At 37.6% G+C, this 144,179-nt stretch overlaps 1 protein-coding gene across 1 annotated transcript; it reads right to left on the reverse strand.

The window, feature by feature from the left end:
- Positions 1-2,719: 2,719 nt before the first annotated feature.
- Positions 2,720-97,674, reverse strand: IL15 (interleukin 15). The gene is made up of 7 exons (XM_082610961.1): positions 97,446-97,674; positions 24,150-24,248; positions 22,694-22,791; positions 21,285-21,369; positions 15,907-15,951; positions 13,737-13,874; positions 2,720-3,618 (listed from the first exon to the last, which is right to left on the reverse strand). Exons 2-7 carry the CDS (start codon positions 24,159-24,161, stop codon positions 3,508-3,510), a joined length of 489 nt encoding a protein of 162 aa, XP_082467087.1. The 5' UTR covers positions 24,162-24,248; positions 97,446-97,674; the 3' UTR covers positions 2,720-3,507.
- Between the last annotated feature and the right edge of the window lie 46,505 nt (positions 97,675-144,179).

Genomic DNA, 144,179 nt, shown 5'->3' on the forward strand with positions numbered 1-144,179 from the left:
ACCAACAGATATATGGAAAGATGCTCAACATCACTAACCATCAGGGGTACGCAAATTAACACCATGAGAAGTTATCCCACACCTCTTAGAATGACTAGTGTCAAAAAGACAACAAATATCAAGTGTTGGTGAGGATATGGAGAAAAGGGGGCCCTGTGTACAGATGATGGGATTGTAAGATGGTGCAGCCACTATGGAGAACAGTATGGAAGTTCCTCAAAAAATTAAAAATAGAACTACCATATATATGATCCAGCAATTCTGCTTCTGGGACTATATACAAAGGAAACAGAAACAGTAACTTGAAAATATATCTGTACCCCTAGGTTCACAGAAGCATTATTTACAACATCCAAGATATGGAAACAACCTAAGTGTTCATCTATGGATTAATGGATAAAGAAGTTGAGGCATATATATTTATGTGTATTATACACACACACACATACGTATCCCATGGAATATTATTTAGCCATAAAAAAATGAAGACATTTCACCATTTGTGACCACATGGATGGAACCTAAAGGCATTATGCTAAGTGAAATAAATCAGAGAAAGACAAATACTGTATGATCTCACTTTTATGTGAAATCTTAAACACAACAACTCATTTTAAAAAAAGAGAGGAAGATGGTCAAAAGGTACAAACTTCTAGTGACAAGATAAATGAGTACTAGGGATGTAATGTACAACATGATGACTCTAGCTAACACTGACCTATGATTTATAGGAAAGTTGTTAAGAGAGTAAATTTATTTTAAAAATAAATTTATTTATTAATTTTTGGCTGCATCGGGTCTTCGTTGCTGCATGCGGTCTTTCTCTAGTTGCGGTGAGTGTGGGCGACTTTGTTGCAGTGTGCAGGCTTCTCATTGTGGTGGCTTCTCTTGTTGCAGAGCACAGGTGCTAGGCACGCAGGCTCAGTAGTGGTGGCTCATGGGCTCTAGAGCGCAGGCTCAGTAGTTGAGGTGTATGGGCTTAGTTGCTGCATGGCATGTGGGATTTTCCTGGACCAGGGCTCGAACCTGTGTCCCCTGCATTGGCAGGCAGATTCTTAACCACTGTACCACCAGGGAAGTCCCAGAGAGTAAATTCTTTAAGTTCTCATCTCAAGGAGAAATTTTTTTTCCTGTTTTCTTTTTTCTTTCTTTTCTTTATATTGTATCTATATGAGAAGATGACATTAGCTAAGCCTATTTTGTTAATCATTTCACAATATATGTAAATCAAACCTCATGCTCTACATCTTAAGTGTATATAGTGATGTATGCCAATTATTTCTCAATACTGTAAAAGACAAAAAACAAACAAACATAAAAGCTTCCAGGTGATTTTGATGCCATTGGTCAACTTCAAAAATACTGACCTAAGTAATATATTTATATGAAAGTAGCCAACAATTGCAATTGCCTTTTTTTTTTTAATTTATTTATTTATTTTTTTTTGCGGTATGCGGGCCTCCCACTGTTGTGGCCTCCCCCGTTGCGGAGCACAGGCTCCGGATGCGCAGGCCCAGCGGCCATGGCTCACGGGCCCAGCCGCTCCGCGGCATATGGGATCCTCCCAGACCGGGGCACGAACCCGTATCCCCTGCATCGGCAGGCGGACTCTCAACCACTGCGCCACCAGGGAGGCCCTGCAATTGCCTTTTTAATAGTCATATCAAACTGTCAACTTACACTGATTTACTAGTGCATAAAATCCCTAAAATCTTTTTTTGCTGAATCCAGCTGCATCTTCCTTATTCTTTCTCTTGCAGTTCATTATTGTGGCCAAGTACAGAACTCTTTGTATATCCTTGTTAATTTTCATCTTGTTACACTGGCACTTCCTTCTAGTCTGAGGGAATTGTAAATTTTCATTCTGTTACATAATTTACATATTCCATAAATTTGATAAGCACACCTTCTATCTTTATCCAAGTCACAGACCAAAATGTTGTACCACAAGAACCAAAATAAAAGAGTAGAAGCATGATCATGACTGTGTTTTACAAATACCATCATTCCATCTAGACTATTTTTATCTCAGAGAAATATATTGTCATGTTTTAGACATTATTATTTGCATCTAGAAAGATTAAACTAAAAACAGAATTCCTGTAATGTATTTGGGTTTAATGAACATAGGAAAATTCTCTTGACATATTACAATAATTTGACCTCTAATTGAATAATTATCCAAAAAATCTGTATTTTAACTTTTAAAATTTCTGCTTAGTACCTTCTGATACAATAAACAAAACAACTGCATTGTCAAAAAAATCCATTTCAAATGAAATTTAATAAACTGGTACAATCCCAATGGCTGCCAAATACTATTTGTCTGGACTGAGATCAGGGAATGAACTGAAAGCTAACACAGGATTCTGGAAGTGAAATGGAATACAGATTTCTCTAAAACTATCTTGAAAGAAAATTTCAAGCATACATTGACTAAAAGAATGAGATACATGAGCCTGGATGGGGCACTGGACTCCAAAAGAATGTTTCAATAGAGAAATGGTTTGTACTGTGAAATGGAAAGAAATCCAGTTCTTAGGAGATCAATTCCTGCCATTTAGTCTCTCAGTAAAGACTGCCAGAAGTGAACTGGGGGAAAGAAATTTGTGATGAAATGAGAATATTTCATTTCAGTCAGTTCCATTTGAAAAGATTTTGAAAATTTTAGACAGTATACTAAAAAATAATAGAAACAATTATTTTATGCCAGATCATGTTGACTTTAACTCATGAGCAGTTTTTTATTATACAAACATGGCAAATACAATGTGGAAAAATAAAATACCTGTACTTGGGGAAGCATGAAATATAAACACCAGTGCAATCATTAGTTTTTGATACACAGTTCCACCCATCAGTGAAGGTTTATTATTGCCATCCCCACCTGAGATGGACTGATGTGCATTCCATGCTGGGTACTTGCAAATTCTCTCTCTCATAACAAGCACGTTATATATCAATAACGAAATTACTGGTTTCACATCTAGTTCCTCCTTTCTCGTTGGTAGTCAATTCTCCCTCCAAGTGCTACACCTAGAGGAGAAGCAAAGGAAGGCTGGTAGTCAATTTCCACATTGGTTGGGGCATCCTCTTTACCTACAGCAGTGGTGCCCAGCCCCAGTGGTTGTTAAATAATTTGACTATCACCCTTGAACCAAACACCCTCTATTTTCTTATGACATAAAATATCAGTGCAATTTCAAAAGATAAAATATGTACACAATTTTATTCAAAATTTACATTATGCTACAAATATGTACAATCTCAATAATAAATTAAAAATAAATGAATAAAATAAGTCCTTCATTCATAGACACCATGGTACTCAATGCCATTGTTCGGCCTTCATTTCTGTGAGTTCATCTGATCAAAGATCCTGATCATCCTCTTGCCAGAAGAATTTATTTTGGCAGCATATTTGAAATGCTGAGTGTTTCGTTGTTGCCTCTAAGCAGTGGGGAGCTGTTTGTTAATAATAGAAATGCTGAAAAGGATTAGTTGCAATCAAGAAGGGTTGATGAACATTTGCACAATATGTACAAAACTCTTCAAAAATTCTTTAATATTTTTTTCCTCCAGCTCCTCACATTCTTTGCATCCCGATTCAGTTTTATACTGCAAATAAAAAGAAAGGATTAGATTGGAAAGTCTAAAATATGCCTTTCCTGCAAATATCATATCATTTGAACCATATGATGAAGTCTTGAGACATAAATTCGTTGGTAGATTAATTACCATATTAGGAAGAACTATGGGAGATTTGATAAGGGCTGATTTTTCCTAGAGTGAATTAAGGACAATGAAAAAAATTTGAAAAAAAAAAACTATTGAACCATGAACTTCTGCTTAGAGTCCTTCAAAAGTTTCTGGTCATCTACCCCAGCATGAAGTCCATGCTTCCCTGCATGGCATGCAGGCCCTCCTTGAGCGGTTCCTTACCTATTTCTTTCATGTTTTCCACAGCTCAAAGATATGCCCTAGGAACACTGGGCTCACACCTTTAGCTCCCATACATACATCAGGCTATTAGGTGCCTCGCTGTCTTTGCTTTTCTCTCTGCCTGTTCCACACTTCTATTTTAGCTACTACCACTCACACTTAAGATCATTCAGGCACTGTTTCCATTAGGAAGGCTTTTCTGAACCTGGGAGCTCCTGGGGCTGCACTAAATGTCCCTTCTCTACATTCTCAGAGCCTCTTGTTTAGACTCTCTCTTATATCACATCATGTATTATATTGATATTATGGAGCTTTATGCTTCTCATACCACTATTCTCCAGGTTTTTCCAGGAAGGCAAGGCTATGTATTTTTGCTCCCCTAGCATTTAGCATAGGGCCTGGCACATAATATTCACCCAATTATTATTGGTTGAATTCAACTATTTCGATGAATACCACAAATTATAGTAATTTAAACAGTTTCAGAGAGACCTTCAAGATGGTTGAGGAGTAACACATGGAGATCACCTTCCTCCCCACAAATACATCAGAAATACATCTACATGTGGAACAGATCCTACAGAACACCAACTGAACTCTGGCAGAAGACCTCAGACTTCCCAAAAGGCAAGAAACTCCCCACATACGTGGGTAGGGCAAAAGAAAAAACAGAGACAAAAGAATAGGATGGGACCTGCACCTCTGGGAAGGAGCTCTGAAGGAGAAAAAGTTTCCAAACACTAAGAAGTCCCTTACTGGCGGAAATGGGGGGATGCAGGGGGTAAGCATTGGAGCCAAGGAGGACAGCACAGCAACAGGGGTGCAGAGGGCAAAGCAGAGAGATTCCTGCACAGAGGATCGGTGCTGACCAGCACTCACCAGCCCGAGAGGCTTGTCTGCTCACCTGCCAGGGCAGGTGGGGGCTGGGAGCTGAGGCTCCAGCATCGGAGGTCAGACCCCAGGGCGAGGATTGGGGTTGGCTGCGTGAACACAGCCTGAAGGGGGCTAGTGCACCACAGCTAGCTGGGAGGGAGTCTGGGAAAATGTCTGGAACTGCCAAAGAGGCAAGAGACCATTGTTTTGGGGTGTGTGAGGAGAGGGGATTCAGAGCACTGTCTAAACGAGCTCCAGAGATGGGTGCGAGCCACGGCTATCAGTGTGGACACTAGAGACAGGCATGAGATGTTAAGGCTTCTCCTGCAGCCACCAAGAAGCCTGTGTACAAGCACAAGTCACTATCCACACCTCCCTTCCTGGGAGCCTGTGCAGCCCGCCACTGCCAGGGTCCCGTCATCCAGGGACAACTTCCCCGGGAGAACACATGGCCCACCTCAGGCTGTTACAATGTCACGTAGGCCTCTGCCACCGCAGGCTCGCCCCGCATTCTGTACCCCTCCCTCCCCTCGGCCTGAGTGAGCCAGAGCCCACTAATCAGCTGCTCCTTTAACCCCACCCTGTCTGAGCAAAGAACTGACACCCTCAGGTGACTGTAGGAAGGGGCAGAGCCAAGTCCAAAGCTGAACCCCAGGAGCTGTGCAAACAAAGAAGAGAAAGGGAAATCTCTCCCAGCAGCCTCAGGAGCAGCGGATTAAACCTCCACAATCACCTTGATGTATGCTGCATCTCTGGAATACCTGAATAGACAACGAATCATCCCAAAATTGAGGTGGTGGACGTTGGGCAACTGTAGACCTGTGGTTTGCTTTCTGCATCTAATTTGTTTCTAGTTTTACGTTTATCTTAGTTTAGTATTTAGAGTTTATTATCACTGGTAGATTTGTTTATTGATTTGTTTGCTCTCTTCCTTTTTTTTAATATATATACTTTTTTTTGTTTTTCTCTTTTTGTGAGTGTGTATGTGTTTTTGTGTGATTTTGTCTGTATATTTTTGCTTTTACCATTTGTCCTAGAGTTCTGTCTCTCCATTTTCTTTTGGTTTTGGGGTCTTTTTAGAATAGTTTTTAGTGCTTGTTTTCATTGGTGGATTTGTTTTTTGGTTTGGAACCTCTCTTCTTTCTTTCTTTCTTTTTTAAATTAGTTTTCAAATGTTTTATTAAAATTTTTTTTATTTTAATAACTTTTTAGTTTATTTTACTTTTTCTTTCTTTCTTTCTCTCTTTTTTTCTCCCTCTTCTTCTGAGCCGTGTGGCTGACAGGGTCTTCATGCTCCAGCCAGGAGTCAGGCCTGTGCCTCTGAGGTGGGAGGGCTGAGTTCAGGGAACTGGTCCACCAAAGACCTCCGAGCTCCATGTAGTATCTAACAGCGAAAACTCTCCAAGAGATCTCCATCTCAACAATAAGACCCAGCTCCACTCAATGAGCAGCAAACTAGAGTGATGGACACCCTATGCCAAACAAGTAGCAAGACAGGAACACAATCCCACCCATTAGCAGAGAGGCTGCCTAAAATAATAATAAGGTCACAGACACCCCAAAACATACCACCAGGTGCTGTCCTGCCCACCAGAAAGACAAGATTCAGACTCATCCACCAGAACACAGGCACCAGTCCCCTCCACCAGGAAGTCTACAAAACCCACTGAATCAACCTTATGCACTGGGAGCAGACACCAAAAACAACTGGAACTACAAACCTGGAGCCTGTGAAAAGAAGACCCCAAACACAGTAAGTTAAGCAAAATGAGAAGACAGAGAAACACACAGCAGATGAAGGAGCAAGATAAAAACCCACCAGACCAAACAAATGAAGAGGAAAGAAGCAGTCTACCTGAAAAAGAATTTAGAGTAATGAATGAGAGTAAAGATGATCCAAAATCTTGGAAACAGAATGGAGAAAATACAAGAAATGTTTAACAAGGACCTAGAAGAACTAAAAAGCAAACAATGATGAACAACACAATAAATGAAATTAAAAATTCTCTAGAAGGAATCAATAGCAGAATAGCTGAGGCAGAAGAACAGATAAGTGACCTGGAAGATAAAATAGTGAAAATAACTACCACAGAGCAGACTAAAGAAAAAAGAATAAAAAGAATTGAGGACAGTGTCAGAGACCTCTGGGACAGTATTAAATGCACCAACATTCGAATTATAGGGGTCCCAGAAGAAGAAGAGAAAAAGACAGGGACTGAGAAAATATTTGAAGAGATTATAGTTGAAAACTTCCCTAATATGGGAAAGGAAATAGTTAATCAAGTCCAAGAAGCACAGAGAATCCCATACAGGATAAATCCAAGGAGAAACATGCCAAGACACATATTAAGAAAACTTTCAAAAATTAAATAGAAAGAAAAAATATTAAAAGCAGCAAGGGAAAAACGGCAAATAACATACAAGGGAATCCCCATAAGGTTAACAGCTGATGTTTCAGCAGAAACTCTGCAAGCTAGGAGGGAATGGCAGGACATATTTAAAATGATGAAAGGGAAAAATTTACAACCAAGATTAATCTATGCAGCAAGGATCTCATTCAGATTCGATGGAGAAATTAAAACCTTTAGAGAGAAGCAAAAGCTAAGAGAATTCAGCACCACGAAACCAGCTTTACAACAAATGCTAAAAGAACTTCTCTAGGCAGGAAACACAAGGAAAAGACCTACAATAACAAACTCAAAACAATTAAGAAAATGGTAATAGGAATACAGATATTGATAACTACCTTAAATGTAAATGGATTAAATGCTCCAACCAAAAGACACAGACTGGCTGAATGAATACAAAAGCAAGACCCATATATATGCTGTGTACAAGAGACCCACTTCAGACCTAGGGACACATACAGATTGAACGTGAGGGGATGGAAAAAGATATTCCATGCAAATGGAAATCAAAAGAAAGAGGGAGTAGCAATTCTCATATCAGATGAAATAGACTTTAAAATAAAGATTATTACAAGGGACAAAGAAGGACACTACATAATGATCAAGGGATCAATCCAAGAAGAAGATATAACAACTGTAAATATTTATGCACCCAACACAGGAGCACCTCAATACATAAGGGAAATACTAACAGCCATAAAAGGGGAAATTGACAGTAACACATTCATAGTAGGAGACTTTAACACCCCACTTTCACCAATGGACAGATCATCCAAAATGAAAATAAATAAGGAAACACAAGCTTTAAATGATACATTAAACAAGAGGGACTTAATTGATATTTATAGGACATTTCATACAAAAACAACAGAATACACTTTCTTCTCAAGTGCTCATGGAACATTCTCCAGGATATGTCATATCTTGGGTCATAAATCAAGCCTTGGTAAATTTAAGAAAATGGAAAACATATCAAGTATCTTTTCCAACTACAATGCTGTGAGACTTGATGTCAACTACAGGAAAAAAACTGTAAAAAATACAAAAAAATGGAGGCTAAACAATACACTACTAAATAACCAAAAGATCACTGTAGAACTCAAAGAGGAAATCAAAAAATACCTAGAAACAAATGACAATGAAAACACAATGACCCAAACTTATGGGATGCAGCAAAAGCAGCTCTAAGAGGGAAGTTTATAGCAATACAATCCTACCTCAAAGAACAAGAAAAATCTCAAATAAACAACCTAACCTTACACTTAAAGCAATTAGAAAGAAGAACAAAAAAACCCAAAGTTAGCAGAAGGAAAGAAATCATAAAAATCAGATCAGAAATAAATGAAAAAGAAATGAAGGAAATAATAGCAAAGATCAATAAACCTAAAAGTTGGTTCTTTGAGGAGATAAACAAAGTTGATAAATCATTAGCCAGACTCATCTAGAAAGAAAGGGATAAGACTCAAACAAATAGAATTAGAAATGAAAAAGGAGGAGTAACAGCTGACACTGCAGAAATATGAAGGGTCATAAGAGATTACTACTAGCAACTATGTACCAACAAAATGGACAATGTGGAAGAAATGGACAAATTCTTAGAACAGCACAAACTTCTGAGACTGAATCAGTAAGAAATAGAAAACATAAACAGATCAATCCCAAGCACTGAAATTGAAACTGTGATTAAAAATCTTCCAAAAAACAAAAGCTCAGGACCAGATGGCTTCATGGGCAAATTCTGTCAAACATTTAGAGAAGAGCTAACACCTATCCATCTCAAACTCCTCCAAAATATAGCAGAGGGAGGAACACTCCCAAACTCATTCTATGAGGCCACCATCACCCTGATACCAAAACCAGACAAAGATGTCACAAAGAGAGAAAACTACAGGCTAATATCACTGATGAACATACATGCAAAAATCCTCAACCAGATACTAGCAAACAGAATCCAGTAGCACATTAAAAGGATCATACAGGGCCTCCCTGGTGGCGCAGTGGTTGAGAGTCCGCCTGCCGATGCAGGGGATACGGGTTCGTGCCCCGGTCTGGGAGGATCCCATATGCCGCGGAGCGGCTGGGCCCGTGAGCCATGGCCGCTGGGCCTGCGCGTCCAGAGCCTGTGCTCCGCAACGGGAGAGGCCACAGCAGTGAGAGGCCCGCATACCGCAAAAAAAAAAAAAAAAAAGGATCATACACCATGATCAAGTGGGGTTTATCCCTGGAATGCAAGCATTCTTCAATATATGCAAATCAATCAATGTGATAAACCATAATAACAAATTGAAGGAGAAAAACAATATGATCATCCCAATAGATGCAGAAAAAGCTTTTGACAAAATTCAGCACTCATTTATGATAAAAACTCTCCAGAAAGCAGGCATAGAGCAAAGTTACCTCAACATAATAAAGGCCATTTATGACAAACCTACAGCCAACATTGTTCTTAATGGTGAAAAACTGAAACCATTTCCTCTAAGATCAGGAACAAGACAAGGCTGTCCACTCTCATCACTATTATTCAACATAGTTTTGGAAGTTTTAGCCACAGCAATCAAGAAGAAAAAAAAATAAAAGGAATCCAAATCAGAAGAGAGAAGTAAAGATTTCACTGTTTGCAGATGACATAATACTATACATAGAGAGTCCTAAAGATGCTACCAGAAAACTACGAGAGCTAATCAATGAATCTGGTAAAGTAGCAGGATACAAAATTAATGCATAGAAATCTCTTGCATTCCTATACAGTAATGGTGAATAATCTGAAAGAGAAATTAAGGAAACATGCCCATTTACCATTGCAACAAAAAGAATAAAATACCTAGGAATAAACCTACCTAAGGAGACAAAAGACCTGTATGCAGAAAATTATAAGACACTGATGAAAGAAATTAAACATGATACAAATAGATGGAGAGATATACCGTGTCCTTGGATTGGAAGAATCAACATTGAGAAAATGACTATACTACCCAAAGCAATCTACAGATTCAATGCCATCCCTATCAAACTACCAATGGCATTTTTCACAGAACTAGAACAAAAAATTTCCCAATTTGTTTGGAAACACAAAAGATCCCGAATAGCCAAAGCAATCTAGAGAAAGAAAAACAGAGCTGGAAGAATCAGGCTCCCAGACTTCAGACTATACTACAAAGCTACAGTAATCAAGACAGTATGGTACTTGCACAAAAACAGAAATATAGATCAATGGAACAGGATAGAAAGCCCAGAGATAAACCCACACATATGGTCACCCTATTTTTGATAAAGGAGGCAAGAATATACAATGGAGAAAAGACATTATCTTCAATAAGTGGTGCTGGGAAAACTGGAGAGCTAGAGGAAAGCATAGGCATAACACTCTATGACATAAATCACAGCAAGATCCTTTTTGACCCATCTCCTAGAGAAATGCGAATAAAAACAAAAATAAACAAATGGGACCTAATGAAACTTAAAAGCTTTTGCACAGCAAAGGAAAACATAAACAAGATGAAAAGACAACCTTCAGAATGGGAAAAATATTTGCAAATGAAGCAACTGACAAAGGATTAATCTCCAAAATTTACAAGCAGCTGATGCTGTTCAATATCAAAAAGACAATCAATCCAATCCAAAAATGGGCAGAAGACCTAAATAGACATTTCTCCAAAGAAAATGTACAGATTGCCAACAAGCACATGAAAGGATGCTCAATATCACTAATCTTTAGAGAAATGCAAATCAAAACTGCAATGAGGTGTCACCTCACACCAGTCATTATGCCCATCATCAAAAAATCTACAAACAATAAATGCTGGAGAGGGTGTGGAGAAATGGAACCCTCTTGCACAGTTGGTGTGGATGTAAATTGATACAGCCGCTATGTAGAACAGTATGGAAGTTCCTTTAAAAACAGAAGTACCATATGACCCAGCAGTCCCACTACTGGGCATATACCCTGAGAAAACCATAATTCAAAAAGAGTCATGTACCTCAATGTTCATTGCAGCACTATTTACAATAGAAAGGACATGGAAGCAACCTAAGTGTCCATCGACAGATGAATGGATGAAGAAGATGTGGCACACATATACAATGCAATATTACTCAGCCATAAAAAGAAATGACACTGAGTTATTTGCAGTGAGGTAGATGGGCCTCGAGTCTGTCATACAGAGTGAAGTAAGTCAGAAAGAGAAAAACAAATACCGTATGCTAACACATGTACATGGAATCTAAAAAAAAAAAAAAGGTTCTGAAGAACCTAGGGGCAGGGCAGGAATGAAGACACAGATGTAGAGAATGGACTTCAGGACACGGGGAGTGGGAAGGGTAAGCTGGGATGAAGTGAGAGAGTGGCCAAATGTAAAATAGATAGCTAGTGGGAAGCAGCTGCATAGCACAGGGAGATCAGCTCGGTACTTTGTGACCACCTAGAGGGGTGGGATAGGGAGAATGGGAGGGAGACGCAAGAGGGAGGAGATGTGGAGATATATGTTTATGTATAGCTGATTCACTTTGTTATAAAGCAGAAACTAACACACCATTGTAAAGCAATTATACTCCAATAAAGATGTTAAAAAAATAAGAAATAAAAAAATAAAGTTTCATGAATAACTAGAATATTGCAAATGTAGCAATTAAAGTTAAACTTTTCAGGGATCATCTCAACCATGAAAGCTGTACCAGCAAAATTCAAAATTAGATTTTCCATCCATGAAGCATTTAAAATTCAGATTCACCAGTGTTTATCAAGCACATACTCTATGCTAGGTGCTATCATATTCCATATAATGCTGTCCTATTTGATCCTGAAAATAGTTATGCCAGATAGGAAGGTAGAGATATTAAATGACTCATTTCATTTGACATAATCAATGAAATGCTCTGCGTTTAGGTCTTCTGACTGTGCAGTCCGGCCACACTATGTCATGATGAGGGTGACTATAAAAATGCACATTAAAGTGTTCCCCATTGACACTGCTGTGAGTTATGTGTTGCATGGGTCAGTTTTTCAACCAATAAAAGAGAGATAACGTATCACAAGAGTATTTTAAACATTAATATATTCATTTCAGAAATAGATCGAGAATCTAGTAGATGCCAAGCATTGTTCTGGGAGTTGGGATACAGCATGAAAACAAACAAACAAACAAAAAACCCTCCCCCTCTGAAGCTGCCATTCTAGTAGGAAAAAACAGACAATATCCATCAAGTAAGATATGTAGTATTTAAGATAGAGGGACATACAGATAAGGGGGTGGGGCATGCTGAGGTGGGGGAGTGGCTGCGGTTATAAAGAGGTAACATCACTGACACAGTGACACTGAAGCACCTGGCACTTTTAGGGAAAATCCAAGGTGTCCAGCCACACTAGCTCAGGGCGTCTGCTCTTTCAGTTGCCTCTGCATGAACATACTTTCCCCGGCATCCTTAAAGCTCTTTCCCTCTCACGCCTTTGCCAAATGTCAGCTGAGTAGGTAAACCTTCTCTAGAGTAGATTCCCAGTCGCCTTACCTGCCTCTTTTTTTTTGCCCTTCCACTTAATAAACACCTGACTTATTATTCATTTGCTTATTGATTGATTTCTGTATGCTTCTTCCTTCCGTAAGAGCAGGAACTATGTGCGTTTTTTCACTTCTGTTATCTTGAGGGCCTACAATGGGGCCCAAAAAGTATTTGTGAAATGAAAAAATTATGATTATACATTTTTGGTTTATAAAACTTTTTCTAATCACTTTGCTTTGGCCACTAGTGTTTTTCCCTGAAAGCCATAATCCTTTGTAGGGCCTTTGCATAGCCAATGCCCCAGGGGGTCCCTGGTATTTGCTCTCCTGGAGGCCTATATTGCTCCTGTTGCCTGGGATGGCCCAAATTATACTCCAATTATTAATATTTTTATTATTATCCTTTTGCAGCATTTATTCTTTGAGTAGATAAGAAGGCAGACTCTGGAGTGAAACTGCTCAGGGACTCCTGGCTCCCCATTTTACTAGCTGTGTGAATTGGAGGAAGAGATTCAAGCCCCCAGAGCCCCAATTCCTTCAACCTTAAACAGAAATAGTGATAACTATCTCACAGATTGATTGCGAGAATTCAACAAATTACCATCTAACCCTTGAAGAACAGTATCTGGCACAGAGTAATAAGCCAAGTAAATGTGGATTACTACTATGGATGCTCATCAATTATGTAATTAGATTAATGTCTATCCACTGCACCTAATGATCAACACCTTGAGGTCAGTGACCTGACTGTCTGGTTCACCCTTGTCATTCCAGCACTAAGGTACACGGCCTAGAGCATGCAGTCAATGTTTGTTGAATGAATAAATCAATAAACAGTTTAGGAGTGTGTGCACACTAGTGATGGTGCTGCTTCTGGATGCCACTCCACTGGAATTAACTCACTTTCCCAAGTGCCCCTTCAGAGGGTCTCCTTGCCCATTACATCCCATCCAGCTAATGATTTCTCCCAATCAAGCCAAGAGCATCCAATGTAGCTCTGCATAACTATTGGATAACTCACCTCAATGGAAGATAAACTGCTGTTTGCTAGGATGATAAGGTTTTCGACTGTATCATTAATGTCGGAATTTCTGGACTCATGCAAAATAACATGTAACTCCAGGAGAAAGCATTTCATCGCTGTTACTTTGCAACTGGGCTAAAAGGGATACAAAGAACCATTTTGAAAAAGAAAAAAAAAAGACAATTATTTTCCCATTATTAGTTTCACACAGATGTAATTTTGATTTTTTTAAAAGTCAATCCAGCTATTTTATAAAGAAACACAATACCCCTAAAAAGTTTTACAGAGGAAGCAGCTTGATTTTTTTCTTCTCTTTTGGCTTTGAAATCAAAACCAAAACAAACTGAGAACAAAACAGGAAGGATGGTGATACTGTATTGAAGAAAGAAGATAAAACTAGAAAACGTGGAAATAATAGGCCACTTTTTCCTCACTAAGCACATTTCCTCTGTGTAAAGGGCGGATAATACTGACCTAAGACTCTCAGAACATTAAAAGAGATGGTGCATATGGAAGAATTTCTTAGAATCAGATCATATTGTTAACATTTTAAACAGTGGTGGCTGCTAATCATACTATTCCTGCAAGTTCCAAAGTTCCAGAGGCAGACGTGATTCCAAGAAATTTCTTAGAAAAATCAAAGCAGGTGTATGGTCTATTCACAGGCTGGCCATATCAGAAAGGTACCTTTCAGGTCCCACAAAAATACATTTCCCAAGAGTATTACTTTAACAAAAACTTAAACTTCAAATAAAAGAAGCATTTAATGAGCATGTGGGAATTTGACCACGACGTGTCTGATTTCCTGTTCTAAATGCCATGTATAGTGCCTGGGACTCTGCAGGCACTTAACAGGTGCTTACAGAAGGAAGGAAGGAAGGAAGGAAGGAAGGAAGGAAGGAAGGAAGGAAGGAAGGAAGGAAGGAAGAAGGAAGGAAGGATGAGAGCCACGCCCCTGGGACTGGCCATATTCCTTATTCCCCCACAGCAGCTTCTCCGGATTGAAAGGGTAATAAATGCTGTCACCATGTCGATAAGAAACTAAATAATAAATAAAATAAAATAAATAATAAAACTGAGGTTCAGAAATATTTAGTATCTTCCAAGGTAACAAAGCTTGCAAGTGGCTGAGTCAGGGTTTAAATTCCAATCGCAACTACTTTCTACAACCCACGGGTTGCGAGGTTATCTTCTTACAAAAAAAGCAATCTCAGGATTCGGAGTGCTGGTGGTTAACTGACTGCTTTCTACTTTGAAGAAAATGCAAAGTAAAGTGGAAAACACGCTGAAGCCAAAAGAGGGAAACAATTTCTAGCACAGCAGCACTATCCAAGTGAATGATGGATATCTGTTCTTTCTAGTTTCTGGCTGTGGCTTCTTTCCAATGCTTAGAAAGTCTTGATAGAGGAAAACCTTCTATTGCAGAGAAATTCTACTTAAGGAATAATAGAGAGAGGACTCACTGTTCTGAATGCACACAACACAGTTTGTTTTTCACGAAGTGAAGATGTCAGGGATTTGTTTCTTGGTTTTTTGTAGCCAATTCAGAGGGAAAAGACTAGCAACTCGGCTGAAATCCTATATGACTAAGGCAACGTCAGCAGCATATTAATGAAACAAGTTCAAGATCAGTTTTGAATTCTGATAGACTTTGTGGGTTGTGTTTATTTTTTTTTCTGACATAGAGAGTAACCAGTCAGAATCCCTTTTTGACAACTGTAGAGATTCGGGCAAAATGTAGAGCATGAATGTATTTAAATAATTTGTAAAAAATATGATTAAAAGTGATAATATGCTACAGCAGTGGAAACAACTGATATATTGGATACTTTTAAATTGCCTGAGTTAACTTGATTCTTGAATTTAACTGCATCATGATTTAATTGCATCACAGAAATATATACTATATTTTGTTTGGCATTGATGGGAAAAGTTTATGTTTTGATTCGGCAATGATGCTACAATGAAAACAGCATCTATGTAGCTCTTTCTCCCCAAGTCCTATAAACTCAGCAATTACATATAAAATTCATTGACCATATGTCGTAAGAACATGCCACAAGTTAGATTTTAAAACTATACACCGTCCAGTAACTTTATGAAAATATACTTCTTAGACCTTTGAAAATTGGAAAATATAGCAATATTGAAAACAAACTATACTCACATGAGCATTGCTTTCAGTATATAAAGTGGCATCCATATGTATAGACTGAAATGGAAACAAAATTCGGTAATATGAAAAACGATCCCCACTTTAGATATAATGAGAACAACCTACTGAAAACACTAAAACTTTTTTCAATGAAATTCTTTATTTTGAGATAATCTTAGATTCATATGAAATTGTAAGAGAAAATACAGGCAAATCCTGTGTGTGCCTTCACTGTTTCCTACAGTGTTGAGGTCCTGCATAATACAGGACAATAGCACAACCAGGAAATTGACATGGATGCAATCCACCCACTTTGTTCAGATTTCACCAGTTTTATGTGCACTAGTGTGTGTGTGTGCGTGTGCGTGTAGTTCCATGCTATTTTATCAGAGGTGTCAATTCATGTAACCACTACCACAGTTAAGATACAGAATCCTCCTGCTACTGCTGTACAGCCACAATCAACTTCCTCCAGATATGCTCCTCCCACCTTCTACCATCCATCTAATCCCCAGCAACCACTTCTCTGCTCTCCATTCCTATGACATCGTTTCAAGAATGTTATATAAATGGAGTCATACAGCATGTAACCTTTTGAAATAGGCTTATTAAAAAACTTAATAGACTTTATTTTTTAAGCAGTCGTAGGTTTACAGAACATGAGCAGAAAGTACAGAAAGTTCCCATATGGCCCCTTGGCCCCCTCCCAGGTTTCCCCTATTATTAACATCTCGCATTAGCGTGGTACATCTATTACAATTGATGAGTCAATATTGATACATTTTCAACTAAAGTCCATAGAGTCCATTAGGGTTCACTCTTGGTGTTGTACACCTATAGTTCTTGACAAATGTATAATGACGTGCATTGATCATTACAGTATCATACAAAATAGTTCCGCTGCCCTAAAAATCATTTGTGCTCCATCTTTTTATCCTTCCCTTTCCCTTATCCCCTGTTGTATTGTATCCAACCTTTTCCAGAGTGTCATATAGTTGGAATCATATAGTATCATATCAAATAGTATGTAGCCTGTTTTGATTGGCTTCTTTCACTTAGCAATATGCTTTTAAGGTTCCTCCATACCTTTTCATGGCTAAACAGCTTATTTCTTTTTATCACTGAGTAATATTCCATTGTATGGACAAACTACAGTTTGTATACCACACTGGCTTTTTTTCACACAGCATAATACTCTGGAGATCCACACAATTTGTTGTATCAGTAATTTGTTCCTTATTATTGCTCACTATCATTGTTTGATATAATGTACCGAAGCTTAACTGTTGACCTGTTGAAGGACATTTGGGTTCTTTCCAGTTTTTAGGTATTATAAATAAAGTTCTATTAACATTCATATGCATGTTTTTGTGTGAATGCATGTTTTCATATCTCTGATATAAATGTTTGAGTGTAACTGTTGGATCATATGGCAAATGCGTGTTTTGTTTTATAAGAAACAGCCAAACTATTTTAGAGTGGCTGTACAATTTTACATTCTCACCAGCAATATATAAATGATCCAGTTTCTCCACATCCTTGCCAGCATTTGGTATTATCAATATTTTTTATTTTAAATATTCATATAGGTGACATGTCATTGAGGCTTTAATTTGCATTCCCTAAATAAAATACAGCCATTTATTGGTACTTTCTCTCCAAAAAAGACTTACGGTGATTTATAATTTCTTCCTTTCTAATACGCATACTTATTATTTATTTTTCTTGCCTTAGCCTTTTATTTCTTTTTTTCTTGCCTTGCCAATTGAGCTAAAGTTTCAATACTTTGTTGAATAAGAGTGGTAAGAAAAGACATCCTTGCATTGTTCCCAATTTTAGGGGAAAAGCAGTCAGTCCCCATTAAGTCTAACGTTGGCTCTAGGTTTTCTGTACATGCTCTATAACAAACTGAAGGAGCTTCTCCTTTATTCCTTGTTTGCTGAGAAATGTTTATCATGTTTATCATTGAAGAGGTGCTGCAGTTTTTAAATGTCTTTTCTGCATCAATTGATATGATCATATGATTTCCTACTTTAGTCTACCCATATAGTGGATTACATTGATAGATTTTCGAATACTGAATAGGTCTTGCATTTGTTACATTTTGGTAGTTTGTGCTTTTTGAGGAAATTGTCCATTTCCTCCAAATTATCAAATTTAGGAGAATAAAGTTGTTCATAGTTTTTCTTTAGTATCCTTTTAATGGTTGTAGGTTCTGTAGTAAGACCCCAATTTCAGTCCTGATACTAATGGTATGTGTCATCTCTTTTATCTTTGTCAGGTTTTCTAAAGGTTTATCGACTTTATTGATTTTTTTTCCCGAAGTAAAGAGCTTTATGTTTTGTTGATTTTTGTCTATTGTTTTCCTGATTTCAATTTCATTCCTTCCTTCCTTCCTTTTTATTACTTCCTTCCTTCTGCACGTGTTGGGCTTATTTTGCTCTTTTCCCAGTTTCTTGAGACAGTAACTTAGATTGGTGAACTGAGATCTTTCCTCTTTTCTAAGGTAATCATTTAGTTTTATCAATTTCCCACTAAGTAAAGCTTTAGCTAAATCCCACAAAACTTCCTATGTTGCATATTTGTCTCCATTCAGTTCTATATTTTTAAATATCCTTTGAGACCTGCTCTTTGACCCATGGAATGTTTATAAGTGTCTCATTTAATTTCCAAGTGTTTGGAGATTTTCCTGTTGTATTTATGTAATTGACTTCTACTTGATTCCACTGTGGTTGGATAACATATTCTGCATGATTTCAGTTCTGATAAATGTGCTAAAGTTTGTTTTATGGTCCAGGATATGTTCAGTCTTGGTGAGTGTTGCCTGAAAAAAACGTTTATTCACTGTGGTTGGATGAAGTGTTTTTCTATGGAAATGAGTTATTGTTGGTTGACTGTGCCATCCAGTTCTTCTATATCCTTTCTGATTTTCTGTCTAGTAGTTCTATTTGTCACTGAGGAGGTACTAAAGTCAACTATTAATATATTTATGGATTCGTCTGCTTCACCTTTCGGTTCTATTATCAGTTTTTGCTTCTTACATTTTGAGGCTCTGTTGTTTGGTAGGTACACATTTAAGATCATTATGTTTTCCTGGTGGACTCATCTTTTACCATGATGTAATATCTCTCGTGACTCTAGTAATTTTATTTGCTGTGAAGTCTACATTATCTGATATGAATATAGCCACTTCTGATTTTTAAAATTATTGTGTGAATTATTATGTGCATGTGCCTCAGTTTCCTAGAGCTGCTGTAGCAAGGTATCACAAAGTAAGTGTCTTCTTTTTTTTTTTTTTTCGGTACATGGGCCTCTCACTGTTGTGGCCTCTCCTGTTGCGGAGCACAGGCTCCGGACACGCAGGCTCAGAGGCCATGGCTCACGGGCCCAGCTGCTCCGTGGCGTGTGGGATCTTCCCAGACCGGGGCACGAACCCGTGTCCCCTGCATCGGCAGGCGGACTCTCAACCACTGCGCCACCAGGGAAGTCCCAAAGTAAGTGTCTTCAAACAACAATTCATTCACTTACAGTTCAAAGCCAAGGAGTCAATTGGGCCTGTTCCCTCTGAAGGCTCTAAAGAACTGTCCTTCCTTATGGCTCTCAAACCCTTTGCAGCTCCAGGCGATCCTTGGCCTTCCTTGGTTAGTATCTGTATCATTCCAATCTCCTTTGGCTTGTAGCTGCCTCGGTTTTCATACGGCCTTCTTCCCTGTGTCTATGTATCCTGTTCTCTTCTTATAAGGACAAAAGTCATTAGATTTGGGACCACCCCACTCCACTATAACCTCACCTTAACTAATTATATTTGCAAAGATCCCATTTCCAAATAAGGATACATTCTGAGGTCCTAGGTGGACATGAATTTTGGAGGGACATTATTCAACCCACTACAGCATGGGTTTCTCTTCTTTTAATTTCAACCTACCTATGTCATTATATATATATATATATATATATATATATATATATATATATATATATATACACACACATATTATATATGTATATATTTGTATATATATTACATATATACATATTATATATGTATGTATTTGTGTATATATTATGTATACATATTATATGTTTATATTTGTATATATATTATATATACATATTATATATACATATTATATATATTATATATATATTATATATGTATATATTATATATACACATATATAATATGTATATATTTGTATATACATGTATATTTGAAGTGAATTCCTCATAGACAGCATAAAGTTGGTTTGTCTTTTGTTATCAATTTGGTCAATCTCTGTCTTTTATTTGTATTCTTTTTCTCCTCTCCTTCTAGGATGATAATGCTAGGAATGCTGGATCTTTTACTGTCCCAAAGATCCCTGAAGCTTTATTTGCTTTTTTTTCAGTCTATTTTGTTTCTATTATTCTAGCCTCAAGTTGACTGTCTTTCCTCTGTCAATTCATTCTGCTAATGAGCCTCTCCAGTTTGTTTCATATTCCACTTGTTGTATTTCTTAGTTCTGTAATTTCCATTTGGTGCATTTTACATATTGTATTTCTTTGCTAAGACTTTCTTTTTTTTTTTTTTCAGTTGTTTCAAGGATATTCGTAATTGCTTGCTGGCACATCTTCATGATACCTGCTTTAAAATCCTTGTCAAATAATTCCAACATCTAATCCATCTCAGTTTCAGAGTCTGTTTCTGAGTCTCTTCTCTTTCAAGTTGTGATTTTTCCTGCTTCTTGGTATTAAAAGTGATTTTTCAATTGTATTCTGGTATTTGGGCTATTATGTCAGGAGACCCTGGTCCTATTTAAATCTTCTGTTTTAACATGCAGCCACCCTGTGTAGGCTTAGCATAGAGGTTCTGTCTTATGTTTGCATGCTGTGATTCCAATGACGGTTCAGTTTTCAGAATCTTTGTGGTGCTAATTTGAAAGGTTTGGTACACCTGCTGACCCGGGACTCTCACTGGTCCCTGTTGTATCACCCACACAATAGTACAGCCCATATTTCTCCCCTCTACAGGTTCTGCCAGGTCAGCTGGTGTCTCCAGGTGGGAGAAGCATTCTCTAGCCCATGGAACAGACAGCCCTTCCCTGAGTCAGGCCATTCCCCGCACAAGGGCCACAAAGCCGCCTGGTTTCTTGGGTAGGAAAAGGGAGTCTCTCTAGCGGGTGGTGATGGAGAGCTCTTCATGCTGGGCCACTCATATATTGAGTTTTAAAGATAATTAGGGTCTGAAAATTCTAAATAAAAGAGTTCATTTGAGGTGCTACGAGGCTCACCAATTCTACAGAAACATTTTTGTTTCAAGTGAGATTTCACTAAGATTGACAGCAAAACACAAGGAATAACATACTCCATAGCAATTATACCAGATATTTTATGGAAAAATGAGTACTCACTTGAATAAGATCTTCAATTCTTTTCAAATCACTTATCACATGCTGCCAGTTTGCTTCTGTTTTAGGAAGACCTGCACTGATACAACTGAAAGCAAAACCAAAGAGCAAAGCATTTTGAATGAATATAATATTGTCTTGATGAATACTCTAGGCAAAAGAGCAATCAAGACTTTTTTTAATCCAAAAAGTGAAAAGATGAGTGCTATCCTTGCCTTTGTGTATTCGACAGCCTTGTAGATGAATATAAAAACTGAATATATAGTACAACTCTGATGCTTTAGGCTAGCCTGATGACCAACCTGCATTAAAGAAAAGCCTAATTTGAAGGCGTGACTTATAAATAACCTGGTGCAATTTATCACAATGAAATAAAAACAGTGCATGATGTGTGGCAGTGCTCAGTAATGTTTTTGAATGAATTATTACTTTTCTTTAAGTAGAGGTCCCATCAGACTTTTATGTCTAATAAATGGGTAAAATTCTTAAAATAAGCAATTATCTTTTTCATGTAATGATCTTGACAGTAAATATTCTTTACAATAGGTTAAACATGCCCCTTGCATGCTCCTTGTAGCAGCTTTCTCCATAAACGTTATGGACTTTAGCCTAATCTAGTCATAAAACTAGATCATATAGCTTACTTATTGTTTGTAAAACAGTAACTTAATATCAGGACAAAAGACACATACACTGACCAAGTAACTGTAGAATAATTCTTAGAGCTTCAGGAAAAATAGTCTCTCCTTGATGGATCCTGTACAGAAGCATGAGAGCCAATACTATTTTTTTCTTTTGAGAGGAGGATTACCTGCACAAATCTATGGTTCCCCACAGCATGAAGGCATTATAGAGTAAAACTGAACTGAGAAATTTCATAACTATAGGTTGGGTGAGTGCAGTGTATTGGTTGCATCTAACAGAGAAGAAAAAGTTAATAGGCATGGAAAAATATGAAAGTTTATTAGGAAGAAAAATAAAAGGCCTCAATAAAGAAAGAAATGTTTTAAACTGAACTAACATAAGGCTCAAAGGATAGGAGAAGTCAGTGCCAGGGACAGATAAAAAAGTAATGTGGGTGAGCCCTCAATATCTAATTTTTTTTACTGGTGTGAAAATCACACATGATATTAATAAAGAGTGTACTTCCAATTTTAGTTAGATACCAAGAAGTCCAATATATTTTCAGGATATAATACTCATTTGGAATATTACAAGAATATAGAAATGCTCTGTAGGATGTTTACCAAACCTCCTCTGAATCTCCCATAATCTGTCCTCTATCATACCCCAAATACTGAGTACCTAAGGATTTAAGCAAACTGAACATAAACCAATTTAATAGAGAAGATATTGAAGAACAATGATCATGGTTATTAACATGATGATTTTATGCTGAAAGATAAAATTACCCCACAATGAAGACATGAATGCCAGCCTCAGTTAAAAAATGACTGTTCAGAAGTAAACACAAGTAGCACTGGATGGAAGTACTTCTCAAATACGGTTTCTGAAAAATATAATCATAGACAAAGTGGTTAAACTTTTTAGTTAAACTTTTTTAGTTAAAAATTTTTTAGTTAAAAAGGAACAAAATTGGGTCATTTGTAGAGACATGGATGTATCTAGAGACTGTCATAAGAGTGAAGTAAGTCAGAAAGAGAAAAACAAATATCGTATATTAACGCATATATGTGGAATCTAGAAAAATGGTACAGATGAACCGGTTTGCAGGGCAGAAATAGAGACACAAATGTAGAGAACAAATGTATGGACACCAAGGGGGGAAAGTGGCGGGGGTGGTGGTGGTGGTGGTGCGATGAACTGGGAGATTGGGATTGACATATATACACTAATATGTATAAAATGGATAACTAATAATAACCTGCTGTATAAAAAATTAATAAAATTTTAAAAAGAGATTTAAAATAATTTTTAAATTATCATATTTTTAGGTTCCAAAATGTAAATATATCAAGATTTCAGAATTCCTTATCAGAATTAATGAAATTAGAGTTTACTTTTTTTGCTTTCCTCCCTACCTTCAGCTCTGTCTCCTATGTGCAAAATTCTTCAATACATATTTTTCCAGATGCATTTCAATGACAATAATTTAAAGAAAATATACATATTTACTAATTTACATATATGCTAATATTACCACTTAATTTGTTTTTATTATCCTTAACATCCTTTTCATCCTTCTTTCCTAATATGTCCAACATATTTCATACAACACAAATTAGTAACATGAATTACTAATATAGGTGTACTAGTTATATATTAATTTCATGTGATGATGAAATTAAAAATTAATATCATTTGGAGAAAAATTGGATAGAAATGGAACCAACCAAAGATACTCTATGTCATCCTGAGAGTCAATATATAATCATTTTTCTGGGTGATTTAGGAAAATCACTTATCTTAGAACTTCTCAGAGTTTCAATACCTCTGCCTGCCTCTTTAACATTGTCAAAACCTTTATAGTTTCAGACAGCAGTGTTGACTTAACCACTTAACCTCTAAGAATCTGTGCTTCATGTAGTCTACACTGAAGGGATGAATAACACCCAGAACTGTTAAAGACTATACAACTTACTGAGTACATAGACACTTAAAGAACAAAACAGGGTGAGATAAGTGAAATAATACATTTACAACAACATGAAGGGCACATCAGGGTGTTAACAGACTTTAAAAACCTGTTTTACTTATTTTCAAGACAACAACAATCCATATGTGAACGTACCTCTGTGACTTCCCAAAATATTTAGAGAAGAGCCATATAACTTACTATGAAGTATCTGAGATACAAGTGATCTTTTAAGAAAAGTCCATATACTATCTTCATCTAATTTTTCTTACCAAAATTCTCATTACTCAATGCCAGAGTAAATCCTTAAGTATTGAAGAAGAGCTGGCTAAGGCATTGGGTTTCCAGCAGCCATCCATCCAGAATACTTCCTACAACACAACCCAGAGTAAAGATGATCCATTAAAAACACAAGTGGACAAATGGGGGGAAAGGAAGGGAAGAGAATTAATATTTACTGAGCACCTACTTTTCCACGGGCACTCTATTTGTCACTTGATATGTGTATCACATTTAATCCTCAGAACAATCCTATGGTGTAGGGTTAGCAGCATTTGAGTGAGCTGCCCAGGTCCCACAGCAAGTACAAGACTGCCAGGATTTGAGACCAGGTCTGTCTGATTACAGAGCCCAAGGCCTTTCCACTATATTATGTTCCTGAATTGGTTAAATTCCAAAACCATATTAATGAAAAGCAGAAGCAGCCAAATATCTTATGTATATAAGCTACTGACTGTTAATGTAATTTATAACAGAAGTAGCTACTTCTACAGACATGGAATAGATGTCTTCAAGTCTTTAAATCACTGTTAATTGAAACATCACTTGAGAATTTCATAAGTAACAAAATTTGTTTTCTTTAATTCAAAGTGGTGAAGAATGTGAAGATTACACATTCCCATATTCAATTCCATTTTATTAAAGAAAAATTTTAAACCAAAATATATAAAATATAATTATTTTTGCCATCCTTCTAAAATAGTATGTATTTGTTGACCTCCCCTTCAAAAACCAAAATCCACCACATCTCCTGACATAAGCTTTCACTGAAAATAAGTTCTGTAGACTAAAATTATTTTATTTTTCAGATGTTTTTAAAATATAAAAATGATTATAATATATGATGTATAACTCTTTAAAAGAAAAACTAGGATTTAGCTAGGTATTAAAGATACTGTAAAAATATATCCAATAAAATTGCCCTTTTTTCCACAACCAAATATTAAGTCTAATCCTCCTGTTATGTACAATCTAAACCATCCATTAATCAGTTTAATTAAAGCAACCTCTCTTTGTTATTCTCATCTTATAATCATTTTCTTTGTCTATGTTATCTCAGTACTCCAAATTTTTTGCTAAACTTTAAAATTATCTTTGTAATTTCACCCAAAGTCTCTTAAATTCCCTACCTCCTTTTTAGTTGCAGGATCCCCCCACTCCACATTGTTCAAAAAACAAAATTTCTGACTTGGGACCAAGCAGTACAAAGGGTGATATAATTGTTAATAGGCCTCATGAAGCTGCTTGTGTAAACAATGAGGATTTCAATCTTGGGCTTTTACATCAGTGAGTCTCCACACAGGCAGGATGTTAAAATCTTACCAATGAGACTTTCACTGCCTTGTCCAACTACAATCAGTCAAGGACAACTAAGAGCTTTAGCCAGAATGCTCCATGACAAGCATGGTGGAATTAGTAGGAAATGGCCTCAAAGACTTCTAACAAATAACAATAATGGAAACCAGTGTTAACTGAAAGGAAATTTTTACAGCTTTGATCGTTATGTGGCAAAAAAACGGACGTAGTCTTCTGGGCTGACAGCAAAGACTGATTTTTCATAACAGCTTTGGAAGCTTTCAACCTTCTACACTTACTGTATGTAGTTCTGTGGATCAAAAACTTTACTAGGAATGTGTGTGTATAGTCCATGTACGTGAAGAAGACCTGAAAAGGTAAAATACTCTATAACTTTCTCTTTGACCAGGACTCAATGTTAACATTTAATATAATATCATTAATGATGGCAATATTAATTAGAATAAGTATTGTTTACCGAGTGCTTTTAGGTTTACAAAATTATCTCACATACATTACCACATTCCATCCTGGCAATATCTTTATGTGAGAGATACTACTCTTATTTTACAGTGAAGAAATTGAGGTTCTGAGACATTAAGTGACTTGCTTCAGGTAAATGTCATACGTGTCGCTATCAGAATTCTACCTTAAAATCCAGGTTGCACAGGCGGAGGAGAGATGCAAGAATATTACAAACTTTATGGTTGAGAAGTGGAGGCCCCTTACTCTAGGAAACATCTGACCCATCCCATGTGAATCATGAAAAGCCACTGCTCTCTGATAGTTTACAAACAGGTCTTTCACTTGTGGTTGCCAAGGGGACGGGCAGCTAGGGGAGGGATGGAGTGGAACTTGGGGTTAGTAGATGCAAAATATTATACATAGAATGGATAAACAACAAGGTCTTACTGTAGAGCACAGGGAACTATATTCAATATCCTGAGATAAACCATAATGGAAAGGAATATAAAAAAGAGTGTATATATATATATATGTGTGTGTGTGTGTGTGTGTGTGTGTGTGTGTGTGTGTGTGTATAACTGAGTTACTTTGCTGTGCAGCAGAAATTAACATGATGTTGTAAATTAACTATACTTCAAATAAAAAAAAAAACAGGTGTTTCAAACTGTTCTGACGTGAAACAGAACTTGAGTCCTTTCACATACATCATCTCATTTGACTCCCACAAAATACCTGTTAGAGACAAGTGGCTGAAACCAGGTTAATTACTTTCTGAGAAGTGTAGGAATGAAATAAATTGTCCACTTCCTTTTATGTCATATTTTTGAAGAATTATGGAAGCAGTGTTTAACCCTGCCATACAATTTGCATATAGTCATGAAAGGTCCTCACCATCAGCATCTTTGGTTTTGTCCTTCATTCACCTGGTACCTAGATCCAGGAAAAATAAAGACCAAATCCCAACCCTATCCTCAAGGAGCTCTCAGAGTTTAAGCAGGACTTTTTTGACTCCTGTGACTGGGTCTCATTGCAGGGTACCCACTGATCTTATGGCAGTACTCTTATCTTAGCCTGATGTCACTGCCCAAGAGTAAGACACCATGAAGAGAGGACAATCCACACAGTGGGGTGGCAGCTTTAATTCTGGAATGACATGTGAAAATAAGTGTAAACGTTATGTTCTATACCAATAGTAGAGTTTTTCCCAGTGAGGAAATACAATCTGGCACACCACTGTTTTGTTTATTCTGTTTAATTATTTACTTGCCTAGTCACACATTTAAAATAAACTTAAATAGACGTAGCAAGGAAAGAAGAGATATAAGTATTGGTTTATTTGGTAAACATATGTATCTAATCACTCAAAAAAACTAAAATTGAGGGCAAGCCAAGGTTGATTGCTTATGTGGAATATAAAGAATGTAAGATAGCATGGCTGTCCTGGATCCAATATATTTGTTGAGTACTCACTATGTGCTAAGCATTTCTGTATGACCTTGGAGTACATCAGTGAATGTAGGAGACAAAGAACCTTGGTTTCCAGGAGAAAGACAGACCATATATAGTATACATAAATAAATTGATTATATATTTCTTTAGAAAGTGGTTAAATGATATAGGAAAAAGCAAACAGAATAAAGTAAAAAGGATGAGCTTGCAACTTTAAGAAGGGTACTCAGGGCAGGGTTCAGTGAAGATGAAATTAGATCAAAGACTTAAAAGCAGAGAGGGCATGAGCTTCAAGGACATCTGAATGAAGAACATTCGAAGCAGAGGATACAGCTGGAGCAAAGCCCCAAAGGCAGCTGCACACCTATGAGTCTGAGGATCAGAAAAGACACCAGTGGAGAGAGCGAGGCAGAGAGCAGTCTGAGGTGCGGTCAGAAAGGTAGGGGGAAATGGGGATAAGGTCACACCCTTGCAGGCACTGTAAGAATCTGAAGTGAGAAACCACTGCAGCATTTTGAGCAGATAATTGATGTCATCTGAGTGACCTTTGTAAGAATCCTTCTTGGCTCCTGTGTAAGGATAGGATGTAGGGGTGGGCAAGTATGGAAGCAGGGAATTATACAGCTCTAAGAATTTAAGTGAGAGATGGTGATGTTGAACAAGGCGGGTGGCAGTGGAGAGGGTCATATGGTTAGAATCTGGAAACACTTTTATGACAGAAGCAAAAGGATTTCCTGACAGACTGGTTGTGAGTGAAACGAGAAAGAATTACTCAAGTCTTTTACCCTGAGCACCTGAGAAATGGAGCTGCCATCAACGGAAACAGGGCAGGCTATGAGTGGAGCAGATATTTTGAAGGGAGGGGGCCAATCAGGAGTTTTAGTGTTGGATATGTTGAGCTTGAGAGGTCCACTAGATACACACATGGAAATGTCAAATAGGCAGTAGGAGACGTAAATCTTGAATTCAGGAAAGTGGTTGGGCCTGAAATAGGTAAGGAATTCATGACACTGGTTGGGATGACCAAGACACAGTTAGAGAAAAGGCAGAGAAAAGGACCAAAGACTGAGCCAGGGTAATTAGTCAGAGAGAGAAAAAAAAGAGAGAGTCATAAAGAAAAACCCAAATGACAGACAAGTGAGAAAAGGAGAAATGAGGAGAGTGTGATGTTCTAGAAATCAAGTGAGAAAAGTATACCCAGGAAAAGGAAATGATGATCATGTCAGATGCCCTGATGGGTCAGGGAAGACACAGACTGAATGATGACCAGTGGGCTTAGCAACGTGGAGGTCATGGGTGACTCTGAAAAGAGCACTTAGAGGGCGGTAATGGAGGCAAAAGTCTACCTGAAATGGGCAGAAGAGAAAGTGAGAGGAAAGGATTGTAAATTACTAGTGCCGACTGTTTCGAAGAATACCACTCCAAAAGGTGATAATAGATGGTAGAAAGTGAGGGAAATAACAGCACATTTGTATGCTGAGGGAAAAACTGAAGATGTAAGAGAGAAGAACAATTGCCAGAGTGATGTTCTTGAATAGGCAAGCTGAGGATGAGGATGATATGTGTGATATTGTGATTTATAATAAAATATATATTTGGTCTTCGTCCTCATTTCTGGCCCATCGCTCCTAAAACCCTAGGAATTTCCTAGTGACACGAGTGATCAAGAGTCTTTGAGAGTGATGAAGTCTTTTATTACGATAATAAGGTAACTTTTGGACTCCACCCAAGGATATGGGCTGGTGGTTGGGAAAACCAACTGTGTGATTAGAACGTTGGGACTTTCAGTCCTATATCTGTCCCCCACCTTGGGAGTGGAGAGAGGAACTGGAGATTGAGTTCAATCACCAATGATCAATTATTTAATCAATCATGCCTATGTAATGAAACCTCCATAAAAACCCAAAAGTTCAGGGTTCAGAGAGCTTCCGGGTTTGGGGACCACGTGGAGGTGTTGGGAGAGAGGCACACTTGGAGAAGGCATGGAGCTCATGGTGCCCTTCCCCCATACCTTGCCCTATGCCATCTGCCTATTCCTGAGTTATATCCTTTAATAATAAACCAGTAAACTGAGGGTCTTGGGAAGCTCTGATTTATAGCCAGTTGGTCAGAAGCATAGATAACAACCTGGACTTTCAATAGGCAACTGAAGGCAGGTGGTGGGAGGCTGGTGGGGTGGGAGGGCAGTCTGGAGGACTGAGCCCTCAACCTGTGGAATCTGACTCTTTATCTGGGGAAAAAGTGTCTGAACTGAGTTGAATTCTTGGACACGCTGCTGGTATCTGAGAACTGCTTGTTGGTAGTAGGGCAAATCCACCCTCCTCACATTGAAATTGAGTGCTCAGAACACCAAAAGAGTATTTCGTACACAAGGGGGGTGAAAAATCGTCATCTATTATCTCGGCAAGGAAGGCTGAGTGTAAGGAAGGCTGAGATGTATGGACTGAGCGGGAGGTAGATGTGATGGTGAAAGTTCTCAACATTGTTTTGATTTTCTCAATTAGGACAAAAAGTCATCAGCAGAGCGTGAGACTGGGGAGGTGTTATGGGTTGAGGACAGGAGAATATATGAAATAGCTATCAAGGTATGGAGGACAGTTAATTTGTTGCAGGAAGGGGGACCCCTTCCAGGGCCCACAGGTGGGTTCTAGTCTAACACTCGGAAATGAATTGTGCGAGGAGACACACATGCTGACAAAGCAAGAAACTTTATTGGGAAGGGGCGCCCGGGCAGAGAGCAGCAGGGTAAGGGAATCTAAGAGAACTTCTCTGCCACATGGTTCGCAGTCTCGGGTTTTATGGTGATGGGATTAGTTTCCAGGTTGTCTCTGGCCAATCATTCTGACTCAGGGTCCTTCCTGGTAGTGTGCATTTCTCAGCCAGATGGATTCCAGTGAGAAGGATTCTGGGAGGTTGGTAGGACATATGGACTGACTGTTAAGTATTTTATAAAAGCCTAGCCTATTGGTCATGAATGGTCAGAAAGTAAGATTACTCAGTATGCTTGTGTGTGTTTTCTACAGCCATGTTACCACATACAAAGAATAGCTAGGCCTGGGATAGGTAGAGAACTGGATTTAATTACAGTTGTGTATGCCAAGCAAGTACAACCAAGAGAAAGGCAAGGGATTTTAGAGTATATGTAAGGGAGTGTAAGGGAGATATGTCTAGGTAATAGAGGTTTCTTTTTTTAATTATAGGGCTTCATAAAGGAAGTGTTATTGGAATCATACCTTGAAGAATGGATAGATTTTAGATATGAGTAAAAGGAAAGAAACAACATTCTAGTTGCAGGAAAGAGCCTGAACAAGAACATATACAAACAAGGGTTGTGTATATTTAGAGAAAAGAGTCATTTGATAACAGTGAAAGTAGTGGTAGGTAACATGGACAAAACTGTCACCATTGTATAAAGCAGGAATTGGTAAACATTCTCCGTAAGGGGCCAGATAGTAAATGTCAGCCTTTGTAAATCTTGTAGTCTCTGTTACAATTACTTAACTCTGTGATTATAATGTGAAAACAGCCATAGGCAAGGCATGAATGGATGGGTATGGCTATATTCCAATAGAACTTTACTTATCAAGATAGACCGTTGGTGGATTTGACCTATAAGCCAGCCTCTGACACCTAAGGTTCCAATCACGGAGCCTTGTAGAATTAAGGTGCACTACCCTCCTGGCACATCGATATATGATTACCAACCAGGAAGCTTAATAGAGATTTAGTGTCCTGAGTTTTTGCTCTGATTTTATTAAGTAGATAATTGATTAAACGATTGGCCACACTCAGTGCCTCCTTGTCTGGACTGTGGCTTCCATGTGAGGGGTACACCCTGGGGAACATGCCAGACACCCCACTGGACTGTGGGAAAGAACATCAGAACATCGAGTTATATCTATATCGATTTTTCATTTGTTTGGTAGGTTTTACAGTGTGCAGAAGACATTAGTGTAGAAGTACATGCATAGACATATAATGGGGTGATATGCTCGGACATTTTTAACGATAAGAATTGTGCTCTAAATCAGATGGAGAGCAGTGTTTTAGAGACTGAGGAGGTAAAGTCTCTCCAGGCTAAAATCCTACATTTGGCTCCTTCTAACAGACTGTGATATATTCCTCTCTCTTGACAGAATTACCCCAACACACGTTTGTTTTGTTTTGTTTTGTTTTGTTTTAATGAGGCCCTCAGACCTTGGGAATAATATCACACTTTGTACTGATCTCTTAGTGTTCAGTGTTAATTCTCTAACATTTAGTAATCAGTCCCAATTTGAGTATAGTTGAGAAAGTGATATCTTTAATGTCTTAAATTGTCCTGTCATTAAGTGAACTGGCATTTTTTCACTAGTTGTTTTCAAACTGTTTTCAATTGACACCCATATTATGAAATTTCCAAATGAAAAATTTCATTAAACACAATCTGTGTTCAATATTAAGGCTAAAAAAATCCAATATGAACTATGTTACCATCGGTTACTACTGAGATTTTTTAAAACTACTTCATATAAAACTATGATTTGATGTTGGTATTTAATTCTCTCATAAGACCACACAACATGTTATTAGGGCCTATAAATCTCAAAAGTTTATCGAAACAACAAAAATAAATGATTAAGTAAGATGTTTCTTAGTATTTAAAAAATACCTTTCATACCAGACCTTAGAAAATTTAAGATCCATAGAATGTCTGTGAAATAATGATGTGAAAATGCATTCCAAGAAAATAAAAAAGTTATCCAAGAAAAGGAAAGATGTGTATATAAGAAATTATGGAGAATAAAACATATAATATTTATACTTGGGTATAAATAACAAATGGCAACATTTCTTAAAAGTCCATCTTTTAAATATGATTCATTCATTTTTTTTGCAAAACTGTGAGATTCTTGTGGTTAGAAACCTTGTTTATCTTGTTCATTACTGTACCTCCAAAATATAAAAGCATACTAGGTACAAAACAAGCACATATTACATGTTTGTTGGATTTTTTCATTTCTTTACAACTACATTGCCCTCATTCTCACACTATCAGCCTCTTACCTGCACTTGCCTCCCTGTCCAGCAGGTGTCCCAGTTGGCCACTGTAATACCATCCTAAATAGCACCTATGTTTCCTCCACATTTTATCTTTCTGCTACTTTTAGTTGGCCAATTTCCAATTCCAAGCTAAAAAGTATTGCTGAAAAAAAAGTGCCATTATAATTTTTTGAGATGCAGCCTTTAATGGTCCTTCTCGACATCTTGCTAATGATTTCTGGTTATTTCTGACATTCTCCACTATGGTGTTAAAATCAATTTTATTGAGGTATAACTTCAAGGTAATAAAGTACATCCATTTTAGGTATATGATATGCAGGTTTTGACAACTGTATATACCCATGAAATCATCCCTACAACAATGATAGAAAACAAATCATTTATAATCACAAAAATTTATCTCATGCACCTTTACAGTCACTCCATTCCCAACCTCAACACCAGGCAACTCCTGACCTAATATGTACTTTTCCAAATGGCAATGTGGAAGGAAAATCACAGATAAGCTCCATGTGGTAAATATTGTGAGAAAAGAAGGAAAGGAAGTAAACTCATGCTAAGATTATTATTTTATTTGGTGAACATGCAACACACTCATGATGATTAATTGCACAAATCAAGAGAAAAGTTCAATACAGGAAAATAAAACCCTAGATATATCATAATTTTAAGCCAAAAAATAAAATAAAATAAGGCAAAGAAAACTTAAGCAATCTAACAGAAGGCAGTGGTAGGCATAAAAGGAGAAAATTAAACAAAGAAATCACAGTAAAAAGTTCATATATAAAAAGTAATGGAGCAGAAGTAAATCTAAACATACAAGTACAGTCACCCACACATGAAAAGATGTGATAAAAACTACATTTGCTTACTAAAAGACACTTACAATGGGTTTAAAAAAATAGAGGCAGAAAAACAGATAAAATTTTAAATATGCTATTTATAAGAAATGGAACAAAAATAAAATGTTACCAAAAGCTTGAAAACAAAAAAGTACATTAAAACATATGCTAAGCAAATATGAGTATAGTAATAATAATAATACCAGAAAATTAGAATTCAAGAGAGAAATTCAATGAGAATTCTAAGCAATAATGCACATGGATAAAAGTTACAACCTACAAAAGGATATAGCAACCATGAACCTTTATGCTTCTAATAACATAGCTTCAAATTATATAGAGGAAAATCTAATAGAAAAACAAGTAGTTATTAAACACTGTTCAGAAATTTAAACATAAACAAAAATGAGTAGGGCTATGGTCTGGGTATGCAAGTTAGCTGGTTCTCAGAAAACAACAAGAACAACATTAACAACAACAACACTGCCTTGTAGCATTTGCCAATTTCTGTTGTGTAACACCCCACCCTACTGATTTCAAGCCACAGTATTTTAACAACTGGTTCACAAAATTCCTGCATATTTAACCACTGGCTCTCACAAGCCAATTACAGCTGTCTCCAGCACACCACTGCCTGTGGTAAATTTTAAAACACAATGAGCAATGCTTTATGTAGTATATATGTATATTAGGTTAACTATAGTTAGATGAAAATATTCTACCTTACAGAAATAGCACATAGAAAATAAACACATAGAACATTCATCAAAAGTTGTTTATGACATAGACCTAAAATGTTATGTGCTAAATCTAAAGTAACATCTCAAAAAAATTACAAAAATCTGAAATCACACCTGCCACATTTTGTAATCACAAATCAATAATATCAATAATCTTGGATGATTGGGACTTCCGTGGTGGTCCAGTGGTAGAGAATCCACCTTACAATGCAGGGGACGTGGGTTCTATCCCTGGTTGGGGAACTAAGATCCCACATGCCACGGGGCAACTAAGCCCGTGTGCCACAACTACTGAGCTTGTGCACCTCAACTAGAGCCTGTGTACCACAAACTACAGAGCCCATGGGCTCTGGAACCCGTGTGCCACAACTACAGAGCCCACGCACCCTGGAGCCTGTGTGCCACAACTAGAGAAGAGAAAACCTGCACGCCACAATGAGAGAAGCCCGCGTGCTGCAATGAAAGATCCCACATGCCTCAACAAAGATCCCACGTGCCACAACTAAGACCCGACGCAGCCAAAAATAAATGAAATAAATGAATAATAAATAAATCTTAATTAAAAAATACTGGATGATTGAATTGATAACATTGAATTAAAATATCAATATATTGAATTAAAAATCAATAATAAAAAATAGAAAAATTTAAAAAATCTATCCACTTGTAAATTATCCTTTTAAATAATGCTGGTTTATAAAAGAGAAAATCAATTTGAAAATAACACTTCATGTCGGAAGCCATCCTGGAGCCATTGCACCATGACAAAGTCATAAGCAATGGAAGGCGAAACTGCAAGGCAGCGCCGTGCCAGGAAGGTGGACTACAGCTCCGTTGTTATGTTTTACATACAGGGGCAATTTTGGGGGGATGTTGCTCCACGTGAAAGAAAAATTCCTCTAGGACTCCCCCTCCTGAAACTACTACAGAATGGGAAGTACCCGCTACAGCCCCGGGGAAATAGGTAAAGAATTAAGAGCCTGGAACTAAGGGGATGTTTTTATGAAAAACACCCTCTAGTATGGAGTTATGGCCATGGGCCAGAGTTCCTGATGACGACATAGGAAATTTATGGTTCTATTATAAAGGAAGATTAATTATAGAAAAACAAATGACTAGAGCAGAATTCGTTGCCAGGATAGGGAGAAAACACTGTCTCAGTTGAAGAAAACAACGAGAGAGAGCATGCAGGTACATTGTAAATATTTTCATGGAACCATTGTAAAAGGTTGCTCGTGCAAGAAGAAAAATAGGAACAAGTAGCTTTAACTTTTACAATTGAAATAATCATATAACTGCTTGACTTGGTTACTAAGAAACAACCTGTGATTAATGGGAACTTGGGGAAATATTTTAATAGGACATCTAGAAACTAGGGGATATTTGTTTTAATAAATCTTTATAGAATATTTTGAGGTTTGATTGTGTTAAGATTGTTTGGCCACGTACCTGGTAATGTAATCAACTACAATATATAAACCTGTGATTGTAAACAGTAGAGGAAGAATGAAGAATAAAGACATGAGAAAGAGAAACATGCAATGCTGATACTTTAAGAAGTGTAATAGAATTATTTCCTTTGCCGACGCTATCCATCCCTCGGGTATCCCTGGACTCGCTGGAGCTGGACTCCGGCAACTTCATTAAAAAAATTATTATGGCAAAAGTATAACATAGAGAATTGTACAGACTTTCACAGAAAATAATTAGTTTGAAATATTTTATTATGCATTAATCTCAAGAATCCATAAAAATAATTTTAAAAAGAGAGTTAAGTGTTACTAAAGATAAAAACAGAAGTTAATAAAGTAGAAAATGGTAGTTAGTAAAACCAAGAGATGGATCTTTGAATAAGAAATCTGGTCAAAACTAAAAAGGAAAGAAAGTGTCAAATTATACACATATATATTAAAAAGCAAAAGAGGCCATTATTAGTATAATTTTTATAAATTATATGTTCATGCAAATCAATTTGAACATTGACTTTCTAAGAAATATAAAAATGGCCTCACAAAGATAAGGAAAACTTAAAGATTAGTCAAAATATATGTAATAAAAAGATTCTGATTTCATTATGAAGGTTTTTGCCAAACATTCAAGGAATTTACAAATCCTTAAGGTAATATAGGATTATTCTAATTCATGGGCACCAAAATCTGATATCAAAACTATGTAATGATATCCCAGGAAAGAAAATTATATAGCAATCTCTTATATGAACATAGATGCTAATAACCAAAATAAAATATTAACAAAATTCACCAAGCAGAGTGTTAACAGAATAAAATTAAATAAGCAGGTTTATTCTTGAAAAGATGGTCAACATCAGGAAGTTTATTAGTGTATTGACTACATTAACAGCTTAAAAGAGAAAAGTCATACAGTTGCCTTTGTAGATGGAAAATATTTGACAAAATTCAGCATAAATTCTTAAAGCAAAAAAAAATCGAAACATTCTCCAACTGATAAAGAGTGTCTACTACAAACGTGCAAGATTCCTATCTGGGAAATTCCTATTTTCACTAAGTACAGGCACAGAATGAGGAGACGCACACTTAGGGCTGCCAGTCAACACTGATGTGGTCACACTGTATGGGTCCTAATCCTGACACTCATTTACTCTCTAGGTGATTCCAAAACATGCATATACATTAGTTCTTTTTTTTCCCCCCCAAATCAGCAAAATGAAGATGATCATAGAACATACCTCCTATGATTACTGTGAAGATTATGGTAAAGATTAAATTTTATATTGTGCACGAGGCATGGTAGGGACTCACAACATCATCTTTTAATATTACATGGGCATCCCATCAACAATCCTTCAGAAAAATATGGCAGTTGTCATTATTATCAGCCTTATTTCACAAATGAAGAGAGTAAAACTCAGAGAAGTTAAGCAATTTGCCCAACGTTATACATGATAAGAAGGAACATGACTGGAGTTTAGTCCTGCTTCTTTCATTCACTAATTCATCAAATATTTATTGAGCCCTTATTATGTGTCAGTCATTCTTCTAAGGACACAGCACTGAAAACAAAACAAAACAAAACAAAACAGGAAGTTAGGAAACAAGTAAATGAGCAATTATAAAGCATGACTGTTAGTGAACTCAATTACCGTGGAGAACAATAAATACAGTACTTGTGAAGTTAACCTCTTTTTTACAAAGGATGGGCAAGAAAGAGCTCACCAATAAGGTGACATTAAATGGAAGCAGAGATATGGGGACATATGTATATGTATAACTGATTCACTTTGTTATAAAGCAGAAACTAACACACCATTGTAAAGCAATTATACTCCAATAAACACGTTAAAATAAATAAATAAATAAATGGAAGCAGAGATCTAAAGGAAGAGAATAAGAAAATGGTGTCTGAGGAAACAGTTTTCCAGGCAGAGGCAACAAGGAATACAAAGACCTTGTGGGAGAGGCATGCTGGGAACAGCAAGGAGGCTCTAATTCAGCCAGAAATTCGGGAGGCGAGGCGAGAGGAGAATAGGGGACAGTGGCAGGAGGTATGCCATCAGGTAAGGACTTAGGCTTTCACTGGAAAACCCATCTGGAGCATGTTGAGCACAGATAGTGTGTAAACTGACTTTGATATATTTTTGTGTGTGTGTGTGTGATCTTACTTCCCCAACCAGGGATTGAACCCGTGCCCCCTACAATGGAAGCTCGGAGTCTTAACCACTGGACTTCCAGGGAAGTCCCATGGCTTCAATTTTTAAAGCCACGCTCTGGCTACCATATTGAGAAAGACTGCATGGGCAAGTGTGGGTATAGGGAGATGAGTGGGAAGCTGCTACAATAATCCAGGATAATGGTAATGGAGATGGAGAAAAGTGTATGTTTTGAAGATACAGGATTTTCTGATGAATTGGATGCTAGGTATGAAAGAAAGAGAAGTGTCAAGGATGATGTTGAAGGTTTTGGCCCGAAATGGGGAGATCCGGGTTACTGTTTATTAAAATGAGGGAGACTGGGAGAGGAGATGATCTGAGGAAAAAGTCAGGAGTTCAGTTTTGAAAAGATTAAATTTTACGATTATTAGATATCCAATTTTATCAAGATGTTGAGAAGAGAGCTGAATTTCAAGATAAAGATCCTAGAAATAATTATGGGAATGTTGATAATATACCAAATGAGCAATAAGTAAGTAAATGCAAAGGGAACCAGAGACCTATTGTCTTCATTATCCAGCTCTGTTCACCAGACATGTATTGAGCATCCTCTGTGCCTGGCACTAGAGTTACAAAGGTGAATAAGCAGTCCCTGTCCTAGAAGAAATTATAGAAACACACACATACTTTCATTATAATACTGTAAATGCTAAACCAATCTGGGTGCCACAGATTTGTAGGTAGAGAAAGCATCCTAGAGGAGATGACAAAAATTGATTACCTTAGAGGATAATTAAAGTTAGCCAATCTAAGAAAGGAGAAAGGGGCTTTCCAGGCAGAGGGAAAATAATGGGCGAAGGTATGGAGGCATGAAACACTATGAAGCATTCAGGTAGACTCCAGGCACTTCAATTTTATCAGCCCATCAAGTTGGAGAAACACTATGAAGCATTCAGGTAGACTCCAGGCACTTCAATTTTATCAGCCCATCAAGTTGGAGAAAGGGAGTGAAAGTAGTATGGTCAATGATAAATGGGTTGTCATGGAGAGCCCTACTTGACAGGAGAATTTGCTGTTCACTGTGCTCATGAGTGCAATGCACAATCAAGGTTGCATTTGATTTACATCATCTTGACCACCCTGCAGAGAATATATATAAAGGAAGCAAGACTGAAGGTAGCAAAACAAATCAAACATTATTATACTACATAGTTCACAGAAGGCTCTACACTGAAGAAGTAGTAATAGGAATTGAGAAGTAGTAGTAGTATTACTTATTGGAGCAATATTTTCCAGCAAAATTGGCAGGTCTTGTTGGCTGTCTGGGTATGTAGAGTGGGGCGGGGTGAAGAGGGGGAAGAGTCTAGAATGACTCACAGGTTTTGGGTTTTGAATAATAGGGTAGTGGGGCCACTAACTGAGCCTGGACACAAGACAGGGCTGATCTGTGGGGAAGATGACTCACCCAGCGTTTGACATGTTAAGTTTGGGAGGCTGGTGGGATATCAAAGAAAATGGTCTGACAGATGAATATGCAAATTAGAAGCTCAAGACATGGCAGGGCTGAAGATATAACGCATGGGCTTAAAACCGTAAGTTCAGACAACATCAAGCTAGGAGAGCATGTAAAGAGAAAACTGCAGTGAGAAAAGGGAAGAACAACAATCTTCAACCTTTCTTCAGATAATGGCTTCGGTGAAAGGCTTCTAATTGCTTGGGGTTATTGGTCACAGCTAACATGATCATACAGCAAGCAATTACAGCCCCCTCGTGGACTCAGCACAATCTCCTTGAATGTACAAAACACATTTTTTCAATTTGCACATTTCTGAAATAGGGTCGCATCTTATAAATGATCTCTATCCTCATCTCCAGAAAAGCTATTAGTAAAAAGATTGTGCTTCTTAAAGAAAATGATGCTGTTTCAAGGTAAGTTCTCTGGGAAGGAGACCCTGAGACAGATTTATGTGCAGGGTGTATATTGGGAAGTGCCTTCAAGATTGCTCCCTTTGGGGGAAGGAAGGAGAAGTAAGGCCATTCATTATGCAGTCACTCTCTGGGCTCTGTGGAGCTCTGAAGCTGGGATGGCCCTTGTTGTTGTCCAAGTTGGAGAAAAGAGGGCCTTGGTAACACTCCGCTCCCTGCAAAGAACTCTGGATGCACACTGCCCTGGGAGTGGGTGTGACCTTGGACAAGGAGAGGTTCTCCCAGAGAGGACTGTCAGATGAAGACCCTAGCAAGTAGCACTCCAAGCCGTCGGGGTAGCAAATTTGTCATTCCTGAAGGAGAATATGGCCATAGCATGGCATCTACTGCAAATGATATTTATGAATAAAGGAAATACAGCATTTGTATCTCAATGTGATTTGATCTTAATATGGTCATGAAGTATTACACGTAAGTATTCCCTGGAACAACCCATTTCAAAATCTGTTTTAGTAAAAGCTTAGGGCATCTGGAGTCCTACCCTGTTTGGCATAAAGTGGAGAAGGAGAACTACTCTGGAAAATTTTAAAAATTATGTAAGATCAAAAAAGGCATTCAGGGCTTCCCTGGTGGCGCAGTGGTTGAGAGTCTGCCTGTCGATGCAGGGGACACGGGTTCGTGCCCCGGTCTGGGAAGATCCCACATGCCGCGGAGCGGCTGGGCCCATGAGACATGGCCGCTGAGCCTGCGCGTCTGGAGCCTGTGCTCTGCAACGGGAGAGGCCACAACAGTGAGAGGCCCGCGTACCACACACACACACACACACACACACACAAAGGCATTCACTGCAAAATTCCTAAGGATTTACTGAAAAATTATTTGACAATGAAAGACTAAATAATAATGGTTAAGTGCTAACATACTGAGCACTGAGAATGAGTCAGATTTACCATGAAATTAGTGGTGCTTATGCTCTAATGCTTCTATCCTACATTGCCTTTAGTGAGGAAGCAACAGCCGCAGCCCTGTAGTGGGGGCATGGAGGGTGGCCCCAGCCTGGTAGTCACGTTCTACCTTCTAGTTGTCATCCTGGGTTTGCAGCAGGTCCTATTAGCAGGCAGGCTGCCAGCACTCCCCTCAATCTATCTGGACTCCAATGACAATCTAACCCCAGCAGACCTCCTGGAGAATCTGGACCTTATCTGTTACTCTAAGGACATGAATACCAAGCCTGATGCCTTGATGCTTCAAGGCCACTATGTCTCAGGCTCTCAGCTACTTTACTTTATTTAGATATGTGCTGATGAGCGTTTCCCTCCTCTCACAGTTGGATCTGCCCACAGGGGTGGGAATGGAGAGGCAAGAGGAACAGTGAGGAGGTGGTCAGGCTGGACCAACTGCAGAGGCACTGGCCCATCTGAGATCAGGCCAAGTGAAACCCCAAAGCTGGACTTCTCTGAGGCTTCCCTCCAAACAAGAGGGACTGCCTGAGCATGAAGCCCTGGAGGAAGTTAGAAAAGTGGTACTTCCAGTAATGTGTTCTGAAGGTAAATGAATATTTCCTAAACCATCAATAATAAAAAAGAAATTTCAATCTACTTTGCTAGAGAAATGAATAACTTTTCCTTCTATTCTCTCTATAGAAAATATTAAAAATCATTACCATATGAAAGAGGAAATCTGAGTGTATGCAGACAAAAACCCAGCTTAGAATATTGTTGTTCTTCGGTGGCTCTTGTTCTTTATTTGGGAGCTTGTTTTATACAAACTGAAAACATGAGCTCTTTAACCTTTTTTTTTAATGATCAGTGACACTTTTAACATCTAAAAGCTATGCACTATCTCCTCAGGAAAATGCACATAAACACATATCCAAAAATTTAGATGAAATCATCTGAAGCTAAAACATTAAATCCTCTAGAGGTCTCAGGATCCCTTTCTCCTAGATTGTTGGCTTCATAAAATGATTTTTTTACTGCATATCCATAACACATACAGAAAATACATTTGTTTATCTCCTATAGTGCCTAACATTGCAATAAACACAATAGAAGTTTAATAAATGTTCACTGATTTGAATTACCCAAGAACTAGGTAGTAGCCAACAGGAGACACAGAACCATCCTCATAATTTTATGCCTGGTCATGTCTTACACTATTTCATGCTTTACTTTTTTTAAAAAAAGACCTAATTATTGCCATTGTGGGTTCAGTTTTATGGTGGAGGTAAAATAAACATTAAACAACAAACTCAGTATAACTGCTTGGATATGACTATACGTGCAATAAAAATGCACGTTTAGGAGAGGAGAGCACCTGTAACATAGAGAGTACTCAATAAATATTTGTGGAGTGATTGTGAATACATGAATAAATGAATAAATGAATAATAAATAAGAATGGATAAAGGCTGCTGCAAATGGAGAAGGCTTTTGGATGGCATGGCAATTGAGATTAGTTCTGAAGAGTGAATATAACTGAAATAGGAAGAAGGAGGCTATTCCAGCTAATATAGACCCAGCATAAATTATACCATCCAAGGATGAGAAAACTTAAGAGGAGCCACCAACTGGAAAGTATTGAAGGAAGTCACAGAAAATACATTTAAATAGGCGGGTTGGAGCTGTACTGCATTTAACCTTCAAATTCAAGGTAAAGAATCAGATATTTTTTCTGGGAGGTGGAATACAACTTTAGATTCTTAGAGAGTGATGTTACCTAACAATTGTCCTTGACAGGAATTAGTAATTAAATCCATAACTGAAGAGAAACAAATCACATATCATTTTGTTTGTTTGTTTGTTTTGCGGTATGAGGGCCTCTCACTGTTGTGGCCTCTCCCATTGCGGAGCACAGGCTCCGGACGCGCAGGCTCAGTGGCCATGGCTCACAGGCCCAGCCGCTCCGCGGCATGTGGGATCTTCCCAGACCGGGGCACGAACCCGTGTCCCCTGCATCGGCAGGCGGACTCTCAACCACTGAGCCACCAGGGAAGCCCTCACATATCATTTTTTAACATCAGCTACTATGACACTCAGCCAGTTGTTTACCTATTAGATAAAATGTTACCCTAACCTGAGAGACAGCCCTTCGACTTTAATAAATGAGTTTTGTTTATAGTCATCAACAGACATTCTTTTTTTTTTTAACATTTTTATTGGAGTATAATTGCTTTACAATCGTGTGTTAGTTTCTGCTTGATAAAAAAGTGAATCAGTTATACATATACACATATCCTCATATCTCTTCCCTCTTGTGTCTCCCTCCCTCCCACCCTCCCTATCCCACCCATCTAGCTGGTCACAAAGCACCGAGCTGATCTCCCTGTGCTATGCGACTGCTTCCCACTAGCTATCTATTTTACATTTGGTAGTGTGTATATGTCCATATATAAACTACCACTCTCTCACTTTGTCCCAGCTTACCCTTCCCCCTCCCCATGTCCCCAGGTCCATTCTCTAGTAGGTCTGCATCTTTATTCCTGTCTTGCCCCTAGGTTCTTCATGACCAGTGTTTAATTTTTTTTTAGATTTCATATATATGTGTTAGCATACAGTATTTGTTTTTCTCTTTCTTACTTCACTCTGTATGACAGACTCTAGGTCCATCCACCTCACTACAAATAACTCAATTTCATTTTTTTACGGCTGAGTAATATTCCATTGTATATATGTGCCACATCTTCTTTATCCATTCATCTGTTGATGGACACTTAGGTTGCTTCCATGTTCTGACTATTGTAAATAGTGCTGCAATGAACATTGTGGTACATGACTCTTTTTGAGTTATGGTTTTCTCAGGTTATATGCCCAGTAGTGGGATTGCTAGGTCGTATGGTAGTTCTATTTTGAGTTTTTAAAGGAACCTCCATACTGTTCTCCATAGTGGCTGTATCAATTTACATTCCCACCAACAGTATATGAGGGTTCCCTTTTCTCCACACCCTCTCCAGCATTTATTGTTTGTAGATTTTTTGATGATGGCCATCCTGACCGGTGTGAGGTGATACCTCATTATAGTTTTGATTTGCATTTCTCTAATGATTAGTGATGTTAAGCATCCTTTCATGTGTTTGTTGGCGATCTGTATATCTTCTTTGGAGAAATGTCTATTTAGATCTTCTGCCCATTTTTGGATTGGGTTGTTTGTTTATTTTGATATTGAGCTGCATGAGCTGTTTGTAAATTTTGGAGCTTAATCCTTTGTCAGTTGTTTCATATGCAAATATTTTCTCCCATTCTGAGGGTTGTCTTTTGTAACAGTCATTCTTTTTTACAGGAAAGGAGAGACTGTTGATTCTTCAAGAGTGAGAATTTGTAGTTGATTGCATGCTGCACCCACATGTTAATTATTAGATGGATAAGCAGAGGATTGGGTCATAATTAGTTGAGATCCCAGGATAAAATTTCCCAGCCTCCCCAGGACATATGCCCAATAAGAGCTTCCATCTGGCTTGTGGCCATTTTGTTACTGTTGCTTCCTTAAATATATATATATTATTATATATATATTTTTATATATATTATATATATTTATATATATTATATATATTATTATATATATTATTTGCTTTATATAATATTCATGGTATTTCTCTATTTTGACTGGCGACTAAAGCTGGTCTTTACTCAATCTCTCTACAAATCTGTTCACAGTATGTTTGGGTTATATCCCCTTTAGAATTCTAACTATTGATAAAAGTGAAAAGTAAGCAATGTTTTTTTTCCAGAAAATTTGTACCACCCCCTCCAGCCTAAAGCCTATTCTTCCCCTTCAGCATAACCTTCTCCACCTGCAAACAGCTATTATTCCAATGACTGAATGTGAAAGTCAACTTGGGAATATTGTCCTAATATATAGATAAGATAAAAGTGAGCCAGAAGTTATCAAACAATTTGTGCCAGGTTCCCACACTGCTTCTATTACATCACAGTGTCTCTCACCATTCCCTAACTGTCCAGGGAACTTCCCAATGTTGGCTGTCCATTGCGGGTGTGTTTGTGTGTGTGTATGTGTGTGTGTGAGCACACACACACACGCACACACTCATCTTTGCCGTTGCACAGAATGTGATAAAATCTCTGCTCTTATAGAGCTTATATGTTTTTTAGTTTGACTATACATTGTGGAAGTGTGCTGTAGACATGCAGAGATAAATAGTGCTGACTATTTTTGGCGGGGAGGACTGCATCACGTGGCATGCGGGGATCTTAGTTCCCCGACCAGGGATAGAACCTGTGCCTCCTGCAATGGAAGTGGGGAGTCTTAACCACTGGACCACCCGGGAAGTCCCAGCACTGACTTTCTGAAAGAAAATTCTAGCTAGTATCTTATACCTTAAATAGTTTTGATCAAAAGTTTGATGGGGCTTCCCTGGTGGTGCAGTGGTTGAGAATCTGCTTGCCAATGCAGGGGACACAGGTTCGAGCCCTGGTCTGGGAAGATCCCACATGCCGTGGAGCAACTAGGCCCATGAGCCACAACTACTGAGCCTGCGCGTCTGGAGCCTGTGCTCCGCAACAAGAGAGGCCGCGATAGTGAGAGGCCTGCGCACCACGATGAAGAGTGGCCCCCACTTGCCACAATTAGAGAACGCCCTCGCACAGAAACGAAGACCCAACACAGCCAAAAATAAATAAATAAAAATAAAAAGAAACAAACACATCTAATAAATTAATAGAATTATTAAGCATCATTAATTAAGGATTAAAATTTTTAAAAAGTTTGATGGGGAAAAATTTGTAACTAGGTAAAATTAAAATTTTTGTGGCATTCAATTGTCAATATTTTCCAAGGTTAGACTTGACAGAGAAAATTTAGAGTCATTATTAAGTAAAGTTTTTCTAGTTGTTCACATTTTCTTATGGATCTGCATTTAAGAAGAAGGTATTCATAAGGAGAACAAAGCTAGATATTATTGTGTTAGTCACTCATATAGCAAGATAATATCTATATTATTGAACTTGTCTTTGTTGAACTTGTCTTTGTTGTTAACATTAACAAGTGTTCAGAAAAAACTCATAGTATGGCAAAAACTATTTCTGAAGGAAGAAAAGTACATTTAAAGAACAGAGTCTTACATCAATAATCCTTAGAGTATACCCATTCAAATGTATCAAACATATCTAATGTTGACTCTTAATTAAAAAATTTGAACAACTGTCTAGAAAAATCACTCTTCAGCAGAAATTACTTCAACATGAGCTATAAATTTGTGAATTCAATTGAAATACACAATCTGTATGATGCCAAAAGAAAATAATGATTCTTGGCCTCAGAAACAACAAAATGGATCACTTAATATTGGGGAGTTATATAAAACCAATGGAGAGAATAAGCTCTCTGAACTAACAATCTCATATCAAGCAATTAATAACTTAACTTAAGCACCTGAAGAGTCTGTGGGTTATTATCTGAAAAGAAGGAAAGCCTCATAATAGGGTAAAAGGCCATGCAGAGTAATGGCCTTTGGAAAAAAAAAATGTTTTCTCAGTTTCCAACAGAAGTACATAAAACTTAAATCATATGGGAATGAAAAATATGTTAAGAATCTTGTTATTTCACTTTGATTCCTTTGGGCACCCATTATCGTGCTAGAACTGAATATTTACATCAAATAAACACCATTAGCAGAAAAGAAGATGAAAGAAAATTCTTTTCCCACTTAGAAAATCTCAACATCTGGGCTATCATGTGTCATTAAGGCACAAGGAAATAGACTGTCTGGACTGCCACCTACCCTTTATATTTTTAAAGGAAAAGTCAAGAAATATCTGTATTGTTTAGATTCCCTTTGGATGCCGGGCAATCTGTTTCCAGGCAAAGCAAAAGATTACTATGACTTTTATTACCCTTTTAAAAAATAATCTTCTTCTTTTTACTTGGGTTACTTAGACATGCCAACTCATAAGAAAATAAAGGAAGGAAAGGTATCATGTTTCACAGTGCATCTCACGTAAGCGTTCAGAGTAAGCATCAAAAGGTGTCCTCCGGGGAAAGAAGGAAAATGTACAATGATGGAACCAGGCACTCTCTCAGGCTCTGCTTAATTAAGGCAAAACAGGAACGCTTATAGTCACAGAATTACAGGGAGAATATGGGTGTGCACTGGCTAGGCTGAGTATCAGAGATGTCAGCCAGTAAGGATACAAAGCCAGTTGACATAACCACTAAATGTAAGTGGAGAATGAGAAGTTTTAATAAACTGGCATTAAATTATGCTCATTTCAATTTTTAAAAATCTCCCCCAAATGTTCAATGAATACTCATGGGGATTCCCTGGCATGAAACACTTCTTAGGAGCTATGCCTAGAGTAATAAAAGAGGTGAATTACTGAACATAAATGATGTTTGGTCCTTGACAATGCAAATTGCCAAGGCAAACACCCCAAAAGCTTGGTTCTAATGTACAGCAAGGATGAGCTGAATGAGACTATTGAGCCCCGAAGAAAGGCTGGTGGGACATATGTTCTGTAGGAAGAAAGTGGTAAGATGAAGGATGCATCCAAATACACTGGGCAAACACAGCTCTGAGTTAAAACTAACTCTCAGGTTCTGAGCTTTTTAATAGCACACAGGGCAGCAACTCATAAAGACCATTTATGATCAACTTTTATGGGACTTTCCTTTATAGCCAAGATATAAAGCCATCTCCATGCAGGAAGCTTTACAGCAAAACTTTCCATCAAGTGTTCGACAGAAACAGAACCATCTGACAAGTCTCCGATAGTCAAAGAACAACAACAAAAAATAAAAGCAGTGACACAATATTCATTCAGTAGAGGGAAGCACATAAAACACAGGAGATAGCTCACTTCTAGACATGGTATTGGTGGCATTAGGTTTCCTGCCTCTAACACATGTAGTCACATGCTCCCTCCAGCTACAATAAAATATTGTTATCCAGCCAGAAAATCAACACATTGACTTGCAAAGCACATGGACTTGGTAGTTTTCCTATCAGAATCCTACAGCTTTATGAAGCCATGCACTGACAGAATGGCAGTGTAAAAAGAAAATAAAACCAAAAGAAAAAGAGATAAACAGCTGCTTCCCCTTGCACTAAGGCATCACTGCAAACATATAGTAGTAAAGGTTCTTGCCTAGTGAAAACTCTTTGTTCCCTACATACTGAATGGCAGCATGAATAGTTTTGTTCTGTTTGGATTGCAATTTTCCAAACTTTATTACCAGAAAAATCATTCCCTAGGTGCATATAGCTCATAATATCCTCCCTTCTAGGGAGAGAAGTTATAGCTCAGAGCCCATTTCTAGTTTAACCATTCACTTAATTTTTAAGAAAAGTTTAAAACATCCTATGGATGCTTTGACTTGTCACAACTGGACCATCAATTTGGGGGAGAACCCATCAGAATGACAATACTGGTGTTTCATACAACATATTTCACAAAAAGAAGCAAAAACAACTTTGCTAAGACAATGTGTAAGAACCACTCTGGCCGTGGTCTGCTATCATGATTCCTGTGTTTTAATATTTTGGTAATTTCTCTTAGATAGCAGAAATATGAACATCTCATCAAAGTAAAAACAATCATGTCTAGATCATGACCAAATAACAATCAAAATAAAAGAGAGTTCTGGTGAAATGAGAGAAAAAGCAAAAAAAGAAAAGAAAAAAGAAAGAGAAAACGAAACACTTGAGAAGAGCAGAGTGTGCAAAATTGGAAGCCAAGAAAGAGTTTCATTGTGTGAAGAAAGAAAAACAATCCTGTAACTCGATTAAGTATGGCAAGCCCCACGCACATTCCAATCAATTTTATTATACTAGTCACACACATTCATCTGTAATTTTTTTATATGTTTTTTGAGATCTAACAAACAAATTTCTAGGTAGTAAAACCAAAATAAATTAAAAATCTCTAGCAACTTGGAAACTGGCCAAAGTATGTCACAAATGTGTTTAAAAGAAAAAAAAATTTTGGAACTGCTCATTTAATAGTTGGGGACAATGAGGTTCAGAGATATATAGTGACTTGTTCCTAATTACTTAATTATTGAGTAAACCAGGGTTGGACTCTGTTTCACTCATAAACTACATTGCTCGTAATACAGCTGAGCTGGTTATAGTCTGTGAGGCTCTGTCTGACCTATAAATCATGGGTGGGAAAAACAGATTCTCTCATTGTCTTAATGGGGGAAAAAAAGAATATTCAAAAGTTGTCAACAAAGGACTCAATAGTTCTCTCAGAAAAAGTTACACTCAACATCCCTAGGGGTATATATACCATATATTCGCTTATGTTATTTAAAATAACCAAAATAACACTATCTGGCGTGTGTGTGTGTGTGTGTGTACCAGATCAAATATTCTACTTCATAAAATTCCATGTGGTTTCTAGTTAATGGTAGCTTGGTATGCTCGAGAATGGGATTTTTCTTAATTGACTTTATGTTTTTTGCAGTTCCCTTAGCACATTGCTATAGGAATTATAGCCACTCAACTCAACTACCTCTGAAAAGGGTATGAATACAGGAGAAAAATGACAATTTCACTCAAATTTCACAAAGAAACTGAAATGAGCTTGACACTTAGATAACCAAGTCTTTAAAGTATGTTCATAAGATAAGCAGAGGGGAGACAAGGTACAAGCAGAAACCAAAGCTTGAAATAAAACCGATGTTAAGTGCAAATCACAGAAATATGCAGAGCATAACAAAACATAATTTATGTGATTCTTGACCATCTGGATCTCCTATTTTACAGGACCAGCGTACATGTAAAGCTTGTACTGGCATCCTCTAATGCAGTACTTTTCACAGCAGTATGTAGTACCAACACAGTCTGGCTATGTAGCAATAAGGCTCATTTCCATAATGTCCATGTATAAAATCAGGCCCTCTGATGAATGTGGTATAGGGACCAAGTTCTGTAGTTCAACCAAACCCAGGCTTGAGCTCCAACTCAGTCAATTACTATTTTGAGCAATAAGGCATGGCAAGCAAAATTATATGCCTCACCCCCACAAAATACCACCTTAAATGCACAGATGATGAGATATCACCACTGTGGATATATGATGTTATACAGCACAGTTGACCTTAACAGGGAGATTATACTGGGGGTTGGGGGAGGCGGGGAGGATGACTAATCTAGTCATGTGAGCCCTTAAAATCAGAGAACTTTTTCTGGCTGGTGGCACAAAGGGAAGCCAAAGGGACTCAAGTCATGAGAAGGACTACACATGCCTTTGTTGGCCTCCCACAATTAAGGGAGCCATGTAAGAAGGAATACTGGTAGCTTCTAGGAGTGGTGTGTAGCCCCTGCTGACAACTATCAAGGAAACAAGGACCTCACTCGTACAACCACAGGAACTGAATTATGCTCACAATGAATTATGCTGAATTATGCTTGGCAATGGATTTTTTTCAGAGCCTCCACATAAAAGCCCAGCCTGGCAAACATCTTGATTCTACCTTGTGAGACCCTGAGTAAAATACCCAGTAAAGCTTGTCTGGACTTCTGATCTACATAACTGTGATATAATTAATGGACATTATTTTAAGCCACTAAGTTTGTAACAATTTGTTACACAGCATAGAAAACTAATACATAGGGCAATTTATTTAACTTCCAAAGCTTGTAAAAAACAAAGATGATAATATAAGTCATAAGAAGTTGTAATGAGGAGTAAAGAGATGATGCGTGCAATGTGCCTAGCACAGTATTTGGCATGCAGTAAGAATTTAAGATGCAATCACTGTACTTTTAAATACTTTATTTTATGAAACTTCAAAGATATCTGACACATTTTGTAAGTCAGCCTTTCTGAAATCCTCTGCAAAATTGTTTGGATATTACTTCTGCCTAGGTCCCCTACACCTTGAACAGACTTAACAGGTCTGTGAAATTAAAATGAAGTTTCATATGAGATCGCATAATAAAATAATCAGATGATTCACAAAATATATTTGAAAATCATTTTGGTTAATTTGTATTTTCATCTTATACATGCTCCATGTCAGCTGAGCATAAAAAATAATAATAATTTAAAAACCAAACTAGATATCCTTAAACAGGATTAGAATGCTGATAAATAAGTCAGAAGTGCTCTAGGTTGTAGTTCTCTATTACAATAAAGAACAGCTGAAGAATTACCTAAACCTGTGCAAATCTAATATCAACTTCAGCAAAACTCTCTAAATTTTAGGATCCAAACAGGAAAGATTAAGTACTTTGTGAATGTTCAATTTGCTTACATTGTTTGGTCAAAATAATGCATACCTATGAAAGTGGAAATGTGGATTGAGAGAAAAGGGCAGAAAATTAATTATGTTGAAATATTAGGAATGGGATAAGAAACTAGAGTACTTTGAAAGAGGATAAACCATATAATAAAATTGAAAAGAGAGTGAATATATGAGACTGCTGTCAGGATGACAGCAAAGTATTTTATATACATGAGCTAAATGGACTTGAGTTAAGGAAAGGAAAGGTCATTACATAATGATAAAGGGGTCAATCCAACAAGAGGATACATTTGTAAATATTTATGCACCCAACATAGGAGCACCTAAATATATAAAGCAAATATTAATATACCTAAGGGGAGAAAAGGAAAGAAATACAGTAATAGTAGAGAACTTTAACACCCCAATTATATCAATGGATAGACCATCCAGACAGAAAATCAATAAGGAAACACTTGACTTAAACTACATGTTAGGTCAGCCATCTGACCTAACAGACATATATAAAACATTCTCTCCAAAAGCAGTAGAATATTTTAAAGGCCCAAAGATAAGAAATTGTATTGCATTTTCAAGAAAATGAAAGACTTTCCCTAGAACGAGAGACTATAATCGACATATATAATTGCCTGTAAACTGGAATATTTTTACTTTGTTATCACTGCTTTTATGTGTTTTTTTTTTTTTAAACTGGGCAGCACCAAACCAGAAATGGTTAGGAGCGCTCCTGCTTTTATATATTGAGTCTTTTGTTCAATCTGTATCCTGTTAATACTTTTCAGAAAAATTATTGCCACTTCCAAATGTTTGAAATCTTTGTTTTTAGCAAAATGGAGAAATTTGATTCTCTTTTGTCATACATACCCTCAAGATGAGGTATATAAATTATAAAGTCACTGAGACCACAAAACAACAAAGATAGATGAATGCAATAAAATGATATTTTGTTATGTCATTTAAAAAGTAAGGAGACTAACCAGTTAGAAATGACATTGAAACTACTAGATTAGAACAAAAAAATAAAACAAAATTGTTCCCCATCACCACTCTGTGCTCTCTAAGCCTCAGCTATGCACTGAAATAAAAGAAAAATTGAATTCAAATATATTTATCTTTTTGTCATGAAGGAATAAAAGTGATAGCTAGTAATAGGCAAGATTTACTTCTATTGCTGAACCACTGAAGATCAACTAATGAGACTTCAAAACTCTCAAATTAGTAGATTTTTTCCTCATAGATACAGACAGAACCTTTACTCATAATGCATCAGTTAGAAGATGCTGCAATATTTCCTTTATCTTACTTCATATTATTATTTGCTATTAATGATCACTGAAATACAAAAAAGAAAATGCAATTGCCAGCCATTGTATAAAGACTTATATTCTGCTAAATGTGAAATGAAAACTCACCACGTTGCAAAGATGGCCACAACAATCCCTCCATCCCTGTGCCCTTGTACAGTATGACATCACCACTCCTTCCATAGAAAGGTGAAGTCTATTTTCCCTCCCATTAACCTGGGCTGGCCCTGTCCCTATAACTTGCTGTGACTGAGAGGATGTGACAAAAATAAAATGCAACTTCCAAGGCTAGGTTGTAAGAGGCCTTGCCTCCCTGTTTTCTCCATCTTTTGAATGCTTCTGCTGTCTTGAAAGAAAATCCAGCTAGACTGCTAAATGAAAAAACTACACAGAGAGAAAAACTCAGACCACAGCCAGCCCCAAGGTCCCAGATATGTGAGTAAGGAATCTTGAATAAGCCCAGACAAGACCAGCAGAGAAACTGACCAGTCAACAAACAGAATCATAAGAATAAAGCACTGTGGCTTTAAGTCAATACAGTTTGGATGGTTTGTTACCCAGCAATACATAACTGATTCACCATATATAAATTTCTAAATCACAAGATTTAGAAAATATGAGTTAGTAATCTCTTGCCAATATATCCCTCAGTCTGTAATATGAAATCATCTAACTTTCTATAGCACTTTGCAGTACTTTTCACAACCTCATTTTTTCCCTAACCATAATTTTATGAGCTAGTTATTACTATTATCCAGACTTATAGAGAAGAAAACCAAGGCTGATTAGTTTACCTAGCTAATAACTGCCCACAAAACTGTGAGTATCCTCATTAGTCTGTGAGCTACTTTGGGGGGGGGGATGTCTTACTCATCTTTGTATCTTAAGCACATGCAAGACGACAAACAGAAAGTCAATTTTGAAAAGGTTGGATGGATGGATGGATGGGTGGGTGGATGGATGGATAAATGGACGGATGAATAAACCTGTTGTTTCCTCTATTATTTTAAATATTTAAGAAAACTGATATACATGTAGCCCACCCCCATGTCCAGCCCCTCCAAAGTCTTTCTTTTCGATGCTAGTTGTTTTGGCTATTTTTCACTTAAGTTAGTACATAGATAGTTTATATTCCTGGTTGTCTTCTTTTAAGTAAAACCTAATTCATCAATGTTTTTCTCAAAATTTAGTACCTAAAACTAAACACAATATTGAATTTAAAACTACTTTCTGTAATCTGAACTCTGCATCTATAAGAAAGTAATACTCTTCATAGATACCAAAAGTTTATCTGAAATAAGGTATCATCTTAAGAAAACAAATAAAATAATGTCTTAGTTCTAATGGGGAAAGATTATATCTCTCTAGAAATCTGTTGTAAGAAGCAAAATGCCTCGGCTAAACTTAAGATCAAAAAAATTCAGTCAAGAAAATATAATTACTCTCCAGTGATCTACTTGAATTGAGGGAAATAAATGGACTCATTAATTTTAGCTAGTTTAAGAGGCTTCTTTAAATTATGCCATTGATTTTGGTTAAATTAGATAGAATTAAAGAACTCAAGTTGTTTTACTAAATTCTTTCTATAATGCATTTATTTAGGTCAGTTTTAAAAGAATATAACACCCTCTAATCCCATAGTTAAAACATAAATAATCCCTATTCCTTGATGCCAAGTGCAGTTGGCTACAGTTATGTGCTGTTTTGTTCTATCATTTATCATGATGCTCTCATAAAAAAAAAGTAGCACTTTTTGTTTCTGTGACACCCAGTGAAACTTTATTTGCATTAATTTCCTTAGAATTATGAAATTAGGAATTTTCAGAAACTATTATGCTAAATTCTAACCAATATTTTAAAAAACATATCTATATTAATTTTATTGAAATTACTTTTGTATTTAGTCGCTAGAAGTCCTTAGAAAGTAACTTTACAGGGCTCACGAGAAGTAGGACATGATTTTATAAAATCTGTTTCTGGGAGAAAAACTTTTAATTTAAATATTTATGTCATTTTATTTTCACCATACAATTTGATTTTAATTAGAATACTACATATAGTATCCATATTCAGCAATGACTTTTCAAAACATATATATGTTAAAGATTAAGAATTCTAGATCTCTAGCCCAGACATCTCTGCCATGGTTCTGTTCCTTGACAATAAATTCTAGCAGGGGTTTGCAAACTATGGCTTGATGGGGCAAATCAGGTTGCAGCTTTTGTTCTGCATTTTTACTTAAAAAAATTAAAATTCGTAAAAGAAGAAATTTTTTAAAGAATATGTAACAGAGACCATATCTAGCCCACAAAGACTAAAATATTTACTATCTGACCTTTTACACGAAAAAGTTTGCCCATCCCTGATCAATGGATATTTCCACCTGAATAGCCTATCACTATCTCAAACTTAATTAATCTAAAATCAAAGTTTTTCTGCCCAGACAACACCCTCTTCTAACTCTCCATTTCTCTTAAATTCAACTGAATTAAACCACGACCTTTGGGTCAGAAATAACCATGGCCAGAGTCTCTGTCTGAGCCCTGACAACTATTTCTATGATTTTCTGTGTCACCACTGCCATTTGCCACAATTTAATCTAGGTTTGCATCACCTTAAGGCTGAATTCCCATAACTACAATCTCTATTTCACTCTTTGATTCTGTCTGTGCTCCTCATGGGTTAATTTAAAACAACAACTTTATTCTCATCATAAATCCCTTAAATTTTATCAAGTTTTCCTATTGCTTACTATTGTATGTCTAAATTATATGGCATTTTCAAAGTCCTACTTAATCAGGCACATGCATTTCCAACTTTATTTTCCATTTAAATGGTTGCCAATTAGAAGTTACTTATCTCCCTGCAGTTAGACCCATCACTTTATTGTATTCTACTAACATTCTACATCTTCAAATATATAAAAGGATTTTTTTTACTATTACTAATAATCATAGTAAAAGAATAATTACTAACAAATATCAAGTACTGACTACTTAGTTACTGTTCTGAGCTATTTACATAGTATTAACCAATTTTTTGTTACAACAACTTTATAAGGAAGGGACTGTTATTATCATCATTCTAAATATGAGAAATCTGAGGAACAGAGATTCTTGGGCCAAAGTTATACAGCTACTGAGTGGCAATACCAGGGCAGGAAACCAGGCAGCCTGGCTTATTTCCATGTTTTTAGCACTGTACTTTACTCTTTTCAGAATTAAACCAGTGTGACCTCCTGTTTGGAAAACTCCTACTGCCTGGCTTTCCTGAGGCTCCTTGAAAATGAAAGTTGGTCTACAGTTTCTTCTACAGTAGAGAGTGAAAACACTACCTGTCTATGAAGGGTAGGCAACAGGTTGCCCTCAGGATCAGAAAGATGTGATGTAAGTAAATGTTTCAGCCAGGAGGGTGGGAAAGCTAAGAGAAACAGGTAGAAGAAGACAGGTGTGCAACAAATTCTCCCTTGAGGGGTTGGTGCCCGTAGTGGAATGGGTTGAGAGTGCATTTGGTGGCAAGGCTTAGTCCTGTGCCCCAACTTTGGAATTCCTGATGGATACCAACAGGAAGGGTAGCCCCACTCCACAGGCAGCCAAATGTGAGAGAAAAATAAAGGTGAGGATTAATTAGGCAGAGAGAAGGATTGACATAACACACCCAAGCCTCCTCACTGGAAGGAACCCGGAAGTTTCTGCCAAAATCCACACGAGAACATAGAGGATGGCTAAGGAGAGCCAGACCTGCAGGGGAGAGGTAGTGGTGAGGTGGCATAAAGGCAGATGATCCAAGTACAGCAGAGATAGCTTAAAAGCATGGGCTGGATAGGTAGACTGAGGCTCAGAGGACCTGCAGTATCTGTTTTTCAAAATGTCCTCCACTCTAAAGAAAATACCTCTTAACAAGGATGTGCATATATTTTTCTGGCATATTTAGCACTAAGCATTATCTCTATTACAAAATCAATCATTTAACAAATTTTAATAAAACCACAAAGTGTTTTAATATGTATTAAAAGGTATATATCCTTTCTGTATACTTTTTTAATGCACAAATTATAGTCCTGTAGCATGAGCTTTACATAACAGTGACAGAGAAAGCTCAATTGTCCCATAAAAATGTGAACAATGTAAGGTTAGGTTTCCACAGAAAATTAAAATAAACTACTGTGTCAGAAAATTAAAATTAAGATAAGATAGAGGATTAAATAAGTAAGCTTACTAATGGTAGGTGATGGTAATGAAGTTCATGCTTATATGCATCATGACTAGCCCTCAGTATATATGTGCATATGACTAACCAATCAAAGCATTTTGACAACTCTTTGAATATTATGCACATTAGGACACCAAGACAAAAATAAACACGCTCCACATTATCACCTATTATGAGAACTAAAAAAAAATTTTTTTTAATTAGTAGTTAACTCAACTCCACCTTTCCTTCCTGAATAAACAGAGCCTTGAAAAGCAGAAGACAAACTTGTTCCTTAATCATGCTGACTGGACGAAGCAAATACATTTTTTTTTGAAGGTGCATGACATACTGAGAGTGGCACGCTGAAAAAAAAAATAGGGTGTGAATTAAACCAGAGGTGCTCCAACATCTGCTGTCTCCATTTTGCAAATGACGAAACTGAGAACATCAGTAGCTAGCCTGAGTTAAATACAATGTTCCTAAGTGGTAGAGCTGGGCTTCAAATTCCAGCCAGCCCAATCTCTCTTTTTTTTTTTTTTTTCCCGGACCAAGGCACGAACCCGTGTCCCCTGCATCAGCAGGCAGACTCTCAACCACTGCGCCACCAGGGAAGCCCCCAGCCCAATCTCTTAAACACTGCACCAACAGTGTTTCACAGTGCATTTCACAAAATTCAGCATCCATTCTCTAAAAAAAAAAAAAAAAAATCTTAATAAAAGGAATAGAATAATTATTTCTTAACATAATCAAATCTTCTTTAAACTAATACCAACTTCAGACCTACTAATAAATCACTGTAAGTGTCCCTGTTGTATTCAGGAGAAAGAATAAGATACCCTGGTGGCTTTTCTTTGGAACTTTCTGGAATTTCTGATTAATAACATAAAGCAGAAAAATAAGAAACTCTAGTTATAACCATTCAAAATGATAAGACGATTACTTATAAACTGTACAACTGCTTAACAAAACTAAGCATATAAAATAGATGTAAATTATTAGTGCTAGAAACTAAGAGAAGGTATCATTCACATTCCACTTCAAGGAATTTCTGGAAAATACAGCACAGCAGAGACTAGAACTGGAAAGAGATCTCACTTCACGTGAAAAGAACCTCAGTTGGGGCTTCCCTGGTGGTGCAGTGGTTGAGAGTCCGCCTGCCGATGCAGGGGACACGGGTTCGTGCCCCGGTCCGGGAAGATCCCACATGCCGCGGAGCAGCTGGGCCCATGAGCCATGGCCGCTGAGCCTGCGCGTCTGGAGCCTGTGCTCCGCAACGGGAGAGGCCACAACAGTGAGAGGCCCGTGTACCGCAAAAAAAAAAAAAAAAAAGGAAAAAAAAAAACAAAAAAACTAAGCATAGTACCTAAGACACCATGAGAACTGAAATGGTAAGTTCTTTGAGATGGTTTGGAACAAAATAAACGATAAATAAAAGTTGAATAACCAATAATTTTCATATTCATCATTCTATATCTTAGCAATATATAAAGGAAATTATCTAAATCACTTAGGAATAAATATGTTAAGGAATATACTAGAGCTATATGAAAATCAATAAAACGAAATTAAAAAGCAAAAAAGGACAAATAATTTGAGAAGTATACTTTATTTCTGGATAGAAACACTGTGTATTACAGAGATATCATTTTTTCCAAATTATTTCATAAGAAATGAAAGCGGAGGTGAAATTGACATTACAATCTTTAAGTTCATCTGGGAAAATCCACTGGTGAAAATAGCGAGAATAATTTTGAAATAGAAAAGTAATAAAGAGGAACTAGACCTAGTGGATGTTAAAATTTATCACAAAATGAAAATAAGTTTCTTACTGAAATACTGATAGCTGACTCAATGAAATATCGTAACACTGAATCTTAAAGCAGCAGGTGAGGAAAGAGTTATTATTTAACAAAATTTCTATGAAGGCATTGGTTAGCGATTTAGGAGAAAAATTATATTCTCATCTCACCATACGACAAATTCATATGGTGCAAAAAAAAGACATCTGAAAAAAAAATATAAGTAAGAATCTGATTTCTGGATAGGCTTTAAAGCAATTTTTAAAAAATCAACAAAATAAATTGACAAATTTGACAAAATAAAAATTAATATGTTCTATAGGTTAAAGTATAATAAAATGATAGGGTGAACAGAGTGAAAAAAGTGAAATAAATATGTTAAAATGTACTTGTTCCTTATATATGAAAGGATTATAAAATTTAGTTAAGAAAAACAAAAATATATCTAAATATAAATAACAAACAAATAATTTCAGTGAAAATGCAAACAACAGATGAACACTTTAAGGAATCCAATACCTACAGTAATCAAGAAAGCAAATTAAAATGAAATGCATTTCTCACTTTTCAAATTTGGGGAAAAATTACATTTTATTGACTTTTGGGGGTGATCTCTATGTCAAATTATAACGTTGTACAGTGGAAACATAATCAAAAATAGTTTATTATATTTTTTGTAAAGGTAATGTATTTACACCGTTGAAAAACAAAACAATAGGAAAAGGTATTCATTTAGAAATTGTACCCTGATTCTTGTCCCTTTTAACCTATTTTTCCCTCCACCTCCTCTCTTGATTTAGGCAACCATTTTTAGTTCTTGCGAATGCTTAAAAGTTTCCTTATGAAATGCAAGCAAATTTAGAAATATATACTTATATTCCCACATTCCTTAAATAAAATTAAATAACAACTAGCATTTTACATGAGGTTAAATATTTTTTATGAATCAAAATACTATTTGTATTTTCTTATGCAAACTGTTCATTCATCTTTGCCCACTGTTCTGTTGCTTTGTATTTCTCCACACTCCCACAATTCCTAAAATATATTTAGAGAGAAAATTCCTGGTGATTTGAGAGGCAGATATTTTTTCCCAGCTTATTATTCTCCTTTAGCATTTCCCCAGAGTTTTTGTTTTGGTTTGGTTTGGTTTTTGCCAGCAAAAGGATTTTTTTTTAATGAGTCAGATTTATCTTTTTATCTCTCTCTTTCTCCTTTAGATGGTGGAATTGAGTAATAGAAAATTTTCAGCTAGATTCTTTTGGATTTTCTAAGTATTAAGTCATTTACAAATAACAGTTTTACTTCCACCTTTCTAAGTTTCATACCTCAAATTTCTTTCTCTCATCTGGCTTTGTTAACTAACAACACTGGTACAGCATCACCAGCAGGGGTGAGAGAGGTGGACACACATCTTGTTTGTACTTTGAGCAGAAGTAGCAGAAGTGTCTCTAGAGTTTGGTCATTATTTACAATGCTATCACTGGGCTGAGTTTACGCGTGTGTATGTGTGAACACACGGTCTGTCAGTCTGCCATGCTTATAAAATGTTTAGCTCTTTCATTATTGAGCTGTCTCTCTTTTTTGAAACGTCCAGAATGGCTGTTGAATTTTGTCAAATGAGTAGAAATTAACACGGCATTTTTCCCCTTAGGTCAACTATTATGATGAATTATTTTAAAAGAATTCATAATCTTTCATCCTTGGAATGAACCCTACTTCATCATGATATATAACCCCTTTAATGAGCTGCTGCTAATAATTTTCTGAAGAGTTTTTCATTGATATTCTTAAATAAAACTGGGAATAGTTTTCTTCTTGTGAAATTTTGACCAAGTTTAGGTGCCAGTGATTGTCTCCCTTCATTAAAATAATTTGAGTTTGTATTCCTCTGGAAGGGTTTAAATCACACTGAAATAATCTCTTCTTGAAAAAAGAATCATTGGATAGGATGTAACTTGCAAATGATGCATATTGTAATATCTAGGTAACACCTAATCTTGAGTTGTATCTTGAGTTACAATTTTAAAGATACATGTAATATTTAAGGTAACAAATACAAAGAGTAAAATAATATTAATTAATGAATTAGTAGAGGAAACGGGGATAGTAAAAAGTCGATTAATCTGAATTAAGGCAAGAAAGGAAGAACAAAACTACGTAAAGAGATGGGTCAACTGGAAACAAAGAGTAGACTGGTAGATATAAACACAGCTATATGAGTAATTATATTAAATGAAAATGGTTTAAATGCTCTATGTAAAAGACTAAGATTGCCAGATTAAATTAAAAACAAAAATGTAAAACCTGTGGTTTTTGAAGGCACACTTGTAACATAAGGACAAAGACAGGCTGAAAGTAAATGGAAGGACCAAAAAGCAAGTCATTACAGTTAAAGGACTAAAATTATTCAGTGTTTATTATCTGACAGAATTCTGGCTGTAAAATCAATACCAAAAAATTAACTCAATTTATTTTCTCAATTCTCAATTGTGTGAAATTCTCAATTGTCTGAAAAATAAGCGATACACTTTTTGAATAACTCAGGAATCAGAGAAGAAATTCCAATGGAATTCAGGCAAACAATAAAGATATGAAATCATCATTAGGCACAGAAAAAGGATTCTATTAAATAGTGCAATTCCGGGAAAGCAAGAGAAGGTGAAAATGGGAAAGCAGCAGGAAAGGGGTGAAACCCATAGAAGAACGTGTCATGGGGCTTGCCATTTCTATGTGCACAGAGCTACAGAAGAGTCACCCCCAGACAGAGGAAGGGGTGAGAATGTGTTACTAATTCCTGCATCCCATTGGTCAAAGATTAGCCAGACAGCCCGTTAACTTGTCCACATTTCCATGTCAGGAGGAAACCTTGGGCAGGAAACTCAGGATCTGAGCAAGTGCACCCACCCCACTTGTCAGGATGTACCCTGTGGAATCCATTAGAGATTACAAGAAGCTGCTACGCACCAGTTCTGACCTCTTCCAGCTTTGTCACTGGAAGCTACCACTGAGGGACACAGCCCCTTCCTACCAACGTATTTCCCTCCTTTTAGAAAGGTGTGCTTTCTGAGATCTTCCACCTATGGGCACAAAGAATTTTTCTCCATTTCTCCCAGCAATGAATCCCTGTTCAACCTTAGTCCCCACTCAGAACTGGGCTCTTTCCTTCTTGTTGGTGATTGTTGACAGCTGTCATCACTGGGCCCCCTCCATACTTCCATTCCTCTCTGTCCCTCCTGTGGAACTTCCTGTGCAAATTCTCTAGCCTCAGTTGCTTTTGCCTATACTCCACATGGTTTGGATTTTAGAGCTTTTCACTATCTCTGAGTTTTGCTTTAGACTTAGTTTGTGGGTCTTTCCACAATCCCATTCTACATGATTTCCAAGAGAATTACATTTGGTCCAATCCACTGCTCATTATGGAACCAGGAAGGATTGTTTTGTCCATCGTCAGATGAATGGATAAAGAAGATGTGGCACATATATACAATGGAATATTACTCAGCCATAAAAAGAAATGAAATTGAGTTATTTGTAGTGAGATGGATGGACCTAGAGCCTATCATACAGAGTGCAGTAAGTCAGAAAGAGAAAAACAAATACAGTATGCTAACACATATATATGGAATCTAAAAAAAGAAAAAAATATGGTTCTGAAGAACCTAGGGGCAGGACAGGAATAAAGACACAGATGTAGAGAATGGACTTGAGGACACAGGGAAGGGGAAGTGTAAGCTGGGATGAAGTGAGAGAGTGGCATGGACATATATACACTACCAAATGTAAAATAGATAGCTAGTGGGAAGCAGCCGCATAGCACAGGGAGATCAGCTCCGTGCTTTGTGTCCACCTAGAGGGGTGGGATAGGGAGAGTGGGAGGGAGACTCAAGAGGGAGGAGATATGGGAATATATGTTTATGTAGAGTTGATTCACTTTGTTATACAGCAGAAACTAACACACCATTGTAAAGCAATTATACTCCAATAAAGATGTTAAAAAAAAAAAGCTGTTAATGTCAGCACTGATGAGGATGCAATGTCACCAAGACTCACAAAGGGATGACAAAGATATAAATTTGTACATATTTTCTGGAGTATGTTCTGAGCACCATTAAAATATTTACAACTTTAAACATTTTAATTCTCCTAGAAAATTTTCCTAATAAAATTTTCAGAAATCTGGTCAGGGATTTATTCAAAAATATATTTACTGAAGTATTATTTTAATAACCACAAATTAATGAGATTATAATAGGTTGTGATATATTTTAAATTGGAGTATTATATAAACATTAAAAATAATATTAACTTATGTAATATCACAGGGAAATGTCACAGTTTATTGTTAAATAGACAAAAGTACAAGGCAAATTTTCAATAATTTTTATATCAACCATGTAGAAAAAATAGCCCTGGAAAGAATCATGTAATAAGCTGCCTCTTAGTTATTGCATTACTGGTGATGTTTTTCCCACTTTATACTTTTCTGTAGTTTTCACTCATACTATAGTGAGCACATGTTACTTTGATAATCAGAAAGATAATAAGAAATAAAACAAAAAAATAAAAATAAAATCTTGAGACCCTTCCTCACACCAGATAAGAACAGCTATCACAGGCCTCCACAAATAACCACAACATAATATAATTACTTAAGTACCCAAAAGGAAGCTTCTGTTTTTAAGTACCACAAAGGAAGCTGCTCTGAATTTTTATTAAGAATCCCTAAACTCAAGAAACAACCTACTCAAAAAACTAGGAATCAAGGAGAATTCTGAAAAAGAGAAAGCACTTTTTTATGATTTCAAAACAACTGAGGGGAGATTCCTGTTTAGTTTCTTGCACATTTCAAGTATGATTTCACTTAAAGAAAATTCCCCTGGCTTTTGCCCCAGAATTGATCATAATGGAATTTTTAAAAATAATATGTTTATTTATTTTCACAGACAGTGACAAGACGATTTAGAGCTATGTTGCTATTTGCTATGTTGCTATTACAAAAACTCCTCAACATCAAAAATGCCCTCCTGCTTCTTCTTTGAGCCATCAGTGGTAGCAAATACATAAAATGTGTTTAACCCTAAGACTGTCAGTAAGTTGTTTCTCGAGTTTAGGGGATTCCCTATAAAAAATCTAGGAAACAGAGCAATTTCAAAGAAGCACATGAAGTTAGAGGATATGTTTTACTTTGTAGGCAATTATAAGCAGAGGACATTTTCTTCGCACTTTTTCTTCCAGTTTATATTTACTTCATTATTTTCTGATGCCAGAAATGATTGCACAAGAGAGGAATTACTTTTTTCCTCTTAGGATTCTTATAAAGAGTTTCACTTTTCATAAACCCCTGTATTTACTCTACTGCTTATCCTGATCTATACAAATGATTCAGAAATTTTTCTAAAGGAGTTAAATATTATAACTGAAAGTAAAATTTAAATGCATGTGTTCACTTTATCAAGAAGTCAGTTCCTTGGATTTCCATTTCTGCAGCTTTATTTTGTTTAGTTCTTGAGACTGTACTTGATTTTACATCATTCTCAAACATTTTTCAAAAGTTTCAAATAGTCATTCAAGAACTCTAATCTACATTATTCTCTAATTTCCTTACACTTGTAAAATCATTCAGAAATTTGATAGTTGCATTACATTTATTATTTAATTTTAAGCACCCCAGTTCCTTTAAAATTAACTTAATAATAGAAAAAAGTGAGATGCAGAATGTCTTCATCTAATATGCCAAGTGTTGGCAAACTACGACCCACAGGCCAAACTTCACCGGCCATTTGTTTTTGTAAATAAAGTTTTGTTGGGACAAATCCATGCCCATCCATGTCTACAGCAATAAGGGCAGAGTTTAGTAGTTGCAACAGAAATCATTTGGCTGGCAAAGTCTGTCTTGTTTTTTTCAGAAAAAATTTGCCCACCTCTGTTATGTGCAGTGTTCTCTGTCCTCAGAAAATGTTTTCAACATTCTATAACAAATGGCATTTTTGTTTTTAACTAAGGTGCTCATTTTTTAAAATTCCAGATATATATATATATAACATCCCCGGTTTGCCAGATCTTCATTATTATTAATTATACATTATTACATAAACGGGTCTATACTGTATGATGTAATTCTTAAAACCTTTACTTACATGACCTCCTGTACGTTTGCTATCTTCTAACACTGACTTCTTTGCTTCCTGTGATGTCACCAACATAGCACATGATGGGACATTGTTTTAAAGAACCACATGACCATATGTAGGAATGGATTCTGTAGGAATCAAAGGTAGGATACAAAGATTAAAAATTATGTACTGAATCATCTTCACTTCCTTGAATTTATTATTACTTCTGCATCTGATGATGCTAGAAAAGACAGGAAGACTCATATGGAGAAAGCTTCAGAAGTCAATAGAAACTTTTTAAAATTAATTTTTCCTAAAGTCTTCAGTCTTCCTCAGAATTTAACTCACATCCATGTTGACTATAGCTGCTTCCTTTGGGAAAAGAAAGTATCATACATCATTTAAAATAAATATTTTTTTACTCTTGCCCTGGAACTGGTGACCAGAACCAAATGTTGGGGATAAAGAAGCATTAAGTTTCCCACATTCTAAAAAGAATTTTGTAGCTAGGTCCAGCCACCTGCTCCAGGGAGAACTCAGAGGTAGGCAAACCCTTACTATTTCTACTACCTCCAAACCATCAACTCCACCCCAAGACCCCATTCCCAGTCCATATACAGAAGACTAAAATACCAGTATGGGAAAGGAAAGGAAATGATTGGAATCATCAGCGAGGAACATGACGGAAAGTGCTATGGGATTATACACAAGAGACTGTGCTATAAACTGAATTATGTCTCCCCCAAATTCTTATGTTGAAGCCCTAAGCCCCATTGTGATGGTATTTGGAGACGGGGCTTTGGGAGGTAATTAGGTTTAAATGAGGTTATAAGGGTGGAGCCCTCATGATGGGATTAGTGCCATTATGATAAGTGACATCAGAGAGCTTGCTTCCTTCCTCTCTCTCTCCACCACATGAGGACACAGTGAGAAGGGAGCCATCTGCAAGCTAGGAAGGGAGTCCTCACCAGAGAACTCAATCATCTGGCAGCTTGATCTTGTACCTTCCAGCCTCCAGAAGTCCAGGTGTGCTATTTTGTTATGGCAGTCTGAGCTGAATAATACAGACTGGCATCACATCCCCTGACTAGACATCATATCAGCTCATGAGATGGTTGATTTGTTCTTAAACCTACATGACTAAAGAAAAAAATAATGAAGAAAAGTATCAAATTTTGTTTCCAGGGTTTGATCCAGCAAAACTGTGTGAGTTTCCCATGGATCAAGACTGGCCTCCTTGCAAGGGGACTCAAAATCAGACCTGGTGGGCTGTACCACCAAGGGAAACTGATGAGAGGGTAGGAAGAGGTTAAGCCTAATCACCTACAGAGGGCTGGTATGGAGGCCACTACAGGTGTGTGGAAGAACTCACACACATGGCCCACAGGAGAGCCCAACTTTGGAACCTCCTACACAGAAGCTTTTAATGATTCATTCTTGTTATCCAGGAAGAGAAGCACTAACCAACAGAGGATAGCCTAGTTCAGTCAGGAGTCATTTGGCCCGTCTGCCCTATGCCACCCTCTCAGTCCCCAACTTCCTGCAGTTAAAATCAGAAGGAGGTTAGAAAGCATGAAGACATAGATCACACCCTCTTCCCCCAACTGGTCCCACAGGCCCAACTTGAGCTGAGGGAATATACAGAGATGAGACTGGAATTTTAAATGGACTAGACAATTCAATAATTTGAAGCGACCAAAATGCTATAGGATCTGACAATTTTGCAAACGGATAATTACAAATGGATTATGAGGGAAGTCATTCCAGAAACATTGAAGAGTTAGCACAAATAGGTCTTTGATACCACCTGTTACAGAGGAAAAGGGAAGAGGCAATGATTGTTCAGAAAAGAGTAACTCATTTTGGATCAATTTAAGGCAAATTCCTATTCCATCATTTCTCCACTCTCTAGCAATGACTTTTCTAGTTTATTCCCTTTCAAACTCTCTTTTTAACAATCTCTCACCTCATTCATTACTATTATATAGTAATGAGAAGAATAATAAGAATCCTTATGAAACCTTTTGTTGAAAGAAAAAAAGATTAAGGTTTTTGAGAAAAATGTTTATTCAGTTTAAAAGTTGATCTTAGACACAGCCATCAATCTTAGCTTTTTTTTTTCTTTTTTTCTTTTTTTGCTTTCTTCTCTGCATCACATTCATATAAGAGCCAACTCCTTAGTCCTGGTTTTACTTCCCACTTCTATTATCTCATAAGAACTTTTTCTTTGAGATTTTTCTTGGATATTTTTCCATCCTCTCTACAAACCTTCATCAACCCTATCAGGCACACCTAAGAGAGAGCTCTTCCTTGGACATTTTTCCTCTTCAACCAAGAAATAAGCTTTTTCAATAGCCACCACAACTGATGAATTCTGCAGGAGGCATGAGTATGAAATTAGCAAATACCCTGAAAGGCACAGGATGGGCACTTAGACCCATCTGATTCTCAAATAGAAAGACTCTGAGAACTGCTATGGCTTTTTGGCTACACCTGTTTACCCTGAGCTTCAAAAGGGAGGATGAATACCAGCACCTAAGTCTGTGGTTTAAAGCTAGATGGACTCTTGCCTTCCATACCCTATGTAGTTTAATCTTTCAATTATTAGCAATAAGGGTTAATATTTCTAGGAAGATAGCTGTCTAGCTTCTTCAGGAAACACCTAACAAGGGGTAACCAAAATATTTAAAAAACAAAAAACTTCAATTCAGCTCTGCTGCCATTTTGCCCTAATAATCTGCCTCAAGTTAAGTGACAGAATTCTTGAAAGTGCTATAACCATGCTCGTTCCCCATCACTGCACAGCCATGATAACAGATTAAGGCTGACTTAATCAGATTGTTGGCCTCTATGTGGCCAACCACATGTTTGGGAAAATTGTCTTTTATCTATCTTGGACTTTAATTAGTACATATTAAATGGAATTAGAAGCAAAGAATGTTAGATACTCCAAAGAACATCCAGCCAGGCATCCATATTTCATAGAGAAAAAAAAAAAAAGGTCCCAAAGAGACCAAATGCCTTTCTCTGACCAGCAAGGGTATCTAAGAATTGATACACATTTTCATAAAAGATGCAAAGATGCTGTTCAGAGTTGTAGTGAACACTGAGGCACTCATTACCCCAGCTGAGAGCTCAGAGCTGAGCCTCTCTGCAGAAATGACCTCAGTGGAAGACAGCTGCCCAGCACAAGGTCACAACCTCTCCCTGGGGGCCTGGCCTCCTTCCCTGGAGTTGGAATACCCCTGAAGGGTCATCACTGCTTCACAGCACTCCCCGTGGGACTGACTGGCTGAGGCTTCTGCTGCAACTGCATCCCAGTTCAACTTCTCCCTCTACCCACTTACTTCCATTCCCCCTCACTTCCATCAAGTGTTGTTCCTGAGAACATGCCCCATTGAGTCTCCTGCATGTACATTTCTATCTCAGAGTCTGCTTCCCAGGGAACCCAACCTACAAAAAGAGTATATGCTCTTTCTTGAGAAAATGTATGGTTGAGAAACACTTGGATTAATCTGACATAGATTATGGCGGGACCCCCTTTAATTTGACAATGTGCACTGTGAACCTCCAATGAATACAGAATCACCGGAAGTTATTTAGCCTCAGAAGCCACTTTTTATATTGAACATCTTCTGAGACTTGTATTCTGTGGAATATGTTCTGGGAAACATGAATGCAGTTCACTTTAGCTCACATGAGAATATAATTGTTAAAGTTACTCATGTCAGTATTTCCTGTAATGGCAAAAGAATGGAAATAACAATGGAGGAACAATAAACAATAAAAAACAATAGAGGAAACAGAAATAACAATAGAGGAATGTTTAAGTTATGATATGTCTGTTTAATGAAATGTTATGCATCCATAGAAAGAAAATGAGAAATTCTTTAAGTACTAGAATGAAAAAATATCCAAGGTATATTTTTCAAGTCCAAACAGCAAGGTTAGGCAGTAGTATGTAAGTGTTTTTAAAAAGGGGAAGGATTAAATATATGTGTACATTTTCTTGTGTGTGCACAAAATATTTGTAAAGATACATGTTAGAAAATGATAGTGGTAGTTGTTTCTACAGGAGGAAATTAAAAGCACATTGAATTTTAAATGATAGAAATGGATAACCTTTTCAAAAAATTAACATATTAAAAATTAAAAGCAAAACACTGTAAAGTAATAAACAGCAGACATTTAAATATTTTGTCTAATCATATATGAAGAAACTCTGGAAAAAAATGTATAACATCCTCTACAAAGTTACTGAGACTGTGAACTCCTTCAAGATGGGAACCATATCTTATTCATTTATTCATAAGGCCTGAAGCCTAGCAGAGTGCCTGAACCAGAGGAGCCAATCATTTGTTTGCTTTTTAATTGAATCCTATTGCTTCTAAACAGCAATAGATTTAAAACAGCCCTTCCTCCCTTCCTCCCTTCCTTCCTCCCTTCCTTCCTTCCTCCCTCCCTCCCTCCCTCCTTCCCTCCTTCCTTCCTTCCTTGCCTCCTTCCTTCCTTCCTTCCTTTCCTCCTAAAAACAACATTTTTTTAAAAAAATGTGGGATCCAGGGAAGCTCTAGAAATGGAGAAAGAACTGCACTTTCTCTTAATGTATTTTCCTGGTTTGGTTTTCCCCTTATTAGCCTATAGCCAGAAACAGTTAAAAAGTATCTGAAGCTATGCTGTCCAACACAATAGCCAGTAGCCATATGTGGCTGTATTAAAATAAACGTAAGTCAATTAAAATAAAATAAAACTAGAAATTGACATCTTCAGTTGAGACGGCCACATTTCAAGTGCCCAAAAGTCACACGTGGTTAGTGGATACCATACTGGACACGGCAGACAGAGAACATTTTCATCACTGCAGAAACTTCTGGATAGCACTGACCTAGGTATAGTACAGAAATTGGTTTCAGACATATCTGAGTGGAATTCCAACTTAGACACTTACTAATGGTAAGTTTTAGGGAAAGTTAATCTCTCAGAGCCTCAGTTTCCTCATCTGTAGAATAGGGAAAATAAGAATACCTACCTCACTGGGTCATTGTGAGGTTCACATGAGCTCCTTCATGCAGACTACATAGGACACAGTGAACACGTAAAATGTTACTTCTCAGCCATCATCACTACTGTGAATGTAACACCTCACCAAGAACCAGTCATCTCGTTCCTCACAATCAGGCTTTCCACCCCTCCCATAGGACTAGAAAGAGACAAAGTGGCCTGTAACTTCCTCACAGTCTAGTTCAGTGTTATTCAAGTGCCAGTTTACAATGAAGAAAGCTTGCACTGGGAATTCCCTAGTGGTCCAAGCGTTAGCACTCCGTTCTCACTGCCGGGGCCCCAGGTTCAATCCCGCAAGCTGTGCAATGTGGCCAAACAAAAATAAATAAATAAATAAATAAATAAATTTAAAGCAAAAAAAAAAGCTTGCACTAATTCCTTCTTCAGAAAAGTCTTACTAGGAAAAAAGAAATGTCGGATGAACTAGTCGGATGAACTAAACATGTGCTAATGATGTGGTGAATTTACATTCTGGGGCAAGCTCTTTATTGGGTCAAATTCTGGGAACAAACATTTTCATACGTTAGATTGCAGTGGTCTAGTTGGGGACACATAAACCCCTTGATAGGATTTTTAAATTCTCACAGAGAAGTCTGATAAACTTTTCCATGAGTAGGGCAAAATCTAAGACAAAAGAATTGAAGGGGAAAAGACAGCTGGGTCAGTCCAGATGAGATTTTTATAGTGAGTATACTTGAGCTCAGTTTTGAAGAACAGAAAAATCATGATGAGGAAGGAAAGAGAAGTGGAGAAGAATAACAAAGGAATAATACCAAGAGAAAGGAAAGAGAAAGATGGGAGAGAAGACTTGTAGCTTTAGCCTTTCAAGAACACAGCAATATTTTCCTTGTATCCCAGAAGCCAAGACATTCCCTTGTTAACTTGTGGCTTCCGAAAGAGAAAACCAGATAGACTTGAATTTAGTAGTGGCCAGCGTGGGCCTTTTTAGTCCTACTATGCAGTATCTTCATATAACTGGAATATGAAATATATATAATTTTAAACTCTAAAATTATACATGGGAAGCTATTTTGGTGACTTTCTGACCCTTCAAATATTTTCAGTTAAAGTTAAATGAGCCCCAAACCAAAAAGTTCCTAAGTACGTGTCTAAAAATGATGTTCTGCTTTTGCCTTCTTCAGGTATTTATATAAAAAGCTCTATAAAAAATTATTCTTCATCATAAAAATAAGCCAATCATTACTAAACAGTTTTCCAGTTCTGCCTCTATAGATACTTGTTTAACTATTAATGTATATGTTGTGATTTATAACCACCATAACAGCACCAATCTCTACATGATTGCTTGGTGCTGCCACGGAACACATACCTCATCTGTTGTAGCATGAAATGCGCCATATGACAATTTATAATGATGCACAATTTCTTATTACCTACTGATAATAACCTATCAGTGAAAACAACAGCTTAATTATATAGCACATCTCTCGCTGGCAAATAACTGGATTCAAACATCTCTCGCTTCTCACCAATCCCTAACAGAAGCAAAGAAGTATGATTACCACAATCCTCAGAAACAACACTTACAATTAAGCAAAAATAAAAAAATTTTTTTAAAAAGCTGAGGCAAAGTTGCCCTTTTATTTATTAAATACAGATGTACTTTAGACCAATAATTCCTCAGTACCCTGTTTCCAGTTCACTACAGCTGGTTACCATTCTCCTATTGTTTTATTTTTCTTGCTGATTAGGCCTCTGGTATTTCTCATTCCAAACATTTGGCTCTTTATGAAATGGATCAAATGATTCACCCTGAACTTTGAATCCCTGAATCAACACCGTGGCCATAGATTTGCTATAGTAATCCCAAATGTCTTGTTTCTACGGCATTGCTGGTGGGCTCCTTCCTGACAAGCAGACTAAACTTCTCAAGTCTACAGAGCAAAGCAGTAGTGCTTACAAAACTCCTAGGAAGCTGGCTGTCTCTATTAATAAAGTTTATTTAAAAATTGGCAGAGGGACTTCCCTGGAGGTCCAGTGGTTAAGACTCCGGGCTTCTACTGCAGGAGGCCCAGGTTTGATCCCTGGTGGGGGAACTAAGATCTCACATGCCGCACACAGTGTGGTCAAAAACATAAAATAAAATAAAATAAAATAAATTTAAAAGCATGTAATTGTGTCTCCTTTATAAAAAAAATTGACAGAGTGCTTACACTCCTGAGTTCTAGTGTGGTCCATGTGGCTGCTGGCCTTCTTTTCCCTGGACTGTATGGTAGAACTTGTCTACCTTTTCAGCACTGCTGATTCTTTCTTCTCCACCAGGGCTGTGTCCTTACCTGGGACACAGCTAACAGAATGGCTACCCCCAGATGGGGAGACTTAATCAGTTTTAGTTCTTTACCTTTTCTTTCATTGGTCTCCTTAACTATTCTTATTTAAATACTAGTTACTAAAACTACCACTATGAATAGATTGCCATTCTTTTATTCCTTCTAATCTTTGCTTTCCGTTTTTCTCTGCTTTCTACTTCTTCCATGCTCCTCAGCTTTTGTGCCAAGAAAACGGGCTGTATAGACATCATCAAATATTCAGTGTGCCTCTACGGGATTGAAATACTCAATTATTTCTATGGGATTACATATTTTTTATAGTCTTTTAAGATTCTGACCCTTTTTGCTGGGTGTACTTGTTCAGGATGCCCAAGATGACTGCATTTTTGTAAAGTGTTAGATTTCTTTTGAGGGCTTTTCTGTTTGTTTTCAGAGGGGGTTATGAAGAGGTAAATGTGGGTAGGTGCTTCTTGCACCAGAGCCATCCCTAAATAACAGAGGCTGCACTATTAACTTAAATGACCAAATTACTCACAAGAAGATACTTTGACAAACATGGAATGAGAACAAAGGAAACTGTAAAGTCTTGCAGAATATATCTACAACATAAAAAATTATCACCAGGGAAATCCCTGGTGGTCCAGTGGTTAGGACTCTGCACTTCCACTGCAGGGCCATGGGTACGATCCCTGGTCCAGGAACTAAGATCCCGGAAGCCACGTATGGCGCGGCCAAAAAAAAGAAAGAAAATTATCTCCATTAGGCTATAGGACATAGCCTTCTAAACAATTAGCATTAAATGCGTCACTACCATGTGCTGGGACCACAACATTAATTTTTATAGAAATAGAATCTGTCTCTTTGGACTCGTGTAAACAATGGCAGTGGTCACCATCTTTTCTTTTACTAGACTCCATGCACACTACCATCTTTTCCTTCATGTAATATTGAGATTGAAGGCTCCTTGATGAAATCTGGAGCCTCTCTAACCTTATCAAAACCATGGAATGGACTGGAAGCCTACAGACTACAGCCCTGGTCTTGGTTCTGTCTGTAGACAGCTATGTGACCAGAGCAAGGAAGTTCACGTTTCTTAACCTTCGTTTCTTTATCTTTAAAATAGGGAGGTGTAATTGGATGGTGTCTAAAGTCCCTTCCAGTACCTAAGTACACCTTAATAAAGGTCACAGGTCAGTTACCAGCATATTGTCAAACTCCTCCATGTTATATTAATCCTCAATACCATCTGATTTGAACCTGAAGGAATTCCTCTGGTCTAAACATCTTAATTTTCCAGAAGAGAAAAAAAAGTGAAGAGAAACTGAATGTCTTGTCCAGTGGTACACAAATAGGTAACACTGGGTTCTACCATGTGTCTTGGATGCCCAGTTTAATCCTTCACCAGCAGTTCATTCAGCTAATAGGGATCACGAGACATGTGCTCTGCACTGTGCTGCTTCGACATATTAGCTTCAGTTACAAAACAGGTCTACTCATCCCTAAAATCTAGGGTTACAATACGCTTGGGGCTTTCAACCCCATATGTCATGATGATAACTAAAGGGAAGTACCGGTAGATTTGGAATCGTTTTAATTTCACGTCTTAGATCTAACAATCCTGTATCAGCAGCACCACTGGCAAAATGTTGCTGCAATGCCACTTACTTCGCTCCACTTATTTCCAAATAGCTACTTTCTGAGTCAGAACAACTCAGGTAAACACGCTACCAATAACTTCTCCGAATAAACTCTGCTTCATTCTAACTCACTGTCACCTAATTAACAGCTTTCTACCTCTGAGGAATGGGGAAGATGGAAATTTTACAATCTCCTTTACACTGTGCCCACGACATCACACTCTGGCTTTTATACTGGGACCTCTGGGATCTTGGTCCAACGTGGCTTCATGATAATAATGGCAAATATTATTATATATTTACACATTTACTGTTTCTTGGATAAATCAGTTGGGAGAAAGGAGAATGATTAATCTTAGGCAGTTCCTAGTTAGATTAAGAATCAGCAAGGGCAGCTGGCTCCTTCTTTGGAAATCTGCCTCATGGGTTCTGGAGAAATCAGATGGTTTTTAGAATGCCAAGGCATGCTCAGGAACTAATGCCACATCTGTGAAAATCCCCTGAGAGAGAGAAGGAAATTGGATCTCAGTGTGGCAGCCCAAAGCTAGACAGAGTTGGGGACCAGAAGTGGAGGATGAGATGAGGAGGGAGGTTCTAGTTGCTGTATCCTGTTCCCTCCCTCATCTTCCCTGAAAGATAGGATTAGGAGATGCCTGCTTCACTTGACTGACACTTGCTGGCTGGGCCTGGATTGTGGGGCACTCAGAACACTGTCAACATAATTGCACAAGCCCATACCCTGAGTCCAAGTAATTGCTCTTTCCATCACTACTACCAGACAGTGGGACACCAACAGCAAGAGACTGGGAAGGATCCTTTGGTAACAAGGTATCGGAAGAGTGGAGAGTTGTGGAGCTGTTAAATCCAGAAGGCAACAGTAAAGGGTCTTCAACCTGAAGGGTGCCCCAACCAACACATTTGGAGAACCACAGCTACAGCCAAGGGCTTTGTCTTTTGGCTGATAATACTAGGCTAACAATGATCTCAATTGAAGAAAGATCAACTTATAGGGAAGAATATATAGTGGGAACTCCATAAAAGAGTGACAAAGACTGGAAAAATGTAAGCCAGATGGGGAAAGCCTACTGGAACAGATAAGAATTTAAACCAGAATTTTAAAAAATAATAAATTCCCTGTAGAACAGTAAGAAGTATTTTGGAAACATGAATCAGGAGGAAGAAATGATGAAGAAATAACTGGGTATAGTAAATATTTTAAAAATATGTGATAAAGTAAGGAATTAAGTAAATAGCTTGAATGCCAGAATGAATACTGCTGGACAGTGAAAGAATGAGCTACATGGTTAGATCAGGCACTGTCCTCAAAGGTTTCAGGGACGAACGACTAGAAGGGGAAAATGAAGGAAGACTCAAATGACATAGAGGATGAAAGCAGAAATTTCAACTTCTGTCCACTTGTGGTCTGGCAAAAAAAAGGGAGGGGGGCATAAATGAGAAAATAATCATCAATTTTTTTCTAAAATTGCAAATATAAGACCTCAAAATAAAGAAGACAGTAGAGTGGCAAAGAACATAAATTTAAAACAAACCCAAACTCAGTCAGGAATATTTTAGTGGCATTCAAGAACAGTCAAGCCAAGCAGAAACTTCAGAAATATTCATTAGCGTGAAAGTGGACAAAGATCAGACAGACATCAGTTTCTTGAAAGAAACAACAGATGCAAGAAGACAATGGAGCAGAGACCCTACAATGTTGAAGAAAAATAACCTTGTACCTAGAATTAAATATCCAGGGAAACCATTATTTAAATGTGCAGACAAAATTAATATAGTCACAGGCATATGATACCTCTGAAGAATTCACCCTTCATTGATCCTGCTTGAAATAATTTTTGGAGGAAGCAGAAAGATATAGCAAGCAAAGATAAGTAAATAACTTAGAGTCTACTACTGTTTAAATAAGCAAAACAAATAAAGAACTTAGAATACTGCTTAGCACGTAGTAAGAACTCAGTGAAAATGAGCTGTTACTCTTATCTCTGTCTTCAGTACTCTCTTAAATAGTTGCATAGAAACCAATGTCCTCATCATTTCTCAAGATGAAAGAAAATGCTGTTTAAAGTTCTATGTTAAGGGGAAGGTCTTCAAGATGGTGGAGGAGTAAGATGCGGAGATCACCTTCCTCCCCACAAATACATCAGAAATACATCTACATGTGGAAGAACTCCTACAGAACACCTACTGAATGCTGGCAGAAGACCACAGACTTCCCAAAAGGTAAGCAACTCCCCATGTACTTGGGTAGGGCAAAAGAAAAAAGAAAAAACAGAGACAAAAGGATAGGGACAGGACCTGCACCAGTGGGAGGGAGCTGTGAAGGGGGAAAGGTTTCCACACACTAGGAGCCCCTTCGCGGGCGGAGACTTCGGGTGGCGGAGTGGGGAAGCTCCGGAGCCGCGGAGGAGAGTGCAGCAACAGGGGTGCAGAGGGCAATGCAGAGAGATTCCCGCAGAGAGGATCGGTGCCAACCAGCACTCACCAGCCCGAGAGGCTTGTCTGCTCACCCGCTGGGGCAGGTGGGGGCTGGGAGCTGAGGCTCTGGCTTCGTAGTTCAAATCCCAGGGAGAGGACTGGGGTTGGCTGCGTGAACAGAGCCTGAAGGGGGCTAGTGCAACACAGCTAGCCGGGAGGGAGACTAGGAAGAAGTCTGCACCTGCCTAACAGTTAAGAGACCATTGTTTTGGGGTGCACAAGGAGAGGGAATTCAGAGCACAGACTAAACGAGCTCCAGAGAAGGGCGCAGGCCATGGCTATCAGTGCGGACACAAGAGATGGGCTTGAAACGCTAAGGCTGCTACTGCAGCCACCAAGAAGCCTGTGTGCAAGCACAAGTCACTCTCCACACCTCCGCTACCGGGAGCCTGTGCAGCCCGCCATTTCCAGGGTCCCGTGATCCAGGGACAACTGCCCCAGGAGAACACACAACATGCCTCAGGTTGGTGCAATGTCACACCAGCCTCTGCCACTGCAGGCTCACCCCACATTCTGTATCCCTCCCTCCCCCGGTCTGAATAAGCCAGAGCCCCCTAATCAGCCGCTCCTTTAACCCCCACATGTCTGGGTGAAGAACAGACAACAGAGGGCGACCTACATGCAGAGGCAGGGCCAAATCCAAAGCTGAACCCCAGGAGCTGTGTGAACAAACAAGAGAAAGGGAAATCTCTCCATGCAGCCTCAAGAGCAGTGGATTAAATCTCCACAATCAACCTGATGTACCCTGCATCTGTGGAATACCTGAAGAGACATCGAATCATCCCAAAACTAAGGCGGTAGACTTTGGGAGCAACTGTAGACTTGGGGTTTGCTGTATGCGACTGACAAGTTTCTGAATTTTATGTTTATCTTAGTATAGTTTTTAGTGCTTGTTATCATTGGTGTATTTGTTTATTGGTTTGGTTGTTCCCTTTTTTTATTACTTTAAAATTTTTTATTTTAATAACTTTATTTAAATTATTAATAAATTTCTCCCTTTTCTTCAGAGCCGTGTGGCTGACAGGGTATTGGTGCTCCGGCTCGGTGTCAGGTCTGAGCCTCTGAGGTGGGAGAGCCAAGTTCAGGAAATTGGAACAAGAGAGAACACCCAGCCCCACGTAATATCAATCAGTGAGAGATCTCCCAGAGATCTCTGTCAATGCAAAGACCCAGCTCCAATCAACGACCATCAAGCTCCAGTGCTGGACACCCTATGCCAAACAACTAGCAAGACAGGAACACAACCCCACCCATTAGCAGAGAGACTGCCTAAAATCATAATAACTTCATAGACACCCCAAAACACACCACCAGACGTGGTCCTGTACACCAGAAAGACAAGAACCAGCCACATCCACCAGAACACAGGCACCAATCCCCTCCACAAGGAAGCCTACACAACCCACTAAATCAACCTTACCCACAGGGTGCAGGCACCAAAAACAACAGGAACTAAAATCCAGCAGGCTGCGGAAAGGAGATCCCAAACACAGTAAGATAAGCAAAATGAGAAGACAGAGAAATACACAACAGATGAAGGAGCAAGGTGAAAACCCACCAGACCAAACAAATGAAGAGGAAATAGGTAGTCTACCTGAAAAAGAATTCAGACTAATGATAGTAAAGATGATCCAAAACCTTGGAAATAGAATGGAGAAAATAAAAGAAACATTTAACCATGACCTAGAAGAACTAAACTGAAAACAAACAGTGATGAACACAATAAATGAAATTAAAAATCCTCTAGAAGGGACCCATAGCAGAATAACTGAGGCAGAAGAACGGATAAGTGACCTGGAAGATAAAATACTAGAAGTAACTGCTGCAGAGCAGAATAAAGAGAAAAGAATGAAAAGAATTGAGGAGAGTCTCAGAGACCTCTGTGACAGCATTGAACGCATCAACATTCAAATTATAGGGGTAACAGAAGAGGAAGAGAAAAAGAAATGGACTGAGAAAATATTTGAAGAGATTATACTTGAAAACTTCCCTAATGTGTGAAATGAAATAGTCAATCAAGTCCAGGAAATGCAGAGAGACCCATACAGGATAAATCCAAGGAGAAGCACGTCAACACACATATTAATCAAACTGTCAAAAATTAAATACAAAGAAAAAATATTAAAAGCAGCAAGGGAAAAGCAACAAATAACATACAACAGAATCCACATAAGGTTAACAGCCGATCTTTCAGCAGAAACTCTCCAAGCCAGAAGGGAGTGGCAGGACATATTTAAACTAATGAAAGAGAAAAACCTACGACCAAGATTACTCTACCCAGCAAGGATCTCATTCATACTTGACAGAGAAATTAAAACCTTTACAGACAAAAAAATGTAAAGAGAATTCAGCACCACCAAACAAGCTTTGCAACAAATGCTAAAGAAACTTCCCTAGGTGGAAAAAACAAGAGAAGGAAAGGACCTACAAAAACAAACCCAAAACAATTAAGAAAATGGTCATAGGAACATACATATAGATAATTACCAAAAATGTAAATGGATTAAATGCTCCAACCAAAAGACACAGACTGGCTGAATGGATGTAAAAACAAGACCATATATATGCTGTCTACAAGAAACCCACTTCAGACCTAGGGACACATACAGACTGAATGTGAGGGAATGGAGAAAGATATTCCATGCAAATGGAAATCAAAAGAAAGCTGGAGTAGCAATTCTCATATCAGACAAAATAGACTTTAAAATAAAGACTATTACAAGACACAAAGAAGGACACTACATAGTGATCAAGGAATCAGTCCAAGAAGAAGATATAACAATTGTAAATATTTATGCACCCAATATAGGAGAACCTCAGTACATAAGGCAAATGCTAACAGCCATAAAAGGGGAAATCGACAGTAACGCAATAATAGTAGGGGACTTTAACACCCCACTTTCACCAATGGACAGATCATTGAAAATGAAAATCAATAAGGAAACAAGAGCTTTAAATGACACATTAAACAAGATGGACTTAATTGATATTTATAGGACAATCCATCCAAAAACAACAGGATACACTTTCTTCTCAAGTGCTCATGGAACATTCTCCAGGAGAGATCATAACTTGGGTCACAAATCAAGCCTTGGTAAATTTAAGAAAATTGAAATCGGGGGCTTCCCTGGAGGCACAGTGGTTGAGAATCTGCCTGCCAATGCAGAGGACACAGGTTCGAGCCCCGGTCTGGGAAGATCCCACAGGCCATGGAGCAACTAGGCCTGTGAGCCACAACTACTGAGCCTGCGCATCTGGAGCCTGTGCTCTGCAACAAGAGAGGCTGCGAGAGTGAGAGGCCCACGCACCGCAATGAAGAGTGGCCCCTGCTCGCTGCAACTAGAGACAGCCCTCGCACAGAAACGAAGACCCAACACACCCAAAAATAAATAAATAAATAAATAAATAGGAAAAAAAAGCAAAAAAATCTTCCTTTAAAAAGAAAAATTGAAATCGTAGCAAGTTTCTTTTCCTAACACAACGCTATGAGACTGGGTATCAATTACAGGAAAAAGACTGTAAAAAATACAAACATATGGGGCTTCCCTGGTGGTGCAGTCATTGAGAGTATGCCTCACGATGCAGGGGACATGGGTTCATGCCCCAGTCCAGGAAGATCCCACATGCCGTGGAGCAGCTAGGCCCATGAGCCATGGCCGCTGAACCTGCATGTCCTGGGCCTGTGCTCTGCAACAGGAGAGGCCACAACAGTGAGAGGCTCGTGTACTGAAAAAAAAAAAAAAAAAGAAAAGAAAAAAACATATGGAGGCTAAACAATACACTACTAAATAATCAAGAAATCACTGAGGTAATCAAAAAATACCTAGAAACAAATGACAATCAAAACAAGATGACCCAAAACCTATGGGATGAAGCAGAAGCAGTTCTAAGAGGGAAGTTTATAGCAATACAATCCTACCACAAGAAACAAGAAACATCTCAAATAAACAACGTAACCTTACACCTAAAGCAATTAGAGAAAGAAGAACAAAAAAAACCCAAAAGTTAGCAGAAGGAAAGAAATCATAAAGTTCAGATCAGAAATGAAGGAAACAATAGCAAAGACCAATAAAACTAAAAGCTGGTTCTTTGAGAAAATAAACAAAACTGATAAACCATTAGCCAGAATCATCGAAGAAAAAAAGGGAAAAGACTCAATTCGACAGAATTAGAAATGAAAAAGGAGAAGTAACAACTGACACTGCAGATATACAAAGGATCATGAGGGATTATGACAAGCAACTATATGCCAATAAAATGGACCATCTGGAAGAAATGGACAAATTCTTAGAAAAGCACAACCTTCAGAGACTGAACCAGGAAGAAATAGAAAATATAAACAGACCAATCACAAGGACTGAAATTGAAACTGTGACTAAAAATCTTCCAACAAACAAAAGCCCAGGACCAGATGGCTTCACAGGTGAATTCTATTAAACATTTAGAGAAGAGCAAACACCTATCCTTCTCAAACTCTTCCAAAATATAGCAGAGGGAGGAACACTCCCAAACTCATTCTACGAGGTCACCATCACTCTGATACCAAAAACAAACAAAGATGTCACAAAAGAAGAAAATTAAAGGCCAATATCACTGATGAACATAGATGCAAAAATCCTCATCAAAATAGTAGCAAACAGAATCCAACAGCACATTAAAAGGATCATACACCATGATCAAGTGGGGTTTATCCCAGGAACGCAAGAATTCTTGAATATATGCAAATCAATCAATGTGATACACCATATTAACAAACTGAAGGAGAAAAACCATATGATAATCTCAATAGATGCAGGAAAAGCTTTCAACAAAATTCAACACCCATTTATGATAAAAACTCTCCAGAAAGTGGGCACAGAGGGAACCCACCTCAACATAATAAAGGCCATATACGGCAACCCCACAGCCAACATTGTTCTCAATGGTTAAAAAACCACTTCCACTAAGATCAGGAACAAGATAAGACTGACCATTCTCACCACTATTATTCAACATAGTTTTGGAAGTTTTAGCCACAGCAATCAAGAAGAAAAAAATAAATAAAAGGAATCCAAATCAGAAAAGAGAAGTAAAGCTTTCACTGTTTGCAGATGACATAATACTATACATAGAGAGTCCTAAAGACACTACCAGAAAACTATGAGAGCTAATCAATGAATCTGGTAAAGTAGCAGGATACAAAATTAATGCACAGAAATCTCTTGCATTCCTATACACTAATGATAAAAAATCTGAAAGAGAAATTAAGGAAACACTCCCATTTACCACTGCAACTAAAAGAGTAAAATACCTAGGAATAAACCTACCTAAGGAGACAAAAGACCTGTATGCAGAAAGCTATAAGACCCTGATGAAAGAAATTAAAGATGATACAAACAGATGGAGAGATATACCATGTTCTTGGATTGGAAGAATCAACATTGTGAAAATGACTCTACCACCCAAAGCAATCTACAGATTCAATGCAATCCCTATCAAACTACCACTGGCATTTTTCACAGAACTAGAACAAAAAATTGCATAATTTGTATGGAAAAACAAAGGACCCCGAATAGGCAAAGCAATCTTGAGAAAGAAAAAGGAGCTGGAGGAATCAGCCTCCCTGAGCTCAGACTATACTACAAAGCTACAGTAATCAAGACAGTATGGTACTGGCACAAAAACAGAAATATAGATCAATGGAACAGTATAGAAAGCCCAGAGATAAACCCACGCACATATGGTCACCTTATCTTTGATAAAGGAGGCAAGAATATACAATGGAGAAAAGAGAGCCTCTTCAATAAGTGGTGCTGGGAAAACTGGACAGCTACATGTAAAAGAATGAAATTAGAACACTCCCTAACACCATCCACAAAAATAAACTCCACATGGATTAAAGACCTAAATATGAGGCCAGACACTATAAAACCCTCAGAGGAAAACATAAGCAGAATACTGTATGATATAAATCACAGCAAGGTCCTTTTGGACCCACCTCCTAGAGAAATGGAAATAAAAACAAAAATAAACAAATGGGACCTAATGAAACTTAAAAGCTTTTGCACAGCAAAGGAAACCATAAACAAGATGAAAAGACAACTCTCAGAATGGGAGAAAATATTTGCAAATGAAGCAACTGACTGAAGATTAATCTCCAAAATATACAAGCAGCTCATGCAGCTAAATATAAAAAAACCAAACAACCCAATCCAAAAATGGGCAGAAGACCTAAATAGACATTCCTCCAAAGAAGATATACCGATTGCCATCAAACACATGAAACGATGCTTAACATCACTAATTATTAGAGAAATGCAAATCAGAACTACAATGAGGTATCACTTCACCCCAGTCAGGATGGCCATCATCAAAAAATCTAGAAACAATAAATGCTGGAGATGGTGTGGAGAAAAGGGAGCCCTCTTGCACTGTTGGTGGCAATGTACATTGATACAGCCACTATGGAGAACAGTGGAGGTTCCTTAAAAAACTAAAAATAGAACTACCATACGACCCAGCAATCCCACTACTGGGCATATACCCTGAGAAAACCAGAATTCAAAAAGAGTCATGTACCACAGTGTTCACTGCAGCCCTATTTACAATAGCCAGGACATGGAAGGAACCTAAGTTTCCATCAACAGATGAATGGATAAAGAAGCTGTAACACATATATACAATGGAATATTACTCAGCCAAAAAAAGAAATGAAATTGAGTTATTTGTAGTGAGGTGGATGGACTTAGAGTCTGTCATACAGAGTGAAGTAAGTCACAAAGAGAAAAAGAAATACTGTATGCTAACACATATATATGGAATCTAAAAAAAAAAGGGTTCTGAAGAACCTAGGGGCAGACAGGAATAAAGAGGCATACGCAGACATAGAGAATGGACTTGAGGACACGGGGAGGGGTGGGGTAAGCTGGGACGAAGTGAGAGAGTGGCATTGACATATATACATTACCAAATGTAAAACAGATAGTGGGAAGCAGCTGCATAACACAGGGAGATCAGCTCCATGCTTTGTGACCACCTAGAGGGGTGGGATAGGGAAGGTGGGAGGGAGACACAAGAGGGAGGGTGTATGGGGATATATGTATACTTGCAGCTGATTCACTTTGTTATACAGCAGAAACTAACACAACATTGTAAAGTAATTATACCCCAATAAAGATGCTAAAAAAAAAAAAGAAATAGAGGGATTGGGTTTCTCAGTCAGAAGTGAATCATGTTTGCAAGTGATGGTGACATTAAATGAGTGATTGAAAATGTACGAACTCTAGATAGAGGCAAATGAAGTGATACTTAATGGAGCATGGTTCCAGAGGAGATGAGAAAGTTTGGAATTAAAAGCACATGTGTTCGACATATACACACTAATATTTATATAACAGATAACTAATAATGACCTACTGTAGAGAACTGGGAAATCTTCTCAATACTCTGTAATGACCTATATGGGAAAAGAATCTAAAAAAATTGGATATATGTATATGTATATCCGATTCACTTTGCTGTACAGCGGAAACTAACAAAACACTATAAATCAACTATACTCCAATAAAAATTAAAAAAAAAGAAAAAGTTCTATGTTAAGTATGATGTTTACCAGAGATTTTTTAGTAGGAATCATTCATTCATTCATTTATTCATGTATTTATTTGAATGATCCCATCTAATCTTATCAAGCTCTTATTTAAGAGCTTGATAATAACTTTTTCTGCATGCCTTAAGATCATATTGATAGATTTTCTAATATTGGGCCATCCAAACAAGCTTTAAGTAAACTCTGTTTGATTGTGGTAAGAGTGTCTTCCTGCTGTGCTGAGTACTTTACTGCTGTGTTATGTTAGCTAACATTTTATTTAGTGTTGAAAAATGCTATTCATTTTTTGTTACTCTTCTGCCTGCCTGGCCATCTTGATGAACTCGCTTACTAGTCTTAGTAGTTTGTTAATATTCACAGCTTTCATTTATAAACAGTGGTAATTTTTATCTCCTCCCTTTTAATCTTTATGCCTCTTATTAGTTTTTCCAGTGAGGCAACACCTGCTAGGTGAAGAGTGCAGGCTCTGCAGAGAGACCTGGGTTCAAATTCTAATTCCACCTCACTGTGGAGCCTGGCCAAGGCACGTAAACTCTTGCCGCTTCAGTTTTGTCACCTGAAAAGTGGTGAGGAAAACATCTCACAGAGCCTAGGAGGGTTACACAAGTGAAAGTGCTTGGCACGTGGCTGACAATAAATGCTAACCACAGTCCTTTTTCTGTATCCACCAGGTTCAAGGACCCTAACGGATACCAGCATCTGCAGGTACTCAAGTCCCTTATATGAAATGATATAGTATTTGCATATGACCTACACTCATCCTCCGATATACTTTGAACCATCTATAGTTTACTTATAATACCTAACACAATGTAAATGTTATCTAAATAGGTGCCAGTGAGTAGCAAATTCAAGTTTTGCTTTATAGAACCTTCTAGAATTTTTTTCCCCCGACTATTTTCAATCTGCAGTCCGTTGATGCCGAGGATGCAGAGCCCGTGGATACCGTGGGCCAACTGTATTGAAATATTTACTAAATGAAATTAAGAATGGGAGATACCTAACCCAATCTTGGAGGCTTAGGGGAAATAGTCCCGGAGAAAACAATATCAAAATGACACCTCTGGATCAGGTAAGTGAGTCAGGAGGAAGAGCGAGGAAAAGACATTGGATGAAAGAGTCCCAATGAGGGACGTGCACGTCCATACGTTTAGCGATGAAAGAAAGCATGGTCAGTCTCTTTAGAGCATGGACAGCTGTATACTGGGTACCTCAGCTCTTCATGCACATATATTCATTGCTCCACTAGATAATAAGTCCCTAAAAGGAATCATGTTCGGTGCATGTTTTTATCCATCACAACACTTGGCAGAGAGCCATGTACAGAGAAAGTACTCAATAAATCATAAATATCTGCCATCGTCTCGGAGAGCTTCGGGTCTGTCGTTAGCCTACCTGATTCAAAACCATCCCTAGAAGCCAATGCTTTATGAACTGCAGAAGCTGAGGAATGTGCCTTAGAGGTCAAAGCGCAGAAGAGAAATACCTCAATATCAAATCTAATAAGCCATCATAAAACCACATATCTGAAGTTTGAGAAGTCCTGCACGAAGCAATGAGAAGGAGGATCTTGCTTTCTAGGCGTAGAGTCGAAAGATATGAAATATAGATTTTTTTTAAATTTGACGTTCGGAATTACTGCAAATTTTAAAGTGACGATGTTGTTATGACTGCATATTTGTTCTCTTGGATTCTCAGGAAAAAAAGGCACCAAGTAAATTAAATATTAACAATACTACAATTTTTACAAAATTCCTCTCATCTTTTTTGAACTTTCGAATTTTTTTTTTCAAAATACTGTTGAAGTAGGAAGACGAAAGGATTTCTACTTGAAGGAATTTAGAAAATAGGGTGTGGCTTGCTTCTACTTCCTTTCTTTAATTGAAACATTTACTTTGCAATTTATAAAATTATCCTTTCGAATAATAAAACTGGCAAAATAAACCTATTAAACAACCTATTTCTTTTCTCAGTTCTAAAAACCTCATATTAATCTAAGAAGCTCATCTGTATCATCTAAAAATGAGTGTAAGGATTCTATCTGTAGCCTGGCCCAAATCAGACTCTCAGGAAGTTCTATTTCCCTTCCTGATACTGACAAAAAAGCATATGCTGGGACATTCCAACAGCTATGTGATCACTAGTGACCTATTTCCAGTCAAACTCCTCTTCTCAGAACCTGATATTACTTGACCCCTCAGCAATATGTGATAGATTACTGACAACAAAAATAACATTATTAAAGCTCTACTGTGTACCAAGCAAGTGCTTGGCACACAAGGACACAGTGTTTCCCAAACTTCAGCCCCTCCAACTCCATCACGATTCTTGTCATCCTTTGTATCACCTGTATCCTTTACTTGAGGAGAGGGGCAATGTGAGCACGTGTCAATATAGAAAATACTGCAGATACTTAGAGAAGTATCCATCAGTGGGGGCAGAACAGAGGAGAGGTATGATCAATATTTCCAGGTGGCTAGAGAGGAGGTAAAGTTGAGGTTTTGCCGAGAGAACTTCACGGAGCAAGGGACTCAGAGAGAACACATGGGTGGTTGGTTGCCAGAGGTGGGGGGCAAAATGCATGCAGGGGGTCAAAAGGTACAAACTTGTAGTTATAATACAAATAAGTCATGGGGATGTAATGTACAGCATGATGACTCTGGGTAACAATACTACAGTGCATACCTGAAAGTGGCTAAGAGAATAAATCTTAAAAGTTCTCAGCATAAGAAAAAATTTATAACTATCTACGGTGATACATGTTAACTAAACTTACGGTGGTGATCATTCTGTCATATACACAAATGTTGAATCATTATGTTGTACACCTGAAACTCACATGACATTATATGTCAATTATACCTCAATTAAAAAAAGAAAAGAAAAGATGTGGGTGTAAGAATAGGCATATGGCGAATATAAAATCCATCACGAGAGGAGCAGACAGAGTGGTTAGGACAGGCACGCAAGGGCTAGAAAGTGTGAAAAGCCTAACGTTCTCTTTTGAAGACCTGGAAACTGGCCAATGCTTTCCTGAAGACATTGCCTGAACATTTCCTCTTCCAGAGTGCGCAGCTCAGTAACAGACACTCTGGTCTTCGTATATGAGCCCAAACCTTCTTTACATACATTTGCCTCCCGGGGAAACATTCCGACAGTCAATGGCTTCAGTCATTAATTCTTGACTATTAACCCATAAACTAAAATCTCTTCTACTAATAGCTCACGCAATCTTCAGTGCAGTACTTCTAATGACTTGCAGGACATCTTCGGCTTTATGTTCCACTGAGATCTCGATCTTGAGCTTTCCACAATGAAGCTCATCCATTTCCCTGTCTCACTCCCATGTTTTAGCTAGGACCCATATCGGTTCCTGCAACGTTTACTTTTCCTCACTCCCACTCAGTCCTCAGGATCCTCCCTGTACTCTGAACCTCTCACTGAATGAAGGCCAGTCAAGGGCTTAGAAGAGTGCCTGGCCCATACTAGGCACTCAAAATTATTTTAAATCAATTCAGTGAATAAATAAAATGTATAAATAAATTAGATCTTCTTTGAAATAGCTCTTCTTTTATTCCCCATTACTTTTAACATATTCTACCCTTTAGCATTCATTCAGCAAATATTTATTGAGAGACTATCATTTGCCAGGCACTGACAGATGATGGGGATACAGCAATGAATGAAATAAAACTACATGTTCTCCTGTAGCTCATGTGCAAATGGGGACAGGTGAGAATTAACAAACAAATCATTAAATAAAACATATATAAGTCCATTGTTCCTTATCTGAAAATCTTAAATCAAAAGGGCTCTAAGAACTGAGCGTTTTGCTTAACTTACTGGTTAACAAAACATGAACTGGCATAAGACTACTTATAATCTGTATTTATTTCACTTTTGAGGAGGTACCTGGATAAGCTTACTATATACCATAGTTGTCACACAGTATATAGCAAAGGCATTATGTCACTATCTTAGTCTGCTCTGCTAGGGCTGCCGTAGCAGAATACCAGAGAGTGGGTGACACACACCAGAAATTTATTTTCTCACATCCGGGAGGCTGGAAGTACAAGAGCAAAGTGCTGGAAGGGTTGGTAAGGATTTTCTTCCTGGCCTGCAGACAGCCACCTTCTCACTATGTCTGCACATGGCCTTTCCTCCGTACATGTCAACTCCTGAAGTCTCTTCCTCTTCTAATAAAGACAGCAGTCCTACTGGATTAGGGCTCCACTCTTATGACCTCGTATACCTGAGTTACCTCCTGAGAGTCCTGTCTCCAAATACAGTCACACTGGGGGTTGAGCTTCAATATACGGATTTGGTGGGGAGAGGGAGAGACACAACTCAGTCTATAAAAATGACCTGTCCAAAAACTGAATTCCAAACATATCGGACCCTAAGAGTTTTGGATAGGGTACTGTAAACCTGGCAGTACGGCAGGTAGTTGTGGGCATCTGGAGGAGAGTTTGAGCCGAGAATGCTGGTGGGAATGCAACACGAAGTCCACCAGTCAGGAAAAGCCTCCCTGCAAAGGGGGTATTAGAGCCAGGCCCCCCATGAGGTAAGGGACTGGGCCACATGTGAGAGAAAACATTCTAAGCAGGGGGAACAACAAGTTCAAAGACACGGAGACAAGATCAGAGCAGTCTGGGTGATGAATAGAAAGGTTGTCGGTGTGACTGAGGCCCTGAGCTAAGGGAGGAGGAGCAGATGGGGCAGCAGAGGTACGAACCACTGAGGGCCTTACTGACCACGGTAATGGAATCTGGCTTTTATTGAAGTAAAATGAGACGGCAATAGAGGGTTTTGACTAGAGGAGTGGTGGAACTGGATCAATGCTTTAGCAGGATCACAATGGGTGACAGATAATCTTCAAGATGGCGGCCACCAATCAATGCCTTCTTGCCATGAACAAGCATAACATACTGCCCAGCAAGAGGTTGAGTCTATGTCCTCTCCTCTGGAATCTGAGATGGCCTCCTGACTTGCTTTTCACAATAAAATGAGACAAATGTGACAGTCTGGGAATTCCAGGCCCAGGCCTTCAGAGCGTCTGCAGTTCCTGCTTCCCTTTTATAGAAGCTGGATACTATGTAAGGAGTCTGACAACCCTGAGACCACCATGTGAGTAAGCCCAATCTACCCATGTGGAAAAGCCAAGTGGAGAAGCATGAAGGAACCCAGCCAACAGCCAGGACTGAGGCCCCATATATGACCCAATTTCTTAAACAATCTCAGACAGTCCTTTGGAGTCATACCAGCTGACCACAGACGTTCTGGCATAGAGACAAGTCATTGCCACTGGGTCCTGTCCAAACTTCTAATCTTGGAACTTTAAACAAATAAAATAACTTTTATTTTACACTACTAAATTTGGGGGTAGTTATTTACACAGCAATTAGTAATTGACACTGAAAGTGATATGAGATCAGGTGATAGGTAGACACCTGGGGAGTACATAGCAAGGACACTCACTGTTAGTGAGGCTAGAAAGGCAGTGATGAAATTATTATTAGAGGCTGGAGAGAGGGCAACTCATGTTGCATAGTTGCCTGCAATAATATGGAAGAAAGAAAACGTATCTAATAAACTTGTGGACCTGGCTAAGAAAATTTCTGAATGTGATAATTGGCTTCATTTTGCGGCCTAGGATTAATTGCAGGAAGAGAAAGAGAAACTGAAACATTCAAGCTGAATTTAGAAGAAATCATTCAACCCAGGACTTGCTAGGTTGGAAAATTAAACTTACTGTCATTCTTGTCTCTCGAGACAACACAAGATTCTCAAAGAAAGAAGTAGTCTTAGGGTAAAGATCAAATCCAGGGTCTATTAGTACAATGTACTCTCAGGTTAAAGATCAGATCAAGTATGTGGCTGGAAGATGCCTCATTAAGATCTAGAAAGGATTTAAAGTGGCACCTCATAGACCCTATCAGTGAGACAAAGGTGTTTCTAAAGACCTTGAAGGCTTTTCCTACAGCATTCTGACTCACAGCCAAAGTAAACCGGAGCCTGTCTCAAGAGTTTTCTGGGTAGGTCTTTTCCAATGGAGTGAACCTCAATAAAGTTTACAGGAAGCCCCCAAGGTTTATAAGAAAATGGTACCCTCCCCCCAACCCAAAAAAAAGCACCACCAGCTAAACGAAAAAGGACACACAAAGAAGTCTCTAGATCCCTAACTCACCACGAGCAGGAAGCACCCTGCTCAACTGCTATAGCAAGAGCTATTTCTTATGGAAAAGGAAGAATCAAGGGAGGAGCCTTTAACTTCACAGCCAGCCCAGCTGAGGTGCCAGATGCACAAATGAAGAAACCTTCTTGGGTGTTTCATCCCCAGCAGCCTTAGAGGAACCGACCAGCTGCATGTAGCCCAGACTGCAGAATCATGACAAATAACAAATTTTTGTTTTTTAAGACACTGCATTCTGGAGTGGTTTTTGTTTGTTTGTTTTGTGGTTTTGTTTGTCTGTTTAATGTAGATAAGTAAAAACAGGTAACTGAAACCTTCTTGGGGTGGGGGTGGGGGGAGGGACAATGAGAGCAACAGAGAGACCACCTCTTGCCCCTGTACCATGAGACATGATTAACAGTGGCCTGGGCCCATGTGGCAGCAGTGAAGATGGTAAGCAGGTCAGATGTGGGATCTATCTTGGAGGCACAGCTGAATGGTTTAGCAGATTAAATGTGGGGTGTGAGAAAACAAGAAGTAAGCACAGCTCCACGGCTAACTGATTGGTTATCTATGCAGCTACAAGAATGGATTTGCCATCGAGTGAGATGAAGAAGACAGTGGGAGAAGCAGTTTGGGGGGTGAAGTCAGGAATCCAGTGAGTACTAGATATCCAATCAGAGATGGTGAAGAGGCTGCTATGTATGAGTCTGGAGTTCAGAGAAAGGTCATGACTCCAGACATGCATTTATGAATCACCACTTGGGAAGGTGTTGAAAGCCATGAGACTGAGATCACTAAGGGATTGAGCACAGACAGAGCAAAGGTCATGAAATGAGCCCGCAGATGCCTACATTTAGAGGTTAAGAAAGTAAGGAACTGGCAAAAGAGATTGCAGTAGGTGCTGGTGAGGAAAAAGGACAATAAGGAGAGGGGATGGCCTGGAAGCCAAAGGAAGAACTTTCTAGTTCTGCTGACAGGGCACCTAGGAAGAGAACCCAGCACTAATCACTGGATTTAACATGGGTTCTTGGTGCCTTTGACAAGTGCATTTTTCATGCAATAGTGGGGATGACAGCCTGGCTGGGTCAAGAGAGGATGAGAAGAGAGACCCTGGAGACAGAATAGAGTTGACTTTGAAAGTTGTCCTATAAAATGTCCTATAAAACCAGGTGGTAGCTGGAGAGAAACATGAGGTCAACAGAGACTTTTTGTTTCTTGTTTCTAATGGGAGAGATTATAGCATGCCTGCATGGTAATGGGAAAGACTTGTTAGACAGAGAAGAAAATTGATGATGAATTTAAAAAAAAATTACTAGAACTATGTCCTTGAGCAGATAATAGGAATGAGACTACATTCCTGAATGAGTGCAATAGATTTCTGGCTGGTTTCCTCAGCTCCAATTTGTTCTTTTCTTCAATAAATCCTATCCCAGACATCTTTTCCGAAAATAGTGTTTTTATTATAACGTTCCAGCAATGTGTTTTGCTATGTTACCTGTGTTTCCTACCTGTTTTTGCATGCCTCTGCTTAGCTGTCAAACTGTTCAGTGATCACTGAGGTCAATACAAGTCAACTATGTGTCCAACCCCTGGCTGGGGACACGGGACACACTGTCCTGTCTTTATTCAAAACGTAAGTGTAGAGACAGGTGCATAATAAGATGAATTTACAGAGAGAAAAGCTATTATAAGAGAACGTAGACAGCACCAAATAAATTCGTATCAGGGAGAGAATAATTCCGCCTGGGCAGCAAAAGTTAGAGACAGTGGGCTCTGTGAGTAGGACATTCGAAGGCTGACAAGGAACACAGCAAGTGTGTCTAGAGCGCAGAGCAGGTATGACTGGAGATGAGGAGGCAAAGGCAGTCCAAGCCCAACTGGAACCTACTCCTCACTCCTTTCAGTGGTAAGCCTCTATCGCAACCACACTCCCTTCTTTACTGTCCCACCCCCACCCCAGGCGTGAACACACATACTTTCTTTTAAGCACAGTGAGCCATGGCAGTCCAGAAACCACGGGCTGGGGATGGGGATGAGGCTGAACTAGATCAGAGCTCTTCGAAGTGAGGGATGGGCACTCCTGGGGAACCCCCATGACTTTCCAAGGTCTGTATGACCACAGGGAGCGCTAAAGAAATGAATTTCCAGACCCACTACTTCCTTGGGTACCCCTTTATGTAAGTGATATGCCTGAAATGTGCCTGAGGCAAAGCAGATTTCTAGCAAGTTCTCGTTTCCCCCCCCCCGTTTCCTCTTTCATAATGATGCTTCTCCCATTTTACGAAAGAAAGGTGGACCTCTCCCCCATCCAGAATCCTACCATGAGCTTTGCCTGTCCAAGGTGCCAAATACAGGGCCAAGTGGAAAAACTGATATTAGAGATACCTTCTGTAGTCAAAGCAGTGATATCCACACTACCCACCTCTACGCTGATATCATTTCCAATGTAGTTTAGTTTTACGCTAATAAAGTACTTATCAAAAGTGAATGCGTGGTGGCACAATGGTTAAGAATCCGCTTGCCAATGCAGGAGACACGGGTTCGATCCCTGGTCCAGGAAGATCCCACATGCCATGGAGCAACTAAGCCCGTGCGCCACAACTACTGAGCCTGCGCTCTAGAGCCCGCGAGCCACAACTACTAAGCCCGTGTGCCACACCTACTGAAGCCCACGCACCTAGAGCCCCTGCTCTGAAACAAGAGAAGCCACCGCAATGAGAAGCCCGTGCACCACAATGAAAAGTAGCGTCTGCTCGCAGCAACTACAGAAAGCCTGCGCGCAGCAACGAAGACCCAACGCAGCCAAAAAGAAAAAGAAAAAAAAAGTGAATGGGATATTTTGGTTAATTGTGTACTAATACTATTTAAAATAATAACGAATAATTTTAACAATATAGTTATTTATTTTAGAAAATGAAATCTCACTGTATATGCTTATTTTTGGTGCTGAGGAGTAAGGAAAGCAAAAAAGTTGGGAAAATATCTTGTAAAATATCTAACTAAGACGTTCAATTAAAAAATATTATTTGAAAATGTTGGCAGTCAGGGTTAACAGTTTGACAAGGGTACAGCTAACCCTTGAACAACAGCAGGGTCAGGGGCGCCAACACTGCGCTCAGTGGAAAATCCGCTGTAATTTTCAGCAGGCCCTGGGTACCGCAGTTCTTCCATATCCGTGGTTCTGCATCACAGATTCAACCCACCACGGATCCTGTAGCACCATAGCATTTACTGTAAAAAAAAAAGCCTTGTATAAGTGGACCTCGCAGTTCAAACTCCTGTTGTTCAAGGGTCAACATAGTTCCTGTCCAAATTTTTATCCAAAGGCATATAAGCAGGAGGCCCAGTAAGGAGACTTCAGTGATACGGCAATCACTGACTATGTCACTGGGCTCGTGTGTCGAGACCTTAGAGTCTCCCCACTCCCAACCTTACAGCCCTAATATTTTATTTTCCTCTTCTGGGATCATTTTCGGTTTCAATTCCTTTACTTGACAAAATACTTTCTGTCACTCTCCTTCAGCATCTGGAAAAGAAACAACTTAGAATATGATCACCTACTATAGGCACTGACTTTTTTTACTCCTTCTCATGTGGTCTATATATAGTCCTCTGCTTCTAAAAATGACCTGCCAGGCACCACTAGATTTGCAGTGGGATAAAACACTGGAAAATATATGTGTATACATACTCTGCCTCCAGATATAAATTGTGTACAAATACTATTGTTGAGATGAACTGAGATCAAAGAGCCTCTTATTTCCTATTTCTGATTCCAGCACTGAATAACTTTTTTGAAAAAAAGTGTAACATTCCCTGACATATAGCAAGTTAATAAATAATCATAAATATATATGAAATTGATTATAGTTAGTTAGTAACATTACCATTAAATAGTTAGGAGTAAACACTATGAGCAAAACCCACAAATGTTCTCTCAACTTTCCTATGGAATTTTTCCATCCAGTCTGTAAAATAGGATAGCAGCCAGCACATAAGCAATGCTCAGCCTCAACAGTCTCATGCAGTAATCTGTAATCACTGGGTAAATAAATCAAAGAGCTAATACTGAGTTAAAGACAGAAGTTGGCTTCTTGCCAACCCTCAGACCATAAAATCTTCTGAAAAGGGGACTTCCCAAATAGTTGACTACATCACTTCCACTGTGATATGTGAGTCTTCTGATCACTCCCTGAATCCCAGCCTTTTACTTGGATGGATGGATATATAGGTAGATAGATAGATAGATAGATAGATAGATAGATAGATAGATACAGACATATCGATCAATCCACATTTGCCTATCTGTCAAGCTCTATCAGCAAAAACTATGTAAACTGAACAAATGTTTTCATTCAGGAACCATAAAAAATTTTTTCTCCAAGGAACCAAACACATATAGACACTCATGTGAATATCATTTGCTCATAAAGATAATCTTTAAGTATATAATTAATAAGGTCAATTATGCAAGTACCGTATAAGCATTAATTTAAAATGAATGTTCCATCATTATATCACTCTGCATTAAAATGAAATAGTGGTTGATTGTCACTGTCAAACTGTGGGAAATATTTCTATGGAAATAATATCACCCTTCATAAATACCGGTGCTCTTAAATCTGTCTGGGTTCAAACCCCAGCTCTACCACTTTCTCACTCTGTGACTTTGGGAAAGTTATTTAATTACTACTCTATGCTCCAATTTCTTCAGTTATAAAATACAGTCCCTACACCACATAAATTTATTATGATAATTTTTAAAAAATAAACACATACTTGGAGCAACATCCAGTACATAATAAGAATTCAACAAGTGTTAGCTATGATTCACATTATTTCCCATAGTTCAAGCTCTGGACCTAAAACAGTACTCTCTGTATTATCATTCACTAACCTTCAAAAGAATAGTTACATAATGAAAACAACTTAACAGTAAACTCTAAGTGAGATAGGAAGAAAGGGCAGTTTTCTAAGTTTTAAAATGTTTTAAAAACTGTTTAGGGTTCGAGACTCATTTAAAAAGCTCATTACTCTTAGAGGAAAACATAGGCAGAACACTCTCTGACATAAATCACAGCAAGATCCTTTTGGACCCACCTCCTAGAGAAATGGAAATAAAAACAAAGATAAACAAATGGGACCTAATGAAACTTCAAAGCTTTTGCACAGCAAAGGAAACCATAAACAAGACCAAAAGACAACCCTCAGAATGGGAGAAAATATTTGCAGATGAAGCAACTGACAAAGGATTAATCTCCAAAATTTATAAACAGCTCATGCAGCTCAATAGCAAAAAAACAAACAACCCAATCCAAAAATGGGCAGAAGACTTAAATAGACATTTCTCCAAAGAAGATATACAGACTGCCAACAAACACATGAAAGAATGCTCAGCATCATTAATCATTAGAGAAATGCAAATCAAAACTACAATGAGATATCATCTCACACCAGTCAGAATGGCCATCATCAAGAAATCTAGAAACAATAAATGCTGGAGAGGGTGTGGAGAAAAGGGAACACTCTTGCACTGCTGGTGGGAATGTGAATTGGTACAGCCACTATGGAGAACAGTATGGAGGTTCCTTAAAAAACTAAAAATAGAACTACCATATGACCCAGCAATCCCACTACTAGGCATATACCCTGAGAAAACCATAATTCAAAAAGAGACATGTACCAAAATGTTCATTGCAGCTCTATTCACAATAGCCTGGAGCTGGAAACAACCTAACTGTCCATCATCGGATGAATGGATAAAGAAGATGTGGCACATATATACAATGGAATATTACTCAGCCATAAAAAGAAACGAAACTGAGCTATTTGTAATGAGGTGGATAGACATAGAGTCTGTCATACAGAGTGAAGTAAGTCAGAAAGAGAAAGACAAATACTGTATGCTAACACATATATATGGAATTTAAGAGAAAAAAAATGTCAGGAAGAACCTAGGGGTAAAACAGGAATAAAGACACAGACCTACTTGAGAATGGACTTGAGGATATGGGGAGGGGGAAGGGTAAGCTGTGACGAAGCGAAAGAGAGGCATGGACATATATACAGTACCAAACGTAGGGTAGATAGATAGTGGGAAGCAGCCGCAGAGCACAGGGAAATCAGTTCGGTGTTTTGTGACCGCCTGGAGGGGTGGGATGGGGAGGGTGGGAGGGAGGGAGATGCATGAGGGAAGGGATGTGGGAACAGATGTATATGTATGACTGATGCACTTTGTTATAAAGCAGAAACTAATAAAAAATAATAATAATTAAAAAAAAAAAGCTCATTAGAGTTATGGCTATTTTCCTCAGAAAAATCCCCTTTACACAACATTTCAGAGCTTCATTCACCACTTTCCTGAAATCCACCCAGAGCCAGCAAACCTGAGATGGAGAACCTTCTAGGATTTAAGATTCTTCAATTATCAAACTCTATTTCAATAAACTTTAGGCCACTGCTTTCTCCCATCCTTCAAAGAAGTTTATAAACATGTATTGCATTGACAAACATTATGTCCTGTGATACAGCTGTCGACATTTACATATTAATTTCATGGATTTAAATGGAAAGCATCAAATTGTTTTTCTTAAACCCACTGGGAACCTGTAGGAAAATCCTAATTCCAGAAATTGTAGCTTCAAATCAGGTTCTGGAGTTCCCACTCCAAATTAGCAGAGAACAGTGAACCCAAAAGTATGGGAACACTCTGCCTACCAGAAGTCCAGCGGCCAACCTAACCCCTCCGTCACTCTGTCATAGAGCAGATGATTCTGCTGGAAAGGCTATTCTGAGTATGACCAAAACTTTGACAGGAGAAAACAGAGGAAGAAATACAGGGATGTGCCATTAAAACACAACCAGAACGAACCTTCAGAACTTTCTAAACTTCTTAACTTTATTAAGTAAAACTTTCAATTTTTTCATCACTTTTTAAATCTAAAATGGCTATTGTTTTGTCTTCAGTCCTTTCCTTTCTATATCCTTGTGTTCTTCCCTTGTATCTCCTCCCTCTGTCTATCATGCCCACCACACTGGTTTTTTTTTTTTTTTTTTGCGGTATGCGGGCCTCTCACTGTTGTGGCCTCTCCCGTTGCGGAGCACAGGCTCCGGACGCGCAGGCTCAGCGGCCATGGCTCACGGGCCCAGCCGCTCCGCGGCACGTGGGATCTTCCTGGACCGGGGCACGAACCCGTATCCCCTGCATCGGCAGGCGGACTCTCAAACACTGCGCCACCAGGGAAGCCCCACACTGCTTTTTAATAAAAATGACAGGAGTTTAATGTATATTGTACCCTGATGCTTTCCATGGAACAGTTCACCTCTGCACAGCAGGATGCTGTAACCACCTAGATCTGATCTGTTTATTCAATCAAGTCAAAGAAGCCTCTATTCACTCAAGGCAAAGAAGCCTCTTGAAGCCCACTGACAAGATAAGAATGCCTATCAGTTACAAGGAGATACCATTACCAGTGTCATAACATTAGACCATAGCTTTTAAAAACATAATGGAGATAGCTAGTGACAACCATTTCACTTCCAGTTTCTAAACTTCTGACTCACCCTATTTAAGAATCTGTTATAAGCATCACTGAAGAATTAATCTTGCCTTACATAGACTTCGAAGATAAAAAAAAGTTAATGCATAGAAATTCAAGTTAAATTCAATATATTATAAGCTAAATTCAAATACATTGTATACGCTTGCAAGAGTCTCAATAACACCTGACAAAATTAACTGGATTTTCATTTAAAGCCACTTTGAATAAGGATTTCACGGCAGTACAAGTCTCCTGCATTTCTTCCAAGTTTCTAGCACTGATTTTCTGGAAATAATATAAACGGAGGCCTGATTGTCAAACGGTAACCATTCCTGTAGATTCCTCTCCCAAGGAAGGTTAAGTGTCCTGATCAAAGCAGAGGAGGATAATTTGACTGACAAAGATAGCGTCAGACGTGCGGGGCTCACACTCAGGTGGCACCAGCCGGCGGGGAGTTTGGGAGGGGGCAGGGAAGAAGCGGGAGCTGCGGTACCTTTCTTGAACTTTCTGAGCTCGATGAGGTGCAGAACTCAGCGCTCTGTGCCGCCGGACCTCGCTTTCTCCGAACCCCGCAGCTGGGCTGGGCTGGCCAGGCGCGCTTCCCTCGCCCTCCGCCGGCCGGCGCGGAGTCGGTGGAGCGGACGGCGGAGCCGAGCGGGGACCCGCTAGTGGACGAGCAATCTGTGCTCGGCTGGAAGCGGAGGATGCGGAGGAGAGCCCGCGACGGCAATAAAGGGTCGGAAGGGGAAATACCTCCGCGCGGGGCGCCACCGAAAACCGAAGTCGCGGTCAAGCGTTCCCCAGAAGAGGGCGGGGCGAGGCGGCCCGGCCGGTAGCCCGTCGGGGGGAGACGGGTGCGTCCGGCCAGAGCTGGGAGGAGTCCGAGGCGAAGGCTTTCGGGGAGGGTTCCCTCGCCCTTTCAGCCACCAGCACCTCCCCTCCCAAAGCGGGGAAGCCAAGCTCTGTACCTCCATCGAGTCCGGGCTACAGAGTCGGGGGCGGCGGGGCGGGCGCGGTCGTCCGGCTCCCTTCCCGGGCGTCGCGCCTCTGCGGCCGAGAACGAATCAGCTGGGGTTCCCCTGGACGCCTTGGAACCCAGGGAGTCCCAACTCCCAACAAAAAGAAAAGTGAAAGAGAAAGGAGGAGAGGCGAAGATAAACACCCCCAGCGGAGGCTGAGGGAGGGGCGGGTGGCGGCAGCCCTTGGCCGACTGCCCCGGGTGGCTCCCCGCCCCCAGGGAGGTGGCCGCCGCTGCCGAGCCCGGGGTCTCAGAACCTGCAGGGTCAGAAGGTGGAAGTCTAGGAGCGCCGGCCCCGCCTCGCAGGGACGCTGGCCCGGGACTTGGCCTATGCCTCCTGCGGCACCTGCAGGGAAGGCGCGAAGAGGTGTCCCGGAGTCCACCTGCCGCATCCACGGGCGCCGGGCATGGCACGCCAGGCTGCCCGGGCTGAGACTGAGACCTGGGAGCAGCGCGTGACCAGGTTAGCCAGAGGAAAGGGAAAAATGTGTTGGATCGAACGGAATGGGTGGCTACTCCAGACCTTGACCCTCCCCACAGCCTAGAAGAAGGAAGGCCCTGAAGTCCTGCTAGAGAAAACGTGGGAGGAAAACACCTGGGCGACTACTTTGTCCAAGGTAGTTGGCACGGAGGGTGAATGAACATGAACGAATGTGCCTATCTGTGGACCACTTTCCCAGCCTAGCGCGTCGTACGGTGTAAAACATTACGATGGGACCACGTGAAATGTTGTTAATTGTAGGATTTTACAGTTAAAAGAAGGAACTGAGTTCTTTGAGGCTAAGTGATCCTTGTGCCTCAGAGCCTGCAGAAATGGTTTCAGTTTTTGGAAGCACTTTGGAGAATCTTGCACACGTGTGAATCACTGAAAATCCCTAACGGAAGGCTGCTTGCCCAAATTTTTCAGGGTCATGTCACGGAAATAATGATAAGGCTCCCTGGAGCTTGGTAAAACATTTAACTAACTTTTCTTTGTATTACGTACATGTTAAAATAAAATTTAAAAATATTTGAAGAGATTTAAATATTAAATGTACATAAAGTTCCACATAAAATCATTTTGCATTTTTATGAAAAAGTTGAGCTCTAGATAGTCACGATCAATAAAATAAGTGAGATGTAAATGTAAAATTTTTTTACAGCCATTCAAGTCTTTACCATAGTTGGAAATTATGTTTAAAGAAATGAAGCAATCATTCCTTTCTGTGCAAGACAATGTAATGTTCAATTTTCTTGTGATAATGTCAATGATTTCAAATCCAATCAGACTTTTTCATAGCAATACACTGAAGCTCTGATTTGCAGAATGAGGATGCATCCTGAGTGAGATTGGGCTTGCAGCTGGATTGGATTCTATTGCAACAGATGTAGCAGCCCCAAAGGTAAACTATGTGTATATGTGAATATCGAAATTAATGATGGAGAAGTGAATCTGTGTCTGCATGTCTGCTTGAACGGGTCCAGTCCTTCTGGGCTCCCGCAAGATGAGCTCCCATACCTCCTTCAGCCCCCTTACAGATGCTGCGTGTTCTGCAGCTGGTGGCTGAAGTAGTTGTCCAGATAGTAAGGCCCACCCGTCATTGGCCTCACTTAGCAGCAACTAGCAGAGGCAAATATCACTGCCGCCAGAGGTCACATCATTACCTCCCAGATCCTGCTGCACTTGGGCTGCCTAAGAGCACTAGAAAAAGCTGTTCTTAGCTGGGGCTCACTAGCCTGGGGGCTCCAGCTGTCCCTGGGGCTGAGAGACATCAGTGTCTGACAGCACACTTTTAACACGTGGCCACCATGAATTTTCTGAGCTATTGGAGAAGTTTTCACAACGCTATGAAACTGATGGGAATTTTCTTCAAAGAGCCGAGCTTTAAAGTACAATCTGAAGACATAAGAAGAATAAAATTGGTCTACAGATATTGATTAAGCTTCTAATATATGTAAGTTCTGGAAAAAGATGGGCTGAATGATATATAAAGCATTTAGTCAGATTGGGGAGATAAAATAATGTAAATGACAAGAAAGTGAAATTGAAACTGTTGATGGCCATAAGAGAGACTTTGCTCAACTACTTGCCTCCCAAGTATGTAGGTCAAATTTGTTTTCTCAATTACCCCCCCAAAAAAGTATTTTTGAATTAGTTATATAAATGCCTGCAATTTATTGAAGTTGGGTATTCAGCATAATGTTTTTGTTGCACTGCCTCAAACAGAGAAATCTAATGTATGCCACTTGTATTTTCAGTTGCCACAGGCTGTTTGACAAGATATTGAAAATTGCTCACACCAATGAACAAGTAAATTCCACTGTGTAAATTAAAAACAAAGACCAAGATTGATGAAATAATTTGAAACTGCCTAAAGGTAACTAATAAAATTACCATGTGGAAAGAAGTAAAAATTAACTAAATCTCACAGAAGTGACCATAATAAATAATTTTTCTTTGAATTAAAAAAATTAACAATAAAATCATAGTTGAATAAAATTTTAATATCTTATTTTTCATTCCAAAGACAATGTTAGCCAATTGGCTAGTTGTCTTTAAAATAAATGTTTTCTTTGGAAACTATGTGGAAGTAGTTGAAAGTTAGCTCATCTGACTTAGTGTTCAAAGTCCATGACTGTGACCTTATTTATAGTTCTCCTAAGGAACAAATCACAGGCCAAGAACAAGCTGATCTTCTGGTCTTTGAAAAACATAGTCTGGGACACCTGAATTTGCCATTTTGGTTAAAGCCTTACCTCAGTGTTGCTCCTCCCCTCTGTCTTTTTGGTGGTCCTAACAATAGAGGAATACTCTTCCTCTTACAGATTACTTGAGTTTTCAAGAGCTTCTTAAGTTACCGCTTTCTCAGAGGTCCAGGATAGGTCACACCTTGGGTCACAAATCAAGCCTCAGTAAATTTAAGAAAATTGAAATCATATCAAGCATACTTTCTGACCACAATGCTATGAGATTAGAAATCAACTACAGGGAAGAAATGTAAAAAACACAAACATATGGAGGCTAAACAATACATTACTAAATAACAAAGAGATCACTGAAGAAATCAAAGAGGAAATCAAAAAATACCTAGAGACAAATGATAATGAAAACACAACAATACAATACCTATGGGTTGTAGCAAAAGCAGTTCTAAGAGGGAAGTTTATAGCTATACAAGCCTAGCTCAAGAAATAAGAAAAATCTCAAATAAAGCATCTAACTTTACATCTAAAGGAAATAGAGCAAGAGGAACAAACAAAACCCAAAGTTAGCAGAAGAAAAGGAATCATAAAGATCAGAGCAGAAATAAATGAAATAGAAACAAGGAAAACAATAGCAAAGATCAATAAAACTAAAAGCTGGTTCTTTGAGCAGATAAACAATATTGATAAACCATTAGCCAGACTCATCAAGAAAAAGAGGGAGAGGACTCAAATCAATAAAATTAGAAATGAAAAAGGAGAGGTTACAACAGACACTGCAGAAATACAAAACATCCTAAGAGACTACTACAAGTAACTCTATGCCAATAAAATGGACAACCTGGAAGAAATGGACAAATTCTTAGAAAGGTATAAACTGCCAAGACTGAACCAGGAAGAAATAGAACATATGAACAGACCAATCACAAGTAATGAAATTAAAACTGTGATTAAAAATCTTCCAACAAACAAAAGTGAAGGACCAGATGGCTTCACAGGTGAATTCTATCAAATATTTAGACAAGAGCTAACACCCATCCTTCTCAAACTCTTCCAAAAAATTGCAGAGGAAGGAACACTCCCAAACTCATTCTATGAGGCCACCATCACCCTGATACCAAAACCAGACAAAGGTACTACAAAAAAAGAAAATTACAGACCAATATCACTGATGAATATAGATGCAAAAATCCTCAACAAAACACTAGCAAGCAGAATCCAACCACACATTAAAAGGATCGTACACCATGATCAAGTGGGGTTTATCCCAGGGATGCAAGGATTCTTCAATATATGCAAATTAATCAATGTGATACACCATATTAAAAAATTGAAAAATAAAAACCATATGATCATCTCAATAGATGCAGAAGAAGCATTTGACAAAATCCAACATCCATTTATGATAAAAACTCTCCAGAAAGTGGACATGGAGGGAACCTACCTCAATATAATAATGGCCATATATGACAAACCCACAGCAAGCATCATTCTCAATGGTGAAAAACTGAAAGCATTTCCTCTAAGATCAGGAACAATACAAGGATATCCACTGTCACCACTATTATTCAACATAGTTTTGGAAATTCTAGCCACGGCAATCGGAGAGGAAAAATAAATAAAAGGAATACAAACTGGAAAAGAAGTAAAACTGTCACCGTTTGCAGATGACATGATACTATACATAGAGAATCCTAAAGATGCCACCAGAAAACTACTAGAGCTAATCAATGAATTTGGCAAAGTTGCAGGATACAAAATTAATGCACAGAAATCTCTTGTATTCCTATACACTAATGATGAAAAATCTGAAAGAGAAATTAAGGAAACACTCCCATTTACCATTCCAGGCAAAAGAATAAAATATCTAGGAATAAACCTACCTAAGGAGACAAAAGACCTGAATGCAGAAAACTATGAGACCCTGATGAAAGACATCAAAGACGATATAAACCGATGGAGAGATATACCATGTTCTTGGATTGGAAGACTCAACATTGTGAAAATGACTCTACTACCCAAAGCAATCTACAGATTCAATGCAATTCCTATGCTATTACCAATGGCATTTTTTAAAGAACTAGAACAAAAAATCTTAAAATTTGTATGGGGACACAAAAGACCTGAATAGCCAAAGCAGTCTTGAGGGGAAAAAATGGAGCTGGATGAGTCAGACTCCCTGACTTCAGGCTATACTACAAAGCTACAGTAATCAAGACAATATGGTACTGGCACAAAAACAGAAATATAGATCAATGGAACAAGATAGAAATACCAGAGCTAAACCCACACACCTATGGTCAACTAATCTAAGACAAAGGAGGCAAGGATATACAATGGAGAAAAGACAGCTCTTCAATATGCAAAAACTGGACAGCTACATGTAAAAGAATTAAATTAGAACACTCCCTAACACCACACACAAAAATAAACTCAAAATGGATAAGAGACTTAAATGTAAGACCGGACACTATAAAACTCTTAGAGGAAAACATAGGAAGAAAACTCTGACATAAATCACAGCAAGATCTTTTTTGATCCACCTCCTAGAGTAATGGAAATAAAAACAAAAATTAACAAATGGGACCTAATGAAACTTAAAAGCTTTTGCAAAGCAAAGTAAACTACAAACAAGACAAAAAGACAACCCTCAGAATGGGAGAAGATATTTGCAAATGAATCAACGGACAAAGGATTATCTCCAAAATATATAAACAGCTCATGCAGGTCGATATTAAAAAAACAAACAAACCAATCCAAAAATGGGCAGAAGTCCTAAATAGACATTTCTCCAAATAAGACATACAGATGGCCAAGAAGCACATGAAAATCTGCTCAACATCACTAATTATGAGAGAAATGCAAATCAAAACTACAATGAGGCATCACCTCACACCAGTTAGAATGGGTATCATCAGAAAATCTACAAACAAAAATGCTGGAGAGGGTGTGGAGAAAAGAGAACCCTCTTGCACTGTTGGTGGGAATGTAAATTGATACAGCCACTATGGAGAACTTAAAAAACTCCATAGTGGAGTTTCCTCAAAAACTAAAGGAAATTATATGTATGGAGGTTCCTTAAAAAACTAAAAATAGAATTACCATATGACCCAGTAATCCCACTACTGGGCTCATACCCAGAGAAAACCATAATTCAAAAAGACACATGCACCCCAATCTTCACTGCAGCACTATTTACAATAGCCAGGGCATGGAAGCAACGTAAATGCCCATTGACAGACGAATGGATAAAGAAGAAGTGGTACATATACACAATGGAATATTACTCAGCCATAAAAAGGAACAAAATTGGGTCATTTGTAGAGATGTGGATGAATCTAGAGACTGTTATACAGAATGAAGTAAGTCAGAAAGAGAAAAACAAATATAGTATATTAACGCATATATGTGGAACCAAAAAAATGGTACAGATGAACAGGTTTGCAGGGCAGAAATTGAGACACAGATGTAGAGAACAAACATATGGACACCAAGGGGGGAAAGCAACGGCAGGTGGGGGTGGTGGTGGGATGAATTGGGAGATTGGGATTGACATATATACACTGATGGGTATAAAGCAGATGACTAATAAGAACCTGCTGTATAAAAAATAAATAAAATTAAATTTTAAAAAAAGTGTTCTGGAAAACCAAAAAAAAATACTGTGGTAAAATATACATAAAATAAAATAAATCAATAAATAAAAATAAAAAGAACTTCCCCGGCAGACCAGTGGTTAAGACTCCACACTTCCACTGCAGGGGTTATGGAAAAAAATTAAAACCTGTCCTTAAAAAAAATAATAAACTTCTGCTTCCTCCCCGCCCTCCTGTTCTTTATCTGTCTTTCATAACACGTGGGTTTCAGCCAAGAACCTAGAAGGGTAGAGGGAAAATTATTTTTCATCCCCTCATGCCTTAAGAAGTGATAAGGCTATCGCTAAAATTCCTCACCTGTAGATGTTAAATCAAAAGAGACAGTAATGATAACATTCCAAAATATCCCCAAGAAAGACTCATTAAAAACCGGGACTGGTCCAGTGTAAGAAATAATTGTTGATAAACACTGTATTAATTAAACAAATCACAGAAGCAAACCCTCTCATGTAGTTGAAATAGCAAAGTAAAATTTCAGTAGGCATAATATAATATCTATTTGGATTCTTGTCCAATGTAGTACACAGAAAATGTGCTATATTTCAAGAAAGCATGTCATAGTTTAATACTGAGTGCAGAAACTCACAAAAACACTGAATAGGCATTTCCTTGAAAAATGGCTTTCAGAAAGGAAGGTTTGGCGTTTTTGTTCTTTTTGAAACATGAATAAGAAATGAAGTTCTAGTGCAGGCAAAGGAAAATCTTGTGTTTGTAAAATCGACTTTTATGCTCAAACACAGTGAAAATAGAAGTCTTGGAAAGAGTTATGCGTGGTATTTGAAGGTACTTTCATCTGTACATGAATAAATAATTATGGCATGTAAATTGTGTTAGAAGTCTTGCTGCTTCATTTGCTTGTTTCACCCCGCAGATACAAATCTTCCCTTTAAAATCTACATTTGTTTGCATTTATAACTAAGCTTAGTTCGGGAAATCTAAGATCTGAGGATTCAAAATCAGGTTTGACAGACCTAAAACTAATGTTATCAAATCATTCTTTCACTATCATTTATTTATCGCTAACTCTACACTCAGAATCTACTACATGCCACAGATTATACAGATATAGTATAAGGAATAGTTCCTCCGTTCCAAAGGGAAAATAGATGACATAATTGCCACCATTGAGAAGTTTACAATGTGTTGTGGTTAATTTTTGTAGGTTAATAAAACTGCAAATAGTGGCTTGCAGGTAACCCTATCTGTTCAAATTTTCTATCACAATTACATTGAGGTAATATCACAATGTCATTTTAATTGACTAGCTTTTTTACCCTATGATTCTTTAGTGGGAATTTTCATGCCAGATGTGTGCTAATTCTTGTGCACTCAAAAAGTGAGAGAAAAGGAAACCTGGAATTAAAGGCTTGAAGTCTGATGTATTTAAGCAAGTACCATTAGTCATACAAATTTATCTCACAGATGTACATTCACTGAGATTAGATACTGTGACATCAGCATGATATAATGTGGAAAATATTAAATTGTTAAGCACTCTAACGTGAGCCTAGTTTTAATCCGTCTGGCCAAAGTGGGCACTTTAATCATTTAGAAACTGAAAATCTGAGATAAATTTATCTAGGATCACACAGAATTAAGTGGTGAATCCAATATTTGAACCCATCTCTATTAGCAAAGCCTCACCTTCTCTAACATATTGCAAGCCAGTTGAGAATTGGCCCATAAATGGTTAACAATTGCTATGTTGCTCACGACCTACCCTATGGTAAGTATACCCTTGCAGCTTAATATGCATCTTTTTTAATCCTAAAACTAAACTCCAATTTACATACGGTGAAACTGGGGTTCAAAGAGATTAAGTAATGTGCCAAAGGACATATAGCTGAAGAAATACATAAAGTGTCATTTCCTTAATTCCACCTATGTTTCAATAAAACACATACAGATTTACATATACTTACTTGGAGACTGAATCCAAAACAACCATAGGGGGAAAGGAAAACTAGCCAATTAAAATGATCTTGTGATATTACTTCAAAGTAACTGAAATGAACATTTTTTTCTGGGAACCTATGGAGTTTTCAGCTTTGTCACAGCCATCTGATTTTTTGTGTGGTCTGAATTCAATAGTCTTTAATATGTGGAGGAAAAAACCTCACATCTGCACCTAAAGTTTCAATGAAAAAGTCTCAAAATGAGCAATAAAACACTGATTTTTATTGGGTAATGTTTTGAACGAATATAGAGAGAAACATGATAAAGTGCTATTTTGACTTGCAAAGGAAAAGAAAATATCAAACACCAATTTTACATATGGGACAGCAATCAGAGCTGAACCTTAAGGTAATTGCCTATGAAGTCGCATACTAATTCCTTAGGCCGTTATTTTAAAAAGCCTCCCATTAACTGATTTACTGAGTTTCATTTCCCTTTATAATCTTGTATAGTTATATTTACCCTGAAGAACACATCGTTTTGCTGTTTCCTACTCCTGTCCCTTCAGGTGTGCTTCTCTAGCTCCTTTTCTGGTTAATATTTGACATATTAAGCCAAACCCTCTCTCAAAGCCTGTCTCAAGAGTGTTCCCATTCAAGGAATTTTCCATATAAACTTCAAGTCACATTAAGTAATTCCTTTGCATTTGAGCACCCTTGTTTGTGGATTGCATGTGCTTCTTCTCAAAACAATTTGAGAACACTTAGATGGTGGTGTCAGCTTTGCGATGGCTAACCTCCCAAAAATCAAATAAATGTCTTAGAGCTAGGACAGTCTGAAGAGAACACAGGGTGTTGTTTGTTTGTCTTTTTAATAATCCTTACCTTGTGGTGCTAGTTTTAGGATTAGAGATGAGTGGCTACCATGTGCGTGGCAGCAAGTATGCACCAGGGAACATGGGCTTTTGGAGAGAGAGAGAGAAAGGGGGGGGGAGAGAGAGAGAGAGAGAGGGAGGGATGGGGAGAGAGGGAGAGAGAGAGAGAGAGAGAGAGAGAGAGAGAGAGAGAGACCTGGGCTCAAATACCAGATTCACCATTTCATTTCTCTATGATCCTGGGCAAGTCCATTTTTATCTGCAGTTTTCACATTTACAAAATGATGACAAGCATATCGTACTTTGCAAGTGCTGTGAGAATTAGCTTCAGATAATTTACATGATAAAGTTTTCATTGGCGTCCACAAGTGAGGTCAGGCTGTCCCTAAGAGAGGCCAGCTATTTAGTTGTCAGGAGGCCCACCATACTAAATTCAGGAAATTTAATACGGCCCAGGCTTTTGTTATGTAATTTGATGTTTAATAGCTTTTGGATCTTAGGATCATATAATATCACGTGCCCTGCTTCTCAATAGCTCAATCAAATAACCATGCTATCTTATCTGGACACTTTTCCCTGAAGAGTGCATGAACCGACGGCACCAACAGGTCCTCCCTTCTCTCTGCTTCTGTCACCCAGCAACCTTCCCTTGTTCACCCTTTATTCCTTTCTGATGGTATGATTGTAATCAAGTATAGTTCTGGTCTGGGAAGTGATTCATTCTTCTCTCTCTCCTCTCCTCCCTTCCCCTCCCCTCCCCATTTCTCTGTTTCTCTCTCTCTCTCTCCTCTCTCCACCCCAATCCTATCTCCCGTTTGAACTGAATACAGAAATACATAATACATACATACATAATACTTAAAGAAGGACATAAAAATCACCTGTAATCTTAGCACTGAATGCTAATAAATGGGACTTCCCTGGTGGTCCAGTGGTTAAGACTGGACCTTCCACTGCAGGGGGCATGGGTTCAATCCCTGGTTGGGGATCCTGCAAGCTGCGTGGGGTGGTCAAAAAAAGAAAAAGCGAATAAATGTTAAGTTTAGCAACAGTCTTTTCTTCTGTAGTGATCACAATGTATATAGAGGGTCTTTTAAAATTTTATTTCCAAATTATAATTTTCAGAATATAAAAGTAATATATACATTTTGCACCTAACATGTTAACATTCTATGCCATTTGTCATCTTTCAGAATCCAAATTTAATGAATGTATAGTTGACCATTTTAATTAAACATTCTTCTTTAATTGGACAATTAGAAATATTACAATTTTGCAATACTAGACAATTAACGTCATCGTAATCATCTTTAAACATACATATTTTGCACATATCTAGCTATTTTTAGGATAAAATTCTAGTAGTTAACAATCACAAGTCTCTTAGTTTAAATTACTAATTTTCTTTTCAGAAATGTCCCTCCTCATGAGCACACATGGCCCATGATGGCCCATTTCCCTGCACCATGCAAATATTAAGAAATACAAAACATTCCAGTTAGTTGAATTAGAAGGGAGAAGTGTTTTTTTCTTTTTGTGCAGTTAGTAATCCTACCATCTGTATATAATAATAAATCTGTACGCTTTCCAAAAATGTATTTCTTAACACTTAATACTTATTGAATTGGCTACAATTACAGAATAATTTAAAATAGATCTGGGCACTTTGCTTCTTGATTTTATTGGAACGATTTTAGCATTTTAACCTTAAATGTAATTAGGCTGTTGGTTGGTTAGAAAAATATTCTTTATTATATAAAAGAAGTAAGTATATTCTCATTTAATAAATCATTTTATTAGACTTTTTAAGGTTGTTAAATGCCTTTAGGGTACAACTGAGATTACCTTGTAATTGAATTTCTGTGGTTTATATAAATGATATGTTACAATGCATTTTCTCCTTTGACATATTTAAATAACATGTTATATATATTCTAAGATTGAACTATGCATGTGGATTTTATTTTGCAATTCTGATGAATTCAGTAGCTGTTGATTTGATTTTAGAGATATGCATTCACACTCAGATTATATTGGTGTCCTTACTCATTTTCTCCTTTGATCTGTAGGATATATTTGTATTCATATATATTTAATTTTTCTATGCTGTATTATTTGGAATATAAAGTTTTAATACTATTTTAGCCCACTGATTTTTTTATTATTTTTTTACTGAAGTATAATTGATTTACAATGTTGTGTTAATTTCTGCTGTACAGCAAAGTGATTCAGTTATATATACATTATTTTTTATATTCTTTTCCATTATGGTTTATCACAGGATATTGAATATAGTTCCCTGTGCTATGCAGAAGGACCTTGCTGTTTTTCCATTTTATTTATTATAGTTTGCATCTGCTAATCCCAAACTCCATACTCCATCCCTTCCCCATCTCCCCTCCCCCTTGGCAACCACAGGTCTGTTATCTATGTTTTAGTCTCACTGATATTTTATTTGTTAGGAATTTTAAAATGTCTCTTCTCAAAGTAAATTAACCTGAATTTTAAGTTTCTTGATAATACTGGAAAAAATAAACGATTCAAACATTTGAATGAGAAAAATCCGGGTTCAAATTCCAAGCATGTGATTTTTAGCATGCAGCCCAATCTCCTCTTCTGTGTTTGGGGAGATAAGGATAAACTAAGATGTTAGCATCCAGGAAGGGACCTGACATGTTCCTGTTAGCCCAGGGCCTAGGAGAAGAGGAACCCAACAAGCCTGCTTTCCTACTATCTGCTTTCCTCCTCAGCACTATCTGCACTTTTTCAGTTGTATCCTTGTTCTGTTTTTCATGTTTATTGGCCTTTTGTCACCTCCTTCCCCTTATTTTATCCCTTATTCTAAGAGAACTTTGAGATTTTCCTTCTGCACACAGATGCAATTTTCTGCAGATTGGGGGGCCTGTTCTGTTATTTCTATTGGATTAGTCATCTTTCCATGCACCTCCCTTTTATTCCCAGCTTCTTATTTTCACACAGCATGCAGTTATCTCCTCCTCAGCCTGTTCCTTACATACGCTTGATACCCATATTTCTTAGGGACGACAACTAGACAACTACTTGAATCTTTTTGTGGAAGCCAAACAGTTGTCTAAAAGTTTCTTTTGCTTCCTCTCATAAATCATGTTTCCAGAGATTTGATTTCCCTGGATTTTCAGGATAATATATTCCTCTTTCTCTTATGCTACTATATTTCTTTTTCCTAGAGGGACCATATGGGGTTTTTCATCAATTTTTAACACTATGAAACAGTTGGTACATGAAAGGATATGTGTAACATATATATTTATAATATAGAGTAAGTAACAATATAATGAAACAGGATGTTACTGGGATTGTTGAAGCTTCCTGGAAACCCTCTCCAATTACCTCCCTTTGTGCCCCATTTTTAAATACATTTCAGACCTTTTCTCTATCATCTTTTCCATTCTTGAAGTCTACCCTTCAGATGTTATTTCAGGGAGAATCTGTTGTGGTAAAGTGCTTACTACATGAAAATGTCTAATTTGGCTTTCTTTGAAAGATATCTTTGCTGCATATGATGCTAGGTTGAAAGAAGCTTTCAGCATTTTGAAGATGTTATTCTAGTGCCTTCTGGCTCCTGTTGAGAAGTCAAATATTAATCTAGTTACCATTCCTTTGTTCATAATCCATCTCTTCTCTCTGCTTTTCTAAAGATCTGTTATTTTATTTGGTGATCTGCAGTTTTTCTAATTTTGTACCTACATGTGATAATTTATTCTATTTGGGGTTTGTCGGTGTTCCTCAGAATGAGTTCATTAGTACTCATGAAGTTCTTAGCCATTATCCATTTAAATACTGCTTTTGTTTAATCTAGTATTTTTCCAGAACTTTGATTAGATATATGTTGGACTAGTTCATTCTATCTTCCATGTCTCTTAATCTGTCTTTTGTACTTTTCCATCACTTTGTCCCTGTGTGTACCAGTTATATGATTTCTTAACTTATATCTTCTGGCTTCATTAATTCTCTTCTTAAAGTGTTATTCTGTAAACTTAGCTTTAATTTCACTGACTGTATTTTTGATTTCTAAGTGTTCAATTTTGCTTTTTTTCGGGTATGCCTGCTCATCTTTGATAGATGCAGAGTTATGTCATTATTTTTGCTTCTGTGTTGTCCCATAGTAGAAGTGGGGAGAGAAGGAGGGAAAAAATCTCCCTTTAGAGGACCATTCAGAAAGCAGAGGTAGAGGAAAATGCACAGAAAATATGTCAATTCTTCAAGATTTTAGAAAGAACTAGATTCCCCTTGGGATACTGTTGCTTTTCCTTTGGGTGTGCAGTTGTTTTCTTTTTCTGGGCTCTCATTCCAATGATCTCATGCCAAGAATATTAGTTTATTCCGGTCTATTGCTATTGTTTTCCACTTTCCTGTGTTTAAGTGTGAAGACTGCTTTCATTCAGTCCTACAAGTGTCTTCTGTCTCCTCTATTTGAGGTGATCCCTTCACTACAATTGCACAGTCCCTGCCCCACCAGGATGAACAGAAGCTGATATTGGGTTGCTGACTGGCTCTGGTCCAGCACTTTGTTGTCTACCTTTAGATCCTATGAAGTCAGAGTTCACAGGAACAGTTCTGTTCAATGAATAGTATGTGCTTGAGGCCTGTAGTAAATATATATCTCACAGCAACGAAGATAATCAAACATAATTAATAACTCTACTCTTTCAGTCAGATCTGAAACTTATCTAGCAGTTATGATTTGACTGAAAGATTTTTTAAGTTACTATTTAAACTCTTAAACTCTCAGCTCTTCAACCAGAGCACAACTACCACAAATTATTTGCAAACTGATAAAAATGAGAAAAGCCAGTATAACAAGTTTTCTCTTTTACCCCTGAATGTGTATCTGCAATATTGGTGTAGTTTGATTCTTTCTCTCTCTCTCTCCCTCCCTTTCTCTTTCTCATTCTCTCCCTCCCTCATTCCCTGCCTCTCCAGGTTCTTCTCTGCTTTCAGAAAGGAAGAATAAAAAATGCTTTAGCTTTCAAGAATTTTTCAGAATTTCCTTGAACTTGTAGTGTTGCTTGAAACCAATGACCTTATAGGAAGATCTTAACATTGGCAGTGTGTTCACCATTGTTCAGGCTGAAAGAAATGCCTGACTGGCTCTGTTTAGCTCCACCTCAGTCAAGAGTAGTTTTGGTCAAGAGTTTTCCTTTTCATGCCTTCATCTCCACCTAAGACATTTCTACACCCAGGTTGGTGTAAAAAAGTCTAAGATTGCTGCAAAGTGAGTGGAACACAGATAATAGATTACAGGGAGGGTCTGCACTGATTGACTGCTCAGTGTTGAGTCTCTATCTGATGATACTGTCCTTTCTACCTCTTACCTTTTGGCCAGGTCCTTCCTTTTAGTTCTGTCTGCCTTCTTCCCTCAGCCCCAGTCATATTAGTTTCTACAAGCAAGAATAAAAATACTCTGCCTTAGTTTTCAATATCTATTTTGCTCATATTGAGAAAAAAATTGTTTGACAGGCACAGGGTGGAAAGCTTCAGAAACTGGCAATAAGCTTAACTGGGGAAAAAAAGAAAGATTCAGGAGATTCTATCTTTTATCCTTTATATTGAATGAAAAGCTGTATTAAATATGAATTTTTATTATTAAATATATTTTTATTATTAAACCATGCAATTAATTTGGTAATATGGATTTTTAAAATTATCAAAAACAAGTCACTAATGCTGTTTCTAATTTCTTAGGACCTCGCCATCTTTCAATTCTCTGGACAACCTGAAAAACAGAATAAATATAGTTTTGGGGTTATACTTTCATGAAATAAGTAGAGATTTATGCATACTTAATTTTTAGAAGTTGGTAAGCTCTTAAACAAGATAGAATGTACTCAGAAGAATGACTACTATTTTTTAAGCTAGTTCATAAAGCTTTATCTTTTAACCTCCTAATTACATTTAGCGATATACTTGACATTATAGGCTACTTGATTTGTTTATGAAAAACTCATCATCTTAAAAAAATTTCTTCAGACTCAAATAGTGGTAAAAATTCTCATTTTAACACTTACTGACATTTATTGAGTACATACAAGACATGAGGCATTTGGTTGAGAGCTTTACATGCATTATCTCATTTAATCATCAGAGTGCTGCAATGAGGTATATAGAATGTTATCTTAATTTTACACTTGAAGAAACTGAGGCTTAGAGAATTCAAATGACTGGCTGGTCCCCAGATAGTAAGTAGTGGATGCAGGATACAAATCCATAGGTGCCTGGCTTCAAATCGCTTACTCTTCTATGTGCTGCATTTCAATATTTTTCATTATGGTGTCTTTAAATCTGCTTGCTTTATAGACAGAATATCATCTTCTTACATAAGAATCTCCTCCCAACATAGAATTACAGCATTTTACCATTGGAAAAGCCCTGCAAACCATGAGGTCCTGTAGTTCCCATGTTGGGGGCCAGTGAGCCCCGGTCTATTGCAGCAAACTCACAAAATCAAAAGGTTAGTAGGGAGAACCTTCAAAATTTTCATTGTAAACACATTATCTTCCAAGTACTGTCAGATGCAGTTTGAATTACTAGCTCAAGTCATTTCGGTTTCAACTTTAGATAATGTTAAATTCCTTTGAGCGACAAGATACCTTTAGAAACTGTTGAGTTTCCTGGATTGAGATGATAAGAAGTACTGCAGTATAACCTATGTGAAACAGGAGAAAAGGGTGGCAGTGTCCAGTCTGGTTTCAAGGTTTGAGAAGTGCAGTGCTCAACACATCCCAGGAATAACTAATTGTGCTTATTTAAGAATAAAAATTTTGGCATTTTTTTCTAATGATTTTTATTAATTTTAGAAAATGGATATTAAGTTGTGAGGGTATAAATATTTATTAAATTTTTTGGACCTAGTGACTTAAAAAAGGATCTGTGAGTTATTTTTTTGGTCCAGGGGTGATATGGAAAAATTACTGGGACACTAAGAACACCATAACTGAAAAAAAATTTGGGAACATCTGATCTAGTCCAATATACCATTCAATGCCTGAAGTAGACTCTCTGAACATATTCAGAGACCTATAGATGAGATAGACCTATAACAAAGAGAGAAATATACTAAAACATGTAAAAAAGAAAATGATGTATTGACTGAAGTACTCCCAAACTGTGATTTTGATTAAAAATTATCAAGCATGGCACATATCAAAGACTTCACGGCTTCTTAAATTTACCCTGCCTGTATTTGTTCAACTCAGGACTAGGCCATTTTACTTTTCTGTTCACATCAAGAAATATCTCTTATCTGTTTTGATCTCCTATTTGGTTCCAAAGTCTGTAACACACAAGTTTTGGGAAATCCATGGGGATGGGACATACATACAAAAAATATTGTAGGGATTTCCCTGGTGGTCTGGTGGTTAAAAACTCGCCTTCCAGTTGCAGGAGACAACAGGTTCGATCCCTGGTCGGGGAACTAAGATCCCACATGCCACAGGACAACTAAGCCTGCACACCGCAACTACTGAGCACACGGGCCATAACTAGAGAGCCCACGTGCCACAACTACAGAGCCCATGTGCTCTGGAGCCTGCACACTGCAATAAGGAGCCTGCGCACCCCAGTGGAGGATCCTACATGCAAACGCAGATCCCGTCTGCTGCAGCTAAGACTCAATGCAGCCAAAAATAAAAATAAATAAATAAATGTTTTTTTAAAAAAGAAAAAAATATTGTAAATTTCCTTTTATACGCTAGTTACTAACAGTGTATATTGTTGTTGTTGTTGTTGTGCATGTAGTCTCTAAATACTAAGAGCCTATTAATTCATTCAACAACTTTTTCTTGAGTGCACACCAGAGGAGCATTATATTAAGCTATTGTTAAGTGTTCCATAATGACAGAGTTTTTACTAAGCATGGATGGTAATCATATTGAATCTTGTTCTTAAAAAAACACACATTTTAAGTGAATTAAGAAATAAAATATTATTTTTCTTTACTTAACTCATGGGTCAAGATGTCCTTAACAATTAGATGACTGGTAGTTTACAGATTAAATTAGAATGATATTTTGTTGAATATTTAATAAATGAATATTTGGCTATAAATATACTCAAACTATAGATAAATATTGAATAACATGTATAAGTCTCATTTAATAAACTTCCTCACCTTTTAACAACCAAATCCCATTTTCTTCCTCAGAAGTTACCCTTGTCCACATTGCAGGGTATATCTTTCCATTATTCTAGGCATTTAAATACACACAGAGTGGTGGGATCATATTATAATATATATAATTCTACTGTCACTTGCTTATTTCTGCTCATTTATAAGTTCTGAAGCATTTTATGTATATATATCAATACATATATAACTTATTTATTTTCCCAAGTTTTATTGAGATATAATTGACATAAGCATAGTATTAATTTAAGATGCACAACATAATTATTTGATATACATATATATCATGAAATGATCACCACAATAAATTGTTATTCATCACCTCACATAGTTACAAGTTTATATATATATATACATGCACACACACATCTTTTCAACGAATTCAGCATTTTCCATGGTATGGATTTACCATAATTTAGCCAATCTCCTAACTGTGATTCTTTTTATACTGTTTCCAGTTTTTTTATATTACAGTGATGTCTTATACAGCGTTTTCATTCAAATATTCCTGTGCACATACGTAAGTGATTTTGTTGAATATATTCCTAGAAGCAAAGTCCTTTGGGACAAAATATATAAATGCTTTAAATCTTGATAGATATGGCCAAATTGCCTTCCAAAGTGGTTATAACTTATCCGTTCTTCTGCCTCAGTTATTCTGCTACTGATTCCTTCTAGTGTAGTTTTTATTTCAGTTATTGTATTGTTCATCTCTGTTTGTTTGTTCTTTAATTCTTCTAGGTCTTTTTTAAACATTTCTTGTATCTTCTCGATCTTTGCCTCCATTCTTTTTCCGAGGACCTGGATCATCTTCACTATCATTATTCTGAATTCTTTTTCTGAAAGGTTGCCTATCTCCACTTCATTTCATTGTTTTTCTGGGGTTTTACCTTGTTCCTTCATCTGGTACATAGCCCTCTGCCTTTTCATCTTGTCTATCTTTCTGTGAATGTGGTTTTTGTTCCACAGGCTGCAGGATTGTAGTTCTTCTCGCTTCTGCTATCTGCCCTCTGGTGGATGAGGCTATCTCTAATGTCCAATAGTATTAACAGAATTAGCCAGATCACACATATTGATACATTTCGCCCCCATTAACAGCGAATTTTTGAGAGAACTTTGTTTAAGGATGATGCAACTAGGATTATACCTTTGTGAGGTACTTCTTAAATGTCGAAGTTTTTCTTTTACTTTAAAGCTACGATGTTAGGTTTAAATGATTCATGAGCTATAACATTCTGGTAGGTTGTACCTTTATAACAATATATAAGACTGTCACATTAAATGTCTTTTGTCTGACTGGGAATATTTGTTTCCTGATAGTACCATAAGGAATTAATTTTACTTAGTTATGTTTATCCATTCTTTAGCCATAAAACTTTTGATTTCATATTGCTTTATGGGTACCTCTTAGCAAAGCCCTAATGACTAGAATTTTAACACTTGTTTTTCAGATTTATTTTATGTCACTTAATCTAGAAACTTTTGTCTTTTGAAAGGAATTAGTTGTTATTATTGATATATTTTGACTTATCTATTTTATGCTTTTTATTTACACATGCTCTATTTTCTTCTTCATTTCTTCCTTTATGTTATATTGTTGGCTTGAATTAGTTTGGTCTGCAAATTTCCAAATCACATTTTTATTCATCTACTGGTTATATTTAATTTTTTCTTATTTACTAAGGTATAATTTATATATGTTAGGTACAAAGACCTTGCATATACAGCTTGATCAGCTTTGAAAATACACCTTTTTTTGAATGTCAGTTTGTCCCTTTCTAAAAAAATTATATTAGAAAAGGCAATTTCAGACAAGGAAATGTATGGATGACACAAATCTTGACTGTTGAATATGTATTCCTATTAAGATCTCCCTCACCTAAGAAATTTCCCTCTTATATTATACCAATCAATTTCTGCCACTCAGACACAAGCACTGTTCTCATTTCTATAACCATAAACTAGCTATGCTAACTCCAGAATTTCATGTAAATGGAAGTATACAGCATGTGCTGTTTCACGTCTGCCTTATTTTAATCAGCATATGTGGGAAATTTTTATCCAAGTTATTGTGCGTATCAGCAATTCATTCTTTTATTTTGCTAAGTAGTATTCTATTGTACAAAATACCAGAACTTGTTTATCCATTCACCTGTTGTTGGATATTTTGCTCATTTCCAAATGTGTGCTAATAATGAATTAAACTACAATAAACATTTTTGTGTAAGTCTTTCTTGCTGGATGTACATACCAAGAACTAAAAAGAGTCTGGGATTTTACCTTTTTGCAAGCTAAAATGCTTGCTTGGCACAGTTTCATGGATTCTGGCATAACACTAGAGACTACTGAGTCAAAGACAAAAGACTTTGTTCCTCAGGGCAGTAAGCAGCTTGAGTATCAGTATATTTGCATCAGTTCCCCTTGCCTCCGAGTCTCATGAGATGATATGGTGGCGCCCAAGTGGGTGCTATGCATGCAGTTGTTTGTGACAATACCAAAAGCTGACAACACCAAATGCTGATAAAGTCGTGGAGCAGCACAGGTGCTCACCCATTGTTGGTGGGGATGCTTAATGGTCCAGCCATTTTGGAAGACAGCTTTTTGACTGTTTCTTAACAAAACTAAACACCCTTTTACCATATGATCCAGCAATTGCACTCCTAGGTATTTATTCAAATGAATTGAAAACTTATGTCCACACAAAAACCTACACATGAATGTTTATAGCAATTGTATTCATAACTGCCAACACTTGGAAAGCAACCAAGATGTCTTTCAAGAGGTGAACGATTAAACAAATTATAGTACATTCATACAATGGAATATCATTCCATAATGAAAAGAAATGTGCTACCAAGACTTGATTAGATATGGTGAAATATCAAATGTGTATTGCTAAAGAAATCAATCTGGAAAGCTTATGTGCTATATGATTCCAAATGTATGATATTCTGGAAAAGGCAAAACTATAGAGAAAGCAAAAGGAAGAGTGGTTGCCAGAGGTTCAGTGGGAAATGGAGAGGGATAAACAGGTGGAGCACAGGGCATTTTTAAGGCAGTGAAATCATTCTCTATGTTACTGGAATGGTGGATATGTGACATTAGGCATTTGTCTAAACCCATAAAATTTTACAATATAAAGAGTGAGCCCTAATGTAAGCTAAGGACTTTAACTGTTTTTTAAAAAATATTTATTTTATCTATTTTCTTTATTCTTTTGGCTGCATCAGGTCTTTCTTGAGGTGTGTGGGCTTCTCTCTTGTTGCCACATGTGGGTTTTCCCTCTCTGTGGCACTTGGGCTGAAGAGTGCATGGCCTCTGTAGTTTGCAGCACAGGGGTTCTCTGAGGCTCACAAGCTCAGCAGTTGTGGTGCTCGGGCTTAGTTGCCCAGCAGCATATGGGATCTTAGTTCCCCAGACAGGAATCGAACCTGCGTCTGCTGCATTGGAAGGCGGATTCTTTATTGCTGGACCACCAGGGAAGTCCCTTAATTAGTTAATAGTAATGAATCAATATTAGTTCATTGATTGTAGCAACACACTACACTAATGTAAAATGTTAATAAAAGAGGAAATTGTGTGTGGTGAGACAGTGGTAGAGGGTGGTAGGCAGTATATGGAACTTTCTATACTTGCTGTGCAATTTTTCCATAACCCTAAAACTATTCAAAAAATAAAGTCTATTTAAAACAAAACAAAACACCAAAACCTACAGTCAATTTATCTTGACAAAGGAGGCAAGAATATAAAATGGTGAAAAGACAGACTCTTCAGCAAGTAATGTTGGGAAAGCTGGACAGCTGCATGCAAATCAGTGAAGTTAGAACACAACCTCACACCATACACAAAAATAAACACAAAACGGCTTCAAGACTTAAATATAAGACATGACACCATAAAAATCTTAGAACATAGGCAAAACATTCTCTGACATAAATTGTACCCATGTTTTCTTAGGGCTGTGTCCCAAGGCAATAGAAATAAAAGTGAAAATTTAAAAGTGGGACCTAATCAAACTTATAAGTTTTGCACAGAAATAGAAACCATAAACAAAACAAAAAGACAACCTATGGACTGGGAGAAAATATTTGCAAATGATGGGACCAACAAGGGCTTAATTTCCAAAATATATTACAAACAGCTCATACAATTCAATAACAAAAACAAACAAACAACCCAATCGAAAAATGGGCAAAAGACCTAAATAGACATTTCTCCAAGAAGACATACAGATGGCCAACAGGTACATGAAAAGATGCTCAAGATCACTAATTATTAGAGAAATGCAAAACAAAGCGACAATGAGGTACTACCTCACACCAGTCAGAATGACCATCACTAAAAAGTCTACAAATAATAAATGCTGGAGAGGGTGTGGAGAAAAGGGTAGGAATGTAAATTGGTGCAGCCACTATGGAGAACAGTATGGAGGTTCCTCAAAAAACTAAAACTAAATGGAAAAGAATATGAAAAAAGAGTATATATATATATGTGTATATATATATATGTATATGTATAACTGAATCACTTTGCTGTATTGTAGAAATTAACAACATTGTAAATCAACTATACTTCAATAAAATAAATTTTAAAAAACAAAACAGAATAAACAAATCCTTTAAAAAGATAGTTTGGAAATAAGACTGCCAGTGTCTCTGGTCACATAGCATACTTAAACACCCAACCTATAAGGAATTATCCCCAACCATATGGGCTCTTGCTTTTTATGCCATACTGACTTCTGGTAAATTTCCCTGAGTATGACACCCTGTTTTGTTACTCTGATTAATCTGACTAACAGAGGTTAGAACTAAATATATTTATTTGTCTTGTACAACATTTAATAAGGTTACTGTCAACAGGGCTCCAAACACCAGAATAAGTTCAGCCTATAGTACTGAACTCTACCATGCTCTCCCACCCATGGTTTCAGCCAAGCTAGCAATGCAAACTATTACGTATAGGATGGATAAACAACAAGAACCTATTGTATAGCACAGGGGACTATATTCAGTATCTTGTGATAAACCATAATAGAAAAGAATATGAAAAAGAATATATATATATATGTATAACTGAATCACTTTGCTGTACAGCAGAAATTAGCACAACATTGTAAATCAACTGTACTCCAATAAAATTTAAGAACAAGAACAAAAACTAAGAGTCCTTTGCTTTGTGCCTGCCAAGTCTCTGATACTGAATATGTTGCTATGTCTGGTACAATGTTCTGACCTCCAGAACTTGAAGATAATAAATTTATGTTTTCTTAAGCCATTAAATTTATGGTAATTTGTTACAGCAACAATTGGAAGCCAATACACCATCAATTCACAAAGGTTAGCCATCCTTCTCCACTAAATTTCTTAAAGTATTTTTCATTTATGTCCCTGTCTGAAAACTCCTATATTTGGGTCATCTCTGGTCCTAGTTCTAGTGATTATTTCTTCCTGGTAATTGGTCATTCTTGCTTCTTTGAATGTCTCAATTTTCTTTTAATCCAATGATGGACATTGTGAGTAAATTAAGAGTAGAGACTGAGTATCTGCACCTGTGTACATATATATTTTGGCAATAAAGCAGCATGGGCTAAGAATGCACTGAAAAAAAAAAAAAGACAGGAGACTGAGTAAACAATATTTATTCCTAGAAAAGGGCACCTCTTCTCTGTCAGGCTGCTAAGGTAGATTTGGACTGAGCCTAAGCTTCGTTGTTGTTTTCATTAAACTCTATTCACCACAGGCTTCAAATTATTTAAGGGCTGGATCAGAGCCCTCCTATTAGCAGAGATTGGGGGTCTGAGTGCCTGGAGGGTTTATCTCAGTTCTTTTGTGCCCTGCTCTCGGCCTTTAGGAGATCCCATAAAAGTGCATCCAGGGAGGGGTCTCTATAAGCTTTCCAGACCTGCCTAGACCATGGAAACCACTACCTTGAATTTAGCATAAAGCCTAATGTAACTATAGGGTTTCTTTCTGTGCCCTTGCCTTGCCCCAGACTTCAGCGGGCTCTGCATGCCTGGTCCTCTGAAGGGGTAAGGGGTGTCTCTCCCAGCTCGCTTGCCCTTCCCCTGGCTATAGAAAACCTCTGCTTCCTGCTAAGTCTAATGCCCACGAAACCTATAGGACCTACCTCAGCCCTCTTGCTCTGCCTTTAATCTTACAAACATTCAGTGAAGGCCCATGGAAAAGAGCTGACAGGTGAGTACAGATTCCCTTTGTGACTGGGGTTTCTAGTCATTGAAACTGCCACCCAGCCCACATTTGGACTTTAAATACTCATTAAAAGTTGTTTTCTTCTTACCTATGTCTATGGGAGCTCCTTTTTCCTCTCTCTCCCCTGCCCAAGATGGAATTAGCCATACATATGTCTCTTCTTTCCTAGGAAGGGTTGTTTTCTTTCACATTTTGTTCATTAGATTGCTTTGTGATCTTAGCTCTCAGATGGGCTTAAACAATAAAGCTATGATTTTTGTTGGTTATCCAGCTTCTTCTCATTCTCATTGTGGAATGATGTGCTCATACAACTTTCTACATCCTAAGTAAAAGAAAAGTTACACTTAAATTTTAACTCATGCATTTTGATCATTACATTTTGATCAACATTCAGAATTAATCAGTATCAATGGCCAACCATAAAACTCTCAAGATTTTTAGAACAGTTTACTTCTCCCCTCCCTCTTTATCATTGCCAAGTCCCAAGGCTTGTTGAAACCACTGGAAAATCTATGCCTCTATTTTTCTTTTTAGGCATCACTGCTTAACAATTTCCTGAAGCTTTGTAGTTATGTTGTCAACTATTATTTAGGTTTCACTATAAATTTTACTAATTTTCTTGTTCTGCTTTCTTTTTTCTTTCTTTTTTTTTTGTTCTGCTTTCTTATATATTTTACTTCCCTTTGGCCTAGAACCAAATTTATGTAAGCCATACTTTCAAAAAAATTTTTTAAGATAGTAAAATTTCTTTGTATATTCCCCTTTTTTCAATATCATTTTGACTATTATTATATAATTTAAGATTTATAATTATTTTCCCTAGAAGATCTTAAAATAGAAATAAAGACAAAAAAGCATATGATGTTAAATCATATCCAAAGAATGTGCTTATGCTCGAGTAGTTTCCTAAGAAAGTACAAATAAACATTGAATTCTCATGCCATTTTTAACATCTCTACACCATTTAACAAAATAACACTTTGTCAGTAAACATCTATTGCAATCTTTCTATGTGCCAGAGACATTGCACAGCATTAGAGAGTCCAAGATGAACAGATAATTCCTGTCCTCAAATCGTTTGGAAGTAAATGGATGATTACAATATAGAGTTAAAGTGTTTTTCTTAGAGATAAACTTAGCATGCAGTGCTTACAAGATAAGGCAAAACCAGACTGGCCACACGTTCTAGGTGGGTGGTTCCTTAGCTGAGTCTAGATATAAATAATTCTCAGTTGAGAAAAAGAAAAGATGAGAATATTCGTCCCAAGAAATGGGAGCTATAAGTTCAAAGACCCAGAAGCTAAAGAGAACTTAATAGGGTCTGGGAACTTCAAGTACTGCATTTCATGTAGGATATGGTGCATACTTAGAGCATAGATTCAGAAGGAATTTCAGATTCAGGTGCCCTTGGAGGCTCACCATTGTAAAATGGCCAAACCTCATAAACACACACACACACACACATACATACATATATGTATAAGAAGGCATGCCCAGCTAGAACTAATTCCAAGAAATTATTCTGAAATACTGAGGTGGCTAAAAATAATAATACCAAGATTTACTGAGAGCTAAATTTAGAAACAGGCCATGAATTTGCAGTCCCTGGTTTAGACAGTAAACATTGTGAAACATTGTGTCAGAATCTTGAGGCTGGACAGATAAATCCTCCGACAGAGTCACTCCCCACTGTAAAATTCTACACTAACAATGAAGTTATAGAAATACTAAAAACCTCAACCTGAAGTTATGTTATGTTGTTGAGCTTACTGGCACACCCCAAACCAGTAAGCGGGAAGACCAAACTCCAAGCACATCCACCTCATTTTCTCTAACATTTGGATGGCATTTCTATTATTTTACCTGCTATTGCACTATTTTTGTGCCACACTCTCTCCTACTAGAATATAAGCTTCATAAGGCCAGAAATGAATTTTGAAGACAAAATTGCATGGGTCTTTTATCTTAGGAAAATGGAGTTTTAGAAAGCAATCTTTCATTAATGAAAACCAAACCATAACCAAGAAAAGGAACAAACATGCAAGCAAACAAGAAAGGCCAGAAATGGTTTGTTTTCCTCCTGTGACCCTTGGTCAAACATCTTGAATTGGCAAGAAAGAGTTTTCCTTTCATGTAAAGGATGCTGACCGTTTCTGTCCCATGGTTACAGTATACATGTACCACAATACTTTCTCTCAATTACACTAGCTTTTGCAATGAAATAGTCCTATTTTAGCAGGAGTATCATCATGTTGCCTAAAGTACAGCTATGTCTGAGTATTTTCAGTTGAGCCTTCTCCATAATCCCATAATGCCTTGCTCATACCATTATTATAGGACTAATTATATAAGATTGTGGTTAGCTCTTTACACATCTGTGTCTGTCCTGAGGCTAGGAACTCCTCTAGGGCGGAAATATTATCTTATTCATTTTCATAGCTAAGATTGTAACAATTCTTGGCATATATCTCATGCAATAGAAGTAATAAAAAGTAGGTGTGAAATTTTCATATCCGGTTAAATTGTAGATTGCAATGCTTTGTGCATCCCAGCCTACTGAAGCAATAGGGGTCATTTTTTCTAAGGGAGAGGCAGTAGCAGCTGAAATAGTAAAGTCATTTCTCAACTTTGACTGTTAAATAGGATTTTTTGAGACCCAAGCAACACAATAGTGTTTAAAGACTGGTCAGACCACAAAAAGTTATTTTAAATTCCTTCAATTCTTCACGGCCAAGGTGAAGTTCACACCCTTTTAACTATGAGGCAAAGTAGAAGACTGCAGTCCCAGCCCATGTCAAACTGCAATCAAAGGAGGCCCTGAGCAAGAGCTGCTGCAAGCACTCCTCCCCAAATTCCGAACCCTCAAAGTCCAGAGAGAAATACAAGGTGGTTTTTTTTAACTAGTAATTTTGGGGGTAATTTTTTATGCCTTAAAAAAATAACTCTACTTGATTGCTATTTGAAAAACAAATATGGGCAAGATTAATCAGCTAAGTATTTTATTTAGGAGCTTTTCAACCACGTTTGTTAGTGAAATAAAATTATACTTTTCTGCCATAATTTGTCCTAATCTTGAAGTATTTTTGGAGTTTTCTTATTTGAAAACTCTAGTTGTTTTCAGTCTAGTAATTATATGGTCAGACTTCTGTATTAGTTTTGATTCCTGTATAACAATGTACTATAAAGTCAGCAGCTTAAAACAACCCATAGTTTCAATGGGTTATGTGTTTATACCAGTATCTGGGTCCCCCTGGCTGAAAGCAAGATGTTGGCTGGACTGAGTTCTTGTCTGAAGTTCTCTGGGGAAAAAGCCACTTTGAGTTCATTCAGGTTATTGGCAGAATCTATTGTAGTTCTTGCTGGCTGTTGACCAAGGGGGCCGTTCTCAGCTCCTAGAGGCAGCCTGCCATTTACTGCCATGTCACCCTCTCCAAAACTTGGAAGTTACTTCTTCAAGACCAGTGGGAAAATGTCTCTGCTATTTCAAATCTTTGACTCTCCCAGTCTCTGACCTCTAGATCTAGACTTAAAGGGCTCCTGTGTTTAGAAAAGACAATCTCTTTTTCCAAGTCAACTGTGCCATCTAATGTAGCTTTATCGCAGGAGTCAAATTCATCGTATTTGTAGTCCAAGGGATTCTGTGTGTGTGTATACACAGGGCAGGGATCCTGGGGGGCATTTAGAATTCTGCCCTCCACGACTTCTAAGGTTAATATGTCTTTACATCCAGATCACTTCATTTCCATTTGTATAATGTCAAAGGAAGCTATGAAAGAATTATCCAGAATTATATAGAGTATTCATTATTGTGGGAAGCAGGTTCTTCTAGACAAGGAATTGAGGGCAGGGAACCCGAGTAGAGTCCAATAGTGTTTGCTGAGCAAAGTACTAGCAAGATGATATAGGCTTTAAAGGATTATTATCCACATTTTAGAGGTGAGAAACTAAGACTCACCACGTATTATACTGAAAAGCCACGACTATTAAAAATAATAAAGTTTCTTGCAGCCACTGAGCAAGAAATCAGGCTGGAAAGATCCCAGTGGGCCTCACAGGGCTTTGGTGAGACTACGTAGAGATTTGGATCTATCTGTCAGAGTCAGGCTCCTATTAATGGAATACTCAAGACTGACACACTTCCAGAAGAGCTATTTATTTAATTATATAGTGAAATATAATTTTTACATGGACTGAAATAGCTGTACTTATAGGACCAGTGCATTCTTTCTCTAGAGGTAGCCCTAAAATGGAGAAACAAATCTGAATCAGAAGGTAGTTTTGTGAGCATAGAATCAAGAAAGGGGATTAGCTTACAAATCAAGTGACTGGGGCTGAGTTAACATTGGGGCCAAGGAACTTAAAGGCTGTTAACTAAGGCTTTTTTTTGTGGATTGTGCTTCAATGGGCACTAACAATGTTCTTCCAGCCCCCATCCCCAGGCTTTTAAGGCTACAGATACCATTTTGAGGCATTTATACATCCCATTAGGAAACAGTCAAGTCCTCCTGTCTTGAGAGTTCTGTGTGTTTAGATAATGTCTGGACCTTTGATTTATCCTACAAATTAATTACCAGGAGAGGATCATATTTTTTTTTATCATTTCCATGTTCTTGGTGGTGAGTTGGCCCCCTCAGTGTAGTGTCTGAGTTCTGAAAACTGGTATAGATATTCTTCAACCACTCGTTTTTCTTTTGCTGAAATTCCTGTAAGTAATGTGTTTTAAAGCTGTGTCTTTCCCATCTAATTTTTGTTTCTCACTTCATTACGAGCACATAGCAAGCTTACTGAAATTAAAATAACTATTAAAACTCAAACATTTTTTCCAATAAAAAAAGTAAAATTAAAAATTTACAATAATACTTAATTTTTTCTAGGAGCACCCCCTGCCCAGAAAAAAACCCTCTCTTTATTTCAAATACATTGTCTCATTTCAGAAAAAGCTACTAGATAAGAAAAGTTTATAGTGTTGTATTTACGGTTACACTCAACCAGATATTTACAGGTGTTTTTTCAGGAAGATGAAAGTACTATTATTTATAATATGCTTTACTAGTTCAATACTACTTTAAACTGGTAACTATAATTCTTCAAAAAGACAAGCTGTATGGCAAAAACACTCTCAAACTCTTCATTTAAAGAAATTGACTTTTGAGCAATACATAGACATACTCATTTTTAAAAAGAATAGTTTTGTATTTTTCCCCTTAGGAAACATTCATGTGATTGTTACACACAAAAAGCAAAGATAATGTGGAGAAAATATGCTTTGTTGATATGATTTGTAGAAGTGAACACTTTACTGGAGTTCTCTAAAAATTGTTTCAATGTACCATTTAACTTCACATGTGGGACACAGACTCTGTGTTCTAAAATTTCATCAATTAATATTATCATGAAAGTTTAATGAAAAAATGCTATACCCAGTATACACTGGCAACAGAAATATAGTGTTGTGTCTCTTATCTGTAGGTACTAGAATTCCTTTATTAGCCAGTTATGAAGAACATATAAAATGCCTTATTTGAAAAAAAAAGGGCTTAATGATGTTTATAACATTGTGATAGACATATACACACTGCTATATATAAAATAGATAACTAATAAGGGCCTACTGTATAGCACAGGGAACTCTACTCATACTCTGTAATGGCCTATATGGGAAAAGAATCTAAAAAAGAATGGATACACGTATATGTAAAACTGATTCACTTGGCAGTACACAAGAAACTAACACAACATTGTAAATCAACTATACTCCAATAAAAATTCAAAAAAATAAAAATAAAGATTTCTGACATTTGCATATGAAATGATCTTAAGAATTGTTTTACTTATCAATGAGCATATATAACAAAGAAAAGAATTCACAATGACTTTTATGGTATTATTGGGAATTCCCTCACACTGTTCTCAGATGTGAAGAGGAAATGGAGTTTTTTTTTCTTTATATTTGATCTGCTGTTTTTTATAAGACCCCATGAAACTGGGTGGAGAGTTGCTGTGTGGGTACAGACACAAATTTTAGTGTCTCCTCATAGATTTTATCCTGTGCCAACATATAAATAGTCAAGTCTTGAGCTATGACTCACTGGTTATCCCAACCCCTTGCCCTATGATTGCATCTGGGAGTTGACCATGTTCTCGGGGGTTGACAAATGGGTGAGTCAGGTAAGCACTAGCTTACACACAAGTGCAGCAAACTTGTACTACCCTTGGTCTTTTGGGACTCCTCAGCAATGTCCTTCCTATTCTCTGCTGATCTCCTGTGTTGAAGATTGTGACTGGTGATTTCGTGGCCTGCTCTCTGACACTGGCACCTCGCCTTGGGAACTGACCATCTTTGCTTTCTAACTGGGGCCCATTCAGCTCTCACAATGCTATAACCCACTGAGGCCAGCCTTTTAATTCCATGAGTTCCTGGTCAAGTGTCTTCTGCCTTGCCTTAGGTCCAAGGTCTTTCCTTTCATTACTGTATTGAATATTTCTGGCTAACTTGTCAACCAACCTCATGAGATACCTACCAAATCTCTCCACATGGTCCTTGACCAGTCCTCAATACATGATACATGAAAGTCAAGGGGGAGCTTCTGGGCAGCCAACCTGGAAGCCTCCCACTACCTAAGTGCACTGATGCACATATTTCAATTAGGATGCCATGGATTCATGCACGGCACACAATCAGAGTACCAATAGGAGGAACAGCAGAAACTTGGGAAGCTCCTTTAATTTCCTGGCTATTTCTAAAATAATTCTCAACCCCTAGGTTTGACAGGGGGAATGAGAAAATTTCCTCCTTTCTTCCCAGTTTCCTTGAGGACAGAAGATATGTGCTTTCTCTTTTGTGACCTCTCCATCAGCATTTTTCAAATTGCTGATGGCTACCCCATAGTCTCCGGGACATGACATTAATTTGATAGGTAATTGTTAGTTTTTAAATGAAAAACAATGAAAAATATCAAAATGTATTGCAAACTGGAAAGGTGCATGGGTATTATTTGGTGATACTTTTCTTGTATGTGTGTGTTTGTGTGTGTGTGTGTGTGTGTGTGTGTGTGTGTACTGTATATCTAAAGAAAATATGTTTCTTGCTGTGAGTCAGGGTTTAAATTTTTGAATGTCATGGCTTTTCTGTAGTCTTCCATCCTCAGCTCAAAGTCAGAGAGGACTAAGATACCACCCCTACCTCATACTATGGAGGAAGCTCCAAGAGAAGTACACTGGACTTAGCTCTTGATATTTTAAATAAGAACCAAAGGAATTTAGCAAAAACTCCTTCTTTCCACAAAGCCTGGCTGTGAATGCCTGGTATTTTACTAAAGAAGTCAAGTACTACTGTGACCATATCTCCCATTTTGCCAGGGACAAAACATTTTGCCTGGATTTCACCTGTTGTATAAATTTGCTACTATGTCTAGTAAGAAATGGTTCTCTGTGCTAGGAACCAAAGAGAATGGGACATTCTGGTGAACCCTTTGTCTTACTCTACTGTTTCTTAATCTTATCACTCTCCTAGTCATTCCACAGTCCTTGGAGTGACTTCTGGGCAGGGAATCTTTGTGGATGATAGTTACATACCCCAATGCATTGCAATTCACAAATACTCCCACTAAAGAAAGCATGCAGTAAAACAAGGAAGAAGGCCAGTGTTCTTATAGGGATAACCAAGAATCTGCTCTACTCTTTAATGTAAGTGATTTGTACACTGACTAATTTTATTATTGACAATTTACTTGACCCCAAACCCAAAGTATACCTACTGGAGCTGAGAACCATTGATTGAGTGTCATTTTCATGTCAAGATCATCATTGTGAGTTTTTTTTTTTAATGTACTTTATTGAAGTATAGTTAATTTACTGGTCTGAGTTCTTAAATATCTGGAAGGGGCCTTTGTGCATAGCAAAAACTATATCCAATTACTTAGCTTTCTAATGAATATAACTTTTATTAAAATTGTAATTAAAAAGGAAACTAGCTTCTTTTAGGCTTTTAATTTAACTAACAAATCTTATTCTACTATTTATAAAACTAATAAGCAAAGAACAAGTATTTTCTCTTTTTCTTTGATGAATATTCAATTAATCCAAGTTAAATAGACAAAATTACTTTAAATAATCCCATTTGCAAATTTAGTAAATTACATTTTCTAGAATATTTTAGATTGTGTTTACAAATTTAATATATTTTATTTTTTAAGAACTTAAAAAACTTCCTGACATAAAAGCTGAGACCCGGGAGCTGTGGGAACAAAGAAGAGAAAGGGAAATCTCTCCCAGCAGCCTCAGAAGCAGCGGATTAAAGCTCCACAATCAACTTGATGTACCCTGCATCTGTGGAATACATGAATAGACAACAAATCATCCCGAATTGAGGAGCCAGGAGTCAGTGCTGTGCCTCTGAGGTGGGAGAGCCAACTTCAGGACACTGGTCCACAAGAGACCTCCCAGCTCCACATAATATCAAACGGCGAAAATCTTCCAGAGATCTCCATCTCAACACCAGCACCCAGCTTCACTCAACGACCAGCAAGCTACAGTGCTGGACACCCTATGCCAAACAACAAGCAAGACAGGAACACAACACCACCGATTAGCAGAGAGGTGGCCTAAAATCATTAAAAGTCCGCAGACACCCCAAAACACACCACCAGACGTGGACCTGCCCACCAGAAAGACAAGATCCAGCCTCATCCACCAGAACACAGGCACTAGTCCCCTCCACCAGGAAGCCTACACAACCCACTAAACCAACCTTAGCCACTGGGGACAGACACCAAAAACAACGGGAACTACGAACCTGCAGCCTGCAAAAAGGAGACCCCAAACACAGTAACATAAGCAAAATGAGAAGACACAAAAACACACAGCAGGAGAAGGAGCAAGATAAAAACCCATCAGACCTAACAAATGAAGAGGTAATAGGCAGTCTACCTGAAAAAGAATTCAGAATAATGATGGTAAAGATGATCCAAGATTCTATTTCCAACATCCAAAATCTTGGAAATAGAATAGACAAAATGCAAGAAACAGTTAACAAGGACCTAGAAGAACTAAAGATGAATCAAGCATCGATTAAAAACACAATAAATGAAATGAAAAATACTCTAGATGGGATCAATAGCAGAATAACTGAGGCAGAAGAACGGATAAGTGACGTGGAAGATAAAGTAGTGGAAATAACTGCTGCAGAGCAAAATAAAGAAAAAAGAATGAAAAGAACAGAGGACAGTCTCAGAGACCTCTGGGACAACATTAAACGCACCAACATTCGAATTATAGGGGTTCCAGAAGAAGAAGAGAAAAAGAAAGGGACTGAGAAAATATTTGAAGAGATTAGAGTTGAAAACTTCCCTAATATGGGAAAGGAAATAGTTAATCAAGTCCAGGAGGCACAGAGAGTCCCATACAGAATAAATCCAAGAAGAAATATGCCAAGACACATATTAATCAAACTCAAAAATTAAACACAAAGAAATCATATTAAAAGCAGCAAGGCAAAAACAACAAATAACACACAAGGGAATCCCCATCAGGATAACAGCTGATCTCTCAGCAGAAACTCTACAAGCCAGAAGGGAGTGGCAGGACATAATTAAAGTGATGAAGGAGAGAAACCTGCAACCAAGATTACTCTACCCAGCAAGGATCTCATTCAGATTTGATGGAGAAATTAAAACCTTTACAGACAAGCAAAAGCTGAGAGAGTTCAGCACCACCAAACCAGCTTTACAACAAATGCTAAAGGAACTTCTCTAGGCAAGAAACACAACAGAAGGAAAAGACCTACAATAACGAACCCAAAACAATTAAGAAAATGGGAATAGGAACATACATATCGATAATTACCTTAAATGTAAATGGACTAAATGCTCCCACCAAAAGACACAGATTGGCTGAATGGATATAAAAACAAGACCCATATATATGCTGTCTACAAGAGACCCACTTCAGACCTAGAGACACATACAGACTGAAAGTAAGGGGATGGAAGAAGATATTCCATGCAAATGGAAACCAAAAGAAAGCTGGAGTAGCAATTCTCATATCAGACAAAATACACTTTAAAATAAAGACTACTAGAAGAGACAAAGAAGGACACTACATAATGATCAAGGGATCGATCCAAGAAGAAGATATAACAATTGTAAATATTTATGCCCCCAACACAGGAGCACCTCAATACATAAGGCAAATACTAACAGCCATAAAAGGAGAAATTGACAGTAACACAATCATAGTAGGGGACTTTAACACCCCACTTTCACCAATGGATAGATCATCCAAAATGAAAATAAATAAGGAAACACAAGCTTTAAATGATACATTAAACAAGATGGACTTAATTGATATTTATAGGACATTCCATCCAAAAACAACAGAATACACATTTTTCTCAAGTGCTCATGGAACATTCTCCAGGATAGATCATATCTTGGGTCACAAATCAAGCCTTGGTAAATTTAAGAAAATTGAAATTGTATCAAGTATCTTTTCCGACCACAATGCTAGGAGACTAGACATCAATTACAGGAAAAGATCTGTAAAAAATACCAACACATGGAGGTTAAACAATACACTACTCAATAACGAAGTGATCACTGAAGAAATCAAAGAGGAAATAAAAAAATACCTAGAAACAAATGACAATGGAGAAACGATGACCCAAAACCTATGGGATGCAGCAAAAGCAGTTCTAAGAGGGAAGTTTATAGCAATACAATCCTACCTTAAGAAACAGGAAACCTCTCGAATAAACAACCTAACCTTCCACCTAAAGCAATTAGAGAAAGAAGAACAAAAACATCCCAAAGTTAGCAGAAGGAAAGAAATCATAAAAATCCGATCGGAAATAAATGAAAAAGAAATGAAGGAAACGATAGCAAAGATCAATAAAACTAAAAGCTGGTTCTTTGAGAAGATAAACAAAATTGATAAACCATTAGCCAGACTCATCGAGAAAAAAAGGGAGAAGATTAAAATCAATAGAATTAGAAATGAAAAAGGAGAAGTAACAACTGACACTGCAGAAATACAAAAGATCATGAGAGATTATTACAAGCGACTCTATGCCAATAAAATGGACAACTTGGAAGAAATGGACAAATTCTTAGAAATGCACAACCTGCCAAGACTGAATCAGGAAGAAATAGAAAATATGAACAGACCAATCACCAGCACTGAAATTGAAACTGTGATAAAAAATTTCCAACAAACAAAAGCCCAGGACCAGATGGCTTCACAGGCAAATTCTATCAAGCATTTAGAGAAGAGCTGACACCTATCCTTTTCAAACTCTTCCAAAATATAGCAGAGGGAGGAACACTCCGAAACTCATTCTACGAGGCCACCATCACCTTGATACCAAAACCAGGCAAGGATGTCACAAAGAAAGAAAACTACAGGCCAATATCACTGATGAACATAGATGCAAAAATCCTCAACAAAATACTAGCAAACAGAATCCCACAGCACATTAAAAGGATCATACACCATGATCAAGTGGGGTTTATTCCAGGAATGCAAGGATTCTTCAATATACGCAAATCAATCAATGTGATACACCATATTAACAAATTAAAGGAGAAAAACCATATGATCATCTCAATAGATGCAGAGAAAGCTTTCGACAAAATTCAACACCCATTTATGATAAAAACCCTGCAGAAAGTAGGCATAGAGGGAACTTTCCTCAACATAATAAAGGCCATATATGACAAACCCACAGCCAGCATCGTCCTCAATGGTGAAAAACTGAAACCATTTCCACTAAGATCAGGAACAAGACAAGGTTGCCCACTCTCACCACTCTTATTCAACATAGTTTTGGAAGTTTTAGCCACAGCAATCAGAGAAGAAAAGGAAATAAAAGGAATCCAAATCGGAAAAGAAGAAGTAAAGCTGTCACTGTTTGCAGATGACATGATACTATACATAGAGAATCCTAAAGATGCTACCAGAAAACTACTAGAGCTAATCAATGAATTTGGCAAAGTAGCAGGATACAAAATTAATGCACAGAAATCTCTGGCATTCCTATATACTAATGATGAAAAATCTGAAAGTGAAATCAAGGAAACACTCCCATGTACCACTGCAACAAAAAGAATAAAATATCTAGGAATAAACCTACCTAAGGAGACAAAAGACCTGTATGCAGAAAATTATAAGACACTGATGAAAGAAATTAAAGATGATACAAATAGATGGAGAGATGTACCGTGTTCTTGGATTGGAAGAATCAACATTGTGAAAATGACTCTACTACCCAAAGCAATCTACAGATTCAATGCAATCCCTATCAAACTACCACTGGCATTTTTCACAGAACTAGAACAAAAAATTTCACAATTTGTATGGAAACACAAAAGACCCCGAATAGCCAAAGCAATCTTGAGTATGAAAAATGGAGCTGGAGGAATCAGGCTCCCTGACTTCAGACTATACTACAAAGCTACAGTAATCAAGACAGTGTGGTACTGGCACAAAAACAGAAAGATAGATCAATGGAACAGGATAGAAAGCCCAGAGATAAACCCACGGACATATGGTCACCTTATCTTTGATAAAGGAGTCAGGAATGTACAGTGGAGAAAGGACAGTCTCTTCAATAAGTGGTGCTGGGCAAACTGGACAGGGACATGTAAAAGTATGAGATTAGATCACTCCCTAACACCAGACACAAAAATAAGCTCAAAATGGATTAAAGACCTAAATGTAAGGCCAGACACTATCAAACTCTTAGAGGAAAACATAGGCAGAACACTCTATGACATAAATCACAGCAAGATCCTTTTGGACCCACCTCCTAGAGGAATGGAAATAAAGACAGAAATAAACACATGGGACCTAATGAAACTTCAAAGCTTTTGCACAGCAAAGGAAACCATAAACAAGACCAAAAGACAACCCTCAGAATGGGAGAAAATATTTGCAAATGAAGCAACTGACAAAGGATTAATCTCCAAAATTTATAAGCAGCTCATGCAGCTCAATAACAAAAAAACAAACAACCCAATCCAAAAATGGGCAGAAGACCTAAATAGACATTTCTCCACAGAAGATATACAGACTGCCAACAAACACATGAAAGGATGCTCAACATCTTTACTCATTAGAGAAATGCAAATCAAAACTACAATGAGATATCATCTCACACCAGTCAGAATGGCCATCATCAAAAAATCTAGAAACAATAAATGCTGGAGAGGGTGTGGAATAAAGGGAACACTCTTGCACTGCTGGTGGGAATGTGAATTGGTACAGCCACTATGGAGAACAGTATGGAGGTTCCTTAAAAAACTACAAATAGAACTACCATATGACCCAGCAATCCCACTACTGGGCATATATCCTGAGAAAACCATAATTCAAAAAGAGACATGTACCAAAATGTTCATAGCAGCCCTATTTACAATAGCCCGGAGATGGAAACAACCTAAGTGTCCATCATCGGATGAATGGGTAAAGAAGATGTGGCACATATATACAATGGAATATTACTCAGCCATAAAAAGAAATGAAATTGAGCTATTTGTAATGAGGTGGATGGACCTAGAGTCTGTCATACAGAGTGAAGTAAGTCAGAAAGAGAAAGACAAATACTGTATGCTGACACATATATATGGAATTTAAGAAAAAAAATGTCATTAAGTACATAGGGGTAAGACAGGAATAAAGACACAGGTCTACTAGAGAATGGGCTTGAGGATATGGGGAGGGGGAAGGGTAAGCTGTGACAAAGCGAGAGAGAGGCATGGACATATATACACTACCAAACGTAAGGTAGATAGCTAGTGGGAAGCAGCCGCAGAGCACAGGGAGATCAGCTCGGTGCTTTGTGACCGCCTGGAGGGGTGGGATAGGGAGGGCGGGAGGGAGACGCAAAAGGGAGGGAATATGGGAACATATGTATATGTATAACTGATTAAATTTGTTAAAAAAAAACAAAAACTTTGACAACTCAAAACCAAAAGTGCAACAAAGAAAACCTGCCTATACATTTAAAACAGTCTTGTAAATGTAATAAAGTAGAACTGAAAATAAAGTGCATTTCCAGCTTTTGGCTTTTTACAAACTTAATCAAATTCTCAGGTATAGTTTTAGCTTAAAAGCATGATTTCAAAATCTATTGCACATTTTAATTTATACTCAAATCCTCTCACTCACCAGGTTCTATTAAACATGGTAAATTCTTTAGACATCAAATCTATAAAGCTGCCCCCTTGGTTAAAAAGTTTATGCCAGACCTTGAACTCAAGATCTAAATGATCTTGGGTTAATATACTTCCTTATCTCATTTAATTTAAAACTTCCTGTGATTGATAAACTACCTAATTATCAAGGAAAGCGTATTTACCATTTCAGAGGAGTGAGGTTGATAATTCATGATAATAATATGATTACTTAAAGGTCAGAGCCCAGGAACAAAATGCAAGGGCCACATCACACAGAGTGATCATGTGAACCTCAAATTGACATTGGGGGATGCATGTGACTAGAGATGTTAAGTTGTACTGCTGTGTTTATCTTGTCTTTTTCTGTGCAGACATTTTCTCCTTACTCCATAGAGCTCCCAGTGTTTCCCACAACTTGATCTAATGTTTTGAATACAAACTTATTTTCATGCAAATACTGAGCTCAACTTCTAATATCCATCAGAGAGATGGCTTCATAAACCCCAATTGTATCATTTTCAACAATTACGTTTTTTATTGTGATAAAATATACCTAACATTTTAACCATTTTAAAGTATACAATTCAGTTGCATTGAGTACATTGACAATATTGTGCAACCCTCACCCCTATCCATTTCCAGAATGTTTTCATTATCCCAAAGAGAAACTCTATGCTCCTTAAACAAGTATTCCCTATTTTCCTCACCCCCCAGCACCTATTCTACATTCTATCTCTATGCATATTCTATTCTAAGTACTTTATATAAGTGGAATCATATGATATCTATAATTTTGTGTCTGCTTTATTACAGTTTGTATAATGTCTCCAATGTTCATCCATGTTGTAGCATGTAAAATAATTTCATTAATTTTTAAAGCTGAATAATATTCCATTGTATGTATATAGCACATTTTGTTCATGCATTTATCTGTTGATGAATGTGGGGTTGTTTCTCCCTTTTGGCTATTGTGAATAGTGCTACTATGGACATTGCTGTACAAGTATCTGTTTGAGTCCCTGCTTTCAATTCTTTGGAATGCATATCCGGAAGTGGAATCACTGGATCACATGGTAATTCTGTGTTTAACTTTTTCAGTAACTGCCATACTGTTTTCCACAATGGTTGCATCATTTTACATTTCCACCAGCAATGCAGAAGAGTTCAAACTTTTTCACATCTTTGCCAAAACTTGTTATTCTTGATTTTGTGTTTGTTTGTTTGTGTTTGTTTTTATAATACCATTCCAGTGGGTGTGAAGTAGTATCTCATTGTGGTTTTAATTTGCATTTCCACAATGACTAGTGATGAACATATTTTCATGTGCTTCAACAATTATATTTGACATAAAAGTGAGTATGGTGTATAGGAAAGAGAATAGTGTATGGAATCTGTATTTAGAAAGACTAGGTTGGAATTTGAAGTCAAATAATTACCACTATATGGCCTGGAATAATGTATTTAAACTCTTTGAACCTCAGTGTCTTCATCTAGAAAGTGAGGGAAATCATACATATTTTTCAGATTTTAAGGTACACAATCAAATAATGTCAGTATTATTAATGTGAAAATAAATTTAATGTTTCATATCAGGATGCTAGATAGACTCGAAAAATTCCATATGAAATTCCAATTTTTCTGATAGCAAAGAAACTCCATTTCCCAAGTTATTTACCATTACATTAAGGGAGAAATAAAAAGAAGATAGTACTTAAAACAGTAAGAATAATGATCATAAAATTGAATTTTAATGTACAAAAGCTAAAGTGTAGTAAAATATTCAGTGTCTTTTAAATAAAGAGCATTTTACATTTTCCCCCCTCTTTGCTACTCCCAGGAACTTCTGCTTGGTTAAAGTTCTGAGTTAAACAACAGAAGAAATTCTAGGCTTCTTGTAATGGGGGCTTGAACAAACTGAAAAATCTTGAGCTACTGGCATTTTTCAGTAGCAGACAAAAGGGTGATGTTTTATTTGTTTAATAGAGGGGGAGAATTAGGTCTGATTGTGCTGTCTGGGCATAGTGCTAGGTCTAACTCCCCTATCTAAATGAGGACTATTATTTTGAATAAATTCTTCTATCGTGTCAGAGAAAATGGAGCCCAACACCCTGTAATATAGACAAAGGAGAGGAAGGACATGGGACTGCCCACTCCTTTTCAGACAGAGATCTGTCACAGATGAAAGCAGGATTGATTAAAGCATCCATTTTCTGAATTTCTGCCAAGTTATATCACTTGTAGATAAGGAGAACAGCCAGAAAAGTAATCCAGCTGCAGCTATTAATCACACATCATCGCCTCACCTTTGGTGTTTAAGAACTCCCCTTTTGTGGAAGCAATTGATGGTTATGCAGATTCATGTTATGTCTCTTAAAGCAATCAAGTATCAGAAACATAAAAATTCTGTACTTATAACACACTGAGCATATAAGACATTCACTAGTCCTTGAAGATATTAAAAAATACTTTTCAGCCTCTCTGGTTAAGGACCATCCCCTAAGTCTCTCAAGAAAAATGAATGAGTTTTCATGGATTCCATTGAAATGCTTAGGTTAATGATAATGGTCATCTGTTCCTGTATCTCCCTAATGGAAAAGCACACAAGGAAGAAACGATCATTTTTACAAAAATGACTCAAGCCTGGGGTTGAATCTTCGAACTACCATTTCATACCTGTGGGTGACCTGGGGCAAGATACTTAATCTCAATGAGCTTTAATTTCACCATCACTAAAATGGTGATAATATCAGACTCACAGGACTGTTGGTACCAAGAAATGTGATAATGTTGGTGAATGCACCTAGCACAGGGCCAGACTAGTAGATATTCAAAATAAGTTTGTTTTGAACTTTTTTTTAACCTTTGTATTTATTATTATTATTTATAAACTTCCCACACATGTATCACTCATTTATCTAAATTTTATATTTAAGTACCTCAAGGGGGGAAAATTGTATCTCCTTTGCTTTTATACTAATATAGGGCATTGCATGTAGTAATTAATACGGCATGTTTCTTTTTCTAATTAGAAAAATAATATGTGTTCATATGATGTGGAAAGTACCTAGACTGTAAAGAAAAAAATTAAAGTTGCTCATAATACAACAGCATAGAGAGAGCCATTCATAACTCATTTTGGCATAATTCCTGCTAGTCTTTTCCCCATGTTTGTTTTTAAAAATTAGGTTCATGCAATACTTAGAGATTTGTCATCTGCTTTTCATTTAATTTTATACAATGAATATTTTTCATATCAGTACTTTTCAAAAATGTGAATTTTTAAAGCTTCAACTGAATGTTCATACTTTATTTTACCTTCCTTTTGTACATTTGTTTCCAAATTTCCACTATTATAAATAATAATTCATTAAAACATATTGTAGATAAATCTTTGTGCAAATTTCTTATTATTCCCTTAAAATTTTTCATGAGTGGAATTAAAAGATCAAAGAGAAAGCATATTTTTAAGGCTCACCTTTCTCCTCTCTTTAATTAGTATGACTTTATGATTTTTACTAATTTATAAAGGACTCATTATATAAGATTCAAGTATTACAAATAGCATTATTCCTTATGGACAGCAACCATATCACTTTTATTTATTGCTGTATTCCCCATGTCTCGCACATGATAGTAGCTCAACGTATATTTGTGAAATTGAATTAGCTTGAATTACCTTAAAACCTTGGCACTATTGACATTTTGGGCTTGATAATTGTAGGATGTTTAGCAGCATCCCTGGCTTCTATCTATCTTCTAGCCCTTTCCCAAACAGTGATGACCAAAAATGTTCCCAGTATTGACAAATGTCCCCAGAGGGAAACCGATTACTAATAAGCAGATTGAATCAGTAATCAAAATCCTCCCAACAAACAAAAGTTGGTCTATTCAGATTATCTACTCCCTAAAGATTAAGTCTTAATAGGTTGTATGTTTCTAGGATTTTATTCATTTCTTCTAGGTTGTCCAACTTGTTGGCATATGATTGTTCATAGTAGTCTATTATGGTCTTTTGTATTTCTGTGGTGTCAGTTGTAATATCTCCTCTTTCATTTCTGATTTTATTTATTTGAGTCCTCTTTTTTCTTGGTTAGTCTAGCTAAAAGGCTTTTTTTTGTCAATTTTGTATATCTTTTCAAAGAACCAGCTTTTAGCTTCATTTATCTTATTTATTGTCTTTTTAGTCTGTATTTCATTTATTTCTGCTCTAACCTTTTTTATTTCCTTCCTTCTACTAACATTGGGCTTTATTAGTTCTTTTTCTAGCTCCTTGAGTGTAAGTTTAAGTTGTTTGAGACTTTTCTTGTCTTTTGAGGTAGGCATTTATTGCTATGAACTTCCCTTTTAGAACATTTTTACTCTCCCTGGCATGTTTTATGTTTTTGATGTTACATTCTACATCTTTTTTCTTGTGTATCCCTTAGCCAGTTATTATAATCAGAGTTATTTTTATATTTTTGCCTTTTAACCCTCATACTAGCATTATAAGTGATTAATCCACTGCATTTTCTATATATTTACCTTTCCAGTGAAATATATGTTTTATTTTTACTAATTAGCACTTTTTTTTAAGCTTAAAATAATCCCTTTAACTTTTCATGTACAGCCAGTTTACTGGTGATGAACTACTTTAGCTTTTGCTTATCTGGAAAACTATCTCTACTTAAGTTCTGCATGATAACATTGCTGGGTAGAATATTCTTGGTTGGAAGACTGCAGACATCGCCCACCCTTCAAGGCCTCTGGAAAGAATAACCATCAGCCTTTAGATGCTTGTTTAATTAGAAGACTGTCCCTCAGGTTGTAGCCATGATAATTAGCTAAAAGGTCTCCCTCACAGAAGCTCCTGGGTCTCTAAACTCTTCCTGTGCCTTGGGGGTCATAGCTGTTTAAGAACTTTTTCTCCATTGGTTTCAGTCCTGTGGGATCCCTAAGTGTAAGCCCCATTGGCTTCCAGAGCCAGGTGATGTAGTCCCCTGGCTGTTGCTACAAACATCAGGGTGCCAGACAAGTGTTTGACCTCCTTTCTGGGTGAGACACTGATTATTACAGTCCCATGGGACCAGGAAAGCAATCACCTCTGGCCTCCAGAGTCAGGCTGTCAAGAGGTTCCCCTGGGCTGCAACCATGAAGATCAGGACATCAGATACATGTGAAAGGTCACTTCTGGGAGATACTGGTACCCTGAAGCAGGGGAAAGGGAAATCCCAATGGTGGCATCCAACAGTCTCCATCCCCAGAGAGTGTTCCAGCATGTTCCTAGATGTGTGTGTTAAATTAGATGCCTTCCCATCAGGGCAACACTTTAATATAAGCACCTAAGTCTCCTTCACTTTAAGTCTGGGCACATAATTTCCTTATGGGTCTCAATGAGCCATTCAGTCAGCTAACTATGTACCGACTCCATTTTATTCCCTGAACTAAGGGATGGACTGCAAAGATGAACTGAACATGAACACATTTTCTCAAGGGATTCATGCTGTAGTGAACCTAGAAAAATTACAATATAGTATGGTATTAATAATAATGAAGCTGACAAAACCCTGAGAGGAACTAAAGTCAAACATGGTGAAAGAAGTGAAGTATGTCTTCCATATGCAAAGAGGAATTGTAAAATTATTATTTTTTCACATTTAAAAAAAAGTATTTATTTACCTTTCACTATGAGCCAGGCATTGTGGAACTGGTGATACAGCAATGGACAAAACATTTCCCTCATGAATTTTATGGAGTAGAGAAGACGGCTATTAACAACAGAATCACACATATTAATACATAATTACAAGTAGTGGTAAGTTTTGAAAGAAAAATATTTTTCTATACATTGTATAGAAAATATATGGTAGGGTATACAGGACACAATTGAGATTGGAGGAGAAGACAGTCAAGCCAAGAATTTAAGGATAAGTAGAGTTGGCAGGAAAAGAGTACATTGAGGCATTCCCAGAAAAAAGAACAGCTTGAACAAACACACAATATGGAAAAGAAGTTGGCATATTTATATGGGTACCAAGGGGATGTCAGATGAGATAATATACACTAAAGCACTTTGTAAGCCATAAAGCACAAAGTTATGTTAATCATAATTGGCAAAACAATTCACAAGGATAAGTATATATTTATATGTTTCTCTACAACTTATATATTGATCTCGTAAATAATACGTTTTTTGATCCCCAACATGACTCAAGAAGCACTAAGATATGGACAGGCTGTCCATTATTTTTTCCTCTGAAATTTCTACAGAGAAAATTTGATCATCTCTGTTATGTATAATTTCTTGTTTATTCTAGAAAAATGAAAGCAAAAATGACTTCTCTTTCTCATTAAACATGTAAAAGCACTCACCAAGTTCTACTGATTATAGTACAAAAATACTATTCAAATCTGTCCACGCTAATCTATTTCCACCTACATTATCTGAATTTGAGCTGATAATCTCACCCCTGGACTTCAGGAGCCCCTTCTCACACTCTCTCAGTGCTAGCCAGCATCATTAGTCTATGTGGTCATGCAAGTTATAGCTCTGAAACAAATTTGATTATAGTACTTTCTTGCTTAAAAATCTACAGATTAAAGAGTACAACTGTGTTTGTTGATGCTCTTTATACATACAACTCCTAACACATCATACATCAGAGAAGCATTCTAGGTACTTATCATACAGGTAAATGAGATGAGGGGAATGGAGTTGAGACTCTAGATTAGAGGTGGATGAGGACACGTATACATAATGCATTAGCCAGAGGATAAGTTAAATACTCAGGACATTTGTCTTTGGATATTCAAACCTGATCTTGGTAGTTATCTTCAAAAAAACCAAATTGCATATTTGTTTTTTACATTTTGTCTCTTTTAAATGGCAAAGCAACATCTTAGAACATCTGCCTAATGATAATCAAGAGGTATTTTCCTCATTGAATCATCAAATTCGTACATGTTACCTTTGTTGATAATAAAACACTTTTTGTTTCCCTATGATCATCTCAGGAACACAGAAGATAATTCTCCAACACTTTCCTGTGCTTTTTAAACACCTTAATCCCATTCAGGATTAATGTGACTAAATGTAACATCCATTAGCTTTACAAAGATCTTCCAAGCATTTTAGACCAAACTTTATACCAATAGCTATCTGCCTTCGTGTTGAGATTGTTTCCAGAATATAAAATGGATTTGGTTATGGTTGAGGACAGACACCTGCCTATTTCCACATTGGTGCATTTATTTGACTTCCTAGAAAGAACCATAGGAACCAAAGGACCTAATTTCATATATTCTTTTCTTCATTGTTCATGGAAATGTGGACCAACATCCACTGATGCCAAAGAGATATCTAATACCATCACCAATTTTCTTCTGAAAAGGTTTAGTAAGGAGGCAAGGAAGATTGAAATAGAAAGAGTGGAACTTCTCACTAGGACTAGAGAAATTTATTTCCATCCTTACCAATGAGCTTTAGGAAGCATTGCTCCTGGGGCAAGATGAAGCAGAGATCTGAAAGCTTTCAAAGTCGTTGTCACTACCTAGATCCAAGGAACAGATGATAATAGTAGAAGCTTTTCTAACTTAAAGCTCTGTTGGAACCATCATCTAGCTTGTAGACAGACCAGATAAACTTCTTCCATATTTTGGACATGCAAAGCAAGATTCCTGACAATAATGGAGATAGCCATGCCATAAAATCCACATTATCTAGTAGCTTGGCTTTTAGGTAGTTATATGTCTTGTCAATGATCTGAAAGAAAGACTGTTATTCTTTGCTTTTAGAGCTTTGTCAAGCAATAACAGATCAAGCAATGTCTTTTGAAACTCTTGATAGCTCAAGATGGACAGTTAAAAAAAGTCTTACTGTTATGTATTTCCTATCACTATCTTTCATACCATTTTACCTCTCCTTACAAATCTAACTATGATTTGTCATAAACTGAACTGTAACCTGGGAACCCAGCTGTATTCTGTAGATCCATATATCATCAACTATCTCACATAACAGCATGTCTAAACTCGGGGCAATTTTGTTGATATATGAGACAGAATAGAACACAGCTTATTCTTTCACTGTTATATTGACTTTGTCATATGACAGTAGCAAGAACACATTTTTAAAAAATTTTTTTATTTTCTTAAACAGCCAGGTCTTGGAAAGTACAAAAAGAGGAAGAATGTAGTAATTTTCATGACTATATTATCACTTTAATATGCCAATAGGGAGAGGTTATAATTACAGGAATAGTTGTATTGTTTGACTCTTAAAGATTGTAGTTTAAATAATCATTTATTGTGTTGTTACAAAAATATTTAAGTTGGGACTTCCCTGGCGGTCCAGTGGTTGAGACTCCACACTCCCAACACAGGGGGCACAGGTTCAATCTCTGTTCGGGGAACTAAGATCCTGCATGCTGCATGGCACGGCCAAAAAAAAATTTTAAGTTAAGGGTGATGATTATAAGAAAGCAACCACTAGAGACTTAAGAAAATTAATATATAAAGCTTCATAAGCAGTCTGAGGTTGAAGGACAGACACTTTGAGTATTCAGTATGTTTTAAGGGT

This window comes from Mesoplodon mirus (assembly GCF_964341445.2).
Source record: "Mesoplodon mirus genome assembly, chromosome: 2".
Classification (NCBI taxonomy): domain Eukaryota; kingdom Metazoa; phylum Chordata; class Mammalia; order Artiodactyla; family Ziphiidae; genus Mesoplodon; species Mesoplodon mirus.

Coding starts and splice junctions, on each gene's coding strand:
- IL15 (XM_082610961.1), bottom strand. Junction 21,370..22,693: donor ATTCATGTCTTCATTGTGGG/GTAATTTTATCT, acceptor TTTTGCTTTCAG/TTGTATCAGTGCAGGTCTTC. Junction 13,875..15,906: donor ATACTGAAAGCAATGCTCAT/GTGAGTATAGTT, acceptor TATCCCTTTTAG/CCCAGTTGCAAAGTAACAGC.